This window comes from Tinamus guttatus, unplaced genomic scaffold (genome assembly GCF_059628265.1).
Source record: "Tinamus guttatus ecotype Peru unplaced genomic scaffold, ASM5962826v1 Tinamus_guttatus_pri_ptg000079l, whole genome shotgun sequence".
NCBI classification, from domain to species: domain Eukaryota; kingdom Metazoa; phylum Chordata; class Aves; order Tinamiformes; family Tinamidae; genus Tinamus; species Tinamus guttatus.
Window position 1 is genome coordinate 4064076 of NW_028288613.1, and position 144179 is coordinate 4208254.

General features: G+C 41.1%; 1 protein-coding gene across 14 annotated transcripts; it reads left to right on the forward strand.

Moving 5' to 3' along the window:
- The first annotated feature begins 17564 nt into the window (after positions 1–17564).
- Positions 17565–85770, forward strand: FGFR2 (fibroblast growth factor receptor 2). 14 transcript variants are annotated; one of them, XM_088520075.1, is made up of 18 exons: positions 17565–17819; positions 31555–31821; positions 32512–32586; positions 38707–38876; positions 43360–43483; positions 58943–59133; positions 59944–60091; positions 63980–64182; positions 69840–69991; positions 72865–72986; positions 73626–73736; positions 74457–74647; positions 77154–77276; positions 78377–78447; positions 80303–80440; positions 81004–81109; positions 82309–82377; positions 84862–84902. In XM_088520075.1, the coding sequence occupies exons 1-17, from the start codon at positions 17645–17647 to the stop codon at positions 82375–82377; spliced, it is 2436 nt and encodes an 811-aa protein (XP_088376201.1). In that variant the 5' UTR covers positions 17565–17644; the 3' UTR covers positions 84862–84902. The 14 variants fall into 14 exon arrangements, with proteins under 14 accessions (XP_088376201.1, XP_088376198.1, XP_010220065.1 ...); XM_088520072.1 differs by lacking the exon at positions 82309–82377 and having other exon boundaries at positions 84862–85770; XM_010221763.2 differs by lacking the exon at positions 82309–82377 and having other exon boundaries at positions 63980–64176; positions 84862–85770.
- The last annotated feature ends 58409 nt before the right edge of the window (positions 85771–144179 follow it).

Genomic DNA, 144179 nt, shown 5'->3' on the forward strand with positions numbered 1-144179 from the left:
GCTTTCAGAAGAACTTGCTAGAAGCCACAGCGCGTTTTGGAAGGAACAGGGATCATATTTCAGCCTTGGATTTTAGACACACGTTGTGACAGCCCGTGGCAGACATGCCAGGAACTTCATTCCGTAAATCACATTTCTTGCAAAGGAGGCCTCTGTGCTCAGTAGTAGTAGCATTTGTTTCTTCTTTTTCTTGGCTGCTTTGCTTGGAAGTAGTGTAAAGACTTAACCCTGGTGAGAAGGACCTGCAGAGAAATAATGGAGTATGTGAGAGCTCCGGCTTTTGCCTTGTTAAATGAAACTCAGTCTATATAAACACCCTGGAAAAAAAACACTGGTAATGCTGCAAACACAGGATTCAGCAGTGGGCTGTTTTCATTTAGCCTTTTGGCAGCATTTTTAACAAGAATATGTTTTTTTGCGACTTTCAAACCAGACACATCATCTTGGATGAACTATAATAGTAATAAAAGCATTGAAAATATCTTCATTTCTAACCCAGGTTTTGCTGGAAACATTTTACCACTTAGAGGAGAAATAGAGCCTTCATGTACCGAGTGTAATAACTTGCTTAGAAGCGTGTGTGTTCAAAAGGGTGATGCTGTTTTTACTCCCATCCCAGCAAAACTCTTACTCTTGCTCCTTCAGTTCGCATGCTGCCCATCGCATCATCTGCTTATGGATTCCTTTTACCATATTACATAACCATATTTCAGAAACATCACTGACCACGTGTATTTTGCCTTTTCCCTCTGAAGTATCTAATGCATTTAATGGGAGAGCGTTATACCTACGCAGAGGGTAGTGTTTGCCCAAGTTACTTGTTTGTAGAGAGAAGTGTGTTCAGTCCTTCTCAGAGGATGATGAAGATATCAGCTGTCAGGAAAGAAGATGCTGCAGTTGGGAAGAAGGCCCACTTCAAACAGCTCTGTAGAAACGTGTTGCAAAGAAATTTATATGGAAAGTTGTGATGTTCAGCTTGACTAAAGTGGCCATCCTAAAAATGTACAAAAAGGTGGTGGAGATCATGGTAATAAAACAGTTTAATTAGCAAAAGTGCCCACTGATTTGTTGAAGAGAAATGAGCAGCTGCATACCGAGGCTGCTGCCTCTACCACAGACTCCCTGTGGGAGGCTGGGCAGTCGTGTCCATCCCTACTTGCCTATTGGGATGGAAAGGAGCCAGTCATCAGCTCTCGCTGGCTACCTCATGTAATCCTTTCTGCATATATATCCAGCTCAAAACTTAAGTTGGTGAGGAATTTGCTCTCACTAAATCTTCTGGAGAGGTATTCCAGAGTCTCTCTTCAGTAGTTGGAAATCTTCTAAATAACGGTTAATTTTCAGGTCTTTTTTTGCATTGTTACTACAAGCTGATAAGGTTTGCAGAGGCTACCAAGAATGGCAGCTTCTACCCATTTCTCCATCCAGAAGCTACCACAGGGTCCCCAGGACGTGGGGTGAGACTTGTCCACTGCAAGAGCGGCTGTTCTATGGTGCATCCCGCATCCCTGGTGCCTCATGACCTGAGGGCTTGGTCACTGGCTTCGAAACCACCCAGGTTTTGTTTATATTTCAAATATTTTGCTGTATAAAATGTTACAACAGTGTAAAGAAGCCTTAAACAAGTCATAATTTCCATCACAGGGAATATTCCCTGGGTAAGGAAATGACAAAAACCTACAGTGTTGACCTCAGGCTTTGCCTAAAATATCTAGAAGATAACCAAAAGACAGGTGAAGGGGAGACTGGATGGGGAGATGATGCCAGATGAGGCAGCAGTCCATACTGAACCTCTGCAAGGCTGCTGTATTTGATATAGTTTCCTGAGGTAGCCGAAATATGCTCTGGAGGCTTCCAAGGAAGAGTCTCTCTCCCTCTGTCCAGTGCAAGGCCCAGAAGTACATCTTTCTGAAATAAAGTTGTTCAGAAAACACAGAACTCTTGAAGCTGCCTCAGAGCCAAACCACATTCGTTTGTTATCTTCCCTAATAATACAGAGTCAGGCATGGAAATAAAATGTCTCTTTCACAAAAGTGTTGATGCCATAAGAATCACAGGTGAGGGGATATTTATCACCAAGACGCCTCCGGTACCTCATTCCTGCATTTAACGTGCAGACTTGCTGTCTGTAGTGGTAGAGATCTGGCGTTTCATCAAGCAGCTGCTTGTTCCTGGTGCAGCTTTACCTTGCACGTGGTATGTGCACAGAAAAGCTTATCCTGCTTTGCAGAGGAGCTTCCCTGCGAGGATGCAAATCTCCCTGCTTCGCGCGCAGACCAGGACGGACACCTCAGCAGCTGCAAATGAAACAAATCCTCCCTGAAATCCTTTCCTTCACATCCACTGCCCTTTTCCCATGCAGAAAACGGGGGTCCTTGCGGTGCTCCGAGCTGCGTGTTCGCTCTCACCTCCACGCTCTCCCTTCGCCCAGCAACGCGAGTGCCCCTACACGTTCGTGAATCCCAGAGCATTGCAGCGCATTGGAGTGCCCGAGCATGGAGAGGGAAGGGCTGCGCGGCCGTGCTGCTCGCCGCTGCCTCGTGCAGTGTCTGGAGGCACGCTCAGAGTTAACCTTGCCTCCTGGGACCGTTCTGCAGCCACGAGTCAGCCTCCGTGCACGAACGCAACCCGCGCGCCAGGGAGAGCCGTCAAGCTGCGACACGCAGGAGACACCTCGACACACCTATGGGAGCCATGCTTCACCTTCCCTTTCGTCTTTCAGCGCTTCGCCTTCAAATGTCGAATGGAAAATAACCATCAGGTACCGTATTGTTTATTTTCAGACGTTCTGTGCCAAGCACAATACACATTCCCCGCGCTTCGGAGGCGCAGAAGCAGCCTACGTGCAGGACGCTCTCCTGCTCGTTTGTGCCTGTGCACGGCTGTGTCTTGGGGTTTTTTTTTGGCATTTTGGGCTTGAAGTGCAACCCACAACTGCTTGCCTGCATACGCTTGCCTGATGCAGTTTGTGTTACTGTTGTAGTTAATCCATGTCTCATGCAGTATCCTTGTTCCAACCGAGGGAAGTAGGGTCAGGGGCTCTCCAAGAGGCACCTCCTTCTCTGTGGGCCGCAATGGGAGAAGCGCCTTGGCGCTGCTCCGAGCGCATCACTGGGAGCCAGGAGCTGCTGAGACACAACCTGGGCTCTCACGGGCCTGGCTGGGTGCTCTTGGCACCAGACTCTGCTTCCATAACCAACGTGCTGAGAATCATCCTCTTCCTTCCTAAGCCTGCTGGCCTGTTGCAAAAAGAAACTGTTATGGCAGTATTAGAGCTGTGGAACTGCGAAGGAAACAGGTAATATTACAGGGGATAACCTCTAAGAACCAAGTCTGGGCAAGGAACACCTCGTGGTTTGGACGTTCAGGCCCAGATTTGGTGATGGAAAGTAGCCCTGCATCAGCACCGTCCTGGGCGGTCTGTGTGCGCGGGGCTGAGGGGCCAGGGCTGCGTTTGGCCCTGGGAGGATGATGCCTCTGGAACATGGAGTTTGGGGAGAAAAACGGCCACTCCAGCCCTAGTGATCAAGCTAAAAGGTCTATTTGTGTTCTGGAGACCTGGCCTCAGTTCAGGTTACTCAGTGTACATTTACTATATGGCAATTTCCTAAGTTTACTGCCTATTTTATACTGACTTTCCATGACAGTATATGCATCTCATCATGCTTCTCTGAGTGGATGAACCCTTAGCTGAAGGATCCTTACATGGAGAAAGGGCTCTTTAATAAAGCCAAGGAATAATGAGATTCTGTGGCTGTAAATTAAAGCTGCAGAATTCAGACCAGCACTAAGGTGTGCATTTTTGGCTACCAGAGTATTTAATATCTGAAACAATTTGCCCGGGGACATGATGAATCCTCTCTTGATAATTTAAATTAAGAAGGGTTTATTTTTTTTTAACAATCTGGTTGAACCAGAAGTTACAGACTTGATGCTGGAGCTCCTGGGAGAGATTATATGACCCAAGCAATGTAAGAGTTCAGATTAGATCTTGCAAGCCTCCACATGGGGGAAGTAAAATGGCTTGAACAGTACGTTAAAGCACTGCTCACCTTAAAGCTTTGGAACTTAACTAACTGAGCCTTCCCTGCATGAAAAAGTGGGAATAGTGTGGGAAGAAGTAATATTTTCTGAGCTTTCTTTCCTGTTTCTTACTTTTTTTGTCTATTCCTCCATTTTTTTTTTCTGAAATTAAATACTCTTGACCTAAAAGGCATTGGATCATCTTTGTAGGAGCTTCCCGATCTCCCTTCTTGTATGAGTTACTGCCTGTCTGGCCAAAGACCTGCACTCAGGAGGAGTTCAGCAGGAAGCACCCAAGTCAAGTAATGAACTGCACAGTACAGCAACCTCCTTCTACTCCTTCTCCTGAGGAAAAACAAATCCATGTGTTTAAATATTTAAGCAATGCAAAATCAAGTGACAGTAGTGACTTTGAACTCCAAGGAGGCAGTATATTTTTGACCCTTCTCTCAGCATAATGCTGTGTGAGACTGGGAATTTTATAGAGGTCGCTTTCCTGGGCAGAGCGGAGCGGAGTCCTCGGGAGGCTGCTCTGCCCCAGCCCCGAGCAGGATCGCTGCACCCGCCTGGATGGCTCCTGGAGTCCCCCGCAGCAGCAGATGGGTTGGGACAAGAATGGGCAGAACTGGAAACATTTACTCTATTACTGGAAATATCTTCAATGGCAAGAGCTAACAAGGTTGTTATCATAGTCATGCTGAATAGTTAGTTCATGATTTTTGCTGAGTAAACAAGAATAAGAAACCCAGTTGAACGATGCACTCTTTCGGTACTGTATAGATCTGCTAAATCTGTCTTGTCTGGTACAGCTCTTCCAAGCTCCTGTTGCTCTTCCTTCTGACTTCTCTTTCAGTGGTGCTGATGATCTAGATCATAGAAACATAGAATGCTTACGGTTGGAAGGGACCTCTAGAGATCATCTAGTCCAACCCCCCTGCACACGCAGGGTCACCTAGAGCACGTGGCACAGGGCTGCGTCCAAGCGGGTTTGAAGATCTCCAGAGAAGGAGACTCCACAACCTCCTGATTGGAAAAGACCTTCAAGATCATCGAGTCCTAAAAACTGCCCATCATGTTTTCCGGGCACATGTTTCTTATTGCTGAGACACACTCTGTCTTCTAAAACGCTGCATGCAGTTTGCTTGGTGGATTATCTAATGGAATAAACAGCTACTCTTTAATCTAGCAGCCGTGATTCTGGCTCTGCTTTTCAAGCTTATATTTACAGCAAATTTAAAAGTGAATATTCTCTTCCATTTAAAAGTGAATTTTCTCTTCCATTTCTGCCAAAAAGAAAAAAAGATTCTTACATGAAAATGGTGAAGGAAGTTTATTTGTGTTGATTTAAGGCTGTTCTTGTTACATTCTTGAAGCTAGTGAGGTTAACCCATAATTCATCTGAGTTGCAGGTTGCAGCACTTGAAGGTAATTTTCGATTACGCTGCATTTAGTTACTCTCCCTCCTTCTGCCTCCAAGGATATTTGGGAAAAAAAAAAACAGTTTGGGGGCAGTTAAGCCATAGGTTCTGGGGTGTCTCTGCATCAGCAGATGGAGACAGTCAAAGCATTTCCCGACAAGTGAAATGTTTAGGGGCTGCTGAGGCTCCTGGGCCTGCTGCAGGGTTTCGCCAGGGCACAGCTCGGTTGAGCCGCTCTCCTGCTGTTTATTTTTGCACAGCTCTGAGTGAACGCACGTCCCCGTGGATGTTTAGAGAGCGGCAGCGCCGGGGCTGGCGTTTATTTATTCACAAGATTCGTATCGTGCACGCAGCTGCAAAGGGCCTCTGCTCGCTGCTCCCTTAGTGCGTGCGGCGCCGGCCCCACGGACCACCCTGCCCTGGAGGAGACGCTGCGGCCTGTTCCTGTGCGCTGAAATCCCCCCACGGACCCTGTCCTCGCGCACGTTGGCTTCACGAAACAGCAGAAAGGAGGTGCTGCCAAGCAGGCCCCTTCTGCGAAGCCAGAGGTTGTCTTAAAAAGGCTGCTTGGCTTGTGGGCCAGAACCTGAGCTGGTGCAAAGTGATGAACAAGCCTAACTGGCAGCAGATGTCCCAGGGCCCTTTCTGCAGCGTCCTGTTCGCTTGCTGATGACGTCCCATGCTAGAAAAAGGATAGTAATAGTAATAAAATGCTCGCAGTGGCAGTAAGAACCCCGGAGGACACGGCGGCATCTCGCCTGTGGCTGAGAACAGCTTTACATCTGCCTCTGGGCGCAGGCGGCGGCGCGTGGGCACCGCGGCGCGTGAAGACATTGACAGATGCGGCCAGTTTGTTTTGTTCCTCTGGTGAGAAGGTAACGGCCCTCTGCCCCGCTGCCTCTGCTGACGGAGGAGCTCAAAGGGGTAATGGATTTGTCAGAGGTTTGGATGGGAGACAGAAGGAGGAGTTCTGTCCTGAGCCCATTTGGCGTTCCTCTTGGCATCCAAGGAAAGGAAGCCTCGTTGCTAAACCCTGGATGTGAAGTATCCAAGGGTCAGAGTGGTTTTCCTAGAGGATGAAGCAACTGGGTGTCCCTAAGGAGCAGGAATCACAATCTGGTTCTCCTCTGGGACCTCAGGAAGGCGGCCTTAGCTCCATATTTGTATCCCTTGGGAAGTGCTCCTGGTCTGGCCTTGCCCCAGCCAGCGGAGCGGGGAGCAGAGGGAAGCAGGAGGGATGTGCCGAAAGCTTTGGGCTCCCACACCACGTCCTGGCTTCCCGGCAGGAGAGCGGGAGCGCCCCACAAGCACCTTCCTCCCCTCCCTCAGCTCCCTCTGCCCTTCGTCCCCTCTCCCCCCTCTCCGTCCCTGCCGGCGGGATCCTCTGGCTCGGGGGAGCCCACGCAGGAGCCCGGGAAGCTGCCGAGGGGCCCGTGCGTGTGCGGGACCACGGCTGGGCCGGGGAGCCGCGAGGAGCCCCCACACGCTGTCCTGTGCCCCGGGGAACCGCAGGAGACATTTGTGCTCCCTAATGACCTCTCCTTTCTCTGTTTTCTTTTTAGTCCTTTCGGCTGGTGTAGGAACAAACACTTGCAGTCTTTTCTTTTTTATTTATTTACTTTTTTTCCTGTCTAAACAAGAGGATCCAAACCAGCATCTCTCCCCTCGGTGCAATTCAAAACATTCTGGGTATTAACGTGCACAAGCAGCACCCACCACTGTCACGCCAGGGCTCCTTTCTTCTCTGCATGGCTTCAAGTGACAGTGAATTTATTGCCGACTCTCTCTTGCAGTTACCACTATCTGTTTGGGGGAGACAGGTTAGACAGTGTGTTATTTCTGCACTGTAAATGATGTTTTTCCTGCCGAACACTGTAATTACAAACACAGCTCCTTTGCTTTTGGCTTAATTTTTGCCTGCTTTCTGCCTTCCCCCGCCCCCCTTTTTGGTTGTACTCTGGAGATCACAGTAGTTTCTGTTTAAAATGTTTCAGCTTCTCTGTTTTCCAGAATTTAATTGGGAGCCTGTTGCTACATGCTGTGTAGGGTGGGACTGCTGACTCTCTCTTTTTTTCCCTCTCAGAAAATAGATTGCTGAATGTACAGCTTCAGGGAACAAAATTTACAGGCGAGAAATTGCCCTGTGTTTTTCTACTCTACAGATACCTCGCCGGCTGATGTTATTTCACCCTTTGCATACAATGAAGGAATCTTGGGGCAAATGCCTTCTCCAACCGAAGGGTCAGTGTTTCTCTTTGCTTTTCTAGCTCTTGAATTATTATGTGTTGCAGTTTCCTGGTCCTTTACATTGAAAATGAAACTTGCTGCTCTCTGATTCATTGCTGAATTGCCCTTGTTTGGCCCTAATGAGACTGAGTTCTCTATCTAAAAAAGGCCGGAGCTGCTCTTCCTGCAGAAAGGTTGTGCAGGACACAGGCTGGAAGAGCAGATCCACCCTGTGGAGGAAGCATCGTGCGGGATCCACCGGGATGTTTGCCTTTTTGCCTGTGTTTTTGCTCCTAGGACCTGGGCTTCCCAAGGAGCGCAGGGCTGGCGCCGGGAAGCGCCACGTCTTGCTGGAAGCTGGTGCAGGAGGAGGTCCCTGGGTCACCAGCACCACCACCTTGCTGCTGGAGCACATGGGTGCCCAGAGGGTTGCTCGGGCCCCAAGTTTCTGGCCTGCTTATCCGCAGTCTTTGCATCCGTGAGTACTGCAGACCGAATGGGGAACAGAGCTAGGACTTCATGAACTGCGTTCATGAAATTCCTTTTGCCCCAATTGCTCATGTTCCTTGCTCATCAAATGCAAAGTTGTCACATAACCAAGTCCTTTGTCTCTGCAAGACCCTATTTGGGAAATTAAAGCAGCAGTGATTAAAGAAGCAGCTAACGAGAAGAGGGAACAGAAGTTTCCACACTTCTTCCATGCACATCTGCCATATTCCTTCCACTAGAGGACGGCAGCTCATGCGCGTGGACATCAGGAGCATTTTACAACAGAAGCTGGAATAAAACAGCCCTGCCCTTCCTGTAGAAACATGTTCCTTTCTAGTGGTTTTCACATAATGAATCCCAGTGAATATTTAACTAAGTCTCCCCTGTAATCAAGCTGCTGGCCTCCTCGCTTGTATCCACGATGTAAAACATTTCCTGACCCATTGCGTTGAGCAGGCTGGGAATCCTCCCAGGCACAAGCGGCTGCTTCCTTGCTCAGCTGACATAGGAAGAGCTGCCCGGCTCCTCCTGGGTTTTCTCATCCAGGCATCACTGATAATAATTTCTCTATCCTGTAAGAGATGGAAAGGATTTAGGAACCCGGCTTGGCTGTCTCAGTTGAACGTAGGCCCCTGAAATGCTGCTGTGTGCTCATGTCTCTATGAATATTCAGTGTTATGTGTATGGATGTCAGTAACGTAAATCCACTTTTTATCCAAACTGAGCTTTTCCATAACCCTCAAAATACAAAAACACAAAGAAAAATGCTGTGTGCCCTTCTACATCCAGGTGAGCAGGCAGAGGGGATGGTTTAGGCCTGTGTCACGCTTTGGGAAACATTTCCGTGGTGAAGCCTATGCTTTTATTTAAGGAATTCTGTGCAAATAGATTAGCAAATCTCCCTTTGTGCTGTGTCTTGCCTGCCACACCATTGCCTTTTGTATCCCATTTTTGGACTGCAACTTAAGAAAGGAGTTATAGAGTTACCCGTAAGGGCTGTTAAACCTTGATGATGCTCTGCTCATAGGGAAGCTGTCTTGGGCAGGTCACTGGCTTCACCCCAGGGCCATCCAGCTGCTCAAATGGACCCGGGGGGACTTAACCACCTGCAAAGAGGAGGAGAGGTCACCTCACACGGGGGACTTGAGGGGATAAAGGAGCGGGTTTCACCGAGAAAGGTCCCACACGGACACCGAAGAAGGAAATTCCTGTGGAAATGGTGGTAGGAGACGGAGAAGCCAAACTGTGCAAAGGGCAGGAAGAGAAGCAAGAACATGAGCTGCTTAGAGAATTGGGCCTTAAAGATATGTGACAGTATCTTCTTGTTTTTATCAGCCTGTTTCTGTCTTGCTGTGCCCTGCACTCATGGAAAAGGTTTTATTTATACACAGTGGCCTTTTTTAAGAGGATTCACTGTTAAAAGATAATCTCCAATGGATGCTACTTTCCACTGTTTTGGAAAAGCTACCATCCCCAGATGACTACACTGAATATTATAAAACATTATCATAATTTTTGAATAATCCTTTCCCAAAAATATGCTTCAGGGGAGTGGAGAAAAGTGTAGCAGAGCAGTCCAGCCCGACCAGATGAATGTTAAGAGCTCAGAGACCCAACACTCGAGGCTGAAACTCAGTGAGTTTTGAGCCAGAGATGCTCTGCCAGGACCGGACAGTGTGTGACAACTTCTTTATGAGTGGATACATAATAAATTGAGGATTTTCTTTTATTTTGATTAATTAGTATTCAATATTTGCATTATGGAAGTGCCTGGAGGTTCCAGCTGAGATCACTGTCTAAGCAGTGCATGAAAGCATGGTTGGAGATGAGCAGCTCACTATCCAAACAGATGAAATGGATAAAGGATGGGAGACAGGAAGGGTCTATTATTCTCATTTCATAGCTGGAGAGCTTGGACACAGATGGATTAAGTGACTTTCCGCAGACTCTATAGGAAAGCTGATGTGGAGAGGCAGACAGCCCCGACAGTCCCCATCCCACCACAACACCCTAATCAAAACAGGTCGCATTGTTTGTTTAAGTGCATCTTGTAACAACACAATAACAACAACAAAGCATTTTTGAGTTTTGCCTGAAGATAAACAATATGCAAGGAGTGCCCAGAGAGGCTACATGTGGCTATGAGGCACAACTATCTGAATAGAGCCATGATCCTCAAATGTCCTTACAAAACACTGCTACGTTAGTAGTGAGGACGATCTGTCTCTGTTCCAGTTGTGGATAAAGTGGTTTCTCTTAGAAGATGCTGCTGTGGCCTTCAAGACAGGGAGATCAAAAACTGGTTAAGTTAAATAAATGAATTTGACACTATCTATAGCTTAAGGAGGATGAATTTTATTATTAATACTCAGTAAAACGGCCCCCCTGCAGGCTAGAAACTGCCCCAGCCCCGGTATAGATTTTGCTGCAGAACTTGGAGGCCAGCCTGTTCCAGACCTATGGGCAATTACTGCGTCTCCTGGCATTAAAATAAAGAATTTCTTACAACAATCTTGCAATTTAGCAGCATCTTGAGGTCATGGTGAAGGCGAGTGAGGCGAGTCTCCCAGGAGCCATTTTTTCAATGTAAGGAAGGGCTAATATTCATTAATTAGTGTATGTGTGTGTGTAATTTACCCCCAGCAAACTGACAATCAAATGCATAGAACAAATTTGGTTGGCATTTAAAAAGAAAAAGATGAAAACTATTGAGATCAGATTTTCTAAAGTGGCTTTCCCTGAAATGTTTCTTAGATTTGTATTATTTTGACACCTTTAAAACAGTTCAAAGTTGCCATAAATACTTTGGAAACTGTCCTGTATTTTAAATGCCAGAGTTTGAGTTTAGGCACTTAGCTTTAAAAGAGTTTTAAAAGACTCTTGGATAAATATTTAATTGTACATGGCATGGTCAAGCAAAAATTATGGACAGGACAGCTTGAATAAAGGGGGGAAATGTTGCTTCCGTTCTCCTCCATGGAGAAGCGAAGCCCTCGGTGATGTCCACGGCCACGCTGGGAGCCAGGGGACTTTTCCCACTGTTCCTAAAAGTGGTTTCCTCTCTCTTTTTCTCCCACATTCCCAGAAAGGTGACGTGTCGGGGTGCAGCAGGTGGGCTCTTGCCATCTGCCTGCAGCAGCTGCAGCCTCTGCCTCGCTGCGGCTGCCCTGGAGGAGCAGCTTCCGTGGGGCCTTCCCTGCAGTCCAATCTCCAGGATTTCAGAAAAGGTCAGGGAATCTATAAGGATCAGAACTGAGGGTTGCTCAGACAGTCTGCGTTTCCTTTCTTTCTAAGGTGACATTTTCCACCTGATCCATGGGAATTAGCTGCCCCGTTCACCTTTTCCCTCAATAGACGCAAGCCCTTTGTTTTTAACTCTCTGCTTTCTTAAGCTTCAGCCTTCATCTCCGAAAGTGCTTGGGCTCTCGCGGCTCCGATCGGGAGCAGCCTCAAGTCGGGCGCTTTTCCGTCGTGTCCCATCGGGAAGAAGAGATGCCAGGCGGCAACGGGACCATCCCAGGGCACAACGGGGCTCCGCTGATTCCGGCCGTGCAGCCGGAGCCACCCCGCTTGCCCTGTTGAACATTAACCGCATCCCGCCCGCATGGCCAAGAGGGGACCCGGGCCCAGCTGACAGCGGTGACAAAGAGCCGGGACCGCTGAAAGATTCAATTTAACTTTCCCTGTCTTCGGGGACGGCACTGCTGGCGCTTTTGAAAGGCTGGAGCAAAGGAGCATTGGTGTCCTCGTTTCCCTTCCTCCCTATTGATGTATCATTGCCAGGATGAAAAAGGACGTCTCAAGAGCTTTTGAAAAACTGGGTGACTACTCAAGGCATTTTATAAAGGAGGAAGAAAGGGAGAGAAAATAGCGCTCGGCAGGGGGTAGGAGGATGCTGAATGTGGGCCTTGTCTGTCTTTTCTTCTGCTTGAAACCTGGCGCTGTTGTTCCTACTTCAGTTCAAACTGTCACCTTTAGTTCGTGATGGCTTTACTGCCCTTGCTCCTGAACCTCAACAGATTGGGACTTATTTACCTATTCACACTCCGCTGTGGAACCTCATTAATAGGCTTATTAGCCACCCCATTCACGTGCAGGAGCGCTCACAAAAAAGATTCCAGCCACTTTGAGAGGAGGAGGAAAAAACTGTAAAGAGATTATGCCCTCATTCAGCAGCCTAACTGCTCTGAAAGGCGCCCTGGGCCCGCCGAGATCTCTTGAAGCCTAAATATGATGACAGAATTGATCCCCCCTCCCTCCCTTTTAATTCCAAACATGCTTCTGCTTTTCTCAGATTGAGGAGCTGGGCTGTTGTGGGCCACTTTTAAGAGAATGGGGCTCATTTAAGAGAATAGGGTCTATATATAGTCGCTATAGAGTGACTGCTATCTTTTCATTCCTCCAAAGAATAATTTCTGACAAGTGCTTCCAGCCATTGGGAATAGGTGTTCTGATTTTGTCATTTTTAGTGGAATGCTTCCTTTTCTTTCAGCGTATGCAAAGATATCGATGAATGGGGCAAGGTATTGCGGCTTCCTGTGCGGACAATAATTTATGTGGGAATGCGTTAACAGTGTTTTCAATGGGCAAGGGACATGCTCGGACCCGGGAAAAAGTGGATCTGGACTGTGACATCTCAGCTTCTCCATTAGAGCATTCACACATGTGTGGCTTTAGGACGAAAAAAAAAATCCAGCAAACAAAAAAAAGCAAAACAACCCCAAATTGTGTTTCTGATCGCTTAGAAATTTGCTCGCTGTCCCTCCCCCAGCTGCGCTTGCTGGGCACACGCTACAGAAAACTCTTTTGCAGCCTGTTTTGGTGCCTGCAAGTGGGTACCGTTGTGTTCCGAGCGAGAGCCCCTGAGGATCCCTCTGTCCATACTGCACCGAACACAAACGTGCAGTGTCGCTGTGCTTAAATAAACTGGTAAGTGCCGATTTGAGGCACCCAGCACTTACCGATTTTGCTGTCGAGCTGCTTTTACACAACAAGCGCCACCCGCACGCTCTATCAGCACCCTCTCAGTTAATGGCATCGAAAGCAAAGGTTTGGTTAAGCAACTATCGGTTTGAACTTGCGCTGAAGTTTCAGCGCTGGCATCGTGCGTCGCTTTGCATCGGTGCGCCCGGGCAAGCAGCGTTTGCGGGGCTGCTTCCGCGGGGCTCTCGGGGCACCGCACGCTACAGGGTCGCGGGGATCCGGGGCGGCCTTGCGCGGAGGAGGCTCCTAAGGGAGGGGGTTACGCGTGTTACCCCATCCCTCCTCTTCCTCCTCGGGCGCCCCCGCTCCTGCGGCGCCCGCGGCTCCCGGCGGGGCGGCGCGGGGGAGGCGGCGGGCGCCGCCATTGGCAGAGCGGGGCGGCGGCGTCCAGGAAACGGCTCGGGTTGCAGCGGGGGGAGTGCCCGGGGGCGGGAGGAAGGGAGCCGAGCGGGGCGGCACGGGGAGAGCGGCGGGGAGAGGGGAGGGAAACGGGCAGAAAAAGGGAGGAAAAAAAAAAAAAAAAGGGGAGAAAAGAGGCGAGGGGGTTGGCGGCGGAGGAGGCGGCGGCGCCCGGGCGGGCGGCTGGATGGGGCGCACGGGGCGCCGCGCGGAGCCGCTCGCCGGTGCCCGCGCGGGGAGAGCGGCCGGCGGCGCCGGCAACGGGCGCCTGGCCGCGCTCAGGCGGTAGCTGCCGCCGGGCCGGGTCCCGCCGCGGCTCCTGCCCCGCGCCCCGCGGTTCCTGCCCCGCGCCCCGCGGGGGATGCGCCCCTGAGGAGCCGCCGGGCGCTGCCCGCGCCGCCGAGGAGCCGCTTCGCCCCGCGCCGCTCCGCGGAGCAGGTAACGGCGCCCGGCGGGACGGCGGGGACGCGCGCGGGGGGCCGCGCGCTCCTGTCACCGCGGGCGGAAAACGCCGCCCGGTGGGTGCCCCCCGCACCGCGACGCGCGGACATCGCGGAGCCGACGGCGCGTCCCGGGGCGCGGGGCCAGGGCAGCGGGACCCCCCCCCGCTCCGCCGGGTCCCCGGGGCCCCCGGGCCGGTCCCCGCGCCCCGACGGGCAGCGGCAGCTCCGCGGCCGCCGCGACGCGCGGGTAGAGGGGCGCGCGGCCCGGGCGGCCCCCGCCGCGGGTCCCCCCGCGTGTGTGTGAGCGCTGGGGGGTGTCGGCTGCGCCGAGATCCGCAGCGAAATATATATTTAAATGCAAAACGGCCCGTTCAAACAGTGATCCATTATGCGCTTGGTGTGAAACGCTATCAACATTTAAAACTTCATTGTCTCTTTTGTACCAAATCCCTGTAAATCTTCCACTAGCCTTTACTCATTTTCATGTGAAAAGCCTGTTTGGGCTGAATAGACAGCAATCAGCAGCCTCTGGACTTCTCTCTCTCTCTCTGGAATGTCAATTAAAATGCAGATTTTTTTTTCTGATCTCTTAGTGGCAAAAGACTTGAGAAAAACAGGATAGTCCTGGAAAGCAAATGAAAGGAGTTTGAACAATGAAAAAGTCCTGAAGCCGCCAGCCGGTTCCCATTAGTCCCCCAGAATTAATGTTTAATAGCTGGGATGCTCAGATCTACTTGGAGACTGACCTGTGATGCAGAGTCTTGTTATCTTTGTATGTATATGTAGATCCCCCCCCACACACGTATATTTGTTTTTCATACATGGGATTATACAAATGTGTGACAGCTGATTTTAAAGCTGCACGTACCTGGATATTTATTTTTTCTGATGGAGCTACTAGGCTGTACTTGGGGCATTTGGGTTTGCTTTGAGGAGAGAAGCTCCGATTTTACTATTCTCTGCCTCAGAGAGAAAGATGCTCAAGACGTATAAGCAACGTATAGATCTGGTTAACGTACCCTGCACATCGTCCTGTCCCGGGGGAGTGATAAGCATCTTATAGACAACAGTGGCAGCAGATTAAAAAGAACACGGAGCGTTGAATTTAATTAATGCCACCGCGGAACAAGTACGACTTGTTTGTGCGTGTGCTCTCAGCAAAGTGCAGCTTGCAGGAATTTGGTCGGGCTCCCAAACCAGTCTGCGTTCCCATGCTTGTCAGTTTGGCAAAGCAATCCGGGCAGGTATGTGAGGAGGTGAAAATTGCCTCGCTGAGCGAGTGGCAGGGAGAGGCATCCATCAGGGCGGCTGACAGCTCCTCCGCGCCGCGCGCTCCGACAGGGCTCCCTTTCAAGGGGAAAAATAAACACTACGTGTGGCTCTCGCTGAGGCTCCGGGAGGGATTATTGTAGTCAGGAAGCCGGCGCTGGGGAGGCCCAGAAGCGTGTGGGGCTCCGATCCAAACGGCGGCACGGAGGGCCCGCCGTAATTGCCCCGCGCAGGAGGTCTCGCCAGGGACGTGTCCCCCAGCCACTGCAGCCACTCGGCTATGGAAAGAATTTGATTTTGTTGCTTTTCCATTGGATTTTTTTTTTTTTTTGAGAGAGGGGAAAGGGCAATCCTTGAGGCACAGTCGCTGTCGTGGTGGTGGAAGGTGTTTGGTTGCATGGATGGAGGCAGAGTTCTGAGTTTTGCTGCCCCTTTGCAAGACGCTTCTTTTGAGTTTTGTGTTGGCCTGAGGATGAAGAAGCCCTTCTTTCTGCTGGCAAATGTTCAGGTGCAGAAACGGTCAGAAACCTCCAGGTGAGAAGGTGCGTTGGCAAGGAGCCTTGTGCTGCAGGTCAGGACGTGGGACGGTGGTAGGAGCTACGTGCTTTAACTGGCTTCTGATGGAGCCTGAAGGTCTTCAGGAGCTGAAATGTGAATGGAATTGGTGCTGATTGCAGAACAGTCTGGAATATGTGTTAGTATGCCGGTATGATTTCTTTTTATTTTGCAAAATTATGATTACATTTTGCATTTATGCACCTAGCCTTTAATCAGGTTTCATGGGGTGATTCGTGGAAATTGAATTAACATTCTATCCAGCCTGTTAATTGGGATTTTTACCCCTTTGCAGCTGCATAAACGCAGCGCTGTGGCTGTCAGACAGGGGATCAGAGGGTGTTTGGGGGTGGCAGTGGCCAGGAGGGCTCGTGAGCTCCTTCCCCAAACCCCCCGGTCCCGCAGACAGAGCTCACCTCGGTCCTGCACCTGCCCAGCGCTCACTTCAAGAAGCTTCACAAATGCAGTGGTTTCGTGGTGGTTCCACTGAAGACTTAATCGTGGTTGCTAACTTGTGGGCTAGAAGGGGACTGAGCGTCGACCTGGTACTAGTGGAGGCAAAAAAAAACGCCTTCAACTCTCATGGCTTCACTAGAAATACCATGTGCTAATGATTTTTTCCCCCAGCTGCCTTATTTATGTCTTCTAAAATCCACCTCTACTGACTCCATAAGTTATTTTATGGAGTATCCAGCATGACAGATAAAAACCTCAGCAGCATCGCTGCCCTTAGCACAGTGAACCTGGTTTGTGTGCAGCAGGTCTTAGCCAGAGCTTGAGAAAATTCGAGTGCTCTTTTTAAGGGTTGGCTTTGTGAAGGGAGAGAATATTTGTCCGTGTTTCTGAGTGCCACCTGTGGAGGTGCCACAGGGCTCTGCACATTCCCATGGCTGGGATTTTTGAGCAATTTGTCTTTATGCCTACATTTCACCCTTCCCCTTCTTAAGGCTGAGGGCAAGAAGGAAGAAGAGGTTTTATGGAAGGGAGAAGGATGCTGGGGAGATCTCCTATGAAACAGCAATCTGCATCAAACTCAATAGACATGTTAATTGCTTGCAATGCAGTTTAATTAAGAAGCACCTCTGCAAAGGCTAACTGGACTCTCAGACATTCAGATGGGCACTGAGCTAAGGTGGAAGGAGGAAAGCGTATGGAAGATGTGGAATTCCTCAAGGAATATAAAGTCATCCTGGTTATTTAAGCCTAGGGAATATTTTTCAATTGTTTTCCTTGTAGAAAAGTATTGAATTACTGAAAATTCAGCTGGCTGCAGGACTGCCTAGGAAAAAGCACTGAAAAACAAGGCAAACTTACATAAACCTTCAAACAATAACAAGAAATAATTTGTATAATTGTGGTAATTTTGTAGCATTAAAGGTTATGTGCCTGCACATGCGCCTGCTTTTATTTTCTTAAAGCTGTATATTTTTCTGTCATTAAAATAGCTCCCTAAATATGTGCTGAGAAGTGATTTTGTGAAAACAAGGAGGACTTGGTTACGCCTCAGGTGATGATGGAAACTGCTAACAGAAAATGAAAAGTCACTCACTTTTCACATATTCCTGAAGCTGGAAAACCACTTTTCCCACCCTCCTCCTCCCCCTGTCAGCGCTGTCTGGGGCTTTGGGCAGTTTTGGGGCAGTTTTGTGCAGTTTTGGAGCAGTTTTGTGCAGTTTTGGAGCAGTTTTGGGGCAGTTTTGGACAGCTGTTTTTGGGATGGTGTCACTGACCCTGCTCCGTGTCCCTCTCGCCCGCAGCAGCAGAGGACGTTCCCGGCGAGGACGCGTTCCCGAGGCCGAAGGCGCCGCTTTCTGCCCATGCTTCTGTAGAGGTGCTCCGATGGGATTAACGTCCGCATGGAGATATGGAAATGGACCAGGAATTTACACTAAAAAGATGGTCAGCTGGGATTCGGGTTGCCTTATATGCCTGGTGGTGGTCACCATGGCTGGACTTTCCCTGGCTCGACCTTCGTTTAATTTAGTCGTTGAAGACGCCACGTTGGAACCTGAAGGTAAATCATTCTGCAGTGCTTAATTATGGAATATAAGTGAATTTTAAATGCTTGAATAGCTGAAATAGAATTCAACGTCTTTATGTGCTTTCGTAAATATAAGGCAAGTAACAGCCTAGCCCTCAATAATTCCATGGGTTTTCACTCTTCCTGTTACATATGGACTCTGTTCAATATTTAACCACATGGAAGCAAGTGGTGTCGGTGTTTTTTCTGAGTTTCTTATTACTTTATATAATCTCAGGGTATGCCTAAAAGTTGTCAGGAATGGTCTGTAAGAAAAGCAGGGTATCATCCTTGCATCCTGGGTACATCCTGGCACCTCCAGAAATGACAGTGTTGGTCTAGCTCCATGTTTAAGTTAAGAGGGAAAGAAAGATCCCGATAATTTCTCCCGGGATATCCTGGTTGTTTAACTTTGCTGCAAGCAGGAAAACAAGTGTCTCCGCGTTATTGCTGTTGGTAGTTGGTTACTATAAATGTCCCTGCTGTTGCTCGTGTCCCCAAGCCATCGGTGCACGCCGTGGATTGCCGGCTGTTTGCATTGGAAGAGCTTCCATAGGGGTTTGTTACTGGGAAGGGAAAGACTCACTGAAACATTCATATTGAAAGAGATGTTTTGACGAAACCTCCCACTTTGAGCTTGTATCTGGTGGTGTTTTTATGGATAGATCTTTCACCCAAACTTTCCAAACTGCTTTCCTTCCGTAAAGGGTTAAGCAAAGGCTGCTGTTTTATTGGCACGAGTTGGCCGTGTTATCAGAAGGATGTTACTGTTTTTGGAGGACCCTTCCTGCTCCCTTGCAGGGAAAGGGAGCCTTCCTCCATAGGGCGCTTGTTGGCTCCTCAGAGAGCACTTGCATTTCTAGTAACTACCCAAACGATACAATTAACAGTAATTAATAGCCCGCAGATCATTTATTTAGCCAGCAAGCTTTCTGGAGACAATATGGTCTTTGCCCATTTTACTATTCACGTGCAGGATTACAGCTTTGTTTCTATATAATAAATTTTCACGCAAAACGTTTCTACCCATTGCCTCTAACAATAGATGCCACCAGCTCGCACATTTTTGGAATCCTTCCCAAGTCCATTTTTATTGATGGCAGAGCTTGAATTATTTAGCGGTGAGGAACCATCCTCTCTAGCAGGCATTCCTGAGAAAGCCTAAGAAAGTGTGGTAATATTGTCATCTATCATTGACGGGGCCTGTTGATAGCAAATACTTTTCATTTTTCTTTTTTTTAGAGGTTACATGAGAATCAAAAACCCCAGCTCTCACCAACACTTACTGTTTTATTTGTTAATTGTACATCTGGTGCCCTTTTGGCTTTTCAGAAGGAAAACGGCAAAATCATGAATAATTTTGGTTTCCCGTGAGCTGCTTGCAGTGATGACCCCTAGACTTAGGGCTAAGTCAGAATGTGGTTGCATGACTGGTGAAGTATTTTGCAGGGAGAAGAGCAACGTTTTCTACTCATGCTTGGTGATCTTTTATTTTCAGCTTTTCACTATCGTTATTTTGAAAAGCACAGCTTAGAAGTGAGCTTCTTCCAAAATGAATGTCCAGCGGGTAAAATCTTGGTTTTATCAAAGTGTAAATTGTTAAAAGGGATGTAAAACATCTTCCCTGGGCAGGGATGTTACTTACGTGAAACAATTTCAGATGTGCAAACCCTGAATCATTACCAGAAAGGAGAAAAAAAGCTTCCAAGTTAATGGCATAATGAGAGCTTTTATGCTGTAAAATACAGGGAATTGTGTGGGATTTATATCAGAGATTTGGGAAATAAAACCTCCTTTATGTACTTCATTAAATCCCTTTAAAAAAAATACCGATTTTCTACACAATCACCTTCCCTGCATTTCATCACTGCCACCCACAAGCTCTCTGGGCTGAAAACAAAACAAGAAACCTTTGGGAAAAAAAGTCCTTCAAAGACAAAGCTGACCTTTTTTTTCCTTTTTTTTTTTTAAATTTTGTAAATGCCAAATACCTGTGAGCAGAAGGTTGGGTTGCAGGGTGAGGGGCTCCAGCAGCAGCAGCTGAAGGTGCTGAGGCATCTGGAGAGGGTCCACAGGGCTCTGAGATTTCATGACCTCCTTTGATCCTTACGTTTGATAACACCTATTTGGTGTCTCTATCCATTGGTACGTTCCTCTTGGTATTTCCTTTCCCAAACTTCCCACAGACTGGAGCTGCCTTAAATCTTGTCTCGTTAGGTGCTGGGTGCTCTCATTGTAGCCCCAGTGACTCCAAAGGCAACTTTAGCGGGAATCGGGATTGGAGCTTTTCATCTCTTTCAGTTGTAATATATGACATCTAATGGACACATATTCTTGTCTTTTAGCTAAACGCAATACTAGTGATTGTATATATGCACGTATAGGCAATACACAATATATATACACAATATATGCAACTATTTTGTGCATAGTATCCAGGTAAATATGTACTTAGCACAAGCAGTATTGATCCAACGGGGGATTGAACCGCACAGATGCGGATGCAGGACGCGATGCCTGTGGGACACTGCAGGGCCTCCAAGGATTCTGCTTGTGGCTCTGTGCAGTCCCGCTGGTGTCTTTAGTGGCAAGCTTTGATTTTTACAAAGCTCTGGGCTGGCAGAGCTCGCAGGCTGCCCTGTGACCATTCGGCAGAAGCGTTTGCACCGGGGACAGTGTCTGGAGCCCCCGTGAATGGCAATGTCACTGCTGATACAAGGGATGCTCACCAAGGGCTGGGGCCTGAACCTGTTCATGGCCCTTGCTGTGTTTTCTTCCTTAAGCCGTGATGGGTGGTGACATCTGAGGCCATGAGCGGTGGGAGCACAAAAACAGGACCCGCAGGAATTCGGGGACTGCCAACTTCCGAGCGGCATCTTGCATCCAGTGTTTATATACATGTATTTTACTCTAGGGAGCTTAAAGAATTTCTGCTGTTAAGTATTTATATGTCTACCCCAGCGCGTATGAAGGAGTCATTCTCCTTCTGGCACCCAGGCTACGAAGCCCTTTGATGATAGCCAACATTTCACAAGGGCTTTGACCGCACACATAGGATGAAGGGTTACTTTGTGAACTGAATAATTAGTTTAGACATATATTTGATAAATAGCAAGCTCTCCCTTGACCTTTCTGTACCCAAGTTGTGTGTTATCGTTCTGCTGGGCAGCTAATTTAGTCTCTTCTGCATGGAGCGGCCTTGGAGCGCCCGCTCGGGTGCAGCACCAGTGCGTTTTAGCTCTTTTAATTTAGGTCAGATTTCAAAGGACTAATTTAAGGCTTTCCACAAGAGACAGCCTAATTCCATCTCCTGTGAAAGTCACAGTAGTTTAAAATGGGCCTTAAATGTGTGTTTGGGAGGTTCCCAGGAGGAGCTGGGACGGGGCCCCGCTTTAGTGGGTGATGCTTAGCTGGGCTCTGGCAGCGAGTCCCGGTTTGTCACTGGGTTTTAACTGTGTCACAGCTGTTTGCTGACAGCAAGCAACATAAAACGCGTTCTGTGCAGCACCCAAAGCAATGCATTCATTTTACTTTGTTTAAAAAGGAAGAAAGAAGGAGCAAATGGCCGTGCTTCAAGGCTGAGCTCACACGCTCCGCAGAGCCCGGCCGCACGTGGCTCCAAGTGGCATTTGCCTCTATGCAAATGCATTCACAGATTAGTATTTTCTTAGAATGAACGTTTTGTTTAGGAACACATGGAAATGGGAAGAGAACACATAGCTGTGCTGCTTTTGTATCATTAATGGAGGAAAATTCCTTATGAGAAGTCTCGTATTTTTAAGTGTTAAAAATTTTGCGATCCTCAGGATTGAAGCTGTGCAATGACAGACTTTTTCATGCAAGCAAGAGAACACCTTAGCAATATAACCGTGTGTTCTTCATAGAACCAGCACCCACTTAGGCAAGTTATGTCTTGCCTGTTTGCAGTTCTGCACCTGGTTTAATTAGAAGAGAAAATTTATTTCAGCGGAGTTCAGCAAGGGCAGGACTGAAAAGACACGGGGAACCCAAAACATGTCTGAAGTGATTAAGAGGCTGCCGTTTTGCACCCGTTTTGCTCAGGGTTTGGTTCTGCCGTCGTTAACCCCAGGCGTGCTGCGCTCCTGGCTCCTGGGCTTGCAACGGCAGCGGGAAACCAGGCAGGGAGCCGGCCGGGGCAAAATTACGGAATTTTGGAACTGATTTCAGTGGGACACTGAGTTTGGATTTGGGTTTGCCCTGTTGAGCCATGTGGCAATGGCGTTTTTGTGAATTCGACACAGTGTGCCCCAAAATCAGATTCCTTCTTGCCGTGCCAGGGACTAGCCTGGTTTTTAAGCTGATGGCAGGTGAAGCTGGAACGACTCTGAGCACAGGCAAATCCTAAATAAAGCCCAGATTTTGGAGCGCGCAGCAGCCGGGAGCTGCTGTTGCAGTTCCGCATCGCGCGATCCCGCCGCGCACGCAGCAGCAGCAGCAGAATCCTGCACCGGGCGCTCGAGCTTCCCCCATGGGCCTTCCTTCGAAAAGTAACAGCTGCAAAACACAATATTGTGCAAAAGTAGCTATTTTATATATATATATTTTTAAAGGCAAGTATTTATTACCAGTTAATGCACATCGCTGCATCTTTTTCTCCGTCTTTATTGTTATATTTGCTGTTTTTTTTTTTTACGGAAACCCTGTTTAGCTGTTTCGGAATTAGGCTTTGTCTTCCTGGGTTCTATTCCCAGAGCAGCCAGCACTGCTGGCACAGATAGGTTTCAGAGACTTCAGTTTTTGCTGGTTCAGGTCCTTTTTATTGCTTGTCACTGCAGAAATGATGTTCTCCGTATCAACTAGGGGCAGGAGGGCAAGGCGAGCCCTGGCTGAATTCTGCTATGCCTTTCCTTCAGTCGCCTTGCTATTTTTATTTTAATTGTATTTTTTAAAACGGCTGTGGTGAAAGCGTTTGGTAAACCTCAGAGAAGCTGCGGAGTTTTGAGATGTGACCTACTTTAATTCCCTTCCTCACATGCCTTTGCAAGTTCTGTGTAATTATTGCTTTTCCTCCCCCACAAAGAGCTGGCTCCTCTCACTTTGGGACATTAACCGATTTCCAGCAGCTTTCCAAAGCTCCCTGCCGTAACGAGCCCGGACGGCGAGCGGGGGATAAACACAGCTTCCAGTTGGGAGAGTTTAGTAGGAAGGGCAATGGTAGTGGGACGGGAGAAAGAGGAGGATGAGCTAGCTGGGGAGTGCAAAATCCCTTCTCCCTTCCCTTCCCTTCCCTTCCCTTCCCTTCCCTTCCCTTCCCTTCCCTTCCCTTCCCTTCCCTTCCCTTCCCTTCCCTTCCCTTCCCTTCCCTTCCCTTCCCTTCCCTTCCCTTCCCTTCCCTTCCCTTCCCTTCCCTTCCCTTCCCTTCCCTTCCCTTCCCTTCCCTTCCCTTCCCTTCCCTTCCCTTCCCTTCCCTTCCCTTCCCTTCCCTTCCCTTCCCTTCCCTTCCCTTCCCTTTCCTCTCCTCTCCTCTCCTCTCCTCTCCTCTCCTCTCCTCTCCTCTCCTCTCCTCTCCTCTCCTCTCCTCTCCTCTCCTCTCTTTTTTCCTGATTTTTCTTTTTTTCCTTTTCCATTTCCTCCCAGCTTTTCAGGAGTGGCTATTTTGAGAGGCGGGTTGTGACATGGTAGTTATCACCTCGTGCTCTCTCCCAGGGGGCTTGTCCGTGTTGTTGCCGTGTTTAAATGGGATTGGGAATCGGATACTGCGGCTAGACTTGCCTTAGCAGTCTGTGCCGAGCGGGACGAGTCTGCAGGACATTAAATTGTGGTTAGATGCAAAGGCTCCAGGCCCCGCTGCGGCTCAGGCCTTGCCTGTGATGGAGTTTGCTCTTCCTGGAGGTTGTCACCCTCCTTCGCGGGGACACCAGGAGCAGATGGGTGCAGTGAGCACGAGCTCTGCGAGGTTGAGGTGCCCTGCTCAGCGTCTGCCTGTCGCAATGTTTAATCTGCTTCGAGTAACGCAACGTGATCTGTAATCCTCAATGCTGCCTTAGGCCACCCAACACTCCTTAAAAATATTTAAAAATGATCCAGTTAAATTTCGAGCAGTTCTGGAGCTTAGTTCTGGTAAAAATGGTTTCATGGTGAAGAGTAATCGTGTTTTGATTTTCCTCGGTAAAACGGTGCCAGTACCAAAGTACCCGGGGGGAGTTTACGGATCTATCTGGTAGTTCAGACCCTGGTGGAGCGCAGCCCTTTCCGACATGCAGGATTCACATGCCGGCTTTGCAGCAAATCCACGGCGCACCCCTGCCTTCCTACCAATGCCTGGAAACCCTGGAAGTGTCTCCCATTAAAATCTCCCATTAAAACGGCCACGTGCCCGATAGCGACTGCCCCAAAGATGAGTGACTGAGAGGTCTTCAAGTTGGAAATAATCCCTGTCACACAGGGGCTTGCGGTCCACCTGGGGCTGAGCCGACTAGCCCGGCTGTTACCTGCGTCCTCACTGATGGATCCTGCTCTCATTTTGTGGAGCTGGACTTAAATTAGCTTTTGCTACTGCTTTTGGCTAAGCATTGCTTGCAGTGAAAAGGGAGCCTGCTATGCCTTGAAGCTCAGTCATGGAGAATATCCCATGGTTTATGGCCATTGAAGACATGGCTTAAAAAAGTGCTGGAGGGATGTTTTGAGGATCTTGTTTCATGTGCCTTTTTTTTTTTTTTTTCAAATCCTGTTTTCAAAGTGGTAGACTTCATGTTTTAGAGGCAGAGCAGGGAATAAGCAAGATGAGACTTCCCGATGAGCTGCTAAAATTAAGGGGATTTGTAGAGTCAAGTAAAAATGGGATTGCACACAAAAGAAACACAGGCTGACTTGCTTGTAGCAAATGTGAATAGATGTTCTGTGCGTCCAGAACTAACACTAGGACATGAAATTGTGCAATTTTTAACCTTACAGTTGTAATTTACTGCTTTTGCATGCTGAGTTGTAATAGTCTCAAATGTGGCCTTCGGCAAACCTGGAACAAAAAGAATATGTTTTTATGTTTTGTTCTATGCTTATGTTAAGTTTTTATGTTGCTCTTGAAATGTAAATAAAGGACCTGAAATAAGTTATAGTTTGGAATAGATGTAAGAAAATCTGAAAAATAATAACACCCTGTCCAATTAAATATTCAGGCTCATCCCGTTTCCTAAGGCTGGATGTGCAGTATGAGGCCTTTCCCAAGCAGACTTTAATGCTAGGCTGGAAGATGAGGTTGGTTAAATTGCTCTGTCGCTTCGTTATACCTAGAATACTGTGGGGAAGATTGATGTTCTATTGCTGAAAGGAGAAACAAGCAGAAAATGATCCCAGTCTCTTCTCTGATTGTGCCTTTAAGATACAGGAAGGTTAGGGTTTTTTTTTCACCACTTCGTTCAAGGTTGTGACAAAAGGTGATACATTTCCCCCTTGTATTGTATAATAGATTACATGAAAAGACCCTTCTGTAATGAGTTTGAAGATTAGTTAATTATTTTTGAGATTGCATTACATATGCGTTAGGTTTATATTATACTCCCCAGCACACTTAGTCAGCACGGAGACCTGGCGGAGCTCTGGGCTTCCCCAGAAACGGTCCAGGTTGGGTTTGTGGGAACCAGCGGTCCCACTCCTGAAGGTGGCCTGTAGCTGCCCAGCATGATGGTACCATAACAAAAGGCAGCAAAATAGCATTATGGCTCCTGGTGTGGCTGCTCATGGGGACATGAGTTGTGCCATGAGGTCTTTGTCCCGTAAGGAGCAGATGATGAAGCGTGGGGACAACCAGGAAGAACCCGCGGGGCAGTTCCCAGCAGCAGGAGGTGGCCTTGCTGGTCTTCTGCTGTTTGCTTTCAGCTTGGCACGCACTGAGTCTTCCCTGGCTTGCCTTCCAAAAGCACAAAGCACACAGCCAAGCCCATGGGCATGTGATACTTGGCATTTTTGACGTGCGTTGGGTGGTTGTGCACCCGTAACTCAACAATCACAAGGGTAAAGACAGGTAGGAGCAGGCAGGCTAGAAGCTGCCGGAATTTTTCATGTCTCCGTGAAGCATAGACAAATACTGTTTTTTTTCATTTGAGAAAGAGTTCATCTCCTTAACCGTGGAAATGGGGGTATGAAACATCGACCCAACTGCTCTGCACCGAGGATCTCCTGCCCCATGCAATTTGCCACCGCACGAGGCCCAGCTTTGCCACCGCTGCTCTGTTCTGCAGGCTGTGATGGGCATCCTTGGGTCCGAAACCAGGACTAACTGCACCAAGAGTAGCTACCTACAGAGTTTCTTTTCTACAATCTCCGATCTGCCAAACATTATTACACATGGCAGACCAGCCCAATCATGTGAGGAGAAAAAATTAGATATATACGCAAAGCTTTTATCTCAGCCAGTGGGATCTGCAAGTGATGGAACTCTGCAATATACCAGAATTATTTATTTTTCTAAGTCTTCAAAGCTTAGGAAAACAAGTCAGTGCAGTGTAATATTTTCCCTTACCCATGATGATGTTGGCAAGTATTTCAATTGGAGGAGATTCATGTTTTTTTCCATCATCTTAGTATATAGAACATTCAATAGGAGCTGACATGATCCTGTAGGTCTACAGTCCAGCAGGTCGGTGTGACTGAAAGCCCTGCACATGCATGTAAAATGCAGCAGTACTTACCTTGCAATTTTTCACTTTCAGGGCAAAAGGGTTCTTCCTCTCATTCGTCTCGTTTTGTCCCCCTTTTCTTTTGTATATCCATTAAATGACAGGGTCCTTAGTGAGTAGGATAATAGGACTAAAGAATATGCCAGGAAAAAGTCCTCGATTTATTTAGGAGAATCTGTTTCTTAGTGTTTTATAGAAGTCCCTGTGTTTTCAAGCAGAGCAGCTTATTTAAGGGAACATATGAAAAATTAGAATTTGCCACATTTTTTGTTCATAACCGTCCCATGCATCTCCTGCTCTTTGGCGCTGCCCGTTTGGTGAAGTTTTTCTACCAGGCCTAGATCTTTTTCATCGAATTTGAACAACTAATGTTTTTAGCCATTGGGGAGGGGATGATTCCTCCTCTTAGTAATGTTCTTTTCTTTCTTTTTTTGTGTGTGTGAACTTCAGTAAGTTTGAAAGGAAATAAAAAAAAGTATTCTCTTAGAACACAGGGACTTCCTGATTATGCCTGGCCGAGGCCTAGCCGGGCAGAGCTGGCAGCCGGCTGACGGAAGCGCGGTACAAATAGGACAGCAGGAATCCTGTAACTTTGGAGAAACAGATGGAGGAATTGCAAGCCCTGCTTTGTCCCCTTCTGAATACGGAGACGTGCTTAGCTTTGGTGACCGAGGTCTGCAGTCAGTTAAGGGTAGGTAGGCACCGTGCTCAGGAATGACTTCATGTTTAAGCCGGTGGCCGTTTCTTTGGTAGGTTGGGTTTATTTAGGACCTGTCATCCAGCCAGAAGAGGACAGGGAACTGATCCTAAGATAAATCTGCTGGCTAGAGCTGATATGGACAACCATCAGCTTGTAGCAGAGAGGTGGGAGGGAAGTTGCAAACCTTCTAGCTGGGTTTCCTGGTCCTACAGGTGCTCTCTGGTGACTTTTGGATAGTGTGTCAAGTTTTGGGTTTGACCCAAGAGTTATGGAGCCTGGGGCTATTCTGCTTCAGGCACAGGCTGATGACAGAGCACTGGAACAGGCTGCCCAGGGAGGTTGTGGAGTCTCCTTCTCTGGAGATCTTCAAACCCGCTTGGATGCAGTCCTGTGCCACGTGCTCTAGGTGACCCTGCGTGTGCAGGGGGGTTGGACTAGATGATCTCTAGAGGTCCCTTCCAACCCTAAGCATTCTATGATTCTATGATTCTATTCTATGAGCTTTGATCCCCGCTGATAGTTCAGCATGGTCTTGCTGGACGGATCCTCCACAGCCACAGGGAGGAAGAGCGGGGTAGGAGGAAGGGTCGGAGCAGCGGTGTGAGGAGGAATGGTTGGCAGCCTGGTGATCCCTGTGGGGACATTGAGTTTCGCAACGAACCTCTTGGATTCCTGACAGGTCAGGTCTGTTGACCCTTCTGGGCATGCTGCAGTGAGCGTTTAGTTATTTACTAAAGGTTCTTGAAGGGAAAGTGGCTTGATGGGGTCTGAGGCCTTTGTGTTACGGAGCGCTGTGTGAGAATCTTTGCTGGGGTTAGCTATTAGCTATTTGTTTAATTATTTGGCTCTGTAACTAAGTAACTAAATGCCTTGAGCCTTAAGATAAGCAGCTCTTTGTTAACTTTTTAATAAATGGAGGCAAATAATAATAATTTAAAACCTAAGGAAGTATAAATCTCTTGTTCCAACGCTCTTGAATAGAAAAATGATGGGAATATATTTGTGTATCTCGTATGAAATAGAGCTTTCTGAGTGTCCCCAGTCCTCTATTGTGGCCACGGCTTTTATGCAAACACTATTCAACCCATTTGATTGCTGGATGGCATAAACCATGCTGAGAGGCTGTATGAGTAGGCAAAGAAAAAGCCCATGTGTGTTGATTTAAGAGCAGTATTGTTTTCTGTAGGGATATTGTTCAAAGGCTCCACCTATACAGTATAAATATGCTCGCACTGTATGTGCTGCTATTGCAAATAAGGATGTAGCTGAGGGCAGACAATATGTAAAGCAAAGTTCGCTCCCTTGTCCTCTGGTGATCAGGAATGTCAACAGAAGTCAGCGCGCGCCTTTTTGTGCGTGTTTGGTTTGCTCCTCAAAAAGGACCCATGGACAGATGTTATTCACATCAGCTAATGCACCTCTGCAGTAGGAACTAATGCCACAATTATAGGATTTGCAGGAGACCTCAGAATAGGAAACTGCTCTTGCCTTAGCTCATGCAGTAAATTGCCAATCTCGCAGTGATGACTCGGGATAGAGTTATGGACACAGCTTCCCAGGCTCTATCTTCCCCCTTTTGAGATGTTATTTTGGTTATTTTAACTTAGGATTCTCATGTCTGGGAAAATTCCAGAGGATGCTGCTGTGAAAACACTAGAGGATGGGTACAAGGGAAGGCTGAGGTGAATTTACAACCTCATTTTGCTACGCTCAAATGACATGGAAGTGGGGAAATAATCCTCATGGAAGCCTCAGGGGCAGCACCGATGCAATGATACGGTGTGAAAGTGAGTTCGAAATTTGGCCCTGAATCTCAAAGTAGTGTAAAAATGCTCCCGACGGCCTGCAGTGTCCTGGAGAGAAGGTTAGCTTTGCAGTGCAGTTGTTTACATGCTGCTGGGATTTTTTTAACAGTTTAAAGTCATGGCTTTTCCTTGCGAAACTGTTGGACAGAATAAAGCTGCAGAATCCCACCTGTTCTCTGTTTGCATTTGGGCACCAATTCAAACCCTCGTTGGAAAAGTTTATAGGCAAACATTATAAAAAGTGACAGTCTTAAGTGCTGCTACATTCGAGTTTGGCAACACAAAGCCTTACCTGAAATAACTCACTATTTCCAAGCATGACTTCATCATTGCATGACAAGTCTTAGTGCTGCATCTTCCCTGATACTCTAAAGAGAAGGAGGTGGAGGACAGTAACATTTATTATCTATGTGAAGCTTTTTTTTTTTTTTTTTCGGTTGACTGGTAATTTTGCTATTAGATTGGTACTTGAGTTTTTCTTTTGGCTTAAGTCGGATGATTCTCTGATACGATTCTAATATAATTTGAAGATAATGAAGGTAATGAAAAAGAGATGGTGTCAAGGTTTTGAGATGTTTTTCGTGTCTTTTTTTCATCCATAATGAAGAGGGAAGCAGGGTGCAGTGAGGACCCTGCACCCTGCTGCTCTTTGCCAGGACTGTTCAGCACAAGCCCCAGAAGCCCTTGGAGTTGGGTTGACTTGTCCTCACCCATGCTGGCTTTTAACAAGTCATTTCTAAATGACTTTATAATCATTATTATAATTTCTAAACCCCTGTAAATGGTTGGCGCGGTTGCAAACTCTGTAAAGTAAATTTACATTGCAGGAAGAGCCCTACAGAGAAGCCTACTAAACTTCAAAGTAAATGTGCAAGTCGCTTTCAGCCACCTTTTTTTTCCTGAATTATTTTACAGTGGACACAATAAAAAACTCTCATATATGCTCATTATTGATATGAAATACGTGTAGAAACAGCCTGTGCTCCACAGGCTTTCAGCAGCGCTGTGTGGTACTCCAAGAAGCCTCTGCCTTGTGGATCTGTGGATTCTTCACTCAGCAAGCCTAAATTAGCTTGTAAAATGTATAAAACTATACTATAGCTTCTTGTAGACTTTGATAACTATTTTGATGCTCTAAAAAGTGCAGAGACCTGCTTACTGTTGCCATAAATGCTCTTGTGCAGGTTTTACTCAAGTATATTGGTATTTCAGAATGTCTAAATGACACTAGGGCCCAGTGGTTTTAAGCATACCAGTATAGCACAATATTTAAATGTATTCCTAAAACCTTCCCTGTTGACTAGCTCAGACATGACCCATGTTTTGGGCTTCTCTGGGGAAGGTGTGGTATAAAAACCAGGAACATTGTGTCCTAAGGAGTAGGAACTCGGGTTTCGGTATTCTTAGAAGCAAGGGTGGGCGCTGAGAACTCCCCTATTTTACTAACCCCTCAGACTCCCCCAAACAAGCGGCGTGTGTTTTATTTATATATGGGTACATACATATACACCTGGTGGTGCACAGTTGGTGTCGGCATGTGGACGGACGGATGAGTGCTGGGCCGAGGAGCCGCTGAGATGAGACCCTCCTCATGAGCAAACACCAAACGGGGTCCTGTTCTTTCCTATTTGTGTTTCGTGCTTTTCAGTTGCCAAGGCCACGTTGTTCATAGGGCAGAGCCCTGGGGTGCAGCACAGGGACGGCCCTGCTGCCCCCATGGAGATGTCCCCAAGCAAGCGCAGAGATTACTTGTGGTTGTGGCTCCTTTTCCCCTGCTATAAGTCCGTCTGGGAGGAGGGTGATTTAGGCCAGGGTCACTATAGACACGTGTAGTTTTGCAACAATTTTTGATTTTTTTCCTTTTGTTTTGTCTTGGGAAGAGGCTGCAGTTTGACATTTGTTTTGAACTGATGGACAAGCTGTTCTGTTTTGAACTGCTGTCGACACTGTGCAATCGAAAGCATCACTTTTATTCCTAGTTTTCTGATGGTGTTGTGCTTAGGAGAGCTTGCGAAATAGGGAATAAAACAAAAAAAAAAGTGGAAAAAATACTGAGGCTTGCAGTTGGTGGCGGAGAAGGCAAACACAGAGACCTTGGAAAAGGTGCAGAGGGAAGGATAGAGGACATCTTATATGCTGCGCATAGGAAGTCACGTTTGTTAGTTTAGCTGCTCATGGTTTTCTTAACTGCCCTTTTGTTCCTAAATAGCGCTTGGCAAGTTTAAAAAAAAGAAAAACACTTTTAAAAAACTTTTAAAAACGGATGAGGAAAGATAAACATTCATTGAAATTATAGACATAAGTTTTGAAGTCTTCATGCTCGTGCCTACTTCTGGAGAATGCACAGAATGGGATATCAACCCAAAGGGAAGGAGCTTTCTTTGTGGTTACCTTTCTGCAAATATAATCTATCTCATATCTGCATGTGATTCAGTTTTATGAGACAGGTTGCTGGGCTAATGAAACTTTTTATTTAACGTAAGTTGATTTCTGCGGGTACAAAAGGGCCCTCACTGACTTTTGTTGGAAATTCTCTCCTTTCCCTCTTCTTTCTCCTTTTTTTTCCCTCCTTCATTCCATCTTTGCAGAGCCACCAACCAAATACCAAATCTCTCAGCCCGATGTGTACTCAGCCCTGCCAGGAGAACCGCTCGAGTTGCGCTGTCAGTTGAAAGACGCCGTCATGATCAGTTGGACTAAGGATGGGGCCCCTTTGGGCCCTGATAATAGGACAGTGATTATTGGGGAATACTTACAGATTAAGGATGCTGCACCCAGAGATTCGGGCCTCTATGCTTGCACTGCTGTTAGGACCCTAGACAGTGACACTCTGTACTTCATTGTCAATATAACAGGTGAGTGAGTTACGCGTAGGTCTTGCATGTAGAAGCTGTACGATGTGATATAAGGTTATGAAATAACCCAAAACAGTCCAGTTGGGTGTGAAGTGATGTGTTTTTTTATTTTTTCTGTAGCTGAGTTTCAAATATTTTCCTCTTTCTCCAAATTTTGAAACAGACCCAGTTTGTATATATTCCATTTAATTTATGGGGTCTATGCTGATTAATAGCTGTTGAAGATCTAGCCTTCTGTTTTATGCTTCTCTGACAGAATTAAGTTATACAAAATCACTGTGATGATGATAAAGCCAGTGAAATGGATACAAAAGATATTTTAGTACAACAGAAGAGTGAAAGAGGTGTCCTACGTCCCCTTACACTGCTTTTAGTTTGGAGAGCAATCATTCAGGAACACTTAGTTCTGTTCAACTGAATGTGTGTAAGAAAAAGAAAAATCACAAGTAGAAAGATTTTTGGAGTTAGCAACCTCTCTTTGGAAACTTTGTAGTGTTTCAGGATTATTAGCTAGTTTTATTAGAATGTTATAAGAATAACACATTTTATGGCTGGGTTTTCTGTTTCTATAACTTCTGCACGACTCAAATAACATCTGTTCTCCTTGAGAGATAATTTAAGATGTAGCATGTTGGCTTTTTTGCCCATAGAGTTTGCTGATTTAAAATCTGGATTATTTTTGATGCACAGATGCTCTTTCTTCTGGGGATGATGAAGATGACAATGACGGTTCTGAGGACTTTGTGAATGACAACAACCAGATGAGTAAGTAAGAGCCAACTGCCGGAGGTGCCTAGCAGGATCCACTTGGAAAATGCTGTCCAGTTTTGCGCTTCTGCCTTTATAGCTTCTTGGATGTTAACAGCATGTGTTACCAAATAGTGTCTTTCTCCTTTTCCTTTTTCTGTTTGCACAGTTCATTATTTGGAAATGAGAAAAAAAAATAAACTAATATTCTTCTAAACACATTTTACTGGTCTGTTCTTTCTGTCTCACTTATTCCTTGCCTTTCTTCAGTTTCCTTTCTTCTTCCCGAATTGAAGTTCAGCCCTTGTCTGTGTCACAGTCTCTCACACACACAAACTTTCCCTGTTGCTGAATCTGAGCTGAAATCTAAAGAGAAGACGCAAAGATCGAACTCACTTTATTAAATGGTAGGATGGAAGCTGTAGAAATAAAATTGGGTTGCAGTGGACAAATCTGAAATCCTGAATTAAATGGAAATCCCATTGTGGAGAATGAGCTGTTTTTGCCCATGAAGGACCTCAGTGTTTGTCACAAAGAGGGCAATCAACCGGTAAACCCACGTATTTCATATTGCTTGTGCCTGGCGAAAATAGACTAAAAGAGATTTAAATCTATCTGGATGTTAATGTTCAGTCCCCTTCTGGAATTTGGAAGGTTATTAACCACTCCAGATAGAGCAGTCAGTAAGAGGAAAGAAATGTGGAATTGGTATTTGTTCCTTTTGCCCCTGTGCCCTATTGCAAAATCCCCTTGGATCGCTGGTAGTTCGCTCTTGCTGCTGGTCCATGAGGTCAATAACATGCAGAACACAGAGATCCTTCATTAGAGATGTCATCTAGTTAACGAACGTGCTAGGCAGGCAGTATATTTATTTTTCAAAGTAATTCATAAGTGGTGTGTGTGTGATATAGCTGAAACGCTTGTGCAGATGATCAAGTCCTAGGGTTATTTCAAGGACTCGAGATAGTTACTGTTGCATACAGTGCCTCTGGCCTGAACTTGTGAAACACTCGATGCTATTTAAAATTATATAAGTTCATAGGTGCCTGCTTGGCCTCTGCAATGATGCTGCTCTGATTCACAGGTGCAGCTCGAAGTGGCTGACATGAAGCAGCTGTAGCCTATACCCATCCTATCTCTCCAAAGAGATAATAGGATAACGGGCTGTGATTTCTTGGGGATGTTTTAGATGTGATCCTGTGCTCTAGATGTCCTTGCTTGAGCAGGAATTTGGCCTGTATGATCTCCAGAGGTCCCTTCCAACCTCAATTGTTCTGTGTATTCTTTGTGAGTAAAAAATTCTTCCTTCTCCTGCTTCTAGGAAACTTCCCTGTATGTGCTACCATCTTAATTTTACTGCTATTTGATAGTAAAGGGCTTGCAATATTTTCAGTGTGTTAGTGAAGATGGCTGTGCTTCTAGTCCATACTGATAGCTCTGGAAATTTACTATGAATTTATTATGCATTGTGGAAGTGCAAAAAAAGTGAGAATAGAAAAATAGAGAAAAAGACTTTATTTCAAGGCAACAAAATGTGCTCTGTAACATCCTTGTTACTTCCCTTCCCTCTCATGGAACAGGGAGAACTCCCCAGCGGTGTCTCTTGTCACATGAGGGATGCTTTGGTAATACAAGCTTCCATTTCAAGCTTCTGTCCATCCATCTTTGCTTGGGAGATGGTGAAAGGCCATCAGCAATTCCCGTCTGCCAGGCTGGGAGCCACCTTCAGCAAGGGGCAGTCACACTTTCCCTGGAAAAGATGGAAGCTGCCACTGAACTGTGCACATTAAAACATCTGAAATGGGAGTAGGAGAAAGAGCAGAAACTTCCAGAATGAAGAAGATGAGGGAAGTGGAACAGGACAGAGAGCTCCTGGGTGCTGCATTTTGCAGACATGAGTGTGCCCAGTTTTGGGGTGCCCACGGAGCACGGGGGTCCCTGGAGCCTGGGGATGGGTACACGGAGCAGCGTCCGTGCTGTCTCCTGCTGGTGTCTGAGCGCTCAACTGGGGGAGCTGGAACCAGAGCAATGTGGCACAGCATCCCTGTGCGCGGTCTGTTTTCAATGAAAAGTTGCATCAGAGTGACTAATTTGTCTGGATTAATACCACTTTGCTGAGAGATGGTTGTGACTTGGCAGCATGGGAGCTGAGGGTGGGACTGATGCTCTTGCAAAGAGCTGCAGCTTGTGTGCTCTGGTATCTTCCAGGCCTTCCCAGCAGCGTTCTCCTGGGTTTTATATGACACCAAAAGATCGCAGCTAGTTTGAGGAACTCTGTAGCAATACAGATTGCAAAGTGACTCCCTCTGGATAGTCTGAGTCTATCCTTCAGCTGCCACGTGGCCGCAGTGCTGTATAGCGGCCAAGTGCCCATCACCGCGTCCTCCGGCCTGGTGTGAGCAGAGCCTGGGGAGCTCCAGGACCTCGCCATGGTCATTGGTTGCTACTGAAGAGCTCTTAAATGTTTCCTGATTCATGGTTTGAACATTACAGATCTAACCCAATTTAACTGATAATTTGCATACAAATTACAGCTGTGATCATTAAGGATAAGCAATGGAAATTGGCCTGGTTATGCCTTTATTGATAAAAACAAAAGGCCATAGTCTTCAAAGCTTGTTGCTTTTTGATGAATCAGTTCTGATAAAGTCCAGCTGTCCTGGCATGTTAATTATGATGAGATGAGGCAGGAAATGGCTCCAGTGCCTTCCCCAGGAACTGAACCTTGGCATTCTCATTCCTGCATGTTTAAAAATAAAGCAAAACCTTTTAGAACTGCTTCATTTAGGGTTGTAAGTTTTCTTTTAAGCTTTTTAAAATTTCTTTTCCTCTGTTAAAACATATATTTTCCAAGGGCAAGCTTTCTAAATGCGGGGAGGGAAATGGATAAGGATGTTCAGCCTAATTTCCATGGCTACCCAGCAAATGCAACTCCCTTTGGAGTCAGTGGAGACTGCGAGTGCCCGGTAGCTTTGAGAAGCAGCCCATTTTGGTGGAAATGAAGGAGTTTGCATGTGCACATGTGAGCGTGACCCCTGGCCTGGGTGTCATGTTCCTTACTTGAGCATGCACAGCAGACTTCACCCTTGTTCTTCTGGCTTGACAGATATTTTAGCTGTCTGAAAAAGCCATGTGGTAGATTTGTTCCAGACTGCGTCCTGAATATTTCATCACTTCCAGCTTTTGTTGAAGTGATTAGTGCTTATGGGGATGGTGTAGGATAGGTTCCTCTGCAAAACAGAGCTCTCTCCTCCACCAAAATGGCTTGGATGGCAAGTCAGATAGGGCTTGGTGACCAAAACCAGAGTCTTGGTTTTGGAGGGCATCTCCAAGGCTTTTTCCCCAGGACACTGACTTGAAAAACCCTCTTACAAAGCTGAGGGCTCATCAGTTCTTAGTGGGGAATATCTTTGTGGTACTTCTTGCTTCGTTTTCATTGTGATTTTTGAAAAACGTCTCTAACATTTAGAATCCTTCAGTCCTACCTGTCCACATGCACTGCTGGCGAGGCAGCAGTGGCTGTGATGGTCTGCAGGATATGCCTTGCCCAGGTCACGCTCAGGCCTACTGGATAGCCTGGAAATTGCTTCTGTTTTACCTTGAATTCAAGGCAATTGGAGTCAGGCAGTTGGGACCTGTATGGGTTTCTTCCCTTTTACAGTTTAAAGAATTTCTTCTAGGCCAAGCTATGGTAAATTGGCACTAGGAACAAAAAGTGTCTAAATGTAATCCACATGCTGTTCTTTTCATGCCTTGAAGAATTTCAGAAAGGATAAGAAAAGCTTCAAATTCATCAAATCCTTTAGAGTGGAAACCCACTCAAGGGAGCAGCAAAAATCGGATGTTGCCTGGAAGTGCTTTTTAATTAAAGGTCAAATACAATTGTACTGGAAACCTTGGGGCAATTTGTGGCCATTTCAGATGGACCATTGCCTGCTCAAGGTGGTTGTCAGTCAGGCTTGGAGTTGTCTCTCTTTGTATTTCTTTGTAGCAGATAAGTTTAACAAAATCCAGGAATCTTGAAGTAAAGTGGTCCCCTGGGTTGTCTAATTTCAATTTCACATGTAGGAGATTTGCCTGATTAGATTTAATGTATTTGCAGTCGAGTGCAGTGTGGGTCAGCAGGATATTTTCTCCACTAATGAGGGTTCTAAAAGCAATCAGGAATTCCCACCAGTTTGCCTCCTGCTCATTACTGCGATGGGCTGCAGTTTGCCCTGGCATCGCTGTGAACTTTTAACACGGGCGCTTCACCTGCCCTCCTAGTTGGCAAACCTGGGCTACAGAGCAGTGTGTGTTGAATAAGGACGTTCCTTCTTGGTTTTAGCAAATCTGGGCGTTTTCCCTGTAAAAACAGATGAAAGAGCAAAGGTGCCTGTAGGTCTTTGTAAGATCATTATAAAGACAAATGTCTTGTGCTCATCAGTTAGCGTCAGTGTTATGGTTTGTAGACCCTGCTGCCTTTTTCTGTGTGTTTTTTTTCTTTTCTTTAAAAAGAAAGGAAAGTTAAGCTGCCGATATGTGTTGCTGTTGTCTAGTGGAGAATGGCAGGGTGTCTTGAAGTGCTTTCCCACGGCGGTTTCACCATGTGATGTCTGTGTGTGTTTGGGCCAAGATCCCCAGCACCTCCCAGGGTGCAAGGGGCAGTTTTCCAAGCAGAGTCCTTCCTCCCAGCACGAGGGGCCTCTCCTCCTTCTCTCCATACCTGCTGCATCCTCCCAAGGCTGCGTGTTCCATGCCATGCTGCCCTACGCAATATGATTAGTGATCCAGAGAAAATGCTCTTTTTGCTTATCAGTACCAACAAGCAATTCTGCCTTTGCCTAATGTAGTGTTGCAGTTAAATTTTCAATAGTTACCTGATTTTCTATTTTGACTACATGCACAAATTTCCTTTGCTTTTCTACTTCATTAATTTTACCACTAATTGCCTCTTCAGGCTGAAAAAAAAATCAGTTATCATTCTTAGCATCATTTCAAGACTTGCTATTGGAATGTTTTCTTTATACAGAGAGAGATGTTGTTAAAGGATTTATTCCTGTATTTTCTATCCAGCTGTATTTTTATTTAGAGGGGTGGCAGGGTTTCTGAGTTTGCACTGATTATAAGAACTGCTATAAATATTTGGTGAACGGAAGGGCTTATTTATAGTGGAGTGTTAGGCTGCTAATGAAGGAAATGAAACAGGGCTGAGAGAAATAGAGTTATTTTTCTGGACCCCTCTAGTCCTAAAAATTCCTCACTAATCTGATTTATTTCAGGAAGAATCCATTGTAAAATAACTTATGTTTCCTACTGTTAAACAGATCCCAAGTCTTTACTTATTTAAAAATGATTGTAGTGATGCAAATGGAGCCATGTCATGAAACCACCATGCAATTTAGCTCAAGTGGTGCTGGGGTCCAGGGCATGGGTTAACTTATATATGCGTATATGTCTCACTTAATGAAATGGTGTTGGACTTGATTGAGCGCTTGGGCATGCACAGCCTCATGAGTGGGAAATCCATGTCAAGTTTGATACCTACAAAATGTTCAAAACAGCTATTGAGTTTAGTAGGTCCATGTTTGTCAGTTTAGTTTCCTGCTCTTTGGTAAGATTTCCAAAATATTTCCTTTGTATATAAATTTGAGTGGCTTCTGTAGCAGTTAATACAGTTGATGTTGCCATGACTGCTCTCTGAGTTCAAACACACCATCAGGTGGGTAAGTATGTTCACCCTCTGCTAGCATGGGGCAGGGGAAATTAATACTGAGACATCAGATGGGTCTTCTGATTTTGTATGTCCAGCTCCAGAGCTCGAATCCAAGAAATAGTTGGCTGAGCACACACAACAACTCGAGTTGAGGTCAAATGTCTCTGAACAGTTGAGTCTGCTGAAAACTCAGTACCTCTGTCTTTTATGACGTGCACAAAACAAAGGATGTCTGTGGTTAATTATTGAAATTTTGTCACAAATCATGTACTAAAAGCTGCAGATGGAGCTTATTTTCAAAACTCTGGTCAACACTGATTTCCAATCCTAACTCGCACTGTCTCTCCTCAGGCAAATGCCTACAACTCTTTAGGTCTGGATAGTGCTGGAAAAGGAACCTGGTTTTCAGTACTTATATTTCTGGATGTATTTTTTTGGAACAGGAGCGCCCTATTGGACTCACACCGACAAAATGGAGAAGAGGCTCCACGCGGTGCCAGCAGCCAACACCGTCAAGTTCCGCTGTCCGGCCATGGGAAACCCAACACCAACCATGCGATGGCTGAAAAACGGGAAGGAGTTCAAACAAGAGCATCGTATTGGCGGGTATAAGGTAAGATCTTATTGTGCTATTTTGCAATTTCTATTCTGGACAATACTGGACAAAAGCTGTAAAAAAAAAAAAGCCCAGCTTGCTGAAGTCGACAGAAAATCTTTTAATGGGCTTGGATCAAATTTGGGAGCAAAAAGTTATTGTTTTCTTCTGGGGAAGGGTGGGTGGCTTTTTGGCTGTTACTAAGCTTTATTTTTTATTTATTTTTTGAATTCGTGTTTGTAGAACACAAATGCAACTAAAGAATATAAAGACTTAGAAAATCAAAGATTGACTTTGCAAAGTACAGTTAGAAATGAAGTTTTTGGTTTGCTCTTTCAGCTGCATTGCTGAAAAGATGACCATCTACTTTGGTGATTATAGGCAATTTAATGAAGGAAGGGTCGGTATTCAAAAGTTGCTATTTTCTACAGAGTTTATGGCCTGTGAAAATGAAATAGGAAGCAGAATTTGAGGGAAAGTAACAGCAATTGCTTACAAGGGTTTGTTTGAATTTTAAATAGCTTCAGATTACATGCTTCATTCTAAATTAGTGGTTACTGATTAAGAGAGAATTAGGAAGGTCAGCTAGTTCTATGGGTTAGTGCACACACCTTTAACCTCCGTGTATCTACCTAAGTCAGGTCAAAAGTCAAAATTCGGTCGTCTTATCCCACTCCTTACATGTGTTTGGTTGTTCAGTTGCTGTTCAAGCCTTCTCCTTGGCATCCTGAGGCAGATTTCTGTGTTGTTTTACCTCCTCCTGCAGATTTTCTATCAATAGCTTCCTCATGTATGCAACACCTCAGAAACATTTTTTTAGGGAAAAGACGTTCCTGAATTAAATGCATCTGGTGTCAAGGTTGTAAGCAGCAACACTGCATGTCTTCCTGCATGCTTTACCTGCAGCAGGATTGCCTTGTAGTTAAGGTACCATATTTTGCAATGCCCTGATGTAGCAATTATGTCTCCTGCTTCATAGGCTCTTGACTCAGATCCTGCTTCTTACAAGAAATATGTTTTCCAGTGCAGAGGAGGACAAGACTTAAGTCTCTCCTTCCCTAGCTAGATTTACTGTAGAACATGTCAGATTTTCCAACATTTGTGCTAGCAGAGAGCAAAGCCCAGAAAATCTCCCTGCATGAACACTAATTATCTAAGTAGACTTTTCCATTTATGTTTACTTACACCATAAATTACTGTTGCTTATGAGTGTACACCTGGCAACACCTCCTGCCTTTCATAATGCTGCAGAGTGTTAATGAATTGGCTACAATTCAGTGATTTTCACCTTTCCTACAGTTGTTGTAAAAATGAAGCCAATTAAAATCCCCCTAATCCTGTCTTGGAAAATAGTAGTAACCGTTTCAGTCCTGAGACACTGCTTGAACATTTTACATCTCATAGAGGGGAAATACAGATATCACTCTTGAAAGCAGTGAAGGAAAATGTGTGTCTTGCGGGGCAGGATGCAGATACCTGATCTCTCTGGTTTAGAAGAGTAGCCTGTGGAGCAGCGTGCTGCCCCTGGCAGCTTGTCTTGGGCAGCAGGGTGATACTATTCAATGGTAGAAATTAAAGTTTTGACCATGGGTATTAAATGTGTACAATTTCCTAGGTGTATATGCACTCTGAGAAGAAAGCACAGCTGTCTACATCTAAAGCCAGCTGGATGTGTGAAGTATATACTTATAATTCTCAATCATAAAACTTTTTATGTCTCTTTAGTCTAAAAGGAGAAAAAAAAGGGAGAGGGGACACAGCTGTGGATATGAGGTTTTTGTGTTGCTCATAAATACATTGAATTCAAAGTGATCTGGAAGCATTTACTTATCACTGTCATTCTGCTCACCGAATCGCTGTATATTCCAGATTCTGTCAGTGTTCCGGATAACCATCTTTTGCAAGGTGGAAATCTTGTTTTCAGTGAACCACTGCTAAGGAGTGAGGTGTCCTGGGCTTTGGGAGGCTGCCGGGGCTGCTTTTGCTAGAGGGGCTGCGTGAGGTCACTCTTGGTTTATTCAGAATTATCCTGAAAACAGAAGAATTACGCTTTTCTCATCGTCACTGTACAAGCTTGTAATGAAGGAATCCTCAGGAAAAAAAAAAGGAATCTTTCCATAGTGGTCTATGTTAAGTCAGGTTTGTGATGATTCTTTATATTGGGTTGCATCGAATCTGGATGTGGAATTTGCTGTAGAGCTTCATGCTCAAACTATATAGGAAAACCGAGCAGCTGAAATAGGTAGGGCCAAACCTTGCCATTACCAGGTCACGTAATATGCTCTGTCGCTCTCGGAAAAGACAATCTTTCCCCAACTTGCAGCACAAAGGAAGGGAAGGAAAATGCGATTTTCATTAATCCGCCCGTCCCCTCTCCCCTGCAGCTAAGAAATCTCTTCTTTGTGCTCCCTTTATCGCAATCAGATAGTGGCCGGGAGCACTTTGTCCTCCCTCGGGAATGCCCTGAGTCAATTTGCCTTGTGGGCAGCCTGTCCCCGGGCTGCGGGTGCTGCCCAGATAGCGCCCGCCTGGAATCCGGGCGGAATTCCTCCCCGCTGGCAAACGGTGGGCCCTGAACTTCCAAATCAGCCCTCAAATGTCTCAAGGTATAACCCAAATCCCTATAGCAAGGCCAAAACTCCCAAACCTTTTTTAATTTTTGTTTTTATTCTTTTTGTCCGTCCTAATAATAATTTTTGCCTGTTTGTTTTAAGGGGTTATAAATTCTGCACTAAACCCTATAGGAGAGGGCACAGGAGCGCACTTTTCTGTACACCACCCAGAAAGCAAATGCACTTCTATCAGTTTTTACTGTTTAAGCATTAACAGGTGTGTGTTTTCACGTATGCATTTTGATAAGCTTCATCACTGCAGTCGTCTTTTACACATTTCAATTCAGCCAGGGTAAATACAGAGCAAAGAAATGGTCTTGACTCTGTAGGGACTGTAAAAACTTATGGCTTCTTCATGGATTTCCTGTATTTAGCCTCTTTGCCTGAGGAATAAAAATGTATGGTTGAACTATGCTGCTTTCTGTGGATAATTATATTTTGGTTTCTTTTGCAACTCATTTAAAACTTCTCCTTTTTTTTTTTTTTCATTGCCAAATGAATAATTTTCATGAATTATCGACTTACTGAAGACATTCTTATTTTGTTCCTCAAATTAAATAGAATTGTGTGCCATTTTTAAACATACAATACTTTGAAAGTAGAATGTTTCTATGGAACATTCCTTGCAGGATTTCTAACCATTCTTTATTTGCATTTTGGTTCCAGCTTAGTTTTACAAACGCCAGGCTATATTTTTGGGATGAAGTTATATACACTTCTGATATAGGCTATTTAGATTAAAGATGAGTTGCTTGTTGGAAAGATACTGATTGTTGGAAAGATACTGAAAATCGGTTTAAATTTGGTGGAGAGGCTTGGCAAAAAAAAAAAAGGCAACAAAATAGGGAGGGGGAAAAAAGGCATCTCAGTAATTTGCTCAAAATACTTCAGGTATTTCTCATGTATTGCACTGGAGGAGGGATAATTCCTACTTTCCATTTGGATGATTGTAATTACTGGGCAAAAACATTTAGTAAATCATGCACATTTCAGTTAAAAAATTGTACGTTACTGCTACGTAGTGTTAGGCTTTTTCGGAGCCTTTTTTCAAAAATATACTGTTGAAACACGGGTTTGATGTCTAGCCAGGGAGGCTCTTTTGGGAGCCAATCTGTGATGAGAAGAATGGATGTGAACTACAATCCTTCCAGTTTGGGGCCTGATCCTGTTTTCTGAGAGACCATTTCAAATGCTGCTTCTGAGTTCAAATGGGGACAGATTCAGAACCTCTTCATGTTCTGTTGTGTGAAGTGAACTTATACACGTGCCTTCAGCTCCAGGGAGGATTTTCTTAATGCTCTTCAAGTTGGGTTCTCCCATGACAGGATGCAATCTGGCCACTCTGTGCTTGTGGGAGGGATCCTAAACATTGCAATTCTGTGCTTTATTTCCCCCAAACTCAGGCTGTGTAATTGAGCTATTAGAAAAGAGCGGAGACTTTGATGTTAGGGGATCATATCCATCCCATATTGCTGGTGGGTAGTTAATGTGTTCGGATGATTGTTTGGAGACAGATGGGAAATATCTTGAGGGTGGGAATTCACTTTGGAGTTGATTGAGAGGCAAGCCTGGTAAGACAACTGCTGCTAATTGGCACCATTGGCGCGAGTCTTGCAGGGCTGAGTGTGCACTGAGGCCTAAAGTGCTCAAATTAGGGGATGAGGTAAATTTATAGCAGAATGCATGAAAGCTTTCACTGCTATAGCCATACTATACCTGTTCAGGCATAAATAAAGTATTCCAGTCTCCAGAACTCTCAAACGAGCGCAGAAGAGGCTTTAAAAATGCATTACAAAAGATTAACTTCTGTGGAAAAGAGTTCTTTTGAATGGGTGAGGGTGAAACTGTGCTCGAAAAGTTCTCAGCCTCTCTAATTGCAACCCCACCAGGTTCGCAACCAGCACTGGAGCCTCATCATGGAGAGCGTGGTCCCGTCTGACAAAGGAAATTATACCTGTATCGTGGAAAACCAGTACGGATCCATCAATCACACGTACCACCTTGATGTTGTTGGTAAGCAAAAGTTGTTCAAATGCAAGGAGGTTTTCATTAATGGCTTGGTTTCTTTGGTAAAACATTCAAGATGAAGCTTAACGATTGTGCACAATTTTTCAAGGTGATTTCAGGCTATTCTGATGGTGGAATTCAGTGCATAGCCAATTCCATGTCCCTATGACTAAGCTCCCCGTCTCTTGCCAAAGGTGTAATATCCATGTTTGTGAGCTCCTGTAAATTCCTTGGTGCTGTGATGTGCTTATGAGCTTACTGTGAAGGACAAATACTAAATGCTAATACAATTTTACTTATTACTCTTACAATTATTATTGGTGCAGTGAATATAAACATGAATGTTAATAACTGTAGTTATCAGAATGATCAAGTGATCCTCTAAATTGCTGCTATTACATTTGAAATAATCTTTTTATGCATCTTGTTGTGAATATGAATAGATACTGACTTTGGTGACGTTAATGTAGATCTGGAGTTTCAGAAGAGATCTCTTGCATTTACACCAGAACAGCTGACATTAATATTGACTCCATTAGATTGTCATCTGCTAGTGGGAACTGCTAAAGAACACAAAAATTGTGAAGTCTTTTACCTGAGGACAGTTTTTAAAAGCTGCAAAAATTCCTATTGGCAGTAGAGCCTTAATTCAGCAGGACTATTAAGCACATGCTTAATAACCGGATTAAGTAATAATGCCAAAATCCCGTTGACTTTAATAAGGCTTATACATATATTTAAGTGCTTAGCTGAATTAGGGCTTGAAGTCTCAGGAAGCAAATTCATTCACCCCTACTCTTGCTGATTAGCCCGGATGAGTTTTATTGGATCTAAAGGTGTTGCTACCCAAGAGTAGTCAGCATAACTGGTATAACGGGGCTGGATACTTCAGATTGATCCATGTTGAGAGCAAAAATGCTTTGGGATGTTGCAAGCTATTTTAAGATGGCGACTTGTGGCCCCATTTAAGGCCATGAAGCTGGTTAAAAATCCCTTTTCCCTCTTCTTTCCCCCGCTCCCTTTCCTTGTAACTACCCCAGGCCCGAGCTGGCAGTTTCGCGTTGACCATAAATTTTTTTGCCTGTTTTTCCTAGCAAATGTGTTTGAAGGATGCGGTCACTTGAGCAAATATTTGTCAGGAGCCCCTCGCTGCCTCTCCTGCTTTGAGCCGTTTGAATGCCCTACATTGAGGAATATTATGCAGGGGTTTATTTTTCCTGGCGGTAAATTGCAGTGACCTGCATGAATGAATGGAATGGTAATAAGGATTATGTCATTTATTTAAATCTCCGTTCCTTTCCTATAGAGAGGCAGCAAAATAAATAATGAGGTCAAGATTTTCAAAAGTGACTAGTGATTTGACATGCTGGGTAGCCAGCTGGTGGCACCTAAAGGAGGCCTGATTTCTTGCTGGGTTAATATTCAGCATCTTTTCATGATTAGACCCTATGAGATATTTTAACCCACAACGTGCTGCTGTAAACCGTAGCCTGCATTTTGGAGGTGTATATGCGTAATTATTTAACTCCCTTTTTGCATTTAATGTTATGAGTGAAGGAATATAATAGTTAAACATGGGAATGGGAGCCCCTCCAGACTGTGCTGTTAAATTGGCTGTGGGTGTTTCCAGAAACACTGTGTTGGGGGTGAGCTTGGAAGGGGGCTGGAAGTGCAGGAGCTGAGCCCATTCTGTGGAGCTGGAGCCTTGTCATAACTGCGGAGGTTGGGAATGAAACTGTTGAAGCAGTAAATTAAGACAGGCCAGAAAGGGAAACTCTGACAGTTTTTTGTTTTTAGTTAGGGCACTTTTACAGAAGTTTGTTTCTCCTTTTTTTATTATTATTATTTTTATTTTCTAGGCTTTTCTCATGAGTTTTCAGTTGCCAGAGGATTATAGAGTGTAATAGATGTTTGTTTAGAGGGAATTGTATATGTAGGCTGCATCTTACAAACTTCAATCGTAATTTTAGGTCAAGATGTGTGCTTTAACATTGGAAAACTGTCAGTTGAAAGCCTCTGAAATTGCTTTTCCTCAATGGTTTCACTGGTTCCAGAGTTGATTAAGTGCAAGTAATAGCAAATGGTATTAAACATGGTAATGTATTATACTAACATGAGCATTGCCTATATGGTGTAATGTAGAGAACCCTCTGATTATGTCACAGATCTGGGAGTTATCCCAGCAAAAATCCTGCCAAATAATGACACAATGCTAGTTAGGAATATCCAGTATTGCTCGATGCCAATAACTTTCCAAACCTTGAACTCTTTTGACAATTAGAAGTCTGGAGCCAGCAGTGCTGAGAAGCTTGCAGTCAGAATGTAGGTGTGAAGTATTCTCATTTTTTTGCTTGTAATTACTTGCAACAACCCTTTTAAAATAGGCAGCTCAGCTCACGTGTTCCCATTCAAATTTACAGACCTGGCAAAGAAGTCATACTGCATTTTTTACAATGGGAATAGAAATACTGACAAAAAAGCAGCGAATTGTTGGCAGCTCCTATATATAACACAGAATACTTGTGCGCATTTACAGTGGTACCATAGAGTTATCCAGTAAAGTTGGCCAGGATACTCTGTGTTGGACAACGTTATTCTCTAAAGGTTTGGGATACCCTGATACCTCACTCTCCTTTTTCAAAAAGGACTTAAATGAGGCTGTGTTGAAGAACTCCTCTTAGGAGTAAAAGTGTGAAGCTGCACTGATGGAAATGGCAAGGATGCAAAACTCCATCTGTCAGGATTTTGTGCAGCTAAGAGTAGCATTTCTAGCTTTTTATTATAGTACTATCCAGATTCTTCAATTATTACCAGCTATGTGATGAACAAGGCAACACTTGTAATTACTGCCCACAGTAAGTGCTTACAAGCCCTGACAGAGCCTGGCAGAAGGACCCTTCTATAGATGAAAAGCTGAGTTTCTGAGTGATCCTTGCCCTGGGTCACACCGTAAGCCTGTGGCAGAGCCTAAAATGAAAGTTGGTACTTGAGTTCTAATCCAATGCTTTAATTAAAGAACGTTTTTTCCCTTAAAAGTTTAACCCGTCAGCTGCATTTTACATGCAGCCAAAGTGCCTTTTTATTCTTTTGTATTTAATGACAGGTAGAAACGTAGGTTTTTATAGCAAGCTTACTAATAGGCTAGCTCTGTTCTTGTTAAGCGCATGCGAAGTCGGACGGTCTTAAGGGAGGGCAATGGAAAGCTGTGTGGTTTCTACTTTGCAGTTGTCTTGTAGTGAATCCGGGTTGCAGGAAGCAACGTGGGAATGTGGCCACCGAGACTCGTATATAATTAGATCACCCTTGGATTGCAATTATCATCAGAGTGCAATTTCAGCAGCGGCCGTTCTGTTTAAGCGGGGAAGTAACTAATTGAATTTATACTTTAACGGCGAAAACGGGTTAGTCGGTGAACATTCATATTGCAGGTATTCCTGTCCTATTTAATGTCATCATCCAGGGAAACCGAAGATCAGTTTGGTTTCAGATTAAGTTCTGCACATTACCCGTTTTTTTCCTTTTTCTTAAGCAGCTGCCATAGCACCACACATCTTCCAAAAATGTGTGAGAAGACCCTGTTGTTTACCCTTGCAGCTTTACCCTACAGCTTGCGACAAGTATATTTTGTTAAAACAGGCCTCTTTGCACCCCAGCTTAGCTGTGTTTTGGTCTTTGCCTAGTATGCATGTTTTTGGCTCATATTACGGAGGAAGGAACCACGGAGGTAGATGAGCACTAAGCAGTTGTCCCTGAACAGTAATTTGTAGTTTCATATGAAAACAGTGCGAGAATAACTTCTCATCTGGGAGCTGTTTAAAATGACTCTTAAGATTAAACCTTGTGCCCCAGAAATTACATGTGTGAGTAGCTTCGCTGCTGGGCTTCTATCCTGAACTCTTGGAGGTTTGGAGTGAATTTTTCTCATGCTGTTTATAGCGTATTATTAAAATGAAAATTGCTTTGTACTATTGATACCTATTCACTATTTGTATTTCTCTCTTTATGAAGAAGCAACTCTGTTTATGTTTCAAGCCAGTTTTATTTTTGGATTTTCCTGTGTTTTCAGAGGCTTTAGCCACAAACATGGCACGGAAACATATATGTTTTTTTTTTAGGACATGTTTCCATTTTGTCAGTTCTGAATTCATGAAAACATATGCATTGGTATTTGTTTTTGCCAAGATTTGCTTCTTCAAAATAAAGTTCAGAACTAGTTTGTTTTAACTCCTGTATGTTTCTTAGTTTCCAAAGCCTTATTTTTTAGGGAAAAGGAACCGCCACCAACTAAATACATACCTTGCATGTTGCATCGCTCATGTCTGGCAGGAGTTAAGCGTAGGTATTGCAACCAAGCCTCAACTTGCATCTCTGGCAGATGTGCTCTGAGCTGTTGACTAGCTCTTTCACATGGACAAGCTTTAGCTTGATATCTCTGCTCAAGTGCTTGGGGCCCGGGACATGATGAGACAGAGGCTGAAAGCACGAAGGAATCCACGTTGATGCCTGCCCTCAGGTGTTTGGGTAGTCTGAGAGGGGAGAAGATTTTATTTCAAGTGCTGATAAGCCTGAGTGTGGACTTCACACCTGGTATTAGGCTTTGGGCAACAAATGTATCTCTGAGAAGAAATTAAGCAAATTGTTTAGTGCTGGAGGTTTGCTGTTGAAAACAAAGCCCACGGTGTGATGGTTCAGCTAAGCTAAGGGAAAATTAAATCTTCTCCCTTGCTTCTTCCCCCTTAATAAGGTACAAATATTCCCAAACCCTTGCTTTATAGCATTAAAGCTTCTGATTTCATTGGAGTAGTCTGGCTAAATTACATTTTATGGACAAATACTAGTGTCATTACTTCATCTGCTGGGTGAATGCTGAATTTGTCATGTTTGGAATGCTTCCCGCAGAATCTTCCGTGGGAGGACCGGTCTCCCTGTCCCACTTTCTGTCTTATTACAGCCCCGAGGCAGGTATTTCTTTTTCTTTTGATGAATGATGAACAGGATATTGTTTCAGCTCTGTTATTATCATTTTTAATCATGCCTTATAATTCATGCAGTATCCTACTCATGGAAATACAAGTAGGAATTTGCAGGAGTTGTCTGAAGATGCTAACAAGGCTGCTGTGGTGTTGAATGTGCAATTGGCACTCGTCAAAGCCGTATCCTCACATAATGAGAGGGTTTTTTGACTTTCCCAAGCTTTTTGTTGCTGAGAAAATCGGCAACGTTGTGCTCCTCACTGAAAATTGGTGAAGTTCCTTTCCTTCCAAAACAGATTTCAATTATCTTAAGCGTTACAAGTAATCATGAATAGATTGTTGTTCATTTCTTCTTTGCATTTCTTAGTCCAGCAGCATGTGAGGAAATAGCGATGTGATAATCCCTATGGCTGCAATGGGTTAGTTATTGATGGTGAGGGAGATGAGACATTCATTTTGGTGGATGAATGTCTCAAAGGGGATGAAAGTGCACTGAGTGATTGGATTAAAATAAGGAATAAAACTAGAAATAAGAGATGAGACAGTGAAAGGGGCTGGAAATAGACCCAGGTTGTGCAGATAGATAGAAGATAATAAAGTAGCAGACAGTAGGGTTAATGCTGAGGGTAGGTCTTGGGATGAGATAGAGAAGAGAATGAGAGACCTGGAAGCACCAAAGTTGAGAGAAATCAGTAAAATGTGACATTCTGTGGCTGTTAGAAAAAATAAGTTGCCCTGGCAAACTTCATGTTGGTGTGTTCTCCTCTCTCTCTGTTTTGTGGCTTGAAATCCAGTGCTCGTTGTATTTGACCGGTTTTGAGGATTTTATGTCATTAGGTCATCTTTTGGATCACTGTGGTTCCCGTGGTGCAGCTTCCATAGCAGCTCCATTAAAACTCAGAAATAAAGTAAAGCCTAATTTCTTTATAATTTAAAAGACACATTAAAAATCATAGTTTGTTAAACACTTTTGAATAGTGAAGTGCTCTGTATATGTAAAATATTATGATTATTTTCAGGTTACTCTTTAAAGTTTGTGTGAATATGTAGAAATTTTTGACTCCCCAAGTTAAAATAAAATACTGGCATTCTGCATTTACAGATTAATATTGTTCTGTTGGTTAGTGTTACGATTTTTTTTCTTTTTTTTTTTTTTTTTCCAACAATGTTTCTGCTACTAGATCAGATTTTCCTGACCAATATAACTTCAGTTAGACTGTACCTTTGCTTTGCTAAGATAATCCTTGGGGCATTCCTAAAGAGCTCCTAACTCTACATTTGAATGATTATTTGAATAAATGATTTTTCCCTCCTCACTGTCCAATTCTCTTCAGCCAGAGGGCTGACGATGGTGCTTCAAGGTCTCTGGAGGGGGGTAACGTGTAAATCTGTCCATTACCAAGTACAGCTAGCATGCTTAAAGGAGTTTTTTAGTGAGGGCATGTGTCTTGTTCGCTATAAAAGATTGATAGATGCTCAAATGAGGGGGAACTGGGGTGTTGATTTTGTGCTTCTTATGAAAGTTCTGCTGTTCTCTCCATTCGGGTAGGGATGCTTAATGTCACAAGAATGTAGACACAGAAGAGAGATTGATAAATAGAAAATTACATAGAAAAGGACATTCTAGCACAAAATCCACGTCCAAGTGCGGCCAGCTTAAGTGTTTCCCATTAAAGCTTCTACATCATCATTCTTGCAAGCTCTGTGTGAATTTATGTGAATTATCTGAAATATAATAGCAAAGGTGGCGATAGCAACAGTCAGGGTCTCTTCAAGAGCAGTAAAGGAGTGCTCCAGGATCCAGTATTTAGAACAGATATAGATTTCACGTTGCAGAAATGAGCTGTGTCTAGCATGGGGGATTGGAGCCAGAGAGATGCTGGAAACAGTGGGAATATGGGAGTCTTCCTGATAGCACCTGCATTCCTCCATATACTGAGGGTCTTGTATAAAAAGGGCACAGCAGTGGAGGAATGCACAAGTGCTTTTACAGGTTTACTTAATATTTTTCCGTTTTGCTTTAAGGACAGAACTGTTTTTCAGGAAGGGAAATTTGCGGGATGAAAAACACGCGGTCGGGTCCCAGCAGCAGCAGCAGGACTGGCGCCCGCCGTGTGGATTCGGGAATCGCAGGGCGCCCCAGCGGGCTGGATCCCCTGCAGCTTCCCGGGAACGCCGTCCCCGTGGGGGAGAGGCCGTTTGCCAGGCGCACGGGAAGCCTTTGGAGGCTGCTCCACAGCCCCGTGCAGTTCCCATCCCCGGGACCCCCGCGCTGTGGCTGGAATTAGGGACAGCCGAGTGCTGGGAGCGCCCGCGGGGCCGGATGAGACCTCTGTGCACAAAAGTTAATGCAGTTTCTGGAGCTCCCTAGCACAATAAAATGTTACCCCTTGTTGGTGAGAAGCTAGAGGTGTTTTTTCAAAATTTCAGTTCCTCATTGTTCTATTTCCTGTGTTTTCTCTTTTTCCACATCAAAATAAGGCCTTTTTTTCCCCCTTTGTTCAGACAGATACAGAGGATTTGCTTCTACATGCACTGTGGACGGTATGATGCAGGATTAGTATGGAAAGAATCTCTGCTATGGCCCTTTTTGCTTTGAGACTGGTAAAACACACCGTGGCACCTTGACTACAGGGCTTTGCATAAAGGACAGGCTAATATTGAAACTCTGACAACTTCACATTTTAAAACAAGAACATTCATGTTGTGTGCCTTAGTTCTTGATTTACGAGACGTTCCTCTTTCTTTTAACCCCCTGATACATGTGTGATTTGAAAGCATAGCTTTTAACTAGTTCTGTTGTGGTTTTCTATTCTTTTCATTGACACCAGCAGGCTTTGAGATAAGCCAAGGTTGTCAGTCCCTCTACAGATTTCTCCTCCCTGGCTTGCAGGGAATTATTAGATTGAAGTCCTAGGAAATGCTTCATGTCCTTATCCCATTTGGAAAGTTCCTCAGACTTCTGCCTCTTGTCCTGGCTGTAAAATCCTTCAGGTTCCTGGGATGATGTAGCTTGGGCTCTTCACAGTCCCTGTTTTCCTGCCATATGAGAAAGAAGTGCATAGATGAACTTATGTTAGAAAAAGCTGCTATTTGAACATGTGCATTAGCAAAAATGCACATGGGGAAACGAGCTGAAATTGTGCGGTAGAGCTATTCAGAGACAGATGGGGTAACCTAAGTGGGGCTTTGCTGAAGAAATAGTGCCAACACCTGAGGTCCAATGTGCAGTGATGAAGCCAGGGACAAAGAGGTTGAATACACGTTATGTTCTGGTGAAGATTTAAAAGGCACAGTCTTTCACTAAACCAACCTTGCTAAGGAGAGGCATTTAGGTAGCACTCAGAAGTTAGATGGTCTAAATGCTTTGCTCTAAGTACCTTGCTGCCTACTTCTGTTTTCTGTTGTAAGGTTTTAACTTTCAGAACTAAAATTGTTTAATAAACAGTGTTAGTATGTTTGATTTTATAAGAAAGTGGTATTCAATGACAGGAAGGAGCACTGTGGAGCCAGTTCCCTGCTTCCTTTTCTTTTACTGGTCTTAATGTTTAGCACAACATTTCATAACAGTGACTTGGTATTCCTTGTAGCCTTAAAACGTTTTTGATTTTACAATGAGTTTTGGAAGACAGCATTGTCTTGTCTTACCACAGATGATACTTCGGTCTATATAAATTACCTAGGAAATGATGATTTGAGGGGGCTCTCTGTATATATGTATATACAAATGGAACATGACAGTTCAGCAGCACTTCTGAATTGGCTGTAAACAACGTGCAGTGCTTCATATTATGCAGAAGAGAAACCAAACTGACATGCAGCTGGTGGAAGCTACTCAGTTCCTGGCTCACGTTTAGTGGATGACATTAATTAATGGAGGCGCTGTGCCTACACCTGCTCCGTTAGGTCTGGTCTCCTGAAAAAGCAGCCAGCACTCAACCTTACTGCTCCACATCACTGAGCAAACAGTGGAGTCTGCAGTGTTTTCCTTCTGGCATTCATGGAGCACTGGCCCCCACCAGCAATTGCGAATTTCTGGAGTGAGGAAGTGAAGGTTTAGCTTGGCCTGTGCGTAGAAAGTTACCTTGAAGGAGGAAATTCCTGTGGGGACTCTGACATCTGTTTGGTTAGACCCCTCCTATGTCACTCCACCTAGGGGTATGGAAAACAAGTGCAGTTTCAAATGGGATCCTTTATATGAGTTTGAATAAGGTGGCATTTATCGAGAAATCTGAGTTGCAATTCCTCATGCCCTGACTGCTGCTGGAACTCTCCAGCAATTAATTCATAGAGAAATCATTAATCCAGCCCCTGATGTTCATAAACCCAGACTGGATTTGCAGCTGGTATAAGTGGGATCCTCTGTGAAGGACAGTGACCCCCTACGTCTCCTGTTCCTCTGAGCTATTTCCTCTGTCCTACTAGAGCAGGATAGGAAGGGGGAAGGTCTTCACCAACATCTGGAAAACTGAATGGCAAAAGATTAATGAAGAAGTTGTTATCCTTCTTTTACTGGTCCATATCTAACCCAAACAGGTAGTGACCAGAGACGGATGCCCTGTGCTTAGTCCAGTGACTTTAGCAAATGCCCTCACCCAGAGGTATGTTTCCACACCACCAAAAAACATCATCAGAGCCAGCAATAACAGTATGAATGTGTACAGTCTCAGCAGGATGCCAGAAGTTGAGTGAGTGTAGAGCGAGCCTTGCGCAGGCAGAAATGCTTATTCTGAATATACTGTCTGGGATGTTCATCGTTAGTGTCCCTTGGCTACTCCTGAGCTCCCCCACCACATGCCACTTCTGAGAATAAGCAGATATCTCAGCTTCGAGATAGCATGGGGTGTGTTGGCCCTATGGGAAGTTTGAGCTCTCCTTGACAAGCTTATCCAGGGAAGAAGCCTTCTTGCAACATGTTCTTCCAGCTGTAGTGCCTTCCTCGATGTCTCTTGCTTTCTGGGGCCTGGCACTGCAGAAACATGGGATGAGCACAGTAAACTGGGTGAAGCTGAAATATCGGATACATTTCAGTCCAAATGTATGGTAGAAAAAGCTGTGATTGGTTTAAAGCCAGTCTTGCAAGTTTGGGATGCTAAGGCACACAAGAGCAGTAATTACAGTCTGGCTCAAAAAACTCCAGGAGGCTTTCGAGAGACCCATAATTTAAAGATAATTTGCAGTTTTCCAAAGCAACAGATGTTGCATGATCCAGAAGAAAGGTAATTGAGAATGGGCAGTATTTTCAGGGAGTCCATAATGCCACCAAGAAGGTACCTGAGGCAGAAAGACTTCCAGGGCTCAGGCAGAATCTAACGAAATAAGCAAATGGAGCTGAACTTGTGACAAACAGGGCAGAAAAAGGCGAGGGCACAGCGAGACCGTGTTTGCTGTTAGGCAGAGACACAGCTGGAACCGCTTAATTTTATATTCAGCGATGACTGAGGATGGAGAATTTCTGTTAAGGGCTATAGACCTCGACTGGTTACCGATGCCTCACTTAAAGGCATAATCTGAGGGGGCCTCTGTAGCTTTGCAGTGGCAGCTGTCAAGATGACTCCTTAGGAGTCAGTAACACTTAAAAAAATAGTATTTAATGCTCTGATAAATGTGTCTGGCTAATTAGAGGCTGTGGAAAAGAATGAGATTTCTTGATTTCTTCTATTTTTTTTTCTTTTAATTGAGGATCTATCCATTGTTCAGAGAATTCATGTTTGAATTCTTAGATTTGCTATTCAGCTTTTATTTCCTAGCCTGCACTTGAGTCACACATTTGCAAGGAGAGGAAACAAGCCCATTCAAAAGGAGAAAATAAGATTAGTTTTCATTTTTCTTTCTTTTTTTTGAAATGAATTAAAATGCCTTACCCAAAGCCCATTGAATTCCATGTGAGGTTTTTCTGCTGGCTTCAATGGGCTTTGGTTCTGGCTTTTAGCTCTCATGAAAGGTCCTGAACTGTCTGTCCTAGGGTGACGAGGAGGTTGGGACAGACAATTACCGGAGCTCTTCCCAGCCCTTGGCACGGCCAGGTTGCTAAGGAGACTTGGCCTCTGGACAGGCCCCGGAGCTCACCCCTTCCCGGGTTATTGTCCCCTCGTCCTGCCAGAGCCCTCCAGGAGCAGCAGTGCCACTTTTTCAGGCACAAAGTGCTCTACTTGGGCCTCTAGCAGCAGCAAATCCTGCCCTCCGATGTCCTCCTCCAACTCAGGGCATGCAGCATCTCTTCCCTGCACATATCCCCGCTGCCACCCTGGCCCTAGAGGATCAAAACGAAATAGATGCCCAACATGTATGAGATGAGGGTCTTCTGTAGGACCTATCTGTCCAGGAGGCTTAAATATTACTGAGAGACAATTCTCAGCACCTCTTGGTGAAGGGGGCAAGCTCCAGTACAGTCATCTCCGGAATCCTTCCCTTCCCTTGTCCCTCCTTCGTCTGTGGCAGGACGAACTCCCACCTGACCCCAAGTTTTCTGTGGGATTGGGAGATTCCTGTGCAATTCCAGACATACTGTCATTTTTTTAGGAAATTCAGTAAGAACAGGGCCCTGGAATTTTCCAGTTTCCTTGGACTCTTTGCAGGTTTTCTTCTTAGAGGAAAGTATTCTGTCCCAAGGATTTAACATTAACAAGTTAAATGACAGGTTTCTCTAAGCCACTGGTCATTTCTGTTTATTGGGCTTTTCTTCAAATAGTGAGTCTGTTTGTCAAGCAGAAATTTGAGAATCTTTATGATGGTGTATGGTTTAGGTATTTGTAGTGGTGAATATGATCTGCACATGAGCAGGCACTGGGGCTCTGCCTTTTGTAAATAATTAACCCTTCAAAAAGAGGTGTTCTTGGTTGCATCAAAACTGCAAAGTGAAGACCCCAGCACTTCCTACATACAGAGCATCAAGCTTGTTTCTTGCTGTAAAATATTACAGAAATTGGGAAGAACTAGAATAAGAATGAAATGTAATTTAGGAGATGTATACATATTTTTTGATTTTTGGCTCAAATACTTTCAAATCAATATACAGGAAATGTACTTCATTTCTAAAAATCCATTAAATATCTGTTAACGTAAGAAAGTCTTTGTTTAAGAAATCCGGGCAAAACTACGCGGTATCTTTTAGAACTGTTTAGTTCAGTAAGTAATATTTATGGGCATAAAAGCAGTACCTCCTACTTCTTATGGTCCTTTATGGTTTAGCGTTAGTGCACAAGAAGTCTTGTGCATGGGGCAATTTTCTATAGCACATAAACTGTAGACTTGTTTTGCAAACCATGTTGTGTTAGCAGTGAGAGTGGAACACTCTAAAATGCCGGGGGTCAATTAGCAAAGCTTTATTTCTCAGGGGGCTGATTGAGCTCAGTGTGAAACGCTGAAGGGCAATATTAAAATCAGTAGGGCTGCAGAGTTACAAGCTCAGTTCCCAGGTTTTTTCCTATCAAAATATTGCTGTCCGAATGAGCTAACTACAGACATATATTATCACTATAGTTTAGTGATCATCCTAGTAATAATTGTTAAGTTATCCAAGGCAAATGCATATTTTTAAATGCTTTTCAGAAAGGCTGTTCTGTTCATGGTGAAGTTGAAGGTATTTTTTGAAGACTGCTTTGACTTCATTGCCAGGCTTCCATTAAAAAAAAGAAAATAAAATTTCCATCTAATGTTTGTGGAGCCAGTTGTCTGAGTGATGATAGCTGCTTACAAAAGTAAGGCTTGCTATTTAAGCACCAATATTGATGTGAGATTTATGGACATGGTTTGTGAGAAGCAAAGTTCTTAAGTGTGTATAGTTTGCAGAGAAATAGAGACAGCATAATATCTTGAAATGACTGTTTTTAAGAAGTGGTACTGTACTGAACTATACTGCTTGGTCATTTTTAATGAGGGCACATTTCTCTATTCTGTGCTACTTTCCACACTGTTGAATTTATTTCCCGTGATCCTAGGCTGTAGGTTTGCAGCCCTGCTGATTTTGCACGAGGATGCAAAGTTCTGCTTGCCTGTGTGGGCCTAGGAGCACTGCCTTCTGCTGAAGGAGTTGGACAAATACTGATCATTTCTCTATGTGTTGGAGGGTAACGTTTGTTTTTAACACATTGACCCTTCAAGTAGAAATTTCATAATTATCTTATACATGTACATTTGTTCTATATTTGCATATACACACACTATTTAATTCTTAAGGTAGGCCAAGATTGTGAGAACTTTGCTTTTACTTCTTTACTAGACTGTCCATTTTTGGTAGAGGAAAGGTTTGACAGTCATCAATAAAAGATTAAATCATTGATGTCTATCGGGATAAGCTAAACACTTTTTGTGTGTTATGCTGGCATGGTAGGAACTTTTCCAAGATGTTTCAGGCCTCATTCTCTGGTTTGTTTAAGGGCAGAGAGTAAGGTCACAAAGGAAATCAAACCCTGATGTGGAGAAATGAAACATGAGGCCTACTGACTTCTAAAAAACATTTTAAATAACATTCTCTAAGGTTTCATTTTATACTGAAGGCAGCTGTAATAAGTTTTGGAAGATGGTGTAAGGTTTCTATTAAAGGGAGAATTTGCTTGCTGTTTTTGTACCCAAATGAAGGAGTGAGAGAGATGGAATTAGAGCTTAGTTAGTATAAGGTGAGAAACTTTAAAAGTTCTCTCTAGAACTATAAAATAGTAATTTAGACATTCTACGGTAATTTAAAAATTAAAAAATATTAAACTGTTCCTAGATCCTTTGAAAAGGACATACATAGCCGTGGAATAATTTAATAACTGCTACACAAATGCACTTTTGCCACAAGTGAAATAAGACTGCTGCTTTGTAGTGTGCTGCCAGCATTGCCGCAGTGAATAAATTCCCTGTAGATGTTTGCCGCATGCCAAATATATTGGACTGTATGAAAGATCCCATTGTTCCGTGGGCATCATTATTTGCTATTACACTCGCAATGTTTGCTTGTGAAACAATTTATTGGAAACTACTATGTTTAAGAAGGAGCACTTGACTTGAAATTCAGTCGATTTGGCTTATAATGTCCAAGCTTTAACAGTATGCAGCCTCTAATAATAAATATTTAGGTCCACTGTTTTTTACTTGCCTATGAAGGAATTCTCGTCGTGGAGGAGAAGGGGCAGCTCTGGTAGGGAATGAGCAATGGACCTTTCCCTTAGCTTTAAATTTTTCAGCATTAACTTTGAATTCTTACCTGAGACATCTGTGATGCATGGGAGCATCCAGGTGACCAGGCTTTTCCTGATATACAGATGTCCATAAGAAAAGCTGCTGCTGTTCCCCTTGAAGGAAGGGGCAGAGTTAAGTTTAGGGGAAGGAGGTGGCGAGCTCCCAGATGAAGAAAGCGGCAGCTCCCTGAAGGCCTCTGGGGACGGTGCCATTGCCCAGCCTGCGCAGCAGAGTCTTTGTTTCCTCGGAGGGTCATTTTGAGGACTTTTCCTTAGGTGATGTTGGGATGAAATGTATTCTTTTTTGCCCACTTTTGCTGTCTGGCAAAAAACATCTGCTGGAGGCCCTGGCAGCCTGGGGGCTGAGGTCATTTGCTGCTCACCATCCCTAAGGTCTTAGCAGCTTCTAGATCAGGCTCTGCGAGTACAGAACGCTGCAGCGCTGTCATAGCCGGGGGCAACGTTCCCATCGCTTCCAGCACACACAGCTGATGTTTTGCCCAAAGATGTTTATCGTATCCACGAAACTGGGCAGGGAGCACTGGCTGGAGTGGCTTTCCGGGTACCCAGATGACACAGGATACACTTGGTATGTTCAGTGTCATAAGCTTGAGCAATCGCGTTCAATAAATACTTAGCCAAGTCTGCAGACTACGAAGCCTTATCGGGTCATGTTAAATATGCTGAGGTTCCTCGGGGAACTGGATGTTTCCTTGCGTCATGCTTAAGAGTAAGAACAAACTGGTATTTCTGTTGCTGCGTCGAGGTGACGGGAGAGAGCAGCTAACTTGGTAATAACGACGAGAGCGTTTGGAAAAGCCGCCTGGAACATGTCTTGCATAAGGATATTTAGGGACAGTGCTTAGGCTGCTCACTGTGTGAAAATCCTTTGGGTTTATTTTAATACATTATTAATTCATTTTAAAAACTGATTAATCTTTCCAATTTGTGGGAGTTTAACCCAATTAGAATGTTTCAGAAGTCAGAGGCACTTATTACAATGAACACTTTAAAATATATACTTTTTCAGTAATTCTTAAGTGATTAAACTATCAAAAATGCTTACAGTTTTTTTTTTTCCTCCCCTGCCCCCAAATAGCTATTCTTCATATTACAAGTGTAGTGCTCAAGTCATCTCCTTTGAACTGCAGTTTTTGTTATACGTTTTGGCTGCAGTGTTATTTCGGAGGAGTCAGCCAACAGGCTTACAGGGCTTTTTGGCTCGAGTTCACTTACAGTTTTCTTGGCAGCTCCGCTTATTTATGCATCTTTATTTCCCTCTCCCTCCCTCCCTCCCTCCTTCTCGCTCGCCCTCCCCGTCTCAACAGAGCGGTCTCCGCACAGGCCCATCCTCCAGGCCGGCCTCCCCGCGAACGCCTCCACGGTGGTCGGTGGGGACGTGGAGTTTGTGTGCAAAGTCTACAGCGATGCTCAGCCTCACATCCAGTGGATAAAACATGTAGAGAAGAATGGCAGTAAATACGGACCAGATGGGTTGCCCTATCTTCAGGTTTTAAAGGTGAGGCCTTGCAGATGTTGGTGCTGGTGATTGTCTCTTTGAAGCATTGAGTTTATTTGATGTAAATCCAAGAATTTTGAGATGAGGACAATTGAAATAAATAGGCATATATTTGGTAGTCTAAAGACTTATTTTGCAGCTCATAGGCACTCTTTTGGTATTCTGTGCTTCCACGGAGTTGTCTATCTGGAACTGTTTCAAGCATGATATATTAAAAAAACAAAAGTCTTCAAGCACATCATTGACGTGTGTTGGTAAGGCATGTCTAAAAAATATCCAGGTGAATTTACTCCATTTCTCTCACATTTCTTCATTTCAAAGGCCATTGAGTAATGTAACACTTGCTACCAAAGCTTGGTGGTGAGATGGGGTTCTCTAGGTCCTGCACCTGCGAAGATGTCCATTTTTCAGCAACTTGATGCAGCATCTCAGTTGCACCAGGTTGTTCTTTACTGGCAGGTGTCCTAAGCAAGCTCATTCAAGGAAATCCTTCACCGTGAAGTTTTCCAAGTTGGTTCGTGTTGCCCAACTCCAACTCCAGAGTGCTGGTGGTTGGGACAGCCAGCTCTCTACCATATCATCCCACACAGCCGCTTTCCCAGTCAGATGCTTCTTCCCCTCTCCCCTTTTCTACCTGCTCGTGTGATACTTCTGATTGCAAAAAAAACAAAACTTAATGTTTTGACACTGATACTTGCATGAAGTGGAAGACATGTTCTTATGACGGTGTTGGTGGTGGGACCATAGACAGATTGATGTCCATTTTGGGCAGCAGTTACATTGTTCTCCTGTGTTATTGGTCTATTCTAGCATTCGGGGATAAATAGTTCCAATGCTGAAGTGCTGACACTGTACAATGTGACAGAGGCGGACGCTGGAGAATATATTTGTAAGGTCTCCAATTATATAGGGGAGGCCAACCAGTCTGCCTGGCTCTCTGTTCTGCCGAGTATACAAGGTAACAATGTTTTTTAAAGAAAGCTGGATGTAGAAGCTGGAAAAAATGGTGCTTTGGGAGACTGCAGGCAGCTTGTAGGATAACTCTTGGCCTTGTGGTATATTTGTAATCCTCCTCTGGTGATGCAACTGGTATTACACCAGCCGCCATGGAAAAATTCCCACAATATTCTGTGTGTATCGTAAACAGTGTTTTCTTTGTTCTCTCCTGTATTTGGTGTCTGTGTGTGTTTATGTTCAGGTTTGTTGCTAATTCTGCGTACTTCACAATTCACATTTAGTGTATTCATTGAATAACATAATTAAGGTATAATTAGTGTGTATATTTTTATGTACACATACGTACATATATATGTAGATATATACACACACTTACATATGTGAGATGTTCATATAAGTACTCACAGGTCAATTTAGGAACTTAAAGCTTCCTACATCTCCTGCAGCTGTGCAGGGTGCATGTCTTTCCCCATTTATTCTCCCGTTATTGTGGGTAAAAGCCCACAGTACTACTAAATTCTGGCAATAATGCAAGTGGCTTGATACAGATAGGATTATTCCCCCATAATGTATTTCAAAATAATGTTTTTATGTTTTTGAATGGAACAGAGACAAAGGGGAAAAAAAGCTCTCCATTTAAAATATTTTCTTTAAATCTCCATGATAGAGTACTTGATGCTTATGCCCTGTTGTGCCTGTCTTGGGACAGCTGGAAAGTCTCAGGTCTGAAGGGCTCTTAAGTGTACTTTTCTGTAAAAGTTTGGATAATCGCTATTACAGTGATTGTTTGCTGCACAATCACTTGTCAAGCCAGAGATTTAGCAAGCAAAGAGGCCAGAAAAAAAATCCATTTAATTTTTTTTTTCAGTATTCTAAGATTTAGAAAAGCATATATTTCCCTCTCCTTGTTTTTGAACCTCTGTGGTCCAGCTTTTCGCCACGTCTCCGCTAGCCACAAATGATCTTTTTTACAAGAGAGTTCAGATTCCTACCTGGCAATGTGACTCTGCCCTGTGCTTCTGAGCAAGCCACCAAATATTATCAGCCTTGGGATCAAACTGTGAGATTTGGCAAGACTGCACAGTGTAGAGTATTCAAGTGCAGTGGATGATGGAAGGACTGTAGCTGCCTGAGCCAGCTACTAAGTTGTGTCTCTTGGAGCAGAATCTGCCTTTTTATTTCACCCTCTCAGAATATATTTTCATAGCAAATTCTTTTCTCTTAAACAGGTAACTACATGTGAAGGATACCACACTCTGTCCTACTTTGTTTTCTCTTTGTTTCTCTTTCAACATTCTTTTATTAAAAAAGAAGAAAAAAAAAAAGCTTTGTGGGTTAATTTTTCCATGCCATTTGATTGCATGCATGTTTAGGTGGTGAGTTTAAGTCCGGTGAAGGGTGTTGATTACTTTCTGAGGTGAGCTGGGACCTGTTGGTAAATGGCTTTTGGATGAGGGATTGTGGATGGGGAAGGAGCTTTGCATCTCTCCACCTCTGTCCTTCCAAAGTGCAAAGCCCTGTGGCTCCATCTCCCTATCCACAAGGATTCTTTCAGTGTCTAGCTTTTTCTTTTGCTTCCCTCTTTTTTTTTAGGCTGCCGGTGTTAACACCACGGACAAAGAAATTGAGGTTCTCTATATACGGAATGTAACTTTTGAGGATGCTGGGGAGTATACATGCTTGGCGGGTAATTCTATTGGGATATCCTTTCACACTGCATGGTTGACAGTTCTGCCAGGTATACACTGCTCTCTTTCAGTGGTTTTTCCTCTTTTTTTTCCCCTCGTTGATTGCTGCAGGGTTAGCACAGCTTCTGTCTCAGAGAAAATGACTTTTGGCTTCTTCAACATTTTTTTACAATGATTATTTTTAAAAAACACGGTTGTCTCAAGCCAGTAAATGCGATATATTCTTGAATACAACTACAAAAAAAAATCAAAACCGAAACAAGTGGCATGGCTGTTGTGCTTAATTTAAATGTTTTTACCTCTTGCTGAATGTTCATCAGAAATGCTAAGTGCACTTCCTTAGCATTGAAAGAGATAGCTGAAAGTCAGCACATTAATCATTGTAAACTGTTTGCTGAAGAGAAGATTCAAATTGTCTTAGGGAGCCTTAGGACCAATTTGGCCATGATCATTGCTAAACTCATTTTTAAACTTGCTTTTACCTATTATCCAAATCTGTTACAAAAACTCTAATTTTAGTGCCAAATAGTTGTGTGCAGAAGCAGTGCGTTCCATATCTTGGGAATCGGCTCCGTGCATCTTTAAACATTGCATGTTCTAAGAAAACAAATATTCATTTGCTTTTACTGCAAAGCATGTCCTGCTGTACTGTGGTTGATGATGTTTCTGCCCTTAAAAGAAACAAACATCAATGCGCTTTATTGCCTGAAAATTGTTATCAGCTGTTAGAAGATGTAACTGTAGTTGGTTCTGACACTAGTTAAATTGTCTCATTTATTACTGTTGGCTCTAATGCAGCTGCCTTGGGAGTTCCTTTGGAAAAACGTGAATAACCTGAGGTTTGCTGGGTCACCTTGTGCTTACCATTTATTAATTGTTAATCCAAAACAAAAGGTACAAAACCTGCATGGGCATATTGCTGAGGTCTGTGAGATGTGATTAAAATGTTCCCACTTTCCACAGATAATTTCTTAGCCTTTATTAACATGTATTGAACAAGATCATGTTATTGCATCTCACTCTGTGAGCACCAAGCCTGCATGATTTGTCACCAAGCGAGCAGACAGCACCAATGTAGAGCTCGCTTCTGCTAGCAGGGTTTGCATTTCTCAAGTGCTCGAACAGCGTATTTTAACCAATTTTCTTGAATGAAATATTTTTTTAAACCTAAAATGAGGCACAAGGAAATTTCAGCTTGAATGTGCATTGCTTGTAGAGTGACCGCTGATTGCTGCGGAATGCTGTTTATCCGGAGGATGAATTCCAGATAAAGGATTAGGGACCGGGGTTGTGCATATAACTGTCTCGAAGATAATTTCAGAATGGTTTCAATCAGAGTAACGGCTGTGTAGAACCACTCCTGCTAAAATCTAATCTTGTAAACTAGTAACCACTGGTGAGGTTGCTTAAAATATACAGCCTTAGTATGGCGGGTAATCCATTCAAACGTGCTGTTAGCAGCTCAGCTCTTACTTGGATTTTTCTTTTTAATCCGACCCTCGTTCCCTCAAGGAATCTCAGGGGAGTGGGCACCCAGCGTGATCCAACAGCGCTGGGCAGCCAGATCCTTGAATCCTCCTGAATTCCCAGCCTGGACTTAGCAGCACATTAAGGGCCTGATCCATCCTGCTTTCCTTCTGGATTTCAAGATCCAGTGGAAATTTGGCTATACAAGCAATGCAGATTCCAGCCCAAACTTCCATTTAAGAGCTTAGAGACTATCCTTTTAGGCTATCTAATTGAATATTTTGTCTTCAAATGTGTCATTAATGTGGTTAAAAGGAATTACAACGCTTGTGAAAATTATTTGGAGTTTGATTTTGCCAGCACAATGAATCTCATTTGGATGCTTTAGTCCTTGTTTTCCCTGAAGTTATATTTGAACACACAATATTGCTACTATGTATATATATTTACCTAAGCAAGCAGACACGTGTTTATGTGTGTATATGTACGTGTACAAACACATACACGCATGCACACAGTGGCAAATGAGAAAACTATAGCAGTGATCAGAGGAATTACTGGCAGGTTGCAAGATGACCTACATATCTGCAGTAGGCCATATGTCTCAAAAAGGCACTGCAAAAATTACCTGTCGTGTTATCATTTCTTGTTGCTCCAAGCACTGTACTGAGCATCCTTGTCCTGTGTCCTAACTCTGTGGCATGATTGTTCCCTCCTAAAACCTTCCAATCCAGCTCCTGAAAAAGAGAAGGAATATCCGGCGTCTCCAGACTACCTGGAAATAGCAATTTACTGCATAGGGGTCTTCCTAATCGCGTGCATGGTGCTGGCGGTCATCCTGTGCCGCATGAAGAACACCACCAAGAAGCCCGACTTCAGCAGCCAGCCGGCCGTGCACAAGCTCACGAAGCGAATCCCTCTGCGCAGACAGGTAACAGAAAGTAGATAAAGAGTTTGAAAAACTTTTACCAAACCTCTAAGCCAGCGAGTCCTTGTGTTGAGAGCATTGAAAGAGGCTTAAGTGGGTGCTAAACCAAATTGCAATCAAGGGTGGATTTAATCTGCCGCCTAAGAGGCTGGATGGGGAGGAGAGGACATGGTAGCCCTCAAGCGTGGGTGTTAAGGCAAGAAAACCAGGGCGGGGATGTTGGGAGAGAAATGTAAAATTGGAATATGTTCTCCATTAGCAGTCTATAGATGGAAAAAAAATGTATTTGAAGCATTTAGGGGCCTGATCCTGCAGCTCATTTAAGTCAACGGAAAACTTCTGACTGACTTAAGTGAACTTTGGAATACAATCATATATAATTGTATATTTACAGTGTTTCTAAGGTGACTATTACTGTAGTAACTAGGTACCAGATACAGAGAGGTATTTTTGAGGCTTCTTTGAAGACTTAAGGGGAGGGAAATTTGTAGTCAAGCATCCAAAAACCACCTCAAAATAGAAAAGGACCATAGTCAAATGAAAATAAGAGCGATACTAAAGCGGACCTCAGACGGTTTGATTAAGATGCCGATGTTTTTGAGTGAGGAATAAAAGCAAATATCAGCTTTGAAATGCACAAAAGAATGCTGTGTGAAGCATATTTTGCAATTTTCCCTGGCAATGAGAGTTTCTGGAGAGGGCAACGTGAGGAGCAGCAAACCAGTTGAACGAGGAACAGGCCTTTGGCTTTGTCACGGGCCATCACTTGCCAAAGCCGCCCAGATTCCCACATATTATCGTCTCCTGAAAGACTTGTTTCTTTTGAAGCTGTGGTTTAATATGTTTTGCTTATTCTGCAATAGGTCTTCAGAATGGACCTCTAAGCCCGCAAAATCCACACCCAAATTTCCAACACTGTAGGGTTCGTTGGTGGGGGAGCCTGAATTTGAGCCCTTGGTTCACCTCATTATGAGAAATAGGGACCATCTGCAGAATAAGAACCGAAACTTTGGTCAGGGGAGTTTGGATCTGGGACTTTAGTTCAGGTCCATCTATAGCATTAATACTTTACGCAGAATTTCTGCAGATTGTTTTTATATTAAAAATAAGTCTTCAGTGTAGGTAAGGGTGTGAAAGGTTAGATGCATATTTGCACAGAGTTAGGGTGGGACTACGTCTTGGCATTTCAAGCAGTCCTGCTTTTTTGGTTTTGGGTTTCTGATTCTTTTTGATCAAAAATGAGACAGTGAAATCCCTCTATTAATGCTTTAGCCTGTTTTTTTTCAGTGTCGATAAGTCTTGAGGTGGAGGCCATGAACTTTGTCTGATCTCAAAAATGTTTGGTTTATTTTATAAGCAAAAAATAATAATTCTTATTTTGTATGACTTTTCCCCTGCACACTCTCTGAGTTTTTTATGTTTATACAGTGTTTTCATTAGCTTGAAAATTACTGGGGAGGGGAGTTGCCTTCGAGTATATCAGAAGGAGTTATGAGAAGTCCTCAGCTCAATTTACACATATCTCTCTGCCTGCAATTCTATATGTAGCCTTCTTTATGCAGACTTTCAAATACTGTACCAGAGAGGGAGAAAAAGAGAGGGAGAGAGATGCACAGATTACTGCTCACATAAAAGATATTTATTAGATTTCTGCCTGAATTTAAAAGCATCATAATGTCCTAAAGATGAATTGGTGCCAGAAAAAATACTGAAGAGACCTTTGACCATCTTTGTTATCCAAGTTTCTAGGTTTTGGTGTGAGCTCAGTTGTGTCAGTTGGAAATGGTTCCTTGTGGGGATGGTGTTATTTCACTGCATGTGACTTCAGTGCCAACCGCTGCCCTCGGTTTAGTTATTTATCATTAAATGATGCAATGTGGAACTTCTCCAAAGCCATTGTTTTCACAGAGGAAAAATCTCTGTCTTATAACATGCTTGTCAGATCATTTTTTATCAGTTTTGTTTTGTGTTTTCAAAGCAAAAATGTCATTTTGCTTTTAAAAGTGGGACTATTTCTTTGAAAAACAATAAACGCATGGAAGTGAGAATCTTATTTCAACCCCCAAGCAAAAATTCCACTAATCTCAATTCTCCTCAGCACTTTTTTATTAGCACAAGTTTCTCATTCGGGGGCTCTCTGCTCTCATGTCTTCATACAGGAAAATAGCTACTATAAGTTTTTAAGGAAATCTGTATTTCTGTTTTGAGGGCTGCATGGGCCGTTTCACCAATTGTTATATTGGATTACAGGAGGTGGAATATGCTCCTTTGCCTCTGCACTGCATGGGGAGGAGAAGAAAAAGTGGCCAAGCTGTAAAGAGGATAGGTGAGAATGAGCAGGGGAAATGTTCATGCCAGGTCACTTGTGTGAGCCCAGCAAAGAAACAGGGTCAGGTAGCCTAATTTGCTGGGATTCCAGTGAAATGAGACCATATATTGGGGAATTCTTGATATTGTTTTTGAAGCGCTTTGCTCTTAGGTCAAATTCCCCAAGGACCTGGATATGAAAATAATCCTGGCGCAAGAAGAGGCATTTGCATGACTGCGATGCCATCTTGTCTAAGTGGGATAAGAGTCTTGCTGAGTAACATATGGTTTAGTTTGCAGGCCTGGATTCTCATACATTGACTATTTAGTCTGAGCTACTACAGAATTTTATCATTCCCCACATGCAGGCATTTTTTTTCCTGCCAGAATGCGGTTCTTTTAACATTCATAGGAAGGGTCACGATGAAGTCAAGAATGATCTGTTCCCTCCCCCTACAATCCTCAGCCTCAAAGGGATCTAGTACTTGATTTTAGGGAAACCCAGCAAGTAGTTCCTCTTCTTTCTATAAAAGCATTAGTCTATATTACTGTGACTGTAAAGGTTATAGGAAATCATAGTAGGATGTGTTGCAAGGTGTTTACCTTAATACGTATTTTAGCTTTATTCTTGGGTTTCTCTGTACAGAAAATGTTGACTTGCTTAGTAGTGTTGGCTGTTATTTTTTGTTGTGTTTGAATGTTTTGGAAGAAATTCTTCATGCTAATTTTTGGTTTCAGGTAATGAATTTACCTTAAATATTTTTAGATACAGTCACTCAATGGGAAGCTTCTGTTAGGCTTTATGTCAACATCTGATTGCATTCCTTACTAATTATTCCTATACAAATGTATGCATATGCTTCCAAATGAACTTTTATAGCACAGCCTTCAAAAAAGCTGACAGTTGTAGGAAATCACTGCGTGGCTGCTAAAATCTCACAGCACGAGTGCCAGAAGTGACATTTCTAAGCTTCAGGATATGGTATAAATCATAAGTGAAGGAGAACACCCTTCATAATCAATTACAGACAATTACACGCTGTTCTGCAGCTGATTTTGCCACATGGCACTTAAATGAATGTTTGCTGGAGTCTTTAAGTTTTGAATGTCCCACTGCTTAGAAGTTGTCACATAAAACTTGTAAAGCATTATCTCAAAGCTGAGTGAGTACAGTGTCTTGGCCAGAGGACAAGCTTAGTTCAGATGGGGATGTCACAGCGCATCGAGGCCTCACATCTGGAGGTAACAGGCTTTTCTCCTTCAGAAACTCAGTATGGCCTTTGCAGTGCCCGTTTCTTATGAAATTTGAATCTTTACATAGCTGCAACTAAAAAGAGTTTTGCCTACGTGATTGTACTCTGCCATGCTGTGTCCTTCGCAGGAGCAGGACGGAAAAAAATGAAAAAATGGAAACCAGAAATAACCGAGAAGTGAACTTCAGGGGAAGTGCTGGGGGACTTAGGTTGCCACATTGCTTATTGAGGTTTGCTTATTCCTTTCATGAAGTGGCATTTCATAAATCCATGAAGAAGTGAAGTCGTTAAAATGAGGAAAAAATAAGTAAAAGTCTCATTCTGGCCCTTGTTCTCAGGCTGACTTGCCATGCAGCTCTTAGTGAGAGCTTCAGCTCCAGCAGGAGGGTTCCACTCGATAGACTGGGCATAGCAGCATCTCTCAGCACTCTGTTCAATATTCATTTACTGCTTTATTTAGAGTTACATAGTCTGTATTAACAGCAGTTTTCTATTTGTGTCACAAGCAGTTAGTATCATATTTATCATCCTCATTGTGCCTGGTTCTTCCCTGAAGATAAATACTGGCTCGGATGATGGTGGGATGGGAGAGAATGAAGGTGTCCCATCTTACCTATTGGAGTGGTTGGCCTTGTATGAGCAAGGCATGAGGAAGGAGGGAGCTCCTGATATTGGGGAAGATCTGTTGTTCAGCTGCAAAACTGGTTACCAAGTTTAATGCTTTGAAAGTTTGAATGTTTTGAGCCCTTTATATCTTCTTCCTTATGAAATCTCTTTCCAGTCGTAGTCTGGTCTTGGAAAAATGTGTCAAGGAGTCAGACATATTTGATGTCATGTTTAAAAACTTGAGTATGTTTCCCTGAAAAAAAGACTTGAAGCAAAACATTTTGTCAAGGTCATGAAAAATTTATGCAAGAACTTAACCCTGTTGTGTCAAAATACCTGGTGTAAGAGCATGACATGATTGTAAAAGCCTTCCAGACCCATCTCAGGAAGGTAGTTTAGTGTCACTCTAGTTGTTAATTGGACCTAATATACAGGAGCATTGAGTTATGGTTGTCTGGTGTCACAGAAAAAAAGAGGGTTTTGCATTCATATTAACGTGTGTCGTTGATTTGCACTTTGCTGTTAGGATGTTTATTTCTAATTGCTTTTTTTTGTGAGTGCCTAATAATGGAACAAATATGAAAGAATGTGTAGCCTGGTGACACTTTTCACAAGCAGTTGGGATGTCAAGGTTGACTCCAGGTGACACAAAGATCACAGCAGTGGTTATACTGAGGCTGCACCTTTGGGAAGGGTCTGGGCCATGCTGGGTGACAAGGACATCCTGCCAACTGATAGAAGGACTCGGACGGATGACGGCGAGAAGACCTTTGGGCTGCCCAGGGCCAGGTACGGGCCTGGCACAGAGGCTGTCACGACCTGAAGAGAGGAGGAGGATTCCCATTACAGGAAGGGCCAGAGTGGCAATAAATTCATTTTTGTTTTGTCTTCATGTTCCCTCGAAATACGGAGGTTGAAGAACAGCAGGTTGCTGTTTGCAGGTTTGAGGAAAGTGCCTTGTGGAGAATATACCATTTATACCAAAATGATTTTTATTTTTGGGGGCTTGGTGTGGTGGCTGGTACTTCTATTTTCATGGCAGTTGTCATTAAATATTCATTTGATGTTCAAAGGAAAATGCATTGATGTTGAGGTTATTGAGAAATCCTATTCCAAAAGTTTGAAATGGAGGAAATGAGATTATTCTTATGAAAGCTCTCCACATTGCATTTAGAATTTTTACCAAACAGTATAGTTAATGGAATACTTTTTGTAAGTATCCGCAAACAAATGTGATAGCTTTTAGATACTTTTGATGTTAAACATTTAAAAATACGTGAGAGGATCCTACAGCCTTCTTGGCGATTTACCTGGAATCAGTACTGTGCTGAAGGGAGGATAAGCATACTAGAATAGTTTGCTAGAAGCCTGTGGTTTCAGCCGCTCTTTTCCCTGATACCACTGATGGAAGCTGGCTCAGTTATCATGTTCTGCTGTTTTCAGCTACTGGATGAAGATTACATGTCCCCCTTTTTTCTGCATCTTGTATTGCAATAACAGGTGTCGGCCGACTCGAGCTCCTCCATGAATTCCAACACGCCGCTGGTGAGGATAACGACCCGGCTCTCCTCCACGGCCGATGCCCCCATGCTGGCAGGAGTCTCCGAGTATGAATTGCCAGAAGACCCAAAATGGGAGTTTCCACGAGATAAGTATGTAGTCTCTTTCCCTTAATACTGCCTATATGTATCCGAAACACGTGGCACAGAATGAAGAGGAAGCTTCTTTCCAAATATCTCCCAGGTTTTCTTTAGCTAAAAGAAAATCCGAGTAACCTGAATCTTCTCAGAAGGTCCAGATTCAATCAGTTCCATTTTCTGAGTGCAGTTTGTTTTAATAGAAACAGCATTTTCTTTGCCTGACACTGAGATTTATTTTCAGATTTCTTGTAGTTTTTCAGATACCCTGGTGAAATGTGACTTCTCAGTTAGTGAAGACATAAATCTGAAACTTTATTCCAAATGTAGATGGTCTAACCAAGAACAGATATCAGCACACATGCACTGTTGAAGGACAGTCAACATTTGCCAATTGTACATTAAACCATGCTTCTTAATGATTGCTGTGGTTCATGTTTAAAAAATAGGTAATATATATAGTGCCATGTTGGAAATCAAGGAAATCTAGACCATGATATTACACAATCTTGTTCTTACTGCCTGAACCTTATGGGTATGTTTTTGTATTAGCTTGTGTTAATGGAAATAATTTTTGATTTATTAGAACATTTTGCTTATTGTATGCATCTGTGTATAAGATCTCTCTGCTTGAAACCTAGTAGTTCTCTAGCAGAGCTTTTTGAATTCTTCTGTATTCAAAACTATGTAGCTAAATAATATTCTCTTCAAAGTCTGTTGAATAACATGCAAAATGAACTGCAGAGTAGTCTAATCAAAGCCTTAACTATATTTTTCATATAATATGGATATGTAAAAGAGAGGTAATGTTAACACAGGTAGAAACATGATTATGTACTGAAGTTAATACTATTTTTAAGAAGTCTTTAGGTGGCTTTTAAAAAATAACACATTCTATCATGAACAATTTTCCTTGAAAGCTCACCATCATAACTCTTAGATGGAGGAGGTGTAATTTTGAGCCTTCTGACAACTGTTCTGGAAATTATTTTAATTATGTAGCTGAAAACTGGTGCAAAATGCTGTAATTGCCACCTGCAGTATAGTCAACAGTGGGGGCCTGCATACATACTCTTGTCAACCCATACCCTAGGGGGATACACTAAATGTGGAAAATTTTAGAGTGCTAAACATTTAAAACCAACATTGAGCACAAATGTAGGTGGAGCAGATTTCCAATGAAAGGAGGCTATTTAGAGGCGGTTTATTAGGTTGGGGGGCAGGAGGCACACAATGAGGGGTTTGTTACTTTAGGCCTAGCAGGGCAATAACACATAAATTAAGCAGTTTCCAATGCAAATGTTTGTCCTCTGCCAAGATCCTAAATTCAATTTTCGTTCTGGATAAATGCAGGATGACCTCAGCATAGCATGCGCTGCCCTTCAGTCTTTGCACCTTTTTAAAGCAGCATTTGCTTTAGAAACCAATCCAAAACAGATTGAGGAATTCACACTAATGTTAAGACCACATTTAGAAAGAGCCTGCGGACTTGCCCACGGGAGGAAGTGTCATTCAGTACTTTTCTCTCGCTTGGCCAAGCAGATAAGTGAGATTTTCAAACCTTTTAGGCTATTAGACCAGGGCATTACAACCCACAGCCTGTACTTTTATAGAAGTAGGGATAGGTCAAAGCTCCATGCTTGTGAGAACCAGTCCCTACGTATATTTTGTGATACCTGCATTTGGCCATGGAAAGTCAAGACCTTGAGAACTCTGTTATGAGAAACGCTCGTCAGAGTCTGACCCCTACATCAAATAGTGCTACCAGGATCCAACTCCCCAATTTCTGCCCTTTCACTGCTTCTGGAGTTAAGTAGTATTCCGTGTGAGTAAAGCAGTCAGGATCTGGCACTGGTGCTTGCACTGGAACCAGAAGCTTTGAAGTTTCTGCTTTAGTTTCTCCTTATTCTCGTAAGCTGAGGCTGAAGTCCCCATGCTGGCTGAGCACGTTGCGCAGCCAGGTACCTACTCCACAAAAGGCATTTTGCTCATGCGCTTGACCCTCTTAGTGACCACTCTTTTTAAGAGGTTTCTGGCACTTGTAATATGATTGTAATTGAATTGCAGTTTTCCCCAGGCTCAGCTATCTGTTTTTCCGGGGAAAAAAAAGAATTCTGTTTGGCTACTGCATCATCCCAAAGAAGGAGGGGTACAAGAAGTTGCCGCAGCTGGGCCCAAGCGTGAACTCTCCTGGGCTGCTCCCTCCATCATGCCTAAACCCTCTGTCTCAGGAGCTCTTCATGGCCCACATTCCCTAACAGAGAATAAGAGTTTGGATCTAAAATTAAGCTCCCTGAAAGAACGTCTGAGTGTTTCCTTTCCGTCTGCACTGTGCCGTTATATCATAGGAGCCCGTGCTATTTAAAACATCCCTCTGGTTTTGATACCACCCTTTACCACACAAATCATCAGCTGCCTGAAAGCAAACACATGGCAGTGCACACAAAGAAGCCTTTCTTTCATCTCCTAGCATGAAAAAGAAGAAAAACGGCCCTCTTACAATGACATGAAAAGCTCGCGTGTTGCTGGCTAGTCTGACATCCTGAATTTTAGTTGCCTTGCTTGGCTTTTCCAAGCTCTGCGTTGTGTGCTCTGCATATCCAACCAGTGAGCCATCAAATACAGCCTCTGTTATTACAAGGAGGAGAGCTTAAAAGCTGGCTTTAGTAATCGATCTGCCTGTATTAGATGCTCACTATAGTGTCACTAAGAAAACATACTGCAGCGTGCGTGAAAACCAGCGTGCACCCGGAGTCTCATTAGTTCCATATGATAAGTGCCTCATGCTGCAGCAAGTTGATGAAAGCTTTTTATATTTAGCTCTGGAATTTCACTGGCTCCATCCTTTCACCAGATGCTGTGTGTTAATCCCCTGTTTACACCTCTAGGCTGACGCTGGGTAAGCCCCTTGGGGAAGGTTGCTTTGGGCAAGTTGTCATGGCCGAAGCAGTGGGAATCGACAAAGACAGGCCCAAAGAAGCAGTGACTGTGGCAGTGAAGATGTTGAAAGGTAAGAAAATTGACTTATTAGGGATCGAGATGGGTGATGTGCAGATTTTTACCACAGAAAGTTTCTTTTGTGGCATCCGAGCTCTGTCATTGCGGGAGGGTCAAAGTGCACATAGTTGACCTCAGCCTTCAGCGGTCTGTAGTGTAAATCTGGCTCCTGACAGCCTGTTTATCTTTAGTAGTGGGTATTTGCAAGCCAATAGAGGTATTAGAATTCTCTGGGTCTCCCTCCTTTTAGTTTTGTTCACAGCAGAGGTTGTCAGTGTGTAGATTCACTCTGTGCATCCATTCACTGCAGGTGGTAGGTGCCTGTTTATTTTGAATTTAACTGTTTAACTTTTAGGTATACATATAAGTTGTTTAATTAGTTGTTTAATTAGTTGTTAAAGACAGCATAATTTGTCTCATGTTAGTGGGTTGCTTCAACACCATGATGTGACTGAAGAACTGGTTAGTCTATCAGAGAGACTGAGGTTACTCTTACTAGGATGTCGTATGACTTTGTATAATATACCCTGCATACCGGAAAGCAAATCCCATATTCTGCATTTTGAAGCACACATGTTTTACACCAGCTGGTGATCCTTACAATTCAAGCTGGAACACTGCAAAATATGAACTGAACTTGTCTCTTGTACAGATGATGCTACAGAAAAAGATCTATCCGACCTCGTGTCGGAGATGGAGATGATGAAGATGATCGGGAAGCACAAAAATATCATCAATCTCCTTGGAGCCTGTACCCAGGATGGTGAGTAGAGAGAAGAAAGTAAGCCAAGACTTTCAAACAGGTCTTTAAAAGTCTCATTAATCATCATTTTTCAAAACTTTTTAAGGAAACGGTCATGCTGTGATGGGACTTTTAGCTATTTCCCTAGCTTAGCAGCAATATTTTAACTTCTGTCTCTGATTATAAAGACGCATTGCAGCTTTAATATGAAAAAGGATAGTATATCGTGTTTCTCTAATTTCTTGCTGTAATGAAAATAGAAATTTTACAGTGGTGTTAGCACTGTTTGTCATTCTGAATTGTGTCAGTCCAGCCTTAGTAAAACTTGTATCCCTTAATCTTGAAGTGAACAATTCTGCTCTCTAAATACCACTTTTTTGGGGGAGATGTTATTTGTTTTGTTTTGCTTTACTTTTCTCATTTTGCCATTTGCCATTGTAATGGCATTTTTGCATTGAAGTTGCTTGCTTCTCAGATGATAGCATGGTCTGGAAGAACGAGGGTTTAGGTCCCTTCTTCTTACTCCCAACTGTAGTTCTGCCACTATCCTGCTATGTAGCTTTGGGCCAGTAGCTTAACAAACTCTTGACCTCCTTTTCTTCCCAGTCATGCTTACTGATTTCACAGTAAATAAGCGAATTGCTTTCAGAAATATTTATAAAGCATGAAAAGGTTCTTTATTTAAAATGGTTTTACCCTTTGACCTTACTCCACTTTTCACACGGTTCTGTTTATCCAAAGGTCCGTTGTATGTGATAGTAGAATATGCTTCCAAAGGAAACCTGCGTGAGTACCTGCGGGCACGCCGCCCACCTGGCATGGAGTATTCATTTGACATTAACAGGGTACCAGAGGAGCAGATGACATTCAAAGACTTAGTGTCTTGCACATACCAGTTGGCAAGAGGCATGGAGTACTTGGCTTCACAAAAGGTAGGTAGAACTCAGCAAATATTGCACAAAGAACTCGGTACATATTTGTTTGGCACTTTCTTTAGTTGAGATTTGTTCTCATTTTTGCTTAAGAATGTGCTGAGAGAATGACCTTTTCCCAACGTGTTGCATAATCTGTGCCCTTGAAGATAGTGGGAAAACTCATACACAAAGTTTCATTCTTGCATTGCCAAATTTGATCATTAGTCGTCAATATAAGTCTTCACTTTGAATTCATAGCACAGGTGGTCACTGGTACAAGTCACACTGCTGCACTCTTGAGACAAAAAGGCACCATTTGCTTTCTGTTACCTGTCAGATCTACTGAACCAGCTCACATAGTGATGTAAAGTAAATTAATTCCGTTACTGAAAGGATCTGAGGAATGATAAGAGAGTTGAGAAGATGACAAGATACCTGAACAGAAACTGTGAACGGAAGAGGCAAAAATAAATGTAGTAAATAATTAGTCACTCTAATTATGTGCTTTACTTAAAACTGGTATTTGTCAGGAGAACAAGCTTGTTTAAAGAGCTTATTTATTCTTTCACGTCTCTAGAGACTTATTTCTTCAAATATTTCTTCAGCCAATACCTTGATGAAGTTGTAATTATAGAATCCTAAATAGCTGTGTGTAACAACCTCTCTAAACATATTGTGGATGTAAGGAAGACAGTCATGGATACCCTGGGTGGTGTTTGGACAAGTGTCTATGCCAGACCACTGGCTTTTGGTGCTAAGTATTTCCTGCAAGGTGCTGAGTCAGTAGGGGGATTTATAGTGATTTCTGGTTGTGCTCGATCCCAAGCATGGAGATGTTTTTAACTGAAGAGGAGAGCTGAGTGTAAGCCTTTGGTTGTCCTGGTTTTTTATTGCTTGAGCGAAGCGTGCGTGGTGTCAGGAGGGAATGGAATAAGCATGGGTATTATATTAGGTACACCAAGGAGCTTAACTACCATTAATGAAGCACTGGCTTGGCAATTAGCCATGTCCCACTTTAAAAAAAAAAAAAAAAAAAAAAAAAAAAAAAAGTTGTGAAATAAATCTTTTTGATTGGCAAATCTTGAGAACAAATGTCCACCTGAGAAGCTCTGAAATCCTTGTTGTAGGGCACTGCCAAGAGGGTGTGCACTCGTACGGATGCTCAGAACAGAGTCATTTCATCCTGGTTCAGTCCTTTCCAAGAACGCTTGTTCAGTGCAGTGCTGAACTTGAGCGTAGGGTATTGCACAACTTGAGATGAAGAAGGAAAGCGAAGCTGTGCGTTCCGGTTCTTCAGATAGCTCTCAAATTATGTTCATGTTTCGCTAGTTTTTCTCCTTTTCTCCTTAGAGAGTCATTTACTGAGCTGGAATAATAAAAGGGCTGGTCTTCTCATTGTATTTTTACCATGCAGTAACTGAAACACTGTGAGAAGAGCAGTCTTCTTGCTATTTCAGTCCGATAAAGGGCTCACTGAGACTTAAAGAAAAATCACAGAAAAATATAAATGCAAACACAACCATCTCAGAACATAACTTTAACATGTGAAAGACCACCTTGGGTGCATACTGCAATTTTTGCCTTTAAGGAATTGGGACATTGCAAATGGTACATTGCAAACAGGATACCATTTCTGCATCGCGTGGATTGCTAGCCCAGTGCAGAGCAGAAACTCTGTAGACTTGCTTTACCCATGGGGGTTAAGAGATCTCAGAGAGTTTCCAGGGCAGGTTGCAACGCAAGAGAGAAACTGGCTGTTGTTAAAAACTGTGGTTTGGTCCAACATGCCTGTGCACATGCCGAAGGAAGGAGGACACACAAAGTATAACCCAAAATGGAGGAGTAATAAAAGCATATCTAACTTGGAAAGAGGCAAGATATCCTGGGGAGATTCCCCAGGCACCTGATATTGCTCCTAGTAAGTCTGCTTGAACATGGAAGCAGTACCCGGAACAGTCACAACTCCCTTCCAGTGTGGACATCAGTTGCAAATGTCTAGCAGAACATAAAGAAAACACTCTGAGAACGTAACATTTTTAGTTTCAGTGTCAGCTCTGTTTAAAAAGCAAGCAGCAAGCCCAGGCTGTTTTTTTTTTTTTTTTTCCTTTTCATAATTAAGCTGCTATAGTGCTATGATTGAAGTAAATACACACACTCTAGACATCTGCTTTAAGATTATATACTGTAAATGTATCTCATTTTAAAATCTTTCTTATTAAGAATGGTTGCAGTGATCCAGAATGTCAGGTTTTTAGCTCTGTTGATCCAGTATAATTTGAGGAGCAATGTCATAAAGCTCTAAATAACAGCGTCTATAATGAAAATGCTGCAATACCTGTACCCAGGCAAGGGTAGCGAAGAGTGAATCACAAACAGCTTGGAACATGCTGATCACAACCCAAGCCTTCAGCCCTAGCAAAATATAAGTCTTGGAAAAAAAAAAAAAAAAAAAAAAGCTTTTGTAAGACTTAGAAATAATTTCAACTTTTTTTCAGTGGGATTTTTCTTTTCTTCTTTTTTTCAGTGTATCCATCGAGATTTAGCTGCAAGAAATGTTTTGGTAACTGAAAACAATGTGATGAAAATCGCAGACTTTGGTTTAGCCAGAGACATCAACAATATAGATTATTATAAAAAGACTACTAATGTAAGTGGATGGTTTTCATATCTCTGGAAACAAGAGTTTCTTTCAGGGTTCACTTCAAAATTGTGATTGTAATCCTAATGGACTTCTTGCACAGCAGCCTAACTTTTAATCACAGAAAGAAAACAGGGATTAAGGACATAAGCATTTCTATCCCCTTTTGCAGTAACAGTTACTTAAAAAGATAACCAAAGAGACTATTTGTTATGTGATTTATTATAAATTTTAAAATGTGTTTGTCTCATATAGCTTTATGCATTTTGCCTGTGTTTGGTTGTAAAGCAATTACTGCAGCAGTACTGCCATAAGTTGAGAAAATTGCTTTTTACTCCTCTGTCACTATTTAGCTCTATAACCTGTACCAAATCTAGAAGATGTTTCAAATGTAGGTGTTTAACTGAGGTGCTTGGTTTGGAACACCTTTATAGCTCGTTCTCAGAGATCCCGATTAATTATGTTTTTATAAAATATTAATTATCAATCATAATAAGTGGTTCATTTGTGAAATATAGTACTATGTGATTAATGGCAATTTAATGGAAACATGAATCTGCACACTTGCAAAAAGGCCGAGGAACCAGGTAGAGGTGTGTTGGCACCGGGAGGAGTTAAATCCACCTCGTTTCCAACTCTGTGATTCCTGGGCTCGGAGCAGAATTCTGTGCAAAGCCACAGGCATTTGGGACTCCTCGAGCCGCTGCAAAAGGCTGAACTGCAAAACAAAATTCTGGAGTTTGGTGCCCAGCTTAGTGCTGCAGGCAGGCCTGTTTTTCAGAGAATTATTGAATTTTTTGCCTTTAAAGAACCGTAGTAGAGTGATCTTTTCCATGTTGATCTCCTTATGGCGTCCTTCTAGAAAACAATCTGGGGACTTCTGGGGGCGATCTCTGTGCTTTTAATATTATCTTAATGTTTATATCCATTTTCATTAACTGTCTGCAGCTGATTTTACTTTTTTTCTTCTTCAAATTGTAAAAGTATATAAGCCTTAACAGACTGATCCCTGAGAACTGATTAATCTTTTAAAAATTCAATGTTGAAATCAATCTGTAAAACATCCTGAGTTCATTTTTCATTCCTTCTCTTCCCCTCCAAATCCATAGGGCCGGCTTCCTGTAAAGTGGATGGCTCCCGAAGCTCTGTTTGACAGAGTTTACACTCACCAAAGTGATGTGTAAGCAACTTTGAATATTTTTGGGAAGGGTGGGAAGGGGAATTCTATTTATCTGGATTTCTTAAAGTTTGGAGTATCTTTAAATGTATTTTCTTCTTGTTCTTTACCTTCAAGCGTTTTCATTCTGTGTTTCACATATTAATAGATGGAACAGGACATGCCCTTAGAAAGTGAGGATTTTATGGTAGACTGCTAACCAGTGCTCTGTTACTAATCTGCCCAGCTTCAAAGCACATGAAAGGTGGAAAACGCCAACCTCCTTCTGTCAGTGCGGAAGTTTCCCCCCTTGAACTTATTTACGGATGTGCAGCTACAAAGAGTCTATCTAATTTGCTTGGCTTTTGGCATATTCTGCACTTCCTTCAGGTTTAAGAAAGAAAGAAAGAAACAAAGAGAGAGAGGAGGAAAAAAAAAAAAGGAGAGAAGAAAGACCCTGAAAATTCTTGTTTAAGTTTGTTCTAATATTACATACAGTAAAGCACAGAATGGGCATACTAGGAAAGTTTTCTCTGATTTCAGAAATTGTGTTTACCAGCAGTATTTCGCATGTTAAGGATAGGAAATCACTGGACTCTGACACGTCAAGATCATTTAATGTGTGTGCACAGTGTAGCGTGGCTGACGCAGCCTTTCAGGATTTATTCTGCTTCCTATTAAAGTTTCCTAGGCAGATCGACAGTGCTCATATGCACTGTACTTGAAGGATGTATATTTTTTTATGCAATACAGATGAAGATCCCATGTTCGCTGTTTCTCCAAGAGAAGCTGTTAACCCTAAAGGGCTGGATGCTTCCCAGAGCAGGTGTAAAAGTTAGTGCATGTCAGTGCAGGGTTAACACGAAAAAGAACATTTTGGAGAAAATAATAGAGGTATCTCCTTTAGCCAGGGTGCTCTCTCCTTGGGACCAGCAGTTACTTGAGCTTTTCCTGCAAATCTTTACATTTACAAACTCTACACACAGTTTTAAGGGCAGATCACACTTAGTTTTTAAAATAACATCTTCCAATGCTGGAGCTTCAAGGCTCTTGTCCTCACGGTGGCTTTGAAGACTGCTAAAGATAATATTATTGCAAGTTGGTGCATACAGTTTACTGTAAAGCTCGTGGAGCTGCGGAGACGTTTGGGAGCCAGGGCAGGGTTTGTGCTATTGCTCACCTGGCAGCAGGGCCTGCCAGCGGGACAAGATGAGGCAAGCTCTGAAGATGGCAAGCAGGCAGGCAGAACGGGCTGGAAATCATCCTCCTTTGTCTGCTGACAAAAGTTATTCAAACCGAGCAGAATAATGCAAAATATTCTCGTTTCCAGCAACCTTCTTTTTTCCAAAATAGCCCAGCACGTAATTGCAAACCCACTTAGCTGTGTGAATGTTCTGTAAATAATTAAAATGGGGAAGTTGCAGTTCTTTGCAGTAGCTGTGGAAATTTGGGTGCTCAGAGCACACCCGGCGAAGTCAATGGATGTTTCTGTGATCGTGCATGGGTCAGTCCCTATTCAATGTGCTGCTTTTACACCTGATGCACTTTGCAGATTGAGGTCCCACTTGGGTTTGCCAGAGATGAGCAGGAACCTGAAGATAAGTTTGAATCTCTTGGAGACTGTAATTGGCAGCTGGTCTGGGGACAGTCTGGGTCTAGATCCTGATACGTTTCTTTCCTATTGAGTAAACCAACCAGGAATGCTGCCTATAACAAAACAGGAGAGATTGGTCTGTCAAACTGGCAGAATCTGGCTCTTAAGACAGCAGGACATACTCTGGAAGTAGCAAGACACAACTTTTTGCATCTCTCCTGGAAGAAATTTGTTTTCAACATTAAAACAGATTTAATCCTGTAGTGTTTCCTCTTTGTTCTGCAGATGGTCCTTTGGTGTATTAATGTGGGAGATCTTCACATTGGGAGGATCGCCCTACCCAGGAATTCCAGTGGAGGAACTTTTTAAGCTGCTTAAAGAAGGGCACCGAATGGATAAACCTGCCAACTGCACCAATGAGCTGTAAGGACCCATATTTTCTGCACAGGGATCGAGGGGACCAACCCATACTCAATTTATACTCAGTTTACCCAGTTGATGCTACCCCAGGCAGACTCTAAAATTTCCAAATCACACTCATTCTGTACACAGCAAAATTCATTGGGAAGTTTCTCCTTTAATAAAACATTATCTGCCAGTGATAAGAAGAATGTTTTCCGTTTCTGACGTTTTGGTATGGCCCTTGACTATTTCCCCATTTAAATTTCTTGACTTTTCAAAGGCCGTTGTCTCTACCATAACAAATGAAATGAAATACCATGGAAACTGCCAGGATAGAAGAAAGCTATGGGGTCTCCTCCACCAAGTTGTAATTTAGAAAATGGGCAAGAAGGGATCTAAGAATAGAAACGTGCCTGTGACAGAAGTGAGGGTATTTCTTGGTTTACAGGACAACGGTTGGTCCACGAGTAGGACTGTGGGTGCTCACTGTGTTACTTCTTGTAAATAGCAAAGTCTGTGTGAAAAGGTTTATGAGAACAACATGTAGTTTTAATTAACCCCAAGGAAATATTTATTTATTACAGCTATATGATGATGAGAGATTGCTGGCATGCTGTGCCTTCACAGAGACCAACTTTTAAACAGTTGGTAGAAGACTTGGATCGAATTCTTACTCTCACAACTAATGAGGTAGGTAAATGGCTTCTCTTCATAAGCTTCAGATGAGGACATATGGTTCAGGAGACGGATGGAATTTATTCATTTACAAAATATTGCTCTAGTTCTCTTGTTCTGTTTGTCACTGTCCTCCAAGGTTGCACACAGCTAAACTATCTATCCCATGAAATCCTGGGTTTCTTGCCAGCATGCCTTGATTTATGTAACTAAACAGAAACACATCTTTCGAATGTTTTTGTTTATTTCTCTTTGCATCTTTTGATGTTTTCAGCATAGCATATAGAAGGACTACATGTGGCAGGTTGGGAGGCAGTGTTTATATTTTAACATGAGTTTTGCATGAGGGAGGGAGCTAGAGTTCGTGATGTTTTTCATTTTTGAACTCCATTTGATTCCCAACTATGATATGTAGGTCAGAAGAGGAGTAATCATCAATGGCAGATTTCAGATTATGTGCCTGAAAGTGAATTAGGTTCATGGAAATAGCTCTCTGTGGAGGGAATGAGGACCCACAGGGAATGTAGAGGCAGCCATCCAATTATCCAAAGGTCCTGCCTAACACTGCTTCAGGTTGGGGTATATGCATGCAAAAAGGTTTGATGTGAACAGTATGCTTTAGAGGGCTGAAATATTATTAGTCTTAGCAAGGAACACACTGATTAGCATATTCACCCAGGGAGCAGTTCTCTTACCAGTAAATCACAGGCACCTGTGAGGAAATTCACACCGGTAATGGGGATTGTAATCCTTTTGGTAGGAACTTGTTTTGATAGAAAGTGCTTGGTGTCCCACAAACATTTTGCAAATTCCGATATCTTCTGTCAAATGAGACATAAATAAAAATAGCAAAGCACTTAGAGAAAGATGTCAGAATAAATTGTTTAACCATTTCTAAAACTCAGTTTTCTGATTTGATATAATTTTAGGAGTTCTTTATGAGGGCAGAAAAAGTAGAAAACCTGGTGTGGTTCCTTTTGTGTAGCTCCCCAACGTTACCTCCTCATTTTCCAGAATTGCAAAAAAAATAGAAAATTACGTGTTAAGCAGCTTTATGAAAGCTTGTGTGCGATAAAGATGAAGGGGAATCTTAAGTAAAGGAATGCCATTATTTAGGATGATCACTTTGCCAGTAGGGTAGACTAACCTTTCTGGTTGAAAAAGATCACTTAGCTTTGATAGTAGCTGTAATTTCTCTGGATTCTGTTTTTAAGGCTTATTCTGAAAAGTGGCACCTTCAAGAGTGGCTCAGAGATGACGCAGGAATATGTGCTCCCTACTGAGTCAGTAACATCACTTTATGTACTATTAACATTTTCCCCTCATCCAAGTACTGACTGGATCTTTTCCTGCCTAATTTATATATGATTTCACAAGACCAGTTGGAGATGGGCTGGCTGCCACTGCTGAATGTTTGGTGGCTTGGACTGGATATGCACTTGCACATTCAGGAGTGAGATTGTGGCCTACAACTCAGAGGATATTTCTTCCTTTTTTTTCTTTTTTTTTTTTTTCTTTTTTTTTTTTCCTTTTTTTTTTTTTTCTTTTTTGTCTTTTTCATTTTGCCTTCCCAATTCTGTATTGCTAATGGACCTGGAATGATCTCAAAGGTAATCTGAAAAGGCCTTTAGCATTATGTAAATTTCTTTAGACTGGAATCATAGGGGAAAAAAAAGGCTGGAAAAACCTTGGGAACTCAACTAGTCCATCCAATTGGTCTAGAGGAGGATCCAGCTCTACCTTTGTCTGATAGATGTTTACATAACTTGTTCTTAAAGATCTCTGCTGTAGTTCTGCATCACCCCTCAACTGCTCATTGCAGCATCCTATTAATATTGTCTCTTGAAAGCTCCTCCTAATATCTAACTCTACTACATGAGACTCTGCTTTTGTCCTGTTTACACAAGACAGAGCAAATTATTTCACTCCTGTTTGCAGCATATTTTATGTTCTTGCAGACTTCTTGTGTTCTTACTCGGTGTCTTATGAGTATTTCAGCTTGTCCCGTTCCCCTCCATAGCTTGTGTTTTTGAGACATCTGATTTAGTGTAATCTGCACAGTTTCCCTGAAGTGCATTGGTTTGACACTGCTTCTGCTTATCCTCTCCATCCTGATAAAACAACATTAGGGTCAACGTGGGTTGACCTGAACCCCCCAAATTGCTATGAGAGGCAGTACAATCTCATACTGCATTTGTGCAAGTTTTGGTGCAGATTGTGTCTGGCTCTTGCCCTTCCTGAATCATCACCTGTTATTTCCAAAGGCCCAACTGTCCAGGTATCCCAGAGGATCCCGCAGCGTTTCCCAGAACAGCATGGGATCTTTGTGCAGCAGTCACTGGGGTCAACCTAATGGCTGTGTTTTGTTGTATTGACACGAAGAACTATCCTGATGCTAGAAGTGAGACCTTTTACACTCCTTTTCATGATTCTGGCCCTTTATGTTGGATAAAGGGGCTGTACAGGACATAAGGATCCTGCCTTCAATCCTGAATTCAGAACTGCGTTATTTGAAAACTTTGATATGACAAGCTGTGTCTGATTATTTCAAAAATTTAAGTATTTTTTTCTTCTATTTGGTAATTTCTGGTCACCTAATGTGCCACATTTTGCTTGCTGAGAATGTAAAAACATGCCAAGATCATCCCCATGGCTGCTTTACAAATCTGTTCTGCAAATTGGGAGGTAATCATAGATTCAAACCGCATTGTGCAGCCTCTTTTGCTGAATACTGCATTTGTCAGCATTTTAAAGTTTACATTTCTCCTCCCTTTCTAAAATGGTGATTTTTTGTTAATCTATAGTGTGGTAATGTTTGAATTTCTGACTTAAGAAAATATGTTAACCAAAGAACTAAATTACGCTAAACCAAAGTACAGCAGTATAAAATACTGACTGAGGTGGAAGACTCGTCTCGTCAGTATGATCATAACTTGTGGTTTAGCAAATGAAGAGATTGCATTTAAATGAATGCAGCTGCCCTTTAGAAGTTGAAAGAGAAGGAACATTTCAAGGGGAAAAATAACTTTCTTCTCCTGCCAAAACTGTTGTTTCTAGCGAAAGAGCCATAACCCAAAACTTGGATTCAGCAGATATTATTTCCTTTTCTAATGACTGCTTTGGTCATGGCTGCTCTGGCACATGGACAAACACACACGTGTGCATGTGTGCACTCACACTCCACGTACACACATACACACAGAAGAAAATACAGTGAAAAGAATCCAAAACCAATGAAGTTGTGTGGGGTTTTTTTTGCATTTGGCTTTTTTAGCACATATGCCACTGCATGTTTAAACACAGATTTAATATCACAGAATATAAAACAGATATTCAAACTGACCAAGAGGAATATAAAATTGGAAGTATCTGTCCATCTCCAAATCATTACCATGTGCTAAAGAAAAATGGTTCCGTTTAGGTTGCAATTTCATTTTTATCATTGCGAGTGAAAAGTCCTCTTCTGATGTGGTTGCATGTTTATTTCTAGTGACACAGCTAATGCCGATGATGTTGGACTTCACAAAAGTATGATGTTATTGTTCCTTCTTTCTCCAATTACTCAAGCTCTTTTATTTTAAATCTGGAGCGTTCCTTGTTTTGTCGATATTTAAGCACCAGACAGTTTTGCGTGCACTAAAATTATAGAACTGACTGTCAGTTCTTAACTGTTTTTGCCCGCTGTATGACCAAGCCAAATCAGAGCAGTGGAAATATTGTCAGTTATACATGTTATTTTAAAATGTAATTTATGTCTTTTGTTACAGGAGTATCTAGACCTCAGTGGACCTCTTGAACAGTATTCACCTAGTTACCCCGATACGAGGAGTTCATGTTCTTCAGGTGATGACTCTGTTTTTTCTCCTGATCCAATGCCTTATGAACCTTGTCTTCCCAAGTACCAACATATGAATGGCGGTGTTAAAACATGAGAAGAAACCATTTTTAATGTATAGAGGAATAAAGAAACAGGAACATCAAGCTACCTACCATATACAAAACACAAAATCTTGTCTCCAGGACCTTAATGTTTCTGCTTGTACATATGAAATATGAAAAAAAGAGGAAAAAGAGAAAAGAAAACTTGGAGGAAAACAGTCAGAACCTACATAAAGGATTATATAATCTGCAACTTTTAAATACTCCCAACAAAGAAGAATGTTTATGTGTCTAGATATCCATCACTATCAATTTTCTGGCTTCAGCAGCAAGAGACTTTGTTTGTACAATGGACCAGTTGGACTTGAGGCAAACTCTGGGTCTGCCTTTCTTGTTTATTTTGTAATATTTCGAGAAAATATATGTTGGCACACACTTACAGAGCACAAATGCAGTATATAGGTGCTGGATGTATGTAAATATATTCAGAATATGTATAAATATATATATTATATATTTACAATGAATTATTTTTTGTATTGATTTAAAAATGGATGTCCCAATCCACCTAGCAAATTAGTCTCTTTTTTAACAGCTATTTGCTAAATGCTGTTCTTACACAGAATTCTTAATTTTCGCCATCCAAAGGTGGAAAATACTTTGCTTTCAGGGAAAATGGTATATCGTTAATTTATTAACTAATTGGTAATGTACAAAGCAATTAATCGTTTATAGGGTTGTTGTGTTTTTGTAATTTAAATGGCATTTCTATGCAGGCAGCACAGAGAACTAGTAGATATATTGCTCAGACTTTACTAGTTTTCAGATCTTTAAAGAAAGAAATATTTACAGTATATAACTAATTTTGGGGAATTAAACTTTTGATTTATTTGTGTTTAAAAAACCTTGGTGTCAGATGCTTATTCTTATGAAACTCAAATCCTTTAACAAGAAAGTCTTTTATTCTCACTACCTGTCACTTTAAAAATGTAACTCTTTAGCAATGGGGCCAAAAAGTACAATTGTGCCAGCAAAAAAACAAATGAACAAAACAAAACCCCACACGAACAAAACAAAAGAACCCTTATAATGGGTTCCTAAAGTAAGGAAAGAAATTAATTTGGCTATAAGCAAACTAAAATGCAGCAGTCCAAAAGGAGCTGAGCTTCTAGCCTGTGTTGCATATGCATCAAATTAACTAGAATTCTTTTCCCCGAGTTTGATAATATGTTCCAGATCTTTTGGCCTAGAAATAGCCTTTTATAATATCCCTATTGTAACTTAAGTTAGAAAGAGAGAAGTTGTTATCATGACAATTTGACGTAGGAATATCAGCATCTTTTTAAGGGATTAATTCATGGTGACACCAATATTTCCTTCTGATCCATTCCAGAACAGCAGGTATAGCACTGGCCTCTGCTAAAATGTCACTGTTATTTGTATCTTTTTACAAAAGTCTTGTGTTTTTACTTTCAGAAAACTCTCTAACTCTGATACGGTCATGCAATATGAATGCAAATTACACTGTTTTATGTGTTTTTTTTAAAAAAAATGGATAAAAAGTATTAAAATCTGTTAACTTTTGTACTGACAATAAAATGTTTCTACAGATATTAATGTTAAAATTACAAAATAAATGTCATGCAGCTTATTTTTCCTAATCCTTTGTGTCATACAAAATGGTTTCCTGGACTTAAAGTGATGGAACACATCCAAAAATGCTTCCTTTTGGCGTTATCACAGATCCCATATTACCAGTCTGTTCCTTCAGGAATGCTACTCTTGCTTCCTTTGTATTAAATGCCTCCTCGTGAGTGTTGCTGCTTATTTGAGTAATGGTACTTACAAACTTCAGTGCGTGCAGGGCTGGGACACAAGCTTGCTGCAAAATGCTTCGAATGGTTTGAAGTGGTCGCAGTATTGATATAATATATATTCCCTCTCTTAATGCAGTCAGGCTGTATCCTTTAATCAGTGACTTCATATTCATATTGAGGATGTAACTGTAACATTTGTGTAGGAGATTAAAGGAAAAGCATAACAGATGGAAAGACAGTAGTCATAGAAGGATTTTTTTTAATTTATTTTTATATTTTTTGCTTGAAAATAATGAAAAGAAGCACACATCAAAATAGCTACTGCTTGAGACTGAAATGAGAACTTTATGGCTGCATTACTTTTCCAAATTAGCTAGGAAAGACCTGTTGAATCTGCTATTCACCACATCCTGTAAAAGTGCTCCAGCCACAAAACTGTGGCTACTTTTCCTCTGTTTTTTTTTCTTTTTTTTTTTTTCCTGCTTCCACCAGAAATCCTATATCAATCCCAAGAAACTTTCTAAAGTGCCTGTGAAAGACTGTTTTTTTTTTCTTTTTTTTTCCAGCTAAGCATTATCTGATTGAAAAATTCCCAATGGCTTTACTTAAAAAAAGTAACAATTTCTATTCCGCAAGGCTATTAGCAACAACAGAAGCTGCTGACTGAAACCGCAATGTTCTTAATGAGACACTTCTGTTTTGAAGATGCTCTTGGAGGGTATCAAAAGATCTTGGGTCTTGTTCTACTCAGATTGAAGCCTGTTTAAAAACTCTTCACTAGTGCCATGTCTTTTTAAAGCAAATGAAATGCAATGGAAAGGAGCTATTAAAAAATGTCAAGTAATGGGGTTATCCAGCCTTTGTTCCCCAGTTTATTTGTCTGTGCTTTGTTCATTTTTGTTTTAGCTGGGTTTAGAGGCGTACCTTGGAGGGGTACCGCAGCTTCACAAGCGTTGGCTCAAGTACAGAATCCCGCTTCCCTATTTTTATAGTGCAGTTTGTGGATTAAGGTTTTATTCTTTCCTGCTATCTGAAGAATTTCGGCTCCGTTGCCTGCTGATTAATTTCCTTCATTGAACGCAGGGGTTCTTGGCCGGAGCACAGCAGCAGCTTCTGCGGGAGAAGCAGAAATTCTCTGCCCTTGTAGCTGCAAGAGAAAATAAAGATCAGAGCCCTATACTTTATTGCCTATTTCATGAGAAGAAGGGATCCAGAATTTGGATTACTATCTCATCTGAAAGTAATGATGCCATTAACATGTTGCATTAATTTTGCACTAACGAAGGGTAGTGTTATGTCAGGAAATGACCTTATATTGACATAGATAGTGAGCCTTATATCCTGCGTGCGATCGCTCCAGCCTTTAGTTGTCTCTTGTTTTCTATTTAAGTATTTATTCATATCAACTTTGCATTACGTATGAGAAAATGGGAAGTATATAAAAAAAACAGGTTTATTGTGGCCTAAATTAATTTTATTTGTTGATCTGATATCATTCAATAACTGTTTTGTCATATCTTTATGAAAGAGTTGACTTTAATTTCAAAGTTGTCAAAGGACAAAAATGTTTACTGTTTTATTTTCAGAAATAGCACGAGCAAAACTGAGCAGACAATCTAGTAATTTTCTTGTCCGTCCGTGAAAGGCTGTTTGGAGAAGATCACCACAAAAATCTGAGATCTGAATCTTTTTACTGAGAGATTCAAGTGTAATTAGGTTGTCCATGAGAAATGGTGCATTTTCTTTAAGAGGGGATATGCTGTTGGAATAAAATACCTCCTAGTAATAAAGTCTGTGATGGGAAACCTCCTATCACTAAGATCATTAATGGCAAGTTTTGGAGCTTTCAGTAGCCCTGGAAATTTCAGTTAGGTGCCTTAAGTGGCTGCTCAGATTAGTATGTCAGTATTTTCTTTGTCACTGTTGAGGAAATGTGAAGATCTGTTGGAGAAGAAGCACTTCAGCAAAACTTCCAGAAACCATCTTATGCTTTTGTTTTATCTGGATGTTTTTAAGTAGCCTTAAATAAGAAAGACAAAAGTTGAGGAAAAAAAGTCTCTATTCATATAAGAAAAAAAAAAGGCAAGTAAGATGAGTTTTTAAAAAGTCAACTGTCCATTCTGGTAGCAGGAAGTTATATAACTGCATCTTTTTATCCAATTATTATGAATATACTTAATTGAGCTTCTACTGTAAATGTAATATTTTTCTTGTGACAGAACATAAGGCATAAGTTACCATCAACAATTTGTTCTCAGAAAGACTGTCAACTTTGCCACATCCTTAAATATGTGTGAATACTGAGCCTTCATTATCACGATTAACACAATTAACATTAACATGAATATTACACAGACTGTGGGTGATTCTTTTTTTAATCTGTTACCCATGCAAACTTCATTTTAATTAACCATGTTTTCCATAGAACTCTTGGTCTGTGCCTCCTGATCACAGTATCCCAGGGCCTGCAGAGGTGGTAGAGGCGACGCGGAGGCACTTCCTTCCCAAGGATCAGTGGTGACAGAGCCAGGTGTAACAGGTACAAGGTCAGGAATTTTTTTCCTGGATAGATGAAAAAAATCTTCACGGTGGGAGCACTGTAACATTGGAGGAAGTTAGCCAGAGTAGTGGTAGAATCTCTCTTGCTGGAAATATTCAATTCTTGGCTTGACAGGGCTCTGGATAACCTGATCTAAGGACCTGCTTTCAACATAAGGTTGGCCCGAGATGATCTCCAGATCTTCCAAGTAAGACCTTTCTATGAGTCTGCAAATCTATATTATTGGCATAATGTAACCTAGGTATGTAGAGGAGCTCTGGAAAGCTGTGCTAACTCCTGTTAAATTTGCCAGTGGCATGTATTGCATAGTAAATTTAATTTAGTGATATGTTTAATAGGAAAGAGTTTCCCCTGTTTTAAGGCATGCAGGTTTTAAGATTCAGGTCCTGGCTTGCTTCTGATGATTACAGCAGGCCAAAAATTTCCTGACCAAACTCCCACGCGGGGAAAACAAGAGTTTTGTCGAAAGCTTTCTGAAACGCAAGTGTCTGGCAGAAGATAGAGAGAGGTTTTGACTCTATCAGAATGATATGATCCTATTAGAATGACCTTTTCAGAAGGAAATGAAATCACTTTATGTTGAAATGCATTTCATATATTGCAGATGACTAAATATATAAAGATAGAATGGAGTATTTTTGATATTATTGAAGAGGAACAGTTTGACTAACTCAAAGTGACAACCAAGTTCTGCAAATAATTTGTCTTTTAAAATCTCTTTTTTCCAGTTCAGACTGATAATCTTTTTTTTTTTTTCTGAAATATCACAATTTCCTAAGGAATACACTTCTAAGTATCAACAAGGCCTAGTGATTTTTGTATTTCTTGGAGATTTTATTGTTGCTTTAGACAACCTTTATGCCCATGCCCTTCTGTGACACGAAACACACGTTTGTCCCCTGTGACCAGCACGTTGCGAGTGAGTCTCAGTGGCTCTTGAGAAGCTTGTGAGAAGTCTGTGCCCTGCATTAATCCTCTCGGCATGAGACCAGGCTGCCACCTTTGAAAGAGTGACTTACGGGACAGGCTTTTTCCAAAGCCTCAGAGGATTTCCAGGGAGGACTCATATTTCCTTCAGGCAAAGCAACTCCTCTCTCCTGCCATGGCCCTGGGCCTTGGAGTTGTCTGAGGCAATAGGAAGGGAATGGGGAATTACAAAGGCAAATGGAAGCCCTGGTGTCACTGCTGTCTGCAGAAATCTATGGCCTATTATATTGGAACCAAAGGGAATAAAAAATTCTGGAAAAAAAACCTGCTGCCAACGACTGTTTTAAAGACATCTCAGAGAAGAAGGTAGCCAAGGTGCAGTATTTCGTCTAGACATGTTTCCCTGGCACAGCTATATTTTTTTTTTAGGTCTATTCAGCAACATGAAGTACTTTTTTTCCTAAAACTTTGTTGCCACAGAGATGTACAAGCTGACAGCTAAATATTGCTCTCCTGCTAAATTCAAATCAGTGAGGAATCTGATGTGGGAATGTTTGTGTATTCAGAATACTGAGCAATATCCCTGTCCAAACGGCATGGGTGGAATGCTGCTGGAGGAAACGGAGTTGCATCTTCTTGCATCATGCCTGAATTTCAATTATTTAGTCCTGTCAATAGCACTGCTTTCTTCCACAGCGGGCAGAATTTGTTCACGTAAAATATATTTACCAATTTCTCTTAAATTTGCTCAAACTTTCCGTAACAGATTTCTCCTCTAGAGTGGCCTCTTCCTCCCACCAGAATTATGAGGAGGTACTGCTGTTGTTTTTGGAGAGAAGATATAGCCATAGTATGCGGTTACTACCCATGCAAAACTAGCTGTGAGATGAGAAATGTTCTCAGTGCAAACCTCATATGGATGGTGCAGAAGACGCATGCAAAGGAGAGAAGAGGTGAGAGAAGACAACACGCAAGGTCAGTCCTGCTCTTAGTTCAGGGTTTCTTTATGAAGCTGCTTCTTTGCTCCTCGTCAGCTCCAGGGAGCTGCCAACCTGCATGGTCGTGTGTTCATCTCCTGTGAAGCTGCCAAAAGGTCGGCAATGAAATTGCCAGCAAGCAACTCGCCTGATGCAGCCAACTTTTATGAAGCTTTTTCTTTCACGAAAACTCCTTCTTAGCAGATTTCCTGGCTACCTTTCATTTCTTATTTTTAGACAATTTTTTTTTACAAAATATTTGCATTTTTTTGACCACAGGTTTGGGGAAGAAAACAAAGATTCATTTGCTAAAGAAATATAAATAATAAGCATTTCCTTGCATGTTCTCCCAAATTTACATTTTTCTCTCATTTAAAACTTCCAGGATCTATTCCCTGACAGCTGTTATACCAAATGGTAAAATTCTTCAGCTGATGTTTACTTCAGAGGAGGTATGCAACTTATTTATCAACGAGTCAATGGAGTGTGATCCAATGTACTTTTTTGGTATTTTCCCATAAAGATAAAATATTAATCTCTATTCAGCTAGCTATAAAGACTGGATCTGTGCTAGAATTCCTGTATTTCCAGCCTCTGATGCAGATTGTGAAAGCATGAGGCTAACATCATTTAAATCTTATAATAGACCTGATCATGGCAGCATTTGGAGGAGTCAGTATAAATGTAATCGACAACAACAAAAAAAATCTGAAGAAACGTTTTTTTTGTGAGTTAAAATGATTGTTTTGTTCCTATTTGGCAGTGCTTTGCATGCTCCTCTCATTTGACATTTTTCTTTTCACAAATACTCTGTGCATCCTTGTCTGTATGGGCTGCATAGCTGGGAAGCAGCACCTACACTACTGAAGAGTTCCAGCAAGTCTTAAATCACCCCAGATTTTCACGTCCAGTCAGCCAAGACTGACTTTCCTAAATACAAGGGATGTCACTCAGGTGCAGACTGAAGTCATGGACCTTTCTAAAAGACTCTCATCTTTATTTTTCCACCTATTATGTAATTGGGAAGCCAAGTAACAAGTGTGTGGGCTGAGCGCCCTTTATTCTTAGTGTTGCAAAAACAAATGAATAAATAAAAAAGGGAAAGTCTGGGGAAAGTTAGTGGCTTTTCCTAGTCCTATCGTCCTTGCCTTGTTTCTGGAGCCTCCTCCTCCTCCTGCCCTGCCAGCCTCAGCCCGGAGCCCACACCACATCAGTAGCTAAAAACCATCCGGCCCCAAAGCCTTTCATATTTGCAGAGATTTCTTTGTAACTCGACTACACACATCCCTTGCTCCATTAATCAACCGCCTCTGTTTGACAAGGGGTAGATTTACGGCACCCCGTTTCTGAAACCAACATGCAATTAAACACAATCCATCAGGTCGGCTGAAGGCTGCAGATACTGCTCATGAAATCCTTTTCAAATGTCAGTGTGTTGGGGCTTCAAGAGGCAAGCAGTGAAAACAAAGAAAAGATAGCAGCTTTTCCAAAGTATTTTCAGTCAAGGAGACCCGAAGGTTTAACAATTTTTTTAATGAAGAAGCAAGGGGGAGGCAATAATCTCTTTGCCATTTCATCTCGAAGGGTTCGCGTTGGCTCCTGGGGTAGGAGTGGGGGTGAAAGGGACATCAAGTGACAAAGTGGAAAGTCATCAATTTTTTATGGTTCCTGTGGGCATGATGTCTGCTTTCTCTCAGTGGAACAGCAGGCACAGCAGCCCTGAATGCAGGGTGGGGAAACATTCCCACTTAATTAATTCATAGCAAAGATATGCTACAAACATGGCAAAGTTGCATGCTGAAGTTGCAAACAATTCTTAAACAGCTCTGCATGGCCTGATTTCCACAGTATGTCTGCTACCACCAGTAGATTAACAAGTGTCTCGATTTAATGCCATGTTACTATTGTGTGCAGATTTCTATCCTCAAGGTAATTGCAACGTTCACATAACACATCCAAAATATTTTGAAAGTTTTACTCCTCTCTCCACTGTTTATACATTAAGAAATGCTTAGTATTCCGTGAGATTATACACACTGACAAATGCTATAAACAACTATAAACATGTGTAAATGCACCTAATTCTGTGTTTAACAATCAGGGAAGGCCAGCATTCAGTCTCCTAGCTTTTTATTTTCATTACAACCTCATCTTCATCTAAACTTCTGTTTTTTGCTCTGCTGGGGAGGCAATCCCCAAGACTCAAATTAGCAAAAGTAACAGGAATCTCTCAACAAAATCTGTGTACATTAGAGGCCATTACAAACCAGTTATGGGCACTATGGCCAGCACCCGTTGGATTAAGTTTCCTATGATGCCAGAGTAAAGCAATGAAGTTGTTTCTGTCTCTGAATTTGAAAGGCACAGAATGTTTGAAGCATGGAATGGTTGGTTTTTAGCATGAGACTTAAAAGTGCAGCAGGTACCAAGCAGCTCCTTCCCAAGCGAGCGTGGCCACGTGCGTCTAGATACACGTGAGCGCCTCAGACACCGCGACTGGCAATCTGCAGGAAATTATCACCATGTATTTATCTTCCATGTACTTAGCCATTTCATTATAATAATTAGTTGCAGAGAAATTTCACATGAGAGGAATGTGTTGACTGCTTTTAAATAGTCAGCTGTCCCTACAGGAACACGGTGGCCACAGCTGCTTGGAAGATGCCTCCGGAGCCTCTGGCGTGTTCGCTCTGCTCACGTAGCCTTGGATGTAGCACTGAAGAGCTGCAGAAAGGGGCTGCCTCACTGCAGTCATTATCGTTCCATATAATTAATAGGAAAAAATGTTGGTTTCTTTCTGGAATCTTGCGGTAAATGGTGTGACATTTCAAACATTTGTGCGTGTCAGAGCCTACATGCAGCATGATAGGACATTTGCTAACTGCAGTTCTGGGTCAGATTCTTGTCCCATCAAGTCCGATGAGTTGTTTCTAGCCATGTTCAACGTCCTTGGCCCTTGGCAGTGTTCTCCCCTTGAGCATCATCTCTGCTCCTTCCATCACACCAGGCCCTGCAGCCGCTCTTCCTTCACCAGCAGTAGCAGAGGAGGAATCTGCTCATGGGGTATAAGTGCATTTCCTCACATTTGCTTTGGACCCTAAAAGTGTCTGGAGGGGTAAACAGCATGAATCCCATGCTCGTTAAGGATGTGTGCTTGGTCCAGTGCCAATATCACTGATTTTAGGAGAAAGCAGGTTCCATCCTGGACTTGATTGCAACCAAATTTCCTCCTGAGAAAAGGATCTTAGTTTTATTTTAGAACAAATAACCAACTTCCAATGCCATACAATCTTCTCAAGACAGCTACTGCATTGGCCATATAACCTGAACACTGTGTGGATTTTGGACAAGCTGGATTTTGGATTTGTTTTTAATTTGCAAATTAATTTTCTAACGTGTTGGTCAGGTTGCTTTTTAATGGGCAGCTTACAAAAGAGGTTTGCTTGATTGTTTACCACAGCCCTCAATGCTCTGGCATCCCTTGAATTAAATGTAACTCTCAGACTTCTGTCTGCCAAATTCTTTTAGCACTTTTTTTATAATCTCCAAGTATACATTTCTTCATCTCTAGGACTCAGTCTCAGCAACTCAGTAAGCATTTGTTGTTTGGAATCAGATCGTGATGAAATCTCCTTATAGTCACTTTACAAAAATATTTTGTTTAAAAAAGACTCAAAACTTAATTGCAACGAAATATCAGCAGCTGGATAGTAGCTAGAAGTCAGAAGCCTGAGAAGCAGCTGAAACAGTGGGATGCAGAGGGACACTTCTAAATCTTCCTCATACTACGGGAAAGTTTCAACACTGCTGTATTTTGGCAGGCATTGAAAAGGACCCACTTGGGTTTGGCCTCCTCTGACTGATGTCACATGCTGCTCTCACATATGCCACTAAGATTTTCAGATATCTAAAGAATTCTGTGTTTTTCTAATATTACCAGGGGTTCTGATGAACATGAAAATAAGACATTGTTGTCTTATCTGAATAATGATTTCCTTTAGTAAAGACTTTCTTCTTTTCACAGCTCCTCTAATAAGACTTATTAAAGGACACTATAAAAAAAACTTTCCTTGAAGGAAGTCTTATGCCACTGTCTGTGTTAAACTTATCTCTGAACTTTATTCTAAAACAGGGATTTAATTAAACTAACACGAGCACTCACTAATTTGCTTTGTTTTTTATTTAGGCTTTGCTGGAGAAGATACGATCAGAAGGTTTGAGGGCTTGGACACACAAAGTAGTGTGTCTGTCTGCTATGAGTTCAGCAGGCTGAAACCTGGGTTTTCAGACCCACTCCTGTCAGTTTCTCTAGATGAAATTCCTTATATCACAAGACATAAACACGAGATGACTTGCCTGAAGAAATTCCCTTGAGGTAATCCTCACTTGTCAGCATAGCGACTAGCAGTTTACATCTGAAATGACTGATTCTTCAATGTGATCAGTGTAGAACATTTCGTTTTAGATGAAGGGAAAAGGAACTCATCAAAAGACACGATTGCCACATTGGTGCTGCAGGAGGCACATGTTAAAAGACTAAATTAATGCAAATCATTGGAGCCTCCTTTAGATGTCTTCTCATTAGATATTTACTTTCAAATTACACACAGGGAACAGCATGATACCTGGATGCCTGTGACATTTTTGTAGAATTATGTATATATTAGTACAGACCTGGCACAGAATGCAATGAAAATGCCAGTAGTCTTATAAGTCCAAGAGGACCTGTTATACTACTCCTAGAAAAATTATAAATGCTTAAGGAATAAAATACACCTTCTATATCCTTTATCAGCAATTTTTTTTTCCGAGGCTATCAGCAACTTGGATTGTGCTTCATGTGTTTAAATCAAATCTGTAATTTTTCCTGACTTATTACTCTCTTCATCAAGTGCATGACTAAATGCATGGGCAGTGTACATCTGCAGCTAGTGCAGTTTGCACTTATTTCTAAGGGATTTTGTGCAAGTAAAACTTGGTGCACGTGACTCGAGAGGACCTCATGGAAGGGGCTGCTGTATCCTCCCTGTATGTGACTAAAGCGGAATCTGCCTTATTTGTTTGCACAGGTTCTTTATGCAACTCCTACATGGAGAGGTTCCCTTTCTCTTACAGCAGCACTATAAGATTCTGGCATTAATTCAGGAATCTCTTGAATATTTGCTTTATGCACATCCTTTGCTACCACCAAAATCAAACTGAATGTCAACCCTACGCCAGGTTCAGGGCTTCTGTGGGAATGAGATGGTCTGTGCAAAAGGCTTTCTAGGAGCCTCCTGTGTTGGGAAAGACCCAGACATGAGGCCAAGGTGCAGGTGTCTCCTGGAGGCTTGAATATGCCCAGGGCAAGGAGGACACATCACAGCTCCGGGTTACCTTCCTGGTAATGAGAGCAGAGCTTGTGCCAGAGATGTCCCAACGAGGACAAGATCCACAGCAAACACAGCGTATAAACAAATCACTTTTAATAGCTGATGACTAACTCGAGAGGGCATTTTGTTTTTTATTTAACTACTTTCCAAGTTCTGTTTTATTAATACGCCTTTCTGGACAACACAGGAGACGGCAGGAATCTCTCATCATTCTGGCAATGTGAAATCATGACAGATCAAAAATGTGATTCAGACTAGACCTGGTGAGCATTTGTTTTGATTCTGAACTGAATTCATCTTGGACACATTCCCTTTTCTGTATATTTCCCACACTAAGAGTACTGAATTCTTCCCTTTTCTGAACATTTTGGAAAAAAAAAAAACCTTTAAAATCATTTGCTTCAGTAGAATCAAAGTTTTGTGTATGCTATGTTTACATTACAGGTGCTTGTTCAAGTCTCCAAGAAGAAGGGAAATAATAATAATAATAAAAAGGACTACAACACTACTGGCTAATCATAAAAACTGCTGAAATGATGACCAAGGAAAGGATTAGTGTTGATAATTTTGCCTTGTAAGTGTAACCTGAGATCAACATTACAAAAAATATTAGAAAAGATATTTGCCTTTTGCTGAAGGTTATAAATCATTCAGGGAGTAGCCTCACAAGTTCTTTAGTCAACACACAGCACAAGAGGAGTGGGAGATCTAAGGTGAAGGCAGGGAATGGAAAAGGACAAGCTTTGGGCAAGCATAACATTAAGGTGTTATTGCAGAGGAATATTTACTAATTGCAGAGGGTATTTACTAAGAAGCACTGGATAAAATGGTAAGTGACTAGCAGCCATATGGGCAATCCATTAATGAAAAGAAAAGGAAGTAAAGCAATAGAGGAAAAGAAAACCTGTAATGATTTCTAATGAGGACAATATTCAAACATGCTGCAATCCGTTCATGACTTCACTACCCTCAGGTGCCTAATCTGACAAATACTCTAGACAATTGTTTGAGCAATCGGGGAGTTCATTCTACTCCTAAATAAGCCTAAAGGGCAACAGATAAACATTAGTCCCAAGAATAGTTAACAGCTGTACGGCTGAAAACCGAAAACGCAATGACAGTGTGGTAGGTCTGTCTCCTTTAGCCCTATAGTGTAGTCAGAATCATGAATTGCTAGATCAGGCTTACATTGCAGAGGAGTCTGAGGGGTTTCTTAAAGTATTCCCGCACACGTTTCCAGAAGTTAAAGCAGAAGCCCTCCTCTGCCCTCTGCAAACCTTCATGTGTTAATGTCATCGATCAGTTTATATCGATCAGTTTTGAGAGACAACTATCACTGCAGAAGTAAGAACGGCATGCGTTATCTCCCAAGATCATATTAAAAGTTAAATTAAATTTCTGAATTAACAAGGTAAATGAAAGCATCAGGATGTATAAGTGAATATGAATAAATATCCAAGGAAGTTGCATCAATTTACATAGCCCTTGAGCTGCACTTTATTTTGTACCAACTGACCAAAAAGCTGAATTTTGTACCTGCCCCACACATTCAGTGCAGGAATGAGTTACTGTTGTGGTGTCTGGTTGTATCCATTGTTTACAAAATAATTCTCTCTTAGAAGAGGTAAATTTACAAATATTTGTTCTCATTTGCTCAGTTTTCATGTGCTGTGAAGATATCTAGTAATAAGCAAACTTTTCTTCATAATTTTGACTGTACCAAAAGCATAAGGGATTTTAAAATCTGTCCTAACCTTTTTTTGCTATTGAAACACAGCTTGGAAGGAGGCCTGCAGATTGTGCATCAGTTCAGAGAAAGAAATGGGATTATTACTTCCAAAGTCATTTCTTAAAGTAGCTTTTAAAAGTAAAGAGTTTGGGGACCACTTCAACACCTCCATGGACTACCTGTAAAGGCTGTTTTGAATCTATGATTCTGTGAGCAAAATTATGTCAATATTTTTCTGCACTTAGTTAATTAGAAAAAGAAAAAAGAAATAAAATAAAAAGCCAATCTACTGATATCTTCCAGGTGGTGAAATCAGGCCTCAATACCAGCCTGAGCCAATGCTCTCAGAAGGAATTTGTGTATTTAAGGATTGTAGTTGCCATGTTGTAGTGTTTGAAAATGCTCCCCATATGAGCTTTAAATCACTGTTTCAAGCAATTTTTTGAACTTCTGGCCATGCCCCTATATTTCACCTCATTAATAGAATTTTCCTCCCATTTGTGTATGTCTTTCCCATGCTAAAGCTGTTGTTACCTTAATTACTAATATGTCAAATGAGAAAAACCTGCCTGGCATGTTGCTCTGAAGCAATGTCCTTTCCAAAAGTGTTTGCCTGGTTCTGAAAGCAGAATGAAGTGGCTTTGAGAATGGATGCTTGCTACTAGTATCATTAATAGCGTCTATTGGAAAATCCAGGATGTTTAGGTTTTGCGGAGTCTTTTGTTTTTCTGTGTTGCTTTGCCAATACTTTGCTGTTGTCCTGAAAGACAAATTTGTAATGCCAGAAAGCAGTGCAGCAATAATAATGAAGGCTCAAAGTCTTTAAAGTATAGCATGAGGCAAACCATCTATTAAATGATGCAATAGGTAGATGATGTTGAGCACTCTGATGCTCAACAGCTGTACCTTTCTGTAAATTGGGGTGCATAACTGAGAAATATTCCTTGAAAGGAATATTTCTGGAGACAAGCGTGTCGTTACTTAGTTTCACTATGAGACTCCTGCCATAGGCATCCAGGTGTGGAGAAGTCGTGGAAAAACAGAGACCATGCACCCCAGCTATTCAACATTTACATGTGGCTGACCCCTCGGAAATACCTTATATGCTGTTTTTTTTTTTTCAATGTGTTTTTGAGTTTATTGAGTATCTTGTCCTGCATAAAGAACCTTTCAGGAACAGCCCATATCCCCTGGTCTGCAGAAATAAAATGGAGTAGAATAAGATTTAAAGTCTTCTCATCAAGTCTGATGGACTGTAGTTAATGCAACAATACTCTCACTCAAGGTACTCATCAGGCAACTGAAAGAGCTTCAAAATTCATAGTTTCTGTGGTTCAATTACAACTCACTCAGTTTTGCATTTACAAGTGTGCTTTACCACTCTTTTTTAGATTACAATATTAATACACAAAAGCTATTCTAAAAATAAAAGCAATTATGAAACAATTCACACAATAGAAATTAATCGTTATAAAGTTTTATAAAACAATAATACAATAAAAGCTATTATAAAGCTATTAACAAATAAAAGCCTAATGCATTTCTGTATTATATAATTATAAAAATCATTGGAGCTATTATAGTTCTAGGATAAGTAGCAGATCTCCTGCTCCATCTGACAGTATACCACCCATTAGGTAGGTATGGCTCTTTTAAAATATTCCTTGATATTACAAGATGGCCATAACGTGTCCAAAGCTGGACTTGGGAAGCATTAGGTGCTTAGTCAGAGCTGCAGGTGTGAAAAGCCTTTGCAGCAACCACCTGCCCAGGGCTGATTGCTATTAAAGCTGAGCAGGTGGTTGGGGTGAGGGTATTTTGTGCCCTGGAAGTGCTGCAGGCTCTGCAGGATAGGACAAACTGGTGTCAGGCTCCTTGAGGAGCAGGTATGTCTCTGTTGGCATTGCCACCACCAGTGCTTGGGGTATGTTGGGAGGGTGAAGGACTCTGGTTGTTTCTCAGGGGTTGGGGGCAGAGGAGCTTGTTGTTTAGGCTTGGTTTTTAATGTGCTCTTTATGCTAGAGAAAGAAGTAATGCTCCAGAGAGGAGTAATGGGACCATGTGCTGCTCCTTTCTTTTGCTGTTCCATCCTGCAGATGGATCCAAGGCTATGGGTGACCCTGTTAGGGACTGGCTAGTGCTGATTTGCTTGACTCAGGGGCATGTGATGGCAATGTGGCTTTCCTTGGAGGAGGACAAGACCTGTCTTTTAGTACTACTACTGCTTTGGTCTACTGTTGTCTTTCTACTAGCTTCCAACCTGTGTGAAACCACGTATGAAGGAGTATGGTAGCAATTTATGTCATATATATACCATTCTAAATGAAGGAATTAGTTTTGTATATGTGTATATATAATAGCTAGACTTCGAGGCACCTTTCAGGTAGAACTCTTGATGCATTAGATAAAAGCAGTTCTGTGGAGTGTGACTGCTGAGTGTGGTGAAGGATGAGATTGAACAAGTACTGTCTTGTGAATTTGGCATTTCTGAACTCAGGAGTTGGAAAATGTGTGTTCTGGGATATGATTAGCAAAAGCTGTAATAACGAATACCTTTATACAGTCTTATTGGGTAAGTGACCAAACCCACTTGTCCTTTCCCTCTCTTTCTCTTTAAGAAAGTTATGTAAATATAGATCTTCTCTATCTTTTGTGTAGAATATCTACCAATCTACCAGGGAAAATGGAACTATAAGTATTATCTAAATATGTAAATAAATATTTAAAACAGATACAACTGAAGCACTGCTATTGGCTGCAAGGAAATAGATATCAGTTTTAAAGTTGAACAGTATGGTGTGTCTTCTTAAGATGCTTGAGCAGGAAAAAAATTACAGGAATATTCTCAGCATTTCATTCTTCCCTACCTCTCCATGCTTTTTCTTTTTAGCCTGGTGCTTCTTTAAACAAAGCAGGTCAAACCTGTGTCTCCAGTGTTGGCACTCACATTTCTTTCTAACTTACTATAGTGCAGCTTGCTGTTTGCATCCATGATCTCCCTCTTTCTGCTAAGGAGAGAGATCTGTGTGCCTAGCTGGGCTGCAAGGTGGAGCCTGTGTTTTCCCAAGCCCCAGGACATTCCCAGGTTACCCTGGTAGGGATTAGAGCTGCAGGTAAATTGACAAAAATCAGCCATCCTATTCATCTTCAGTATTGTCAAATACTTGACATGTTGCTTCATACAGGATCTAGTAAAAATGAGACTGTATGAGTTGTATGGGTACAAAAATTAACATTACAGAGTCGATAAATCATGCAAGGAATTTAGTATCTGTATGTTTAATCTAAATTTGTTAACACTGGCAAGATAAAGGTCATTTTGACTTCATGCCGACTCTTGAAACTGGGAAGCTGTTCAGAAATGTGAGGTTTCTTCATCCAGCTGTGTACATGTGCCTTGTTATCTAATACTTTAATTGCTAACAAAACAGTGGGCAGTAGAGAATATACTGTTCTGTGTCAATATTTAAGCAGGACTTTACTTATGGCTCAAGTTTATTCACCTTGGAGAGAGAATATTTGCCTCACTTGACTAATTAGACAAAGAGAGAGCAGAGTTTAAACTTGCTTTTGTGGTCTGTACTCACTATAGACAAATAGAAAAAATATGAAAGCTATTTTTGTCATGCCTGTCTTTTTTTTTTTTTTTTTTTTTTTTTTTTTTTTTTTTTTCTGAAGGTTCAAGAAATTCAAAAAAGTTGAGACCTCACAAGGATTCTGAGACTTTTCTCCTTCTTCCCCTGAGACAAGTTACACAAATATCCTTCAGAAACAATCTAGGTAGTTTAAACACTTAAAATTCTTCCACAAAGGAAACTTGCCAATGGAATTGTCTCTCTGCCCCTTCTCTCCATGCCTTTGGAAGCTGAGCGTGTAGAGGAAGACTTCTGTAGAGTGAGGGCAGTTGAGAAGGGAAAGGTGAAGCCACTGGCAATACAAAAACTGCCAGTCCTGTCTGCCTCTATTCCATTCCTGGTGGTGTCTTCTCAAATAAGTCATTTAAGGCCTAGTGCATCCAAAGTCTTGAGTAATCTTCGTGGTTTGATTGCTCCCTCATGCTTCCTGATAGATCTTCTGAGTTGATCCTACTTCAAAAATTTCCTTTTCATTCCAATTTTATCCTTGGCTTTCCTATGGTGCTTGAAATAAATACCTAGTGAAATAAACCCCCTATAAAAAGATCCAAAAGGGATGGTCTATATATGGTGTCTTCATCCGTTGAAGAAAGACAGCATTGCAAACCAAATGCAGTTTATAGCTGTACTGTGCATCACAGGACCATAGAAACTAAGAACATAGGTGCCAGAATGCTGCTTTTAATATGAATCTCCTTAGTAGTTTAAGACCTGGCTTATGGCCATAAAAGCTGTTCTAAGCAGGGGAAATGCATAAAGAGCACATGCACTGTAACTTAGATACATGAAGAGAGGAAAAAGAAGCAGCAACCTTTGAAGGAAGAACTTTCTCTGGAAGATGTATGTGCATGCCACGCATTCAATAAAACTGCCAATTCTGTTGCTGACCAGGCTTGTTAGGGAAACAGACTGGAACTTCTCCATAGATCCCCTGGAATGAACGGGGCACTAGTCAGCCTATGAAGGAAAATTTGGTAGACCTGTTACTGACTGGGGCTCTGAGGTCCTTTCTTTCAAGGAAGCTTTTAAAAATTAGTTGGTTTCAAGTCGTGATAAATTTCAGCATGATCTTGCTTGTAAAATAGGAATTTATTTCACATGCCATTTCTGATTGATATTTTCACATAGTTCTGAGCAGTTCTCACCGGCACACAAGTCGATGCCAGAACCATCCTAGAATGACCCCAGAACTCCCTATTAAAATGTTTAATCAATATTTATGTGTATTTTCAATTTTTGCTTACAAAAGTACTATTTTGCAATGGTGCCCTCATAGCAAGAGAGGGATGTAGAATATGCTGCAACTAAAATATTATCCACTCTGAGAATAAAAACACTCTTGTGGTAATTGGAGAAATCCCCACATCTATCCTTGCACAATTTTTCAATCTTTGTCACCTGATAAGTGCTACCTCACTTCCAATGCTAATGTCTAATTGACAATAACTTTAACAGAATATCTTGAGAGGTTAGTTCTGGGGTTTTTACCTTAACAAAACAATAGATGATTCCAATATTTTATCAAGTTTTATTCTTGGTGGGAGTGATAAGGCCTTACTCTTTCTTTTTGGGGTAGTATACTTGCTTCTTGTCAAGCACTGCCATAAACTTCCCTTATTTTCTACACTATCTCTACAGGCTCTTTTTCAGCTGAAGGCATGTTGTTCCACATATCCTCAGTAGTGTTTAGAAAAGGAGACTCTTTTTGTGACAGCTTCATACTTTCTCCAAATAACAGATCTGATTGTAGTCCCCACAGGTACAGAATCCTCTTCTCTTCTAAACCATTGCTCTGTATCTATCCTGTGTATTACAAGCCATTTTTGATAGTATATTCCAGATAATAGATTTTTAAAAGAAATGGTTTAACTTGCATAGTCTAGTGTGTAAAGCTAAAACAGTGCCAAAATTTATGTTCCCTTGAGACTTTAATCAGCCACCTTTGCATTTAATTACTATTTTGGCAGGCTAGAGAAAGGAAATGGAGATTAACAATTTCTATATCAACACAAATTGAGAAGAATATGATGAAACGAATAAAAGGGTTTTTCTAACGCGGAGATGCTCTGCTTGCCAAGAACCAGAAGCTTTTCACAAATGTCACAAGTGGGGGAGGTTTTCTGAGAAAGGCTTGTTAGGCTCCTCTATAATGGCAGATTTTGTGACACAAGTAGACAACGTGCTACCACTTTAAAGCATGTCTTGCCTAATGTATCTTACCTACCCAATGTCCCACTCCAGCAGGCCTGCTTCTTGGAAGACTTTGTGGGGCTTGATGGACTGATAAGCAACCAACCTGGTATGTGATTTACCTGGGTGAATTTGTCTGCGTGCCCTATCCTAGGTAGTATTTCCTACTGTAGATATGCACTACAGTATTACTAACTTTCACCTCGCTGCTTAATATCACAAGCAGAATTGTGGCCAAATGCATCGTTATCAGTAAGGTCTGTTCTCTCCCAATCCATCCTGTGCAAGGCAAGGGTAGAGCTGCTAATCAAGAAAGGGCTGTTTGTCATTAATATCCACTCTACTTCAAGCTTATTTAAGTGCTGGAAACCTCAGAAGCAGCTATGCCAGTTCTCATAATGTGCTCTTTGTTTTCTGCTTGGCTTATCTCTAAGTGCAACGCGACCTTAAGGCAGCACACCCACTGCCGCGTGTTTTCCTTGGGAGCTGGTGGCGTGTGCTCTCCCTTGTGCTGTTGCAAGCAGAAATGAACTGTGTGTTATGAAAGCAGGAGGTATGGAGACTGGAAATGCTGGGATGCAGGAAACCATACTGAGCTTTCAAGGCTGGAGATGCAAGTTGAACTATGCAGCTGGGACACTTGATGATTTGAAGCCATACAGCTGGAATCACAAAGCTTGAGGCATTAGTACAGAAATCCTGAGCTTGACTTGTTTGATGGACGGCTTTATAAGGCTGGTACGCCTTATGTTATAAGCAAACTCGGTCTTTAGCTCAGTAGCTAAAGAGGAACTAACCATCATTCAAATGCTTTTGTAATGAGAGCATCTCACTTGCCTTGAGTGGTTGCTCTTTGTAAAAGGCATGCTGCTTTTTTTCCCATTCTCCAATATTTCTTCTTTTACAGCTTTTCTAAAGCCAATATTATCCCTGTTTTGCTGAATATGTAATTGTGTTTTCTTTAGACTTTCTTTAACTGTTCTAAGTTTGTTCTTAACAGGTGCTAAACCTGTTAGTACAAAAAAACTTAATTCCTTACAAACCTTGCTTGGAATGATGCATACATAGGTCAGATCTAGGATGGATACTCTGAAACTGTTTTATATTGTTACTATAAACAGCAAAAACTATGGATACAGCCATGATTAGTTGTAATGAATGGAAAAATGATCATGTTCCCTGTAATGCCTAGGTGCTGTTTAGAACTGAGTGAATAATCCATCAACTAAATTAACTGGTCTGTCTGACTTTTCATTTTTGGGAATGTTATTGGGGACATTTTATTTTCATCAGAAGCATTTTTACATGAATTATTGTTTTTTTTTTAAAAAAAAATCATTTAGATTACCTCCTAAAAATAGTTCTCTTCAATTCCACATTCATACCACCTTAATATTTGTCATTTTTTCCAACTAAAAAAGTCTTGATGGAATAAAAAAGATGGATGTATGCTCCTAGTATCTCATACCTCTTCACTTTCTGTGAGAAGCAAAAGTAATAAAAGAACAGGGAGGAGAAACTTGAAACCAGAACAGGTCCTATTCCCTTAGTTATCCACAACTCCTGTGTGGACCAACCCTTGTATCCCTGCTGGGTCTTGTTAGCCTTGGTGAAATTGTGCTTAGTCCAGAAGTTTGCTGGTTTAGCAGAAGGACCTGTACCCACAGGTGTCTGTGTAGACTGTACATCTGAATTTGAACTGTACTTTTGCATGTTTGCCTTGGTAAAGGAGTAGATCATGAGAAGGGTGGATTGGAGGGTGGCCATCCAATTTCCTAAAGTGAAGTTTTGTATGCACAGTGACTTCAGGAGCATAAGAGCAGTTGTAATAGTGGCTTTAGGTTTAGAAGGAATTGAACTGTGGGTCCAGATGGGCGAGTTCAACAAACTCATATGGACTTTGTTTATCTTTGCTCCTTTTCCTCTAAAAGTGATAGTTGTCTTTCCTTTGATGTGGTCTTCCACTCAGGTCAATATAGAAATAAATATTTTCATCGTATTGCTTTCATAGACTAAATGAAAGATTAAGTAAAAGTAAAATTATTAAGATATCCTTAAGAAATCTTTCAGTGTCCTTTTGTGCTTGAAGTTACATATCTGCTGAAGTACCTTATGCATCAGGGCCTATTTTTGGCTTCATATTTCAGACTGTTTCACAAGCACTAACCAGCTGGCCTAAAGCTTATAAACAGCTTTGAGTATCAGCTACGTGCTTTGTTAGAACAGCATCTATCACAACAACGTCAGGGATGCAACGGGGTGGTTCATCATATCTTCTTTCTCTAAGCACTTGTGTACTCATACCTAGACAATTGGCTCATTAGAACAAGAGAACAAAAATAAAAGACACTTTTTTAAGACTTGGATTTATAGTTTCATGCTGTAATTGGACATCACAAATTCTTTCACAAGAAGTATAAAACAAGCTTTCTCATGAGAAGGGGAAAAAAGAGGTAAGTACACTGTCCTCTATTAAAGAATGAATGAATTTCTAGTTTAGTACAAACTGAAGGGGAAAAGGGGGACCTAGCAGTAAATCATCTGTGCAGTGCTCAGCCATAAACGTTCTTGAGCAGTCAAAACCGCCAGGATTGTTTGGATGACTTATTCCCAAACAGAGGGGCTGGAAGAAAGTTTATAATACAGCTGTGAACTTTTGCTGTCTCTTAAGTCATTGTTTACATTAAGCAATATGTGCTACAGCAGGAACCTCCTTGCGATTCAAAGGTGACACTTTCCTCTCCAGCTTTGTTCTGAGATATTTCCATCCAAGCAGTGGAACAGAAACCTGTATTTGTCTTAGCAGTGCTGCATGCTCATTAATTCTTTGCAGAGAATATGGAACTGGGAAGTGCTGCAGTAGCAAGGCTGAGTCTAGCAGTTGCAATGACTACTAGTGCTTGAATAACCTACCAGTTGCACCATCCAAGGCTGCCAACCTTTTACAGTAAATCATTGGATTCTCTCTGTTAGGTTAATCTCAAAATTTTACACCTTTAAATCAACAAAATTTGATCAAATAACTTTATCACATTACAATGTTTGAAGTTGTTGTTTATCCAACCTGCCTACTGCAGATGGAGGGACTATCTTCACTAATAGAAAACACTTTTACTCACTCCATGCAATTGTGTCGGGGACCATTCAAGGAAGCCTTGGGGAACAGACCATAGTAATGTATGCATGCAAAGGTATGGTTAATGTGGGGAGACCATCACTGCTTGGAAGAGCTATGCAAATACTGAAATAGTATGAGAAAAATACTCCCAGACTCCAGTAAAGCTTAACCCAAGATAGTGTCATATTACGCAGCTGAAGTATAACACTTTTTTCATAGGTTTAAACTTGGATAAAGGTTCTTCTCTCTGCGAACAAACTTTTTCTTTTTTTGCTACAGAAAAGCAGCACAGAATATTAACACTGGGCCATCTGATCCATGCTGGGCCTTGCTTTTGCCTAGCAACAGGATTTTGGATATGTTGTTTAATTCAAAAAGGCTTTGCAGGGAGGAACAGATATTTCGAGCAAATACTTTCCCATTATGTATTTTCTGACACAAGACAATTGATGAATTGAGATGTTAAATGTCTCTTAAATACATATTTTAAGATGATTAACTTGCGAATTTGTTAGGAGAATATTAGCGTTGTCATATAAACTGTGGTTTTAGGGGAGAATGAGAAGAAACTAGCTGTTAATTAAGACTGTGTTCCTCTCTCCTCCTGGAATATTATTTTTCACTATCTTTCTTGTGTGCTTTGTTATAAGAGGGGAAAAAATTCAGGAGTATCAGGAGTCCTCTGACTAATGCAAGAGATATGCATATCTTCCAAATTAAATGCAATCAGACTGACTTGTCTCTGTCTTAAATTTCTTAATAATATATGTCCATTAAAAAATTTTAGACCTGCGGTTCCCCCTTCTCCCCTTAATCCAAGGTATGATTAGTGCTTAATGGACCTTGAAAAGTGCCTTTACTTATAATTGCCCCAGCTTAGTCTTGTTTAGATATGATCTCATTTTTTTGTTTTCTCTTCAAATAAAACCTAAAACAATGGGGTATGTATTTGATAATTATGTACATATATGCTACTTATTCTACCAAAAAAAATTTTTTGGAGAGTGATGCATTGTGTATATATTTATATAACTTCTTTTATAACAAAAACAATGGACTACTTTATGCTGGGCAGTACTGATAACACAGGATCAATTACACAGGTACACCAGGGTATCAGATGCCAAGAAATATTTTTCTTGGAGGAGAATATGTGAATCTGGGACACTTCCTCTGCACCTGAGGAGATGCAGTCGCTGCGAAAGGCAGTGAAGGAGTGCTGTATTTTACAACATAAAGAGCTAGAAGCCTGCAGAATAGGTGCCTTCATGTGTCAAAACTGATACCTTTATATTATTTTTTTTTTGAAATCCAGGGAACTAATTATCTAACATGCTGTATTTTGAGAAAATTAACCTAGGCAGGTCTGAAGTCCAGCAGCATTTCTGCAATTGATATAAGCCAGCATGGGTCAGACTTTGGGCGGCGGGGGGGGAAATGTATGACAGTGTAGCTACATATTGTGTGCAGTTGCATACATTTTCTAAAATCCATTTTCCAAACCACACAGAACAAAACCTTTCTAATCCAACTCAGACCAGAAAACAGGAAAGAAGTGAAGCTTATTGAGCTGGTTGATAATCTTGCTGGATAAGATAAGGAGCCATTACGTTTGCTAATGCTGTTGAATCTCTGATACGCTAATCAGAAAGTAATAGTGCCCATGTTAAACTGCTGACTTCTATTTCTTGGGAATAGATTACAGTGGGAAGCTTTGCATTAGGATGTGATCCTCGTATGGAGGAAAGCTTTCCAAAAGTACAGATTCATTTATGCTGCTAATATAGTCAGAACTGGTTTCTGTTCTATTGGCAATAGTGTTATAATAATGTTATATGATTCCTGATTTCTGCTGTGACTGTGGCTCTGTTGCTCTAGGTAATGCACAGAGTAATTTAAGCAAGTCTATGGAGAGGTGACATCCATTCTGACACAGGTGTCTGTGTCAAAACTGCAGCAAGCAGTAATGATCTCCAGAGTCCCAGCCTAGTTGCTTAAGTGCAAGGCAATCTGTTTAAATGTTTTATTTATTGTTTTGAATAATGCTCAAGCTTTAACATACAAGAGCTGCTCACCTGGATTATGTCATTTTCGGCTATGCTAATTTTTCAGTAATTAGAATCCCCAGGGCTGGATGGCATCTGTTTTCTACAGTTCTCATCATCTTAATATCTAAAAACCCACCTCTAATGGGATTTAAGTGCCTATAGAGTCTGAATTTACATGCTCATCTTATTATTAACACATTCCAAGCAATTCCTTTGATTTTTTTTTTTTTTTTCTCCTCTTCCCTGACATGTTCACATCCTGAAAGGTAACTTCTTATGATGAGTTTCCTTCTCAATTATGCATTAAACTCTAATATACGAATCAAAAGGCTAATATACAAAAACAGAGTAATTTCTAAGTCTTATTTTTTTTACCTCTTTCTCTCCAATAAGCAAATTAAGTGGAGGGCCAACAAATTTTGCACTCTGTGCAAAATGAAGCTTGAAAAATCAGTCAAACTTAGACTATACATGTCCATAACTTATTTAAATGGATTCTTTATAACTCAAAGCTAGTGTTCATTTTCTATTTTTCCTTCTGGAAGCAAATATTTACTGCTCTTCTAGAATGCTCCAATATTCTGTGATTTAACTCTCTGAATTGGCAGGCAAAAATGCGTAGAAGAAAGAGGCAAACTAAAACGTCATTTGACTTGAATAGAGTGATAGAAAATATTTACATAAGATATAATATTAAAGTATAGTCAAAAAAGCAAGCCATGGAGATTAAAGGAATCTAAAAGTCAAAGTAGTAGTGGGTGCAGTAGATTTCTAGGAGAAATAATGGTTAATAAATGAGATCCACAAAACAATGAGATGGTGAGAGAAGGATGGTGCAAAGCTCTGAAGACCCAGGCCCTTTCAGTCTCTGGATCCACTCTTATCTTCCTAGAGCCTCTCATGCCTCTCTCCTGTTATCCGCTATTTCTTCTGTCTTCCAAACACTCTTCCTATAACAACCCATGTCATTTCATCTTAATCTTTCAGGCTAAAATGGTCAGAAAACAGTCAGACGGGTCTTGCTGATGCTTGGTGGTACTTGAAATTATAATATCAGACTAAGCTATTATTTAGACATGCTCTCAGAAGATAAGAGGGTTATGCATGTGTGATTTTGTTACTAATTTCACTGACCCGTGCTAGATATTTCAGAGGTAACAGAAGTTCCTAGCAATTTATTTAGTTCTACTTGGGAACAAGAATAAGAGCATGGGTATGACAACCAAGCATAAATTCAGGGATAGAACCCGAAAAGATGCACATAAAGTCCCTCAAAATTCTTTAGTGCAGAAAACAATGACATGCAATACATCAGTGAAGACTTCTGGTGGATATTTAGTGTTATCCTTTCACTGTCTGAAAAGAAAACATATAACAGCCCATTGGATAGGTATTTACATATGTCTATCTAGGTATATTTGTGTTTTGGCTAGTAATGAAAAATATTTGGTTCTTTCTGCTGATTTGTGATATTTAAGGTATTTAAGGTATTTTTTTTGCACTCAGAATATCATGCTATTTTTAAACTAATGCTTAAATTGTTTACACATAAATTACTGATAATTCTGAATTCCCACTGCTTGCTGAAAAAATGTGAAAAATGTGCATCTAAGTACTCATACTACCAATGTTATCTGGCAAGATATTAAAAAGAAAAGGAGGCGGGGTGGGGGGATAAAAAGCTCTTCTATTTCCACCAGCATATGGGAAACAGGCCAAAGTATCCTAGTAGCTTTTTACCAGAATCACAGGTCCTGGCTTCTAGCTAACAACTCAGTTCAGTGCAGCTTCTTAAGGACTATCTGTAACATTACCTGCATTTGATAAGTACCAGTCCAAAGAATTATGCTGGTTAAATGGGCTGGCAGTCAAGAAACTGGACTCTCTTTTTGTGCTTCCTAAGCTCTGAGTAGTTCTCTGATGTGTGTAGATAAGTGTTAAATCTGTATTGTGCATCCTTGGTCCTGTGTGCTAGCTGTGGCTCTGTATTTTTATTATTTATAGAAACACTAGATGCAAAGAAATCAACTCACAGAAGACCAATTTTGATAATACTGAACTATCAAATATAAAAAATCAGCAGGTTGCTTTTGTTAATGGGTCAAAGAAGTTGATTTTCCAAGTGAAGCAATTCTGCAGGCTGGCTCTGCCATTCAACAGATGTCTGCATAGGACAGGGACATTCAGAGACGATGTGGCCCTGAATGTCCAGGGCTATTTGGAGGTGAGCACTGAATGCAGCAGGTCTCCTTGCAATGCCCAACCTGAATTGTTTTGCCCCCTTAAAGAAAGGGGGGAAAAAAAATGCAGCCTGGGTGCATTGTGGAAAGGTTGGAAGAGCTTCACTGCCTTCATTCTTGTTCTTATGCCCAAAAACTGTACCAAATCATACGTGTTTGTCTGTTGCATTCTTAACTTTCTGGAGATGGTGTTCAGCTTGGTTTGCAGGCAGCAGTGCCCTGTGCTCAGTGGGGAGAAACTTGCAGGACTTGTATTTGGGGTGCAATAACTCCAGCTTTACCCTACTTGGATATAATGGATTTTTCTTCACTATTGCTAATTACTGTGATTCCTGTATTTATTAGTTTCTTCATTTTTTGAATTTTCATTTCTAATGTCTCCATTACTCCTTGAATTTTTTTTGGCAATTTCAGCAGATTGACTCAAGAGACAAAGGGCTAATTTGTATACTGCCTTACAGAGCAGAATTGCATCTACTTCATGTTTAAGTAACTTGGATTTTTGTGATTCAGCAGTATGTTTATCATTTGTTATTTATCATTCCAGTGGTTGCAGTGAAAAAAACGGTTTAGTCATGCATCTGCTGGTGATGAATAAATATGGCATAAGGCAAGTTCAAAGCCCTGCACCTTATGCAGTGTTTCAATGCACAGAGTGATTGTGTGTTAGAGTGGCTCTTTGGGGTAATGACACCCTTTCTGGACTTTTGCATTTATTTAATGATAGCTACTTCCCTGAATTTTATATATATTACATATATATATGTGTATATATATATATATATACACACACACACGTAGGAATATATATTGTACCTATATAAAAGATAGTCAGCTGTGGGTCTAGTTTTCTGATGCACATCCCGTGGGGAGGCAGGTCAGCCCGGCCGCCTCCAGCCGCTCGTATGAGCAGTGTAAATAACTCGGTGCCGCTGCGTGCGCCTCCGAGCCCGTCGGGCCTTATAAGGCTGGCCCTGCTGCAGACCGCTGCCGACGGGAAGAGGTCACGCGTATTTCCAACTCGTAATTCGCCCGATGAGAGATTATTGAGGGCGAAAGAAGCATTTGCTTCTTTCCGGCTTTTCTTAGCTTGTCCCCCGACTTGGAGGACAATTTCCTAAACAATCTTAATGAGGGGAAGAAAAACTCCAAAGTGTTTATTATAACCTGCTTTGAATTGCTCACGGCTGCAGGGCAAGCAGAGCGTGGAGGCCTTCGCGCTGAGCCTGCGTGTGCCAAAAAATGCTCTCCCCAGCTCCAGGTTGAGCTACAGAAGCAGGGCAGCGAGGGAGCAGCGTTAATAAAAACACTGCAAATGAAACGTTAGCACGGGGTGCTGAAAGAGCTCAATTTTATTTTGCTTTCGCACATTAGGTTTTGCTTAAAGCAGACAAGTACCAGGGAGAGCGTTCTGAAAAGGGGCTTTGTATAGGAGCTGGACTTCTATCCATCAGATTTGTCATTTCAGGAATGTGGCCAGATGTATTGACTTACTAGCAATTGCATTGGTGCCATCTGGCCTGCTGGAGGCTGTGTTAAAGACGGAAAAAACTGAACAGAAAGAAATGAAATTTGTTCGTCTTGCCATTACCCTGGCTGCTTATTTAAAGAGGGGAGAAAAAAATGTAACTTCTTGGCAGGGGGTATACTGCTTGAAAACAAAATATAAGGTTTTGAGGACCACAAGTTTCAAAATTGAGCACCGATGTTTATACGCAGACTTGAAAGCTGGGCCCCACTGTTGTCATTTTGCATATTTTTTCAATGGAATAGTGCTTTCAATTCCTACTGTTCTGAATCAGAAAGAGGAAAAACTCCCGCTCCCCCAACCGCTGCCTGATCCTCCACTGCTTAACTTTACTTACTCACTTTCAATTCTCCTTAACTTCAGTTTAGCTCTCTGAATTGTCTCCCTTCTGTAACTGAGAGCTCTATGTGCTGTGTGGGGTTTTTTCTTTGGTTTTATTTTTTTCATTTTTTTCCCCCACTGCTGACTTTTGAATACCTTTAACTTTTGAATTTCTTTTCAGACTCATTTGTAGTGCTGTCTAAACAGAACAGCTATGCCATCAGTACATCAGTAGAAATACCATACTTTATTTACTTTATAATTACTTTAATACTGACAACTCAGTGTACTTTAATAAATGCTGGGTCTTGGGTATTTCCGTATCTTTCACTTAACAAGAAATTTTTCTTAACACTAGCCCTGAGCCTACTAATATTAATATTTACTGTCAGAATAAGAATAGCTTTTTCAGTTCCACTTTTTCCCCACCTTTTCTCGTTCCTTGTCATGTAAGATAGAAAACTCTCGAGGGCAGGAAATTGGAACACTGTAAAATGTTAAACTACTTGTGAGTGGTATCACTGCTTTTGCACTCCCAAACACACATTAGTAGAATACACGATAGTTTTAGGATTTCTACAACCGTGAAACCACCATGCTTGAGCCCTGCCAGGGTCTTCACTATTTTTTTGTTTTTTGTTACTTTTCTTTTAATCGAGCAAGATGAGAAATGCTGGCACCAATGCTGGAAAAATTTACAAGGACTAAATATTCTTAAATAAAGATGTAATGCTCTTAGTCATAGCAAGTTATCCAGCCTTGTGTTGTGTGTGGTGTTTTTTTTTTTTTTTTTTTTTTTTTTTTTTTTTTTTTTTAGGGGGAAGGGGGAAAGAAAGGCTCTATGCAACCCTCATTAAAGATAAGAAGAAGATTTCTGTCCTCATGGATGTCTGAATCATCTCAAACTCAGGTGTTAATAGCATAATTGTATTTGCTTATGAAGTTTAAGACCAGGTTAGCCCAAGAAGAGGATTGCATAGGTGCATGACATTATCCTTTCACTGGACAGCTAAGGAGTGAAAAGTGGTTTACTTTTTTCATAATGTACCATTTTTTCATAATCTACAGTAGCAATGTCTGGGTTTTTCTTCAATGCCTTAATTATAGGATTTATATGGGTCTTATTTTGCAAATATAGAATGTTAACATGACTATTGTTAATATTATGATTGTAAGCAGGTAAATAGTAGTGCTCTGACATATGATACATAGGACAAAATGCTTTCCTGGCCAGAAACTGTGCACACAACGGAACAGTAGAGTACAAAATGGTCTGGGGGGAAAAAAGAAACATGGCCATTTCTCTACAGAGAGTTTCTGCCCATGCCAAGGTGGTCATTAGATATTGGCAGCCTCATCAAGAACAGAAAAACAAACCCCATGGATGCGCTTTTGAGCAAAAGGAAGCAGACTTTAGGCTTGACAGTTTAAAGACAGCATGATAGTGTGACAGATTTAGAGAAAAGACTGCAGAATTCTGAGAGTAATAATTTTACTGTCCACATTCTCACTCTTAGCCAGACGAACTGGGCAGTAGCACCTCTTCCTTGAAGTTGGAAGATCTTCAGAGGGATATTTTGTTTTCATATTGAATCTCTGAAAGTCCATGAGCAGTACCTGTATGCTCAGATATATGCCTATATATAGCATATGTATATTTATCAGTCTTAAGTATCTTACAGATATTTCAAATTTAAAACATGCTCCATAACTGTAGCCACTTAGTTACTCATTCTATAATGCTAATGAAAACAATAGAACAATAGGAGTGATAAGTTAATAAAGGTTATTAATATATTATTAATAAGAATATAAAATAATGCCCACTGTTTTTGTCATATTTATTATATGCTATAAATCCATTCACATACTTTCCCTGTGTCTATTATTGATCTAGTATCCATAGAGATAAAATCAAGGCAGGAAAGGGAAATGAAGGCAGGAAAACAGTCTTATTGCGTAGAGCGATTCATTCTTTCATTTTCTCTTAATGCTCTTTTTACACCTGGGGAAAGGTGGTAATAATGAGTGGCATTTGCTAGTCTCCAGAAGGAATAGATAACATCTTATCCAGCCTTTACTTTTGGGAATTAGATGGGATTTTAATGTAGTTTTTATATTTATGTGTGTGTATATATATGTCTTGAAGTTCTTCTACAAGAAAACATTTGAGAGGAGAGCATATGGGAAAACTTAAACTTCTTCTTTTTTTTTTTTTTTTTTTTTTAAAAAAAGCAGCACAACCTATTTGCATTGCAGCAGCACAGCATATTTATGTATAACTGGTAGTGACATAAGTAATGATGTAAGGTATGCTAATGATTTAAAAAAAAAAAAAAAAAGTGTTTTCAAGTAGGAAAACTGTAAAGGACAATTTTTAAGTATTCTTTTTGGTGGTGAATGATCTGCCCTTATAGTACAAGTCTTTTATGATTTCTAAATGAAAAACTTGCTTTAGCCAAGTTCACATGGGTTTGAGAGCTCTATCATAGGAGTCTTTTATACAGTACTCCCCAGAGGGCTGATAAGACATAGTCATCTGCCACTCAGCAGGCAAAACCAGACAAAATATAGTAGCTTTCAAAACGAAAATCCCTGTGTAGGTGACAAGAGAAGTAAAGGTCAGGCAAAATAGCTAGAGCCAAACAGCATTTTCGGGACCGAACACTTCTTGCAAACATGTTCTCCACAGGGACTTGTTGGCAGCTTGCGCTTTATCTGCTTCTGTTGTTGGTAGTCTGCATATACAGAGAGCATTCTGATATATGAGATAGCTGCAGTCTTCTCTTTCCTTCTGAAGTTCAAGTTTTTATGTTATTAACTGGATTATTGTGCATATTTGTTGCACTCCAAAAAAGATCTTTTTAAAGGAACTAATGACCACTCTAAGTGCATTTAATACGCATGCACACTAGTACTTTTTGTCTCAGGATATCTAGTTGTTCTATTTTTTCTCTTATTCCAACCTGATAGTTCCAGAATGTCTGCATTAAGCACAAAGCCAACCTTAATTTTAAAAGTTAGGTAATTTGATGATGCACACAAAGACCAATGGGACGCGTGTGTGCACATAAACATAGGAGTATCGTATGGAAGCCCTTAATGAAATCCCTATGATATGAATAATTCTCAGGTTACAAATGCCACAGCTTATCTCTGGGCACCTGAGGTAGGTGATAATAACTCTGCAATTCAGCCAGAGTAGGAAAGCAATTTTAGAAAACATAATACCTGAAAGCAAATTTTAAATTAATCAGAGTTCTAAAGTATAGGAATTTCCAGTTAGATTACTTTTATATCCAATTTCCAGCTTGTGTTATGGTGGGTTTTTTCTTTTCTTTTTTTTCTTTTCTTTTCTTTTTTTTTTTTTTTTTCTCCCCTCCCACTTTTTGTACTGCCTTGCTTGCCAGGTCAGATCCCTTGATTTTGGTATGAGATTTAAATATGTTCTGGAGATGAGCTTATAACTTGTGTGCAAACTGTCAGCAGGTAGCACATTCTGAAAATAGCAATATGACATGGGTAGCAATAGTAAACAGGACAGAAACAGGATGGAGGGGTCCAAAGAATCAATGCTTTCCAAAGCACTTCACACAGGTCCCTCTCTCTCTAAATAGGTGCATTAGTGTCTATTAAATACTTGGAAAATACTTGAACTTAATTATGAAGGCAAGAATTGCTCATATTTGTGTCTCTTCTTTCTGTGAGCCAGCATTTGTGGCTGCTGTCTCAGATTTATTAAGATTCACTGGACTAATTTGACCCTTCAAAGCTTTTCCTCATGGCAAGAGAACTCCTCAACACCAAATGAACTGCTCTGGAGTTCAATGCAGAACATGTCTGTTCCTATTCAAATTTAAAGTTCCCTGTAAGATGGAAAAATTTGTATCAAATGCGTTTTTCTTATGAACCTGTATTTTTCCTATGAACCGTGCTGTCAGCTGCCCAAACCTGCACTCCTACCTTCTCCAAATACTGATACGTAGCTGAGGGGAAAAGTCATGCCATAGCATCTTTTTACTCTTCCCTTTTGAATCCGCTGTCTACAAGCAGCAAAAATTGTCCCAGATCTCGGTGTGAGAGGGAATGTTGTTCTGCTCCTCCTCTGTCACCAGCTCCAGGGACTCTTTTACTGCTGCAATTGCTGTATCGGACACTCAGTAACAGAACAGTATCAATATCATTCTAAAAGGCACATTTTACTATCCTGACATAAAGGCCTTAGTTAAAGAAGCCTTTTGACAATCTATGCCAACAAAATAATTGAAAACATGTTTAGCTGGATGGATGTGGAAAACTAGAGGAATTTCATTGGTCTTCTGGTTATGGAGAGATGCTGAGAGATGTTCAAAGAAGAGTTTGTGCAAGCCATACATCCATGCTCATGATATTTGAGGCAGGGTCTTTGACAATAGTCAAATGTGCCTTGGTTGCCTTTCCATCATGATTCAGGACTTCTTCAGAGAAGGCAACTTGGACCTTTCTGAGGTTGATGTATTTCTATCTTGACCACTGAAATGCTCTCCAGCTAATGTTCCAGCTTAGCTATTTTTTTTTTCTTTCCAAGGAGAATCTCTTTCCAAATGTTGCAGTCAATGCAAACTTTCCATTCAGATCAAAGCATATGGTCCTGGCTCCATGTTATCACCTGACAACATTATCATAGGGAATATTAAGCCGTCAACAGCAGATCTGAAGGAATCATTTGCCCAAGCTGTAGTGAATTATAGAGGATGAGAGCCTATCACATAAAAGTCTTTCCATTTTCTGTGTTTTTTTGCCTGAATCTAATAGTTTCAATCTGACCGCAGAATGGATTTCCCCATAGTTTTAAATCATGTTCAGGACACCTTCTAATAGCTTAGTTATGGGATTTACAGCAATTTAAAACATTTTGTAAGTATTTATTTCTTTAAATGAATTCAAACCTGTATGTGCCAAGCCTATGTTTGGAGAGAGTCGTGTCTTTTTGCTAAAACTGTCACCACAGTTTTGATAAGTATTTTCTATTTTTTGCTGATTAATATATTGTTTGCATGGATTTATGCTCACACACATCATTTGGGACTGAGCATGGGTCAATGTCAAGTGGGGCAGGATTAGGATGTGGGAGGTTGCCGGTGTTAATGCTTAGCTAGCAGGATTAGGCTAAGGCTATAATTGAGCAGTTCAACTAACCTGGGATTCATCAAGAGATTTGCAAAAGCACATTACAGTGGCACGTCAGTGAAAGGAACTTTTTAGCTGTTAGGGCAATGTCTTATTGCAAAGCTCTAATTGTAAAGAAATGAGGTGAAGCACTTGTATCATTCTGCATGTAAGATTCTTTACTGGTTTTGGCATTACAATCTCTTTCTGAATGTTTAAAGATAGTGGGGCAAAAGAAGATGAGAGAGTGTTTTGTCTAAGAAACTTCCGAAAATGACAGGCAAGTATTTTATGAAATCCCATTAGAGACTCACTATCTAGTGGAATTTGAAAGTATTTGGATGTGACTAAAAATAAAGAAGAAAGACTTCAAGTTATATATTAAAGTATTTTGAATCACTCCAGCAATGTTTACTACTTGCAGAGATGAAATTTCACATATTTCACATATCCTAGCTGTTTCTGGAGCAGAAGAGGGTAACACTGACTTGAACACTGACATGAAGAATAAAATGCTTCATTTCCAGACAAGGCCATTAGCACAGATATAAACGTGGTGGTGTCCTGCATAGGGATCATGCATGGTCGTATACCTTAGAGATGGCCCCCCCAGCCTTGACAGCTGACCCCCAAACTAGAATGGATTTTGCTGTTGAAAGCCCACAATGTTGATGAATTCCTAAGAATTGCATTCTATTTTCACCTAGATCAGCATTCCTGCCACCGCAGAGCTGACGTATGTTAGTGCACAGAGAGCAATCGCACTGTGTAATTTGTCTTGGCTGTCCTCATTTTTGGAGGAAAAAGAAGGAATGAAATAATGGCTCTTGATGATGTCATAGCAATAGCTAAGATTAAAACTGTCCCCCTGGGGGGTGTTGGTGGGATTTTTGCTCTATCTTTTTCATGGACATGTATATTTGTACTGTATTGGCAGGAGGCCAGTTTCTATGATTGTTTTATTGGGTGTCCAGTGTTATTAAGCCTCTCTGTTTTTTTTTTCCCCTTTTGCTTTTTACTCCTGAACTGCATTTCTGTAACCAATTTGCATTGCTTTATATTAAGTTTCACGTGCCATGTGTCAGCTAAATTACACATCAGATCTAAGGGGATTCTTTATTCAAAGCTCTTTGAATTCTTTTTGGTGGCTATGCTATATTTACTATTAACTCACGTGTGTGCCATCAAGGAATTTCACAACTTTTCAACAGTTTTCCATGTCTGAGGCCATTTATACAGAGGATAGATTAGGAAATTGTAAAGGTCCGAAAAGGACCATTTAGGGATATCTAGCAATACAATTTATACCCTGCTGTATAACGATCCTCTTGTGTTCTGGCTTTTATGTGCATTCAGCTATTGCATTATTCTGTTGATTTATGGGGGGGAAAAGGCCATTCTTTACATCCATGAAATGCATAGCACAGATTGGTCTTGATGTTGTCTCAGGAGAGCCAGAGGGGTACTGAAACACACAAATCTTTAATAAGTTCTCATCTTAATAATGTCAAATGGCTATATGCTAGTCTCCTTGAAGTCCATAATAGGCTTGAGGTTGTAAAAATGCATAATTCTTTTGAAAAGAGTAAAATACTTTTACTGTAGCTTATATTTTAATTTATCCATGCTGGTGTATTCCTAAGGTTCAGTAAAAATAATTCCAAGAGGACTTTGAAACAGTAGGCTGTATCCCATTCCCTGAAAGTATGGATTTCTAATCATTCAGCAATATCACCAAATCTAACATCTTTCTTTTCATGAGTTCTCTTGGTTCCTGCATGGGCCACCCATGAGGCTGAATATTATATAGAATTTTGTCTTTTTACCTTTTTGAGCTGCTGGGATAGATGTGGCAGCCATGATTTCCTCCTTTTTTTTTTTTTTTTTTTTTTTTTTTTTTTTTTTTTTTTGTGTGTGTGTGTGTGTATTTCTCTAAATAGTAGAGAACAAAGATAGCCCTGAGTGGCTCTAATTCTGATCTTCCATCCAGCTGAAGTCAGCAGAGTAAAGGCAGTGTAAATAGGGTCAGAGTCGGGCTCTTAGTCATGATAAATTTCCTTATACTCGTGGCAGTATGTTCAGAATGCTTTGAAGTGCTGGTTTGTCAGAGTTCACAACAGTTCATTTCAGCTCCAAATAAAATATTATCTGACTTTGCTGGCTTTCTAGCCTTGGTCAATGTAACAGTAGAGCTGTTCTAGTTCATTTTATGAATCCAGTTTTCTTACACTAGTTTCTTTATTGGAATCCATACAGAGCTTTCTTTAAACACAGCTTTTCACTAAAGAATAACAAAAGAGTGTTTATATAGGACAATAGGGCAGACATCATTTACTGCATTGGGTTGGTTTTGAGTTTATGCATCTAAGACAAAGGGAAATGAACACCCCCATGTGGTATAACCTCTGCAAGGGTGTAGCTTTGTTATTTTAAGGCTTGAAATGCCATACCATTTAAAGTTTGAATTATTGAGACACATATTCTGTAACATGTACTTTGGACTGCAGAACTTGGGCACAATAGTTCCCTTATGTTTTTTTTTAATTTATTAACTATTTCAAGCAAGACAGCTTCCACCTTTTTTGAAGCAGCCTATAACATAGCCTAAATGTTGCTTATCCCAGTTCTGAGACTTAAAGAAATGTAAGCAGAAGTTGTTGATTTTGTAGGTCTAACAGTGTTCATACTAGAGCTTAAAATAAACCTAGTTGCCAAATAGAATCCCTTGAACACATAGTCTCTAGTTTTGATGTGTTTTCAGTGTTCTTTGCTTTTCATAGCTGGCTTTGTGAATTTCTGAGCTAACTAGCCCCTTGAGGCATTTTAAAAGATTATGAAGCTGTGTGCACAGAAGGTGAGGACAATAAGGAATTTCAGGACCCGTGCATGTGGGGTAGTCTAATGGATTGTGACTTTTCCGCTTTTATCTTCCTGCTTCTGCTACCTTCTAGGTTAAGGAATCATATCTTCCTGCTTCTGCTACCTTCTAGGTTAAGGAATCATATCCTAAGATAATTTCTGATTTTTCTCTACTTTAACCAGTTATCTTAAGAGGATAAAGAGAAGATTCTTCAATACATTATTTGCTGGAAATTAAGTATCTGACTCTAATTATGACATATGGCTGGCAAGCTTTAAATATCATGCAATCCCACAGGACTGACCTCAGTACAACATGACTATGAAGCTAAAACAAATCCAAAGGGATTAACAAAACTTTTTACAAGATGGAACTTTTATTTTCAATATTTTTACATTTTGTGAGCATATATAAATAAAAAAAGCTGATAGAAAAAGAAATTTGACAAAAAGTTAATGCTCAGGAGGGAGAGAGAGTTATCAAGTGGAAATGTGCATTGATCTTGATCTATGCTTATTTATTTATTTATTTGACAAACTTGAATATTCATATGTCCTATGTGGAAGACTTGCTCTTCTCTACCTTCTGGAGCAGAAGTCCAAGTAGCTGCTCAGGTTTAATTGTTTTGATATAAGGAGGAGGGCACCTGAAATGGGAATGGAGGCACTTACTCTTTTCTTATAAAAAGTCCTTTGAAGCACTTCTCTTGGTCTGAAAATATCTGGGTCTTCTGATATTCAAGTCATTAATTCATTTTCTTGAAAGCTTCTTTTATGCTGTGTGGTTTATATTCATTGTCTGTTTGGGTATGTCTTACTATAATGTCTAGGTCAGGAACTAACATTCAAGTCAAAGTGTTGGCCTATGCTAAGTGCAATAGCAGCTATACAAAATCATGTTTGCATTGGTGATAGTGTATCCACCTATAGAAACAATAGGTTTTCTGAGGTGAAAATTAGAATCCTAAGCAGTAGGGCAAGTGTGGATCTAGTCACAGAGTCCCAAAACAGTTAACTACCATAAGCTATTTGTGGCAGAGGTTTGCCTAATTCATTATTTAAAAAAAAATAGCAGAGAGATTGTTCATATTCTCCCCTATTCAGTTCAGAGTCAAACTTCATGCTGTGTTCCTTATCCTAGGATATGAGAGTCCCTATTTGTGACTCTCAGCAGGTGAGGAGGGATCTTGGTTATCCTTTGAGACAAGCATATGTGGGAAAGGTGGGAAGGCATTGGCTGACTGGCAACACTCAAATAATACAACCTGCAGCCCTTCTGTTAACCGACTGCAAGTTAAAACTTTATTCCAGGCAATAGAGAGCAGGGCATCCAGTTTAAGTGACAAGTACTGTGATTTCCCAGAGGCAAGAGGGTTTCATGAATGAATGCCAGCTAAGTAAAAACACAAATAAACTATACGATGAAGTCATGCTCTACTGAATTTCCTTAGAGCTTGCTTGATAAAAAAAAATATAGTCTACATCTACAGAAGAAAGAAATATTGTGTATGGGGTACATTTTATAATAAAGGATGTACAATATTTATCCGTGCTTCAACCTAGAAATACGTATGCTGAAATGTACATGGAGACTGTGTTTCTCCATTAGTAACACTTAATTTTCACTGAAAATGGGCAAATTCTGCAGATAGTCCACCTGAAGTTGATTTCTGAAATCTATTTTATTAGTAAGAATTTGTGGACTTGGATCTTAAAAGTATAGAATTTGTATTTGCTGCAGAACTAAAGGGCAATCTTAGACTTTTCTTTTCATAACTTCTGAATGCTTGAACTTTGCCTGCGTCAGCTGCCTCTTAACCAGCAACGGCAAGTTTATTTTTAGCGAATGAGAGACTGAAAGTTTCATTTTGAGAACTTCAAACAAAGTATAAATCAAGATAGTACAGTGATAAAAAAAGTTTGGCTGGGGACTCCTATTGGCTTTTTCCATATGAAATACAACATGAGTGTGTGTGTGCTTTTTTTTTTTTTTTTTTTTAATGGGCACAAATGTTATTTTTCACTAGTTGTCAGATGTGGCCCATTTCAGCTTCTTCTACAATTCACCATTGTGATAACTCAGTGAATTTGTCCTTTTTATCCATTAGACTGCATAAACACTGGGATTTTGTTCATCTTTTAAATCCATTATATGGGATTTCCCAGAGGAGTTAAGCTTTTTATTTACTTGTGTGGAAAGTGTTTGAAATATGACATTTTGAAATGTGCCCCCTGCCCGGACCCACCTCAAAAAAAGACATTTCCAACAAACCAAGAATTTGGCTTTATATGTGGGTTTCAAGGGATAAAATAACCTCTTAATATATAGACATATTATAAGCTTTAATTAAACACAGGACTACTGCCAGATTAGATCAGTATATTGTTTAGATCAGAAACACTTTCCAGAAAAAGTCTGGACAACCAACTGCTGAAAACAGCAACAGAAAACTCCCAAAGAAAAACTGTAGTAAAAAATCTCCAAGATTAACTTGCAAAAAATGAAGAACTAATGGCTTCAGACTGCATCTCAGCCTACATTCATGATGAACTCATCATGGAATAATTTCTTTTGATGTTCTTAGGGAGCTGTCTTGATGCTTTGTATATTCGTGATTTTATATTTATTTAAAATTCCATGGAGATTTGAAGGGGAAATACTCTTTGGATTTGGGACAAGTACCAGACAGGGGCTGTTCAGAGAGGAAGAGATTTCAAGACACAGCTACAGCATTTCCACATGTGACAGATATTTCTTCAGTGAAGTCTCTGAAAACTTTAGAAAATGAAGAAAGGGAAAGGAGGTGGGTGGTATAACAAGAATCCTTCATCAGAAGCTACCAGAGCTGCTACTGATGCTGTCCTTCAGGTTTGTCTAAGCTTGTTTGACCAGTAGCTGTTAGAAAATGAAGGCTTTTAGGAAGTGTTTCCAACTTAGTGTTCTATCAAACTGAATGTGGAATCAGTTGCTCAGTGCAAACTTGCGCCATTGCTTGAGATACCTTAAGGTGCTCTGGTTTGCAGCTCTTGAAGAGCTTGGTTTCCCAGAGGTCTTGTGTCTCATTTACAAGTCCTATGAAGGTGCCTCAGGTGTGTTCGGGAACTTCTTCAATAGCACTTGGTACTTACGTTTAGACCACTGAATGTTTTTGTGAGTTATGGACTGAACATTTTTCCTGGGGAAAAGAGCCATAACCAGGAAGAGAACTGCTCATTTGGCTGGCAGATATATCCAAGTTAGACAACTTTAAATTAGCTGATGTGGTTACTTCTATGAGCATAGTTACAAGAGTCAGAACTTTGCATGACTTTATGGGCTCAAGTATATATTGCATGGACTGAGTAAGTCCCTGGAGAGTCCTGTGTGGCTCTGGTTAGACCAATAGCAGTATTCTAGGCAGAAACTAGTTAGCTGGAAGCTGTCCTGAGTGTGCACAATCATACAATAAATATACATCTGCTGTAGTCTTAGATATAGATCCTGAGATGGCAGCTGCAGTAGGTAACCCATGAGTTTGTGTTGCTCCTGGTTAGCAATACAGCAGCAAGGCACAGGACTTAGGTGCAAGTTGATCTGTGGGAGCAGCAAACTACTTGAGAAAAACAGAGCTGTCAAATGCTTTCTCAAGAAACAAGACACACAGGTTGGGCAGCTCCATATGGACTTGCAATGAATACCTTATGACAAAGGTTAAAGCTGTAGTAAGCAACTTTGGTAACATTTGAAGACTTAGGGCTCCTTGAAACCAGACAATTTGTCTTCAGAACTGTTTCATAGTGCAGGACACTTAGTATCTGTGCTGGCAAAATATTATTCGTGGTGAATGGAGAACAGGTATTTGCTGGTACCATGATGCATGAACCCTGTGGAATATGGTGAATTTAGCTTTGAGCTGTCCCCATGTGAACTTGTGAAAGAACTTGCAAATTTCTACTAATATTGCACTGCTAGTAGTGCTTAATATCTTAAATGAGATGCTTAATAAACCTTCCTTTAAGCACAAGGCAGATGGTTTATATATGTGTATATATATCATTATAAAGGCTGGTAGTGCTTTGGAGACCAAAATATGAAGTGGTCATGCACTTTATACTGTCATACAAATTTTTAAGCCCTATTGGTACCTTCTATACTTGAATCGTGTTTGCCATCAACTTGATCTAAAATTCCCATTTTGTTTTTGCTTTATATGCAAGTATGACATCTTAATTTGGACAGACAAACATGCTACCTATCAATGTACAGTGCACTGAGTCTCTCAAGACTTTGATTGTTATTTTCTTAAACATTTATCTAGCATACCTGACTGTGCTTGGCTATCAAACCTGCTGAGGTAGGAACAGCAAGGAAAGGTTAGTGTTTTCTCCTGCTGTTGATTATGACGGAATGGGAAATACAAATATTCTAGATGCCAAAGCAAATACTCTGATTCCCTTGAACTCATTAGAGAGAAAAAAAAATTTAGATGTGATGGGATGCAAGCTATTGCTCCAGAATAGAATAAATAGATTTCAGTGGAGAGAACTCATTCATAAAGCAGGTCAGGGACTATTGAAATGTAATACCTCATTATTAAAAAGTCAAAAACTGCTTCATTTATAAATATGAGGCTTACAATTATTTTATTTCATATTTCATAGCTTGTAGGTAGATTTTTATTTTATTTTCAGTCCTTTGAGTTTGGACATTCTACTCTGAATGGAAATAAGGTAGATGCATTAACTGGCTCAGATTTCACACTAAAAGGGGAATGACAGCAATAATTCAGCATAAGCAGCCTATAGGAGCGTGAACATGTAGAAAGTCATGTAGCTTATTGAGCTTAAACTTAAAACATGAGCAGCACTTTAGAATCTAAGGAAGTATCTGAGGCATTTTGTTTCTGTCCCAACTGTAAGTCTGATATTGTATCTTGTTAAGAGTGAGCTGCCATTCAGTCCCAATTAAACTGAAACAGCCTTAAGATAATAATAGCAGGAAATTCTTGAAAGATAAATTCAAGATGGTAGCAGCTTTTGGAATTTAGGACTGATTATAGCTATAATTATATTGTGAAACATATATACAATAAGGCTAAAATATACTTCTTTATTAAAAGTAGTACAAGAAAAAAATCTTATCTCTCTCCACTTCCATGCCATAGCCAATATAATTCACTCTTGAACTCACTCTGTTTATAGCTTGCAAGGGACAAGGTTTATTTGAACTGGTTATGTTTTGAGTTCATGTGGGTTTCTGTCTTCAACTGCAAAATGTACTCCACAAGTTCTCGTGTCACTCCCGCGATCCTTTTTGTTGCTGTGCCAGGGTTTATCACCACTTACTTCTGGATAGCGTTAATGATGCAGTCGCTTCCTGTCTGACAAACAAATGTAACATTGCCCAGATTTCCCTACATGTCATGGAGCAAGTCAAGTATCATTACCTGAAATGGTATTTTTTAAAAAAGGAGAAAAAAAGTTAATCCTGTTTGGAGGGGGAGGGGGTGAAGATAAATGCTGAACACACTCTTGAAAGATTAATTTGAGGAAAAGTAGTCATTTGGGGATCTATCAGCAGCATTTCATCTCATTGACATGTACTTCAAAATACTCTGATTTTAAAAATTTGTCACTGAAGCAAACTTTCCATTCCCACTCTTTGCTGGAACAAACTGTGTGTATTAAAGGAAAATGAAAACCAGGAAGAAACCAGTAGCTGATGCAGGGGTGGAATCAGTGCTGTGTCACTGCCCTGTGCAGTCTCAGCTTAAACATAGAAGGGCTGATGGGAATTGGGGCTATCAAATGTCCCCAAGTTGCCTCTTTTCCTTTGTAATAAGAAAAATCTATTTTATGAGGGGGGCCGCATGGAAATAGGTGTGAACTATGAAACCTTACAGGGATTAGAGAAATGAATTTGGATATGACCAATTTGTCTCCATGTGAGGAAGAACTTCTTTACTGTGAGCCTGGAACAGGCTGCTCAGAGAGGCTCCTTCTCTGGGGATCTTCCAAACCCACCTGGATGCCACCCTGTCCCACATGCTCTAAGTGTCCCTGCTTGGAAAGGGGAATTGGACTAGATGATCTCTAGAGGCCCCTTCCAACTTCAGCCATTCTGTGATTTTTGAGGCGGGGGTGGAGAAAGTTAAAATATTGAATAATCTTAAGTAAGAGAAACAGATTATCAAATAGGGTATGGTGGAAAATGGCTAAGATTTTTCTGACCTAACTAACACCTAACTGCCAACTTCAGTAGCTTTTTATTATTATTATTTTAACTAGTACATTATGGAAGGTTTTCTTGAAGATGAGCAGTTTTGCCACAAGAAATTTCTTAAATTGGTTAAAAAATGGTGACTTTTACACACCAAAGTGTGCTGCTGTATGCTGCTAACCATACAGGTCAGAGCAACCATGAATCTATTTAGAAAAGGTGAGTAGTAAGGATCTACTAGAACTTGTCCAGCTACTCGGAAGGCTGAAGTAGGCTAAAATTAAGTAGTGGAGTGAAACATTTTTCACAGTTATCGTCATTACTGAAGCATACCAAACTATCAGTGAAACTCACATCCTTGTTGAAAATGTTGTTCAAATGAGTCACCAGGTAGTAGTACATTTCCTGATGGTGATCAATATGATTTCTTAACTGAGTTTTACTCATACCAAAGGCATGTGTTGGCTGAGTTTAGAGGAAGTCTGTGAAAAGTACAAAAACTTCTTACCTGGAAATGTTAGTGATATCTCTCCCAACACGGATGTGTGCCTGTGCTTGGCCTGGAATGCATGGAGGATTGCTTTGAACTTCAGCGCTTACTCACAAAATACTTTTTTTAAACAAACTCTTGCAAGTTGCTGCTTGAATGTAATGGATGTCACCTTGCAAGGTGCAAAAAAGCAAAAAACTTTGTGCACTTGGTTCACTTGGTTCTACTGGGACCATTAAATAGAGCATCCATCTGACTTGATTCTTAGTAGTGTTAAGGTTTGAGAAGGCTGAGTGTTTTTAGATAAATAGAAAGATCTTCAAGACCTGCTTGGATGCAACCCTGTGCCATGTGCTCTAGGTGACCCTACGTGTGTAGGGGGATTGGACGAGATGACCTCTACAGGTCCCTTCCAACCTTAACGGTTCTATGATTCTGTGCTGTGTGTGTGTGTATTCTTGAGGAGCTCTTTTTTCTTGTCTATTCTAAAGTGATTCTTTTTAATTTGTTTTGAAATAGAAGAAATAAATGTGGAGTTAAAATGTTAGTAGGCAATAATAGATTTAACTGAATTCATTGCAATTCTACTATATTTTACTAATAGCAGGCTCCTGCTTTATCCTTTCTACAGATTATATGAACTCAGTTTGAATAATTTGTCAGAAGCATAGTTACAGAACTTTTTTGTATGAATTTAAGAGCTATTGCTTCTTTGTGAGCTTTAACTGAACATTTTCGAGGAACAGGTTTTAGACCAGGTCTTGTTTTCAGAAATGGCATTACTTTCAGGCATATTTGATCTTTGCTAATGTAAGTCTCTGGCCAAGTACAGAAATCGTGCTGGTTTGTGGTATACAGAGCCAGGCTGGGGGAAAGGCAGCTTAGGTGGTCTCAGGGCTGCTTGAGGGAAGTGCAAGCACTTTGCTCTGCCAAAATCTCCTCTGTGGATTGTTACCCTGTATTAAGCATGTTTGCTGCTCCTCTCTGAGCAACCCTCAAATCACAGCACTCAAGACAGCATATAGCTGGGGCAGGGGTTGGGTGGTCTGAAGGCCCATACTGAGGCTACCCTCACCCTGTCCATTAGATTGTAACTGAATGGTAGGTGCTCCTCTTCTCTTATTAGGAGATGGGCAGATGAGCTGTGTTGATGAAGGTTCATACCATCCAGCTTTGAGGATGAGTGTGAAATAAAGGTTCCTTCTCAAGCCTGGAAGAAAATACCTGGGTAGCTTTGGGAGTTTGTTGATGGGACTTACCTTCAGGTGGGGGTCCCAGCAGTCTGAGCTCCTTTGATTTTTTGCCTGGAACCCCCAGGACTTGAGACAGTTCTGGACTAGAAGCAAAACAGGTGCATTAGCTCTAGCTGTACAGGTTTGGGATTGAACAAGGCTGTAATGAGCCTAGTTGGCTTGTGTGTAAAGCAAAACCAGCTTCTGTTGCATGTCAGTGTAAGGGAGCCTTAGGTACCTTCTGTCTGTAGGTGCCACTTTGAGGAATAACCTTCCCTAAGATAAGTGTTAGCTAAGAGGCTGGAAAGAAAGACATTATAGTCTTATAGAGTATAATTGACATTATAATCTTTACGCAGCACTATCCTCCCCTCCACTCACTTAAAAAAAAAAAAAAAAAAAAAAAAAAAAAAAAAAGATCTTGGCAAAAATCGTTCGTTCTTTTTTTTTCCTCCTTATTTTTTTTTCTCAGTAAGCTGGCTTTGAATTTGGATCTATTTAGAATTTTGATAGGAAAGATGCCAGATCAAGACACAAAATAATTGTGTGTGAACTTGCATAAAACAAGTAGAGTAGTAATCTCCAACCTTCCTTCTCTCCTCCTGGAAGGTCTGTTATAATTCATAGCCTAGCTATGATTTTCTGCAAAAACAGGATGCAGCAAAATCTTTTAAGATATACAAAACTGCTATTTTGGTGCTGAAAACATGGGAAAATTAAGATTATATGGTAAATGTCATAGGTGGGGAGGAGAAAAAGTATTAAATGATTAGTCCCTTTAGGGAGAATGACAGATTCAAGACAAATGCATGTACATAAATCTTCTTTTAATGAATGACACTTTGCTCTGCTGGGCTGTATCAAAAATATTGCCATGGTGTCTGTACAGCTTCAGCAGCAGGAAGCTGAGTTGCCAAAGAGGTAATATCCTGAGTCTGATCATTGTATCATAATCAAACGGACTCTAAACAAGAAGGATAGAGTGTCTTATAAACCCTATTGGATTAAACAAGCTTGCTAACTATCTGTAATTTCTGTGGGCTCCAATAACTGTCTTAAAGGGCTAGACAGAAGCAGGATCATAGGATGCATTATTTCAGATGATCATCATCTCCCTGAACATTGCCCTTACTGTAATATAGTGATGAATGCATCACTATAGTTAATATTCCATTATAGACCTCATTTTCCCAGGGTCTATAACTCACCCATAATAATTTGCTGAAGGTTGAAACTTGGCAGACAGGGCTGCAGACCGGGAATTAATTTTGGTAACACTATAATAAGTGCTCTTTAATTAATGTTAAATGAAAATGGAATTCCTAAGAAATTACACACAGCAGTCATGCGACATGCTGAATGAATTCATCATGATTAATGTTACTAAAATGAATATCAAAAGTGGTAAGCGGGATTTTCTTTTTATTAAATAGTGTTGCTAGAATCCTTTTACTGGCGTTTGGCAAAAAATTGCTTTTAAAGAGACAGAATCAGGAAAGCAATACCTGTTTAAAAAGAAGAAAAGTAAACAGCATGGTTTTGTGTAAGTAGGAATGTAATGCATCATCTGTGGACCTTCATTATTTCTGCAATTTGGGCTTCGCTAGGTGAGACAATTATTCAGAGCAGACACATATGACCCAACCTAGTGCTCATGAAAGTTCTGTTTCAGTTTGGAAACTGGGCTAAAAAAGTTTCATGAGTCCCTTCCAGCCAGTCCCTGTGTGATTGCATGACTAATAGTAAAATTTAGGACTGGAATTATATGGTGTTATAGGTGTGAGTGCGTGTTGGGTTGTGTGTTTTTTTGGGGTTTTTTTGTTTGTTCGTTTTTTGATTTTTTTTTTTTTTTCTCTTTTAAAAGAGGAATGGGAGATCTTGCTCTTTTGTGACATTCCTCACTCACAAAGCAAATAAAGTGATAATCAGTCACTGCTTTTAATATAAGGATAAAGAAGGTCAGAAAGAAAAAACTCAAAAGCTACTTGTCTAATGATATCAGGCTTTTTGGTGATTTCAGGAAATATTACTGCTTGCTCTTGTGCCCTGTGGTGTTTGTGAATATCCCTTTCATGGTCTCTACCAACCTTCAACTATCACAACAGGATACTCTTCTAAAAACTTGGAGATTTTTGAATTGCTCTCAGTTGCTCAGAGATAAATCTGCAGTTATTTATTTTAGTGTTGATTTTGTCTTGGGCAATGACGCTTGAGTCTCTAAATATATGTTTAAAAAAAAAAAGGTGGGGAGAGGGTTCATCAATGTAGACATTGGTGACCCTGTGTGTAAATGTTCTGATCAGTGTTGGCATGGTTTGTACCTAGAGACCCAGGTGGGCTATAGACTTGGACTTTCTAAGCACTTCTATAGCTCTGCTATATCACTATCACCTTTCTTTTTCTTGCACAGAAAAGTTAATTTTTTAAAATTTGATGTGAAACAGAACACTGAGTTTTGTGGAGTTTTTTAATTCAGAAAGAACAAAATATTCTTTTTTAGTTTGTTTTTTGTTGCTAGTTAGATTGAATTGGGCTTGACTATGTTGCACAGTAGATGTTAAAGAACCTCGTGTGAACAGTCCCTGCAAGCTAGACCACATATTTGGTGATGCATTAGTAAGATGCATATGGTCTATGCCACTGCTCTGCCAGTGTGCCACATTCATTGAGAATGGCATCTCCTCAGAAAGAGGCCATCGATCACCCAAACCACATGTTCCCCAAGGCATCATGGCAGATGCAGCTTGCTTAGAACTTCCTTGATTAAAAGAAAAAAAGTGCAGTTCACAAAGTATAATTTGATTTTTAGTTGAACTTATCCAGAAAAAAATGTTCAGTTATCTGAATAAGAAATTGAAAAAAAATTAAGTGATCTGCACTTCAAGAAACAAGATGTTAATTTATATTATATACATGTGTGTATATATGTGTGTGTACTTATATGCACTTGCTAGAAAATTCTTGTTCAGCACGGTTCTGTTGCACAGACAAATGGTAAAACTTGTTTCTGAATTGCCTTTTTCCTCAGGAATTAATAAATGGCACTGCTTTTCTCAGGCTGCTATATGACTTGCTTATACCACATTGATGGCAGGCTCTGTAGCCAGATGCTATGTTTCTTCCTAGAATATCAAAAATTTAAAACTTTTAATTTGCTTGCATTTGTTTTGGTGGGTTTTTTCAAGTTTATATGGTATACAAAAGTGTGATATAATTATTCTTCGTAAAATTTTCTGTTCTGTCTACTTTGTTAATGTTATCACTCCAAATATCCCAGCTCTGGCAAGAGGATGTAAAACTAAACATAGACGCTCTGGTGCCAAAGAAAACAAAAAAGTAAAAATGTCTGTGTCTCTCTTTGAATATGCAACATGTCTTTTCTTGCAAGCCATAGTCAAGTGTTTTGATGAATGAGGAACAAGGTGGGCTATATTTTTTTTGATGGCAGACTTAGATGTGCAAGTGTCTAGATAAATTCTGGTCTTCATAGCGATCTTTTTTTCTAAGCCGGAGGATTTGAAATGCAGAAGGGTTTGAAAAGAACCAAATCATATCAGCAATGTCACTGTTTTTGCACATCAGAAAAAGAAGACACATCAGCAGAATGAATAAAAATTAAGTTTATCTTGATAATTCCCTCAGACATATGACACTACCTGTCATTCAAAACAATAGTTCCCTGGAATTCATACAATCATAGAATCATGGAATGCTTAAGGTTGGTAGGGACCTCTAGAGGTCATCTAGTCCAACCCCCTGCACACGCAGGGTCACCTAGAGCACGTGGCACAGGACTGCGTCCAAGCGGGTTTGAAGATCTCCAGAGAAGGAGACTCCACAACCTCTCTGGGCAGCCTGTTCCTTGTCTGCTTTATAAATCAAATCAGAGATATCTTGAGATCTTTCACATTTTACCCAGCCTAGGGTAGGAGAACCACCCCCCCAGGATATACATCGAACTTGATTGCCTCAAATGATCTCTTAATTCCCTGTTCTTCACTCTCTTCTGCCTTGGCTGTGACATTGCTCTCTGGCTCCATGGACATTGTCTGAATTGTATGGCTTGAAGTTGTGGTCTGGCTTAAACTTGGATCTCCCACCCAATTCTCTCTCCCAGGGGAGAATTTTAAGGTTGTCCTCAGGAAGAGAGAAGTGACAGTAAAATATTGGTGAAGGGCAGCTTGTAGAGACACCAACAGACTGATAGGGTCTATATTAAGTCAGTGCAGTACTGTGCAGTGTGTGTGTGACTGTTGTCTCCTCATGGATCAAGTGACCAGTACCATAAATCAGTATCCTGTTGTGGAGGGCATGTTTTAGTTGCTTTTGTTTTCTTCAGTGGACACAAAACACCAAACTTTTTTTTTTTCCATTTAACTTTTTTGTATTTGTGCTTGTGTGTGTGTGTCTTGTAATTTGTGATTTCTAGTCTATTTTAATACCTTTTTCACAGTGAAAAAGGTATTATGTGTATTTTCATATAAAAATATATTAAACTATGCCTACTACTGTAAAAAAATGATTCAAACTGAAGTGGTTTAAATTGATTGTCTCTGGGTGAGATGATTTCTTTCGATAAACAGGTATTTTATCAATCTTTTTGAAATTATTCTTTGTTATCCCAGTTAATTGTGTATTAATAGATCTGGAGATATCAAACAAAAAAGATCTGGTTTCAGCAGATGGTTTTCAGGTCTCAAATGCACACCTCTGTCCAACAGTCTGCTTAAAGTTCTGGTTTATTTTTCTAATGCCCATTTATTTGGACGGAGATAATGGTGCTGTTTTCCCTAAAGAATGAGTGATATTTTCTATAGTGCAAAAGTGAAGACTGTAACATTTCAGCCACATAAGTTTAATTTTGAGGTTTACAGAACCATATATTCTCCATATTCTTTATGAACCGTACAGTTTATAGAAAGCATAAAGGTGAAATTGCTGATAAACGCTTTCTGTCAAAATATTATTCAGTAATATTTTTCACTAATTAAAATCAGTAATATCCAGCCACTAAAAATATGCTATAAACTCATGAGAACATAAATAAAAATGGTCAAGTAGATTCAGATCAGAGGTCTGTCCATTATGCAGCCTCCTGCCTCTACAGTGGCTATGGGAATACTGAAAATTTAACTGAAAGTTTAAGAATACTGAAAATATGCAGCAATAAGATTGCAGGCATCCAAATTTTACTCATGTGAAGGAAGGAAAAGATCACTGCTGAATGGATCCTGAAGTGCTTAAGTCTAGCATGCTTTTGGTGGCACATTGTTAGAAAATAGTCACCTCAAGGAGATAAAAAGATAAAGAATTCTACATTCAAATACCAAAAGTGTGTTAGAGCTCCAGCCTGCCTTCTACACAGTCAGAGTTAGTGGAAGATGCCATGGTAATTTCCTTCTGGAAAATCCAACCACGTCTAATTTCAAACATATTCCATCAGACCACCACATTTTTGTATCTAAAACTGTATGGTCTGGAAATGGAAATGAAACAGCATATGTCATGTATGAATGAAGGAAAAGTAAATAAAGACGAGTATCCCAATTTAGCTTAAGAAAATAAGCTTATGCCAGACCACACTTATTTTCCCTAACTCTGTATGTTTGAGAGCATCCTGCATGTCCAGAGAAATGCCATGCATAATAAAAATAACCTTAATTCTTTTTAGTTATTTGAGCCCATTCCCCTTTAAAAGATTAGAAGGAGAGAGGAGGAAAAAGAAGACAGACCCTCTTGCCTGAATATAGTGCATTGAAAGTTGAGGGCAATTTTGTTGTTGGTTTTTGTGCCCTGTGATGTGGGACAAGAGCGGATCTTGAGCTGCGCATCCTTTGCAATGTGTTAGTTGAGAAATGTTGGGCTGTTCAATGCAGTAGCTCAGAGGTATGGATCTTACATAGGGTGGAGTTACCAAAAAGCAAGACTGGAAAAGACTGGGCTGGCCAGTTACCCAAGGGGCTCTTTCTGTCACAAATGAGTAATAGGAGAATGTAATTTGAAGGTTGAACATAGCTGGAAAGGATCCAACAATTTAAACTCATCGGTGTGGAAAATAATTACATACTGACAGGTCCCCAGGGCAAAAAGAGAGAAAGAGAGGCTTGTATTAACTCTTCATGGTTTCACCAATCAATCGACTGTTAATTAATTAAACAGTATTTGTAAGCACTTTCAGACCAATCTATGTATGTAAAAAGAAGCTCATACTTATTAATTTTTATACAGAGGACAGTTGTATAATGGTCGGAAGCAAGGAACAGAGCATGATCAAATGCCATTATTCCAAATGCCACTGCTACAAATTAAATGTACCTACATTAGTGTAGATCTTTTTACCTATTGAATGTAGTGTGTAAAACCTGCACCAGGTTTCTGGATCCCTAATTATTTTTTCCTTTAATAATGGTGCTGGGAACAGCAGTACTTAGCAAAACAAGATGCAGGGCAAAACTACTTCAAGGCAAAATGGAGCTTATTGCCATTAGTTTTATTTCAGTACTGGTGCCAGGAGCTGCAGATTCCATGAGCACCATCCAGAGAGTTTATCTGATTGTCTTCCTCGGCACACGGCATGCTGCAACTTAGAGCAAGCAAATTAAATATCATCATATCAGTGCACTGAAATTACACTCCTTTTCCATACGGGGACTATGGGTGATAATCATGTTGTTATCCATTTATCTGTTTCCCTCTAGGAAGTTTTCAGACTAACTAGCCAGAACAAATTTGAAAACTGTCATAATTTCAGGAATTGTGGTGCTGGAGGGCTTCTAACACCTCTGGTATTTTTAGCTTTCCTGCCAAAAGGAGGAGTTTTTAGGTCTCTCTATTTTATTTTCAATTTGCAGCTTGGTGACTGTAATATACTGAGTTCTCCAAGTGGAGAAAAATAAGCCTGCAGTGTTTCACCTATGGATCTGGTCCCACTAACAAATGTATTTCCTCTAAATACTGATATTATACAAAGTTGAATGACATCACGTTGCTGCTTCCAGTTCATTCTTCCCTTACAAGGGCAATATTGTATGTTCAGCAATTTGTCAGAGATGCTAAAAATGGCTTGAGAGCAGCAATAATTGTGGAAGGGTGAGTGGGTTCACTGTTCGGACGTGTTTCAGGGGCTTAACTTTTGGAAAACAGCCTAAAAAAATATCAATTTAACGAAAAAATATAACCTCGGGCATTTGCTAGGGCCAGACATTAGTTCCATTTAGACCTTAAACCATCCCACATTTAATTGTAGGTCTCCTGCACTAGCTTGTAGGAGTAGTAAAAGCGTGTAATTTGATCTAATCAGATCGGCACAGGAACTGGGTACTTAGTGCCAACTGAGACTATGGAACAAAAGGACAAATGTGATTGCAAAAAAAACTCGTTTTACTGCACCACAGAAAATCTTGCAAGACTAGTTGTTCTGCATAAAAAGTGTAAGAACTTAAATATCTTAAAAAATATTGGGATCTGAGCTCTTGGTGACTGTCTGTAGCTCTCATATAGCTATCCCTGAATAGGGAATGGTCATTCAGTGACCAGCATTGCTAGGTCTTCCATCTCACCCAAGTTCGATCATCTAAAAGCAGTTTGCCTTCTGTGTAGTCTGTAAAGATAAGTGTTTTGGAAAGGTATTTCATTCTCTGCTAAACTATGTGGCACTAGGAGTTATCCTTTGTAATTATCACTCTTCCTTGATTAACTAAAAGGAGCCTAGATGATGAGCGTAGGCTAGATGTCTCATGTGGACTTGTATCCTGAGCATCTCCTGTGGGATGCTCGTACAGAATTGCTGTGGCGTTAGTCACACCTACTTTACTATAAATTAACTTTCCCTGGCAGGTAATCTGTGGACGTGGCCATATTATGAGAGCAGAGTACTGTATGATTCACCGAAATCATTCCTAGGAAAAGATATTATAGTGAAATTATTTTTTAGTGGAAAAAGGACACATTCTAGGACAGCGTGCCTCTAGTCTCTTAAAGATGTAATATTGCCTCCATGAAAATTTCTTGAAGTGACAAATGTTTGTCAAAACTTTTCTTGAACTTTTTGCACATAAAAATTTTAGCCTCTATTGATTTCCTGCTCTCTCTTTCTGAAATAATGTTCCTTTCTTGTCAAGCCATGAAGTTTTGCGTTTCTGATAGACTAATAAGTACGGCTTGTCATGGCTTTCAGTTACAGAATATCTAAAACAACCCTGTAAAGTTGCATCATTTTGTTGAATATCAGTAATCTTTTCTACTTCTCCCCCTTGATCCCAACTTTAGATATTGGCAAAAATAAGCAAATGGGCGTGAGGTTTTGTCTTTTTATCTTTTTATTGTTTTTTTGTTGTGTTCTTTCTTTTTTGTAACCATCTCGGGGTTCTAGCAGTACGATTCTAATGGTTGCAGTGGACTACTCAGCCCCAACTTTAAAATCAAAATATCAGAGTTTAGCTAAGAAAATCTTTCTCCTCTTGAAAAAGACGTGGACAAAAATATGAATTTAAATTGTGAATTTAATTGGATTTTAATTGAATTTATTTGATTTTTTTTGCCCTAGAATTAAGATGTCAGCTTGAGTTTTTTTTTTAAAAAAAAAAAAAAAAGAAAATATTTTTGTTGCAGATTGTTGTTCAATCAGGAATCACAGAATTTTGAGGAGAGCAAGCGTGCATATTATGCGCCTATTTGAGTGCAATAAAACCCTCTATTTCCTTTAGGGAAAAGATCAATAAGCAATTTTTGTCTAACACTGCTCAGTAATCTGTTTCTTTGAAGGTTGGAAGACCACTAAACTCCCCGATCTTGCTGAAATAGCAAATCAGCTTAGAGTCCTGTGAGTTACTAGAACAGAAAATCACTTTAGATGGGAGAAGGGTCTGCTGGATGTAAAGGATATTGGCCATGGTCCCAGGCCATTCAGTGGGACCCCTCGGGAGGGCGGCTGCGCCAGCGCACCCGAGTTCACAGGCTGCAGAAGAGAAGGGTCTCCTGTGCATCTCTCCTTGTTCCTTTCAGCCTACCCTCTTTGGAACAATTATAACATGGCCTTTAAATTATAGCATCAGAAAAACTGACACTCGAATTATTTAAGAATAGACAGTGTGAACAGATTAAGTGAAGCATTAAAAAAGAGGACAATCTGATCTGTCAAAGTGCAATAATAAATCCTATGTTTAGGAACAACGAACATAGTATAGATGTGCCACACAGTTGTTTGAGTGTGTGTGGTTGTATAAACATTCCTAGCTCATTTAAATGGAAGTTCTGGCTTTGTCTGCATGACACTTTTGTTTTCGACATTCTAAAAGAGGCCATTAAATAAAGCAGAAATTAAAGAGGAAAATCCTGACTTTGATTGTGATATAATTTAGTAGATGGATAATTGGTAATTAAAGACTGGGTTTGGCTTAGTTATAGCTTCTTATTTCTTAATATTTACCTCATATTAGATATTAGATCAATCACTTAATGAAGTGGCAAGATTTTGAAAAGTACTGATCACTGTTTGAGGCAGGATTGAAAATAAAATTTTTGTATTCTGATGTTTCAATCCTTGTTTTATTTCAGTTTGGAAGAAAATATCCAAAAATGAAAATGCTTTGTTTATGAATACAGATTTTTTTTAAACAATAGTATTTAGATAAGAATGATATTAATATCTGTAGACAGTGTGTCTCCTGGGAATTGTAGTCAAGACCCTATGTTTTCCTGTAATTTTGCAATACAATTGCACTTAGCTCCTTGATAAATTGTGTGGTCTTCACTTATGGTAGAATCACTGTCACACCTCTTGAAGACTAAATTAATTGAAAATTCTCTTTTCTTATTTATTGATTCTTTCAAAGCTGTCAAGTCAGAAATCCTGCAGGTTTTCAAACTGAAGATCTTACCTGTGTACTTGCCCAAGTAGCCCATGTTATGATTGCAGTTTGGATTTCATGGCACATTTCTGAACTGTTATACCCTCCTAAACCTTCCTGAAGAGATGAAATGTAGGAATAATATCCTATTATGGAATCATGTCTGTGCATTTGATGCCCTTAGCCTTTGTGCATACCTCTGGTTGCTCTCTAACATGAACTGACTTACTCCTAGCAATCAAAACTGTCCCATTTAAACAGGCTTTGCTTAGAAAGATGGAGTTGTAAGTTCTTCATCTCTGCCCCAGCATTTGATCCTGCCCTAGGTCCACAGCAAGACTTTGACTGTTTTCAGAGGGTGCAGAGTCAAACAGTGTCAGTGCCCCTAAACCAAACTGATTTGCCCCAAACGAGCTTATCTCTAGCTTTCAATATCCTCTGAATTCTGCTATGGCTTCTTTGGCTCTGTTCTTTTGGCAAGAAAAGTATTGCTCTGCAACAGTCCCATCTGCAGGCAAGGGAATTCTTACTGGTCACTTTACACATTAACTTTGAGGTTGTCTTGAAAATTAGATAGTTGTTATCTTTAAAGAAGACTCTCCTGATGCCTTACTACTCACTGGGATGGAAAATTGCTGCTGCAGTAATGTCATCCTGCCTTTTATTTCTGCTTTTTACTTCCTTTACTTACTTACTGTTTTTCTTTCTATGCCTTAGAATTTCTTGTCAGTCAAATTTAAATGGAATAGATACTAGTGATATTTATTGGCTATAGAAAAAGTCATAAAAATGGAGCCACAGGGAAAGCAAACTTACCTTGTACCGCTACTGAAACATATTTCTGTTGCAGCTAACATGATCTGACATGCTTGCTGTGCTACCGAGTCTGGAACTTTGCTTTTTTTTTCCCTGAAAGTATTTTCTTTGGTGGCTGATATAACACGTTCATAAGAACACAAGTTTAAAAATGCACATCCGAGCAACTGTAGAAAGTGCTGCTGGCTGCAAACAAAAGACCTTACACTCACTGAAATACAGAGGCAGAGCTGTAGAGCTCAGATCTGTGCTGCAGTTCTGGCACACTGTGCAATAACCTGGACTTCTCTGGATTAGAGGAGGGTTGGTCATCAGGCTGGGCTGGGCTCTTCCTTCTACTTCTGGGTTAAGTTTCGCATTTGGATTTGATCTAAGCAAAGTCTTTATACTTCCTGTATCTCTAGATCTCACCAGACTGCCTACATCTGATATGCTGTTTCTTTTTATTTAACATATTCAATATTTTTAAATTCTGATGCATACTTAGCTTCTTGTCATAGAGCCCCTAGAAAACATGCTAGTTCATGCGAATAAAGAGGAACAGGATCAGGGCTCTGGTCATGGTCTGTACAGGACCAATCTTAATGTAAGACTAGCAGGAGTAGGGCTGAGTACATGGAAGTACATGGAAAATTGATAATACATTGGCTAACAGAACTCTATTGTGGTTTAGTTTTACAACAATATAATGAGGTTCAGTAGTTAAGAATGAAAATACTGAGTAGATGGAAAAAATAGACAAGTGGAGTGTAAGTTGATGAAGACTGCGTTGTATTTCAGGTTTAATTTTTTGTTGGTACTTGTTAATTTGGGAATATCAACTTTCCTTTCATTTTTCCTTTGACTCTTCTTTTTATTGTTTCGCATAACAATAAAGAAATGAATGCCAAAGTACCAAACACATGAAAAATCACCTTTTGTCTTGTATATTGTTAAAAATTCCCCTATGAATCCACATTAAAGAAGTTTGGAAAGCTTCTTCTTGTTAGCCAGCAGCTGCTCTCTGCACAAACAGTAGTCAAACCCACTTTGCTGAAGCAAAAGTCAGTGATGATTCAGTGACAGAACCTACAGTGAATGTGCACTGCTGTTTTATTGGTAACAGAAAAAAAGTGAATGGATCATTAAGTTTCCAAGGTATGCTGTTTCTGTTTGGACTGAAACTTTGCTTGGATATGCTTTAAAGCATGTAACGGACCATTAATCTTCCTATTTCTAGCATAATTTTTCATGGAAATTTGTTGCTAAGTAACATCAAAATTTTTAGAAAATCACAGCAGTTCTTTAGCAAATCCTTTTTTCTTCATACTTTCATGAAGAAAATGGCAAGTAGTTTTTTTGGATTATATGCTAGGATATGACATACATTTTTATTCTTTCTTTCAAATGTCAGCATGAGAATTGGGTATTATCATTTAGTTTATAATCTGAACCAAAGAGGTTGCTGAAAAATTTTTAATCAAATTAAAAATTAAATTTTAAGATAGATATTGTTATTGGTTTGCTGCTTATCCAACCAAAGGCCCCCAAAACATTAGATAAGCATTTTAAGTAACGCAATGGAAGTTTCATTTTTCTTGCTTCAAAATCGGCAATGAATTGATTTTAGATAATCTGCAAAATGGGGGGAGAATTGCAATTTTGACTAATGAATGAAGGTAAGAATTTAAGATCAACTGCAAAGCTTGAAAAGGCAAAATATTATCTGAACTTATCAAAAAAATCCCTGTCTCAGGTTTTCAGCAGAAAAATGGGTCAATAAGATTTCAAAGAGAGTTAGGTGGTGAACTCCAAATGAATTTAAAAAGGCCTGTCTAGGTTTATTTTTTTTAAAAAAAAAAAAAAAAAAGGAAAATTAAACCTTGAATTATTCACTCAGCTCCTCTCAAGTGCATTTTTGTATTGCAGTGCTCCTCATTGATGTCTGTCACCTGTCTTGTATGTTGAATCACATCTGACGTTTCAGTTCAGTATGAAAGACACCACACTAATTAGCAATGATTTAATGTAATGATTAGAAGTGGTTGAAAAATTGCAACTGGAAAAAAAGAGGAAAGTTTATATCCTGTAGTAATGCCTGCCATAGCTTTGAAACTGTTCTTCATTTTAGTCTTACCGGTTTTAGTGTTCCAACCTGACTGTGCCAGGAGCCAAATAAACAAGTAAGCAGAAGTTGGGTCTGCACCAAAGAGATAACCTTTCAGAGAGACCTTCTCACCAGCATCCGGAGACCATCATGGTAGATCTTTAACCTTGCTCTGTCATAACATGAAATTACAAGTATGCAGCCGCCGTGCCTGTGCTATCCTGTTCCTATCCCTCAAGGTCAAATACCTCCTGCACTGTCTAATCTTTAATTGTGTCAGAAGTTTGTCAGGAAGGAAAGTTTGGCCATTGGGGGCTGTAAAAATGCCTTCTGTTGTGCCCCATCAGGGCTTTAGGGCAGTCATCCCCTGACAACCGTCCTTTAGGGCAGTCGTCACCTTGTATTTTGCTACTTGTATTAGTTAAGATTTTTTTTTTGTGCAGAAAGAACAGTTAAACTGTGTTTCTGTACATCTACCAGAATCTTACCTTGAAGCAACAAACAGGCATTAGAGTTTGAATCTATTTCTTGAAAAAGACTACCATCGCTTCCGAAAAACGCCATTGTTTTGTGTGTGTGACATAGTATGAATTCTTTACCACGTCGTTTACTAGGGAGGTTATAGCAATAGATGCTGTAAATAGCCATGCGTTTTCCAGAGCAGGAAAAAGAAACCCAGAAGGAAATCAATATTATACCAGAATACTATAAGTAATTTGAGAAAGTTGAGTGTCCAAAGGCTGATGAGCATTAGGCCGTTATTCTCACAAAGCTCTTTAACTCTGGCTTAATTATAAACATATGCTCATGCGCATTGCTAACCTGCACCGCACTTGCACAGCATTAATTTAACACTAATATAATGGCTTCACGATGCTACTATCTCACACTTTTTGGCTTGGATGTATATCTAGTGTAAAAAGAAATAGTGCAAAAGAAACATATATGACTTTGCCTGTCTATGGCAGTGTGAGGAAAAGACTCCTTTCAGAGAGTCATAAAATAGGAGAGGTCATGTGGTAAGTTTGATTTACCTGAACTTTAAGTACTTTGAAAATGAAACACCAGGAACAACATAATCAGTCAGGAGAGCAATTAGGGACTCCATTACCACTCCAGAAAAGCAACAGAGACCATAATTACTTTGCCTGAGGAAATGGTGTTCACATACATGTTGAATTCGGAATGTTTTCTCTGCCTATCAGTAATGTATAAGTAAGGGAGTGTCTTAAACTCTTGACAGGAGTAAGAATAACACAGAGGAATGGTGTGGTTATTGAGGGAATCTGTGTAGTTGTGATTTATTCACACTGCTTAATATCTGGAAGAGGGTGCTAGAAATGTTCAAAGCCTGGACTTGCTCAAGGAATGTGGAATGCTTCATTTGTTGATCAGGTTTGTGATGTGTCCCGCAGACTGGGGACCCAGAGGTGCCTCTGTCTCTGCTGTGCTGCAAATGAAAGGAATAGCTCAGGTGGTTTGCTAGAAGGGTCACACTTTTCATATGTGTCTTTAAGGGCAACTAGAAAGATCAACAAGGACAAAGATGGCAAACCAAGGGTTTTAAAAGGATCCATGTGATGGAAACTTGGGACAGGAAAAGGAAGTTGATTCAAATGTTTTATTTGCATCATCCAAGGTGCATGAGGCATGATGAATACAAGGTCTAGTTTAATTCCAGGCTAGGTATATTGTAGGACAGAAAGAGATGTATTGAAGGAACCTTGAGCAGGAGGAGAGGAGACTACCACAGGCTTTGTATATATGCCTAAAACGCATAGGGCTTACTATTTCCGTTTATTGTGTATCTCTTGTTCTGAAAGTCCACTCTTGTCTGTCACCGCTCTATTCTGCTCCACAGAAGTACCTTAATAGCTGGAGTTTGGGGGAAGAAAAAATGGATCTAGCAGGGACCAACCCATTAGACATTTTTTTTAGCTCCAGTAGGAAGGGATAGATATGATTCCTTTCCAAGCATGTTTTGAACCACTTGGAGCAATCAGTGCATAGTTTCTGAGAAGAGTCTGGGCATCTCAAGACCATACTACCAACAGATTTTTGGAGCT

Excerpts from the sequence above, each read along its gene's own strand:
- FGFR2 (XM_088520072.1), top strand. The coding sequence starts at position 17,645 with ATGGGATTAACGTCCGCATGGAGATATGGAAATGGACCAGGAATTTAC. Across the intron at positions 64,183-69,839 it reads CTCTGCGCAGACAGGTAACA|GTGTCGGCCGACTCGAGCTC; the intron begins GAAAGTAGATAA and ends TTGCAATAACAG. Across the intron at positions 81,110-84,861 it reads TTACTCTCACAACTAATGAG|GAGTATCTAGACCTCAGTGG; the intron begins GTAGGTAAATGG and ends CTTTTGTTACAG.